This window comes from Sorghum bicolor, chromosome 8 (assembly GCF_000003195.3).
Source record: "Sorghum bicolor cultivar BTx623 chromosome 8, Sorghum_bicolor_NCBIv3, whole genome shotgun sequence".
NCBI classification, from domain to species: domain Eukaryota; kingdom Viridiplantae; phylum Streptophyta; class Magnoliopsida; order Poales; family Poaceae; genus Sorghum; species Sorghum bicolor.
The window spans coordinates 61,233,846-61,353,200 of NC_012877.2; the positions used below are offsets into that span (position 1 = coordinate 61,233,846).

Sequence of the window (119,355 nt, forward strand, 5' to 3'; positions counted from 1 at the left end):
AGTGGGCACTAGATCGACGCTGCACATGGGGACCAGAGTCGGCTCGCTCCAGCAGGATGCCGCCGATGAGTAGACGCGCAAGGACCAGCGCTGGCCCTGGCTGCAGCTGTAGTACTTGGTGACAAAGCGAACGACGACGAAGGCTGTACCATCGGCCGTGGGCTCGCGGAGCACAGTCGCGTACCACTCGTCCCGTTCACATTCGTCCAGGACTGGTATCTCCCACCGCTCGCCCGTTGTCGGGTCCCAGATGACGAGGGCGTCCACCTCGTCGTCACCCAGGACGAAGTGGAGGACGACGAGGCCGTGGCGGGCGTCGAGGACGACGCAGTCGCGGACCGGCGGCGGAAAGAGGAGGTGGGGACGAACCGGGCGAACAAGGGGTTGCAGAGGAAGCCGAGCAGTGGTGCTGTGCGGTGTAACTCCTTGAACCGGCGGCGGAAGCTGCGGGCACAGACGATGCGGCACCAGGGCTTGCAGACGAGCGCGGCGCGGACGAGGCTCACGGGATCGGCCGGTGGGAGGCGGAGGAGGATCTCTTCGACGACGTCGGCCGGCAGCTCCATACTGCTACAGATCCGGGGAGAGGAGCGGCGCTGCCTGGTGCGAATTGGCGCGTTTAGAGTAGACTAGTGAAGGTCCAAGTGCTCGTTTTGTTTGAGCCCCACTTCCTGTACCTGTAGCAAATGGGGCAGGAAAATTATAAGAGCAAGGAAGTTTAAGAAAACAACACAATGTCCACACTTTTGATAATGCTTTTATGTGGAAAAACTCTCAAAATGAGGAGTAAAAAACCATGGGACCATCACGGTCCACTGCCAAACTTTCCATTACATGAGGATGATGAATACCATGTACTCTTTACAATATCTACAGATAATATTAGATCTGAAAACCATCATAATAAAACCCTTGCACGACCAAACATAACCACGAATGTAACCTTGAGCTAACAGGAGTTAACCACTTCACCAACATAAGGTCATGCCGTTGAATCCTGAAACAGTCAATCCATTTTGCACGCTGCTGAACAATGGCAACACAAACTAAAAAAGTCTCTCTCAAACGTGATGTTCTTCTAGCACAGTACACAAGTTTTTCCACAGCTGCGGCTCAAGTAAAACATGTTTTACTGAACTTCTTTTCAAGTCTATCTTTGGAGCAACGTGGCATCTAAACTTGTCCGTGCAAAGGTGTTTTTCTCCCTTTTGAACCCCAGTATCTTGAACATGACTTAAGACCATGCCAGTTTCTAGGCTCATTGATGCTGCTGCAACTGCAATGGAACTATGAAATGACTGCACCTCTACCAGTTGCAGCATCGCTACTCACTTGGTACAAAGAACATCCATAGTTCAGAACAATCCCTTTCCTAAAACAGAAGACAAATTGAATAATTGAAGTCACTTATTTGCATAATGTCACGGACATAATATTAATCTCTATGTATCCTAATGTCACCACATTGACAGAGAAGCAAATACTATTCATTTTCAAAAATTGTAAAATATCTATATTTTCATTATCTTCAAATTCAGTTATGAGTGTTCATTTTATATTATCAGAAAAATCAGTATGTTTCATAGAGGCTTCCAACATTAAGACCTATTTGTATAATTATGTACTGTAATATTGTATGGGCATGGCTATTTAAAAGGTCAAAAAGGGGGCAGCAGCCAGATATATCTAAATAATGAAACAAGCTACAACGTCATATCAGTATGGCTCAGTGACTGACTGACGCTCCTAACATAACCAGAGAGAGAGAGAGAGAGAGAGTTTCAAATGTTCAGCCTTCTAATATTTTAGCCCCATTCATTAGCAAGCTTCAAGTAAGGAAACAAATTTTACATGCTATTAACACTGGAAAAATGTCACTTCAATGAAACTGGATGGATGGAGTGTCAGCAAATTGGCTTGGAACTAATAAAATTTCTATGTCTAATAAAATTTACAGGCACAACTTTATTTTTGTCGTCTTTACAAAAAACAAAAAAAATGAGAGAAAGGAGGTGAGATACTGAGAGAGATATTTTGCAGAAGTAGCGCCTCAAAAGCCAGCAGTCTTGTAGGAGTACAAAACAGCGGGCTGCTGTGCTGCCGCCCCACACACGACCTGCGAACCCCAGGATGAGGCTATGCCGATCCCATCAGCAGAGACGATGCCTGCCATGCTTGCCTGCCGTCCACGCGTGTGTCACATGCAGTTGACCATCAAAAGATGCACACCACACACCACAGTAACGCCGAAAGATCCATCTCAGAATCTATCCATCCATCAAGGGAAAGAGAGGCATTCGAGAGCCGGCTGGTACAGCTTCAGCATTAGCACCCAGCCACCCACCACTCCCTACTACCGCCTACCTCAGTCTCAGTGCAACTTCCACTTTGCACTCATCAACCAGTGTCTCTGTATGAATGGCGTGAAAACGAAATGCCCGGCCCCTCTTCCTCAACGCCGGCGCCCCAGCTGTTGCAGTACTGGCAGCGGCAAGACGAAGGGATGTAGCCGGCCGGCGACGCAGACAAGGCGAGCGCGCCGGCCCTGCAACAGCCACTTCTAGTCTTGTATGCTCGCGAACTCCCATTGTCGGACGCCCAACAGTACGCATCTCCTTGCTCTCCTATTCCTGACACAAGGCCTTCCTTGCTGAGCGATGGACCGGCCAAACTGGCCAACCTGTTAATGCGCTCTGGGGTTTCAGCGCCGCTGAGAGATGCCGCCGATGGATGTCCACACACTCGATGCACCTGGCCGCGTGCTGCGGCTATCCATGATTCTTTCAGGGACGAGGTTGCTGGCGTCGCGCAGGAGGTTCCTCTAGGGATGCAATGCGATGCTCGCCTCCGTCAGTAGCACGGCATCAGGCAGGCATTCCACCTGCAGCAAGTTTCAGAGAATAATGTGGTATCAATTTCAGCAATAGCTTCCACTTACGTGCCTGCCTGCCTGCCTGTCTGCCTGGATTAATTTCAAATGCTCAGCAAGAGATGACTAGTCCCACTACCTGAGTGAAGCTGCTAGCAATCGCAAGATGCTCCTTGTCAATATCCATGCTGACAACAAGCGCTGGAAGCCTGTTATGGTCTGACGGTTTCTTTGACTTCTATACGTCTACGGCCTCTGCAGATGCCCCCATATGTGCTGAGACATAGTTCAAGCATCAGCGACAACTGACGCTACTAAGAAGGCGAGGGATGTCAATAGCAGGTTATAGCAGAGGTTAACCTCCATCCACGAGTACAGTGGATGCGCCCCGATTGAGTACTGACGCTTCCTCTGCTGTCAGAAACTGGCTCCTCCGAGGAAGTTGAGTCTTCCTCGCGCGGGTGGTTGCTCTGGCAAGCGGCGATGCCATGGCGATGCTCGTTTCCATCAGTAGCATGATGTCAGGCGTTTAACCTGCAGCAAGTTTTAGAGAAAATGTGGCATCAACTTCTGCATTAACTTTCAATCATACGCCGGCAAAACCAAGGGATGGCTAGTCCCACTCAGTACCTGAGACAAGCTGCTCAGCAAACACAAAAGATGCTCCTTGTCATTAGCCATTCCAACAACAAGCGCTAGAGGCCCTTCTGGTCTGTCTCACAGTTTGTATCACATCTGATAATGCCTTTGCAGATGACTTAGTGCTAGTAAGTATGGGCTGGGACATAGTTCAAGCATCAGCGACTGACTGGTCCTACTGAAAGGGAAGGTCGGAAGGATATGTCATGAGCAGGTTACAGCAGAGGTTAACCTCCACCGATGGATGAGTACATACAGTGGATGTGCCATCCTCCCAGGAAGTTGGGTCTCCTCTAAGTCGGCTTGGATCGAAACGTCAGAGATATCCCATCGTTAACTTACCAAACCCATGCAATAGACAGGAAAAAACACATCAGTGAATGCGTGTGATAAACAAAAAACAGACAAGTGAAGGATCAAATGTTCAGCCTTATAATATTTCAGCCTCATTCATGATCAATATTAACTTTGGAGAAATGTCACTTCGATGACACTGAATGGATGGACTGTCAGCAAATTGGCTTGGAAGTATGGTTACCTTGACTAGTACGGAGACAAAGACCTGCGCAAGCAGCTGTGACAGTGTTCCAGCGCTGATGACCTCCCAGCAGCTGGAGGTATACATCATCCAATCCAACCGACTGAAAAGGGAAGATTGCGCTGATCAGTTAGAAGATTTGAAAAAACAGATGGGAGCCTATCACATTCAGACTAAGTAGGTTACGTCGCGATGAAACTCACCAATGGTACATCATTTAAAATCTCGATGCTGATGTAACAGCATTGATATATGGCTTTCCATTATCCCAACTTATGCATTTTGTAAAGTTCTTCATGCCAGGGTCACAAGCAGATATCACGGGAGATTGCATCGTCAAGAATGCCCTGTAACGAAAATTTTGCTCAATCTCTGCTCAAAATGGTCCACCAATCACAGTCTGACCAAAAAAAATGTTTGATATCCAGGTTACATGTTGTCTAGAACCTAAACCAAGATGGAATAAAAAAAACCCTGAAACGTAGTATCATTGATTTGGACCATGTATGCTATGTCAAGCAATTCAAATAAGAGTGAAGATTTAAGAACAAAGTTGCAGCACAAATTCTAATGATTGGAAAGGATTAAAGAAGCTAAATCAGAGAAAACTGGAAGAGGGATGGTTCCTAATACTGTTACAGTGGTGCTCTTTGCATGCAGTGCAATGTAACAAGGTAAGGTGCCACTGATCAGATAATAACAAAGTAAAATGGCCACCAAAAAAAAATTGAGCTACTTCACGTTCAGCAACTAACATGGGTGATCCTTAGGTGGAACTTTTTGGTAAAAAATAGTGCAAAAAAAAGGAAGTGTTTGTTACCTTAGATTAGTAGCCTCAGAACTTAACTATGGGTATTGTTCCTTGCAGCTTCTGGCACTGCTTCTGTAGCTTCTCGTTGCTATCTGTGACATCTAGCATTTGAAGTGAATTCGGGAGGCTGCCCTCATGCAGCGACCTGATAGCAGGACAGCCGCGGATCCGTAATATCTTCAGTGAACTTGGAAGGCTTCCCTTTGGTAGCAACCGGAAGGCACCACAACCATTTATGTGTAGTTCTGTCAGCGAACTTGGGAGGGTACCCTTGGGCAGCGACCGGATGACCTTACAGAACGAGATATGTAGTTCCACCAGTGAACTTGGAAGGCCGCCCTTCGGTAGCGACCGGAAGGAGTCACACAACCAGATCACTAATCTCTTGAGGTTGGGAAGCCCACTTAACCCTTCTGGCAGGGACTGCAGCCTAGAGTACCCCAGAATTCGAAGAACCTGGAGGGAGGTGAGCATCTGCAGGGCCTCCGATTGCTCCATTGTGAAGTGCTCCAAGTCGTCATTCCCACCAAGATCTAGCTCGGTGAGAGAGGAAGAGAACTGGCCACCAATGGGCACAGAAACGGCGCCTCCTGCTTCCCCATCCGTTTCGAGCGCCGGCAACCTGGAGCTATGCTGGGGAAGATCTTGTTCGCACATCTGTGAAGGCTTTGGGACATCAAGTAAGTTGTGCGCTCTCCAGATTTCTAATTCCTTGAGACGACCTTGGGCAAGGAGATGCCATAGGTCCTCTGATCTTAGACCTCCACAATCATATAGGTCCAATTTGGTCAGATTTGTGAGAGGAACCAGTGTAAGCATGGCATCCTTCACACCACAAAGATTGAGGTACTGCAGAGAGGTCGGGAAAGGGCAGTAAAAAGAGGGGATCGAACTGGAGGATAGAAGCATGAGGCAATCCCCTATAGCCAGATTTCTCAGGGAGCTCTGATTTTGGAGCAACTCCTTTAATTGGAGGGGCAAAGGCAGCTGTCCTCCTGCTGCAGCTTCTGTTTCCTCTGCTCCTCCTGTCTGCTTGTTATCTCTCTTCCATAGTACCAACGTTGAGAGGTTAGGGAAATAAGAGATTAGCTGTAACAATTCCTTCACAGTGGCACCACAATCTGATATCTGGAGCTGTTCAACTGGGAACTCGAATGGGGAATCATTCTCACCTTCAGTTGGCCACAGGACACTAGTACAGTCACTTATATGCAGGGTCTTCAGAGAGTTTAGCACTTTCAGGTGATGTAGAGGCACAAGTGGGCATTCACTGATCCTGAACTCCCTTATTTCACTCAGATTAGTAAAGGCCAATACATCCCAGAGTTCACGATCAAGAGCATCCTTTTTGAACTGTACATGAATTTTCTGATCAGTTTTCCGGTAATCTATGTACTGAATACTAGCACCCACTGTTATCAGTTCAGCTTTGGACAGAGAACTACTCCAGGGAATTGGGGGCACTGAAACTAGTTCCTCACATTTTGAAATATATATCTCTTGTAGGCTGGGAAACATGTGCGGAAATGGCAGCTCTGTAAGTTCAGAACAACCCTTAATAGTGAGTACCTCTAGTTTAGAGAAAGGGCTATTTGCACTCCATTTTTTCAGAGTTGCTATGTTGACAAGTTCTAGCCTTTTTAGATTCTGAAAGATTTGGCCTGCGACACTTGGGCGCTCTTCGCCAACCATCAACAACTCTCCCAACATAGGTGGAAGACTTTTCCAGGCTACATCTTTGAGAGAAAGGCATTCCAAATTCTTACCAGTGTGGTCAGTACATAGCCAAGTAGGGTATGTGTAACCTCCATGTCCTCTAATGCACAACTCTCGAAGATTACTGTGTGGTTTAAGGCATTCAAGAACATTTTGTTCCATTTCTGGATCCCTATTAGGCCGGTTTTTATCCCAACCCAATATTAAGCGATTTAAGTTGTGCAACTGGACTAATTTAAATTCTTCAATTTCTGCTGAACCATCAACCTTTTCAAGATTATGAATCTTCAATGACCCTTGGAGCTGTTCCAATTGCCCTAATTGAATCCATTCAAAACCATGTTTTTCTCTTTTGACCTCAAACCTACTTAGCTCTTGTATAGATTTAAGCTTCCCAACCTCGAAAATTCCATAATGATAAGAACTTATTGGCACAAGAAAATGACGAATTTTCACTAGGTTGCTCATATCTCTTGTAGAAGCACAGATGTCTTCTGTATTTGTAGAACTAAAAATGTAGCATTCTTTCAAATCTAGGACCAATAAGTTATAGAATCTTGACATCCTGGCAAATAGATTTCTTCCATTTAATACATAACCCTTCATCCTTAGGTAACGAAGATGGACAAGTTGTAAAAATCTGGGCAACAGTTCCTCCACATCATAAGATGCTCCAGATAAGAAAATGACACGAAGGCCTTTTGCTTCCTCAAACATATCACTAAATACCTTGCAAAAGCTTCCATGGTGATCTCCAAATAACATCAAAGTACGTAGTTTTCCAGTGTTCAATCTTTTACCAAGTGTATCAAGGCCTCTCTTACGATTTTCAAAGGATGTTTTGTCCTGGACATCTCCATTATTTATGATGATGGACATGTGACGTATAGATGCAGGAATTTGTATTTTCCACATATTAGGCCCTTGTATGCTAAGACATTCATGTGCTGAAACATTTCTTGCCAAGTCATGGAGCAGGTCATGTATAACATAATAAGTGTGGCCATCCTGTTTTTTTTCTTCCTGCAAGAATCCGTGACTAACCAAATCACTTAAGTAACCTAGTCCAGTATCTTCAATTCTCTTGTTTTGATCATCGAGGCCTAACAACCCCAGTCCTATCCACAAGTGGATTAACTCTTCCCTTCCAAATTCATAATCTTCAGGGAACAAGGCACAGTGGGCAAAACATTGTTGCAGATGGAAAGGAAGATAGTTATAGCTAAGCTTTAGTGCTGGCATAATATCATCCTCATTGACCTGATATTCCCACTCTTTACTCTCATATACTCTTCTCCAGTGGTCCGCAGTAAGTTCAGCTTTTAGCAATCTACCAACGGTTTTTACTGCAAGAGGGAAACCTTTCAATCTCTTCACTATTTTGCACCCATAATAATGCAAATTAGTATGCCCTTCCCATGTTTGTTGATCACCAAACACACATTCTTGGAAGAAACACATGCATTCTTCATCACTTAAACGTTCTAATCTTATTGGACAGCCTATTGTTGTAACCATTTGTGCCACCTTCGGAATTCTTGTTGTCACTATTACCATGTTACCCTTTGTTTGTACTTTCTTAAATGGCGCTAGCAGTTTTTTCCATTCATCTTCGTGATATGTCCACATGTCATCCAAAACAAGCAAGAACTGTTTGGACTGCAACCTTTTCTCTATCAGATCTTCAGCACTTTCATTCTCCTTTTCATTGTCAAGTTTTGGGATTTGTTTTGCGATTTCTTGTGCCAACCTACTTGCACTGAAATTCTGAGAGATGCATACCCATACCCGGACATGGAAGTGGCTCTTCACGTCTTCATTTATGTGTTGTGTGAATGTTGTCTTCCCAAGACCCCCTGGACCAACTATTGAGAGCACAGTGAGATCGTCATTGGCACAATATTTAGATGTTATTCTATCTATGATATCATTTTTCAGTTCATCCCTCCCATATAACTTTGGCTCTATAATCTGTGGGGTCGTATTTCTGGTGGTTTGACTGAAAGCAGTGCCTTGATGGATTGAGCTGCCAGTGGAGGCTATTGTTCGCTGCAGCTCTAGATCAAGAATTGTAGAGACCTTGGCACATAACGGCTTAAGCTGTTCAACTATTTCCACCATCCTTTTGGAGATTGCCACTCGGTCAAACTTGAGCTTTGGCTTTCTAATATGCTGGCACACCACAGAAGCACAGGAGCATGAGGGTAGCTTGAGCTTACAGACAACGGCCTTAGCCGTATGGCGAGTGTTGAGGACGAGGCCCCCGACGAGACCCCTGGTGTCGGCATCAGTGGTCTCGTAGGTCCCATCAAGCTCGTCCTGCACACGGAAGTACTCCAGCTCGTCCAGCACGTCGTCGGCATCGTACGCTTGGTGGCCGAGCTCCAGCAAGAGCTGCCCCAGCGCGGGGTTGCGGATCTCCCTGCCACGGGCATTATTCAGCATCCCCTGTGCGTACAGGAGCTCCAGCTTGAGGGCGCGTATGTTGGGTCCTAGACTTGAAGAGGCTGCCCAAGACTCCAGCAGGCCATCGGAGACAGGGCCCAAGGCTTTTCCGACCGCCCAGCTTGCCGCGCTGATGGCGATCGTCTCCATTCTCAGTTGAGAAAGCGTTGGAGATGACAAAGACTCTAGCTGCAGGTCGAAGCGTAGATCAGAAACTGCTTGTTAGTACTCTCTTCATCCCAAATTATAAGTCATTCCAAGAATCTTGGAGAGTAAAAAAAACTTTTCAAGATTCTTAAAATGACTTATAATTTCGGATAGAGAGAGTACTAGTGGATTTGTTGTGCAAAAGAGAAGGAGATGCAGACGAAAAGGCTTACCTACACACAGTACCTGTGGGAGCGCGCAGACGTCAAATAAGTGGTGAGTGTGCAGTGGAACTCAACTCTGTATCTGTGGGAGGAATGCGAGAGACAAGAACTCTGAGAGGATGAGGAACTCAGGCTGGGGTTGGGTGGAGTGGAGAGGTCAGACTCAGACGCGAGCTGTGAGCCTGTGAATGCAAGCGCGTGTGTGGTGTTCTCAGGGATGATTGATTGCATGTGAGGCTAGATATTTCTGAACTCCTTTTTTTTACAGCACTCGAGTGTGAAACAGAGCATGAATTCTAGCTGAGAACCGTAAGGAGTTTCAGCGGCCAAGACAAGATGCGAAGTGTGAATGTTCAGTGTTACTACTCTCGAAGAGAAGAGGAATGCGAGAGAGAAGTCTGGGCGGCGGCAGGCGAAGATCTGAGCGGCGTGTCTCGCCGGTGCTCTCGCATCTCATCTCCCGTCGACCGTCGTTCCTGCCGGCGCCTCTCCTTCCCCTCTGCGATTTGGGGTCCACCACTGCCACGCGCGTCGCATGCAGGGGCCTTCCGGTGCCCTGATCACTCGCCGCCACGTGCTGATTCCGACAGAGACGCATGGTTACGAGTACAGAGGATTTTAATATTTGTTTTCAGTTCAATATTTCTGTAGATGTGTTTAGGCATCGTTTAGTTGATGAAAAGTTAGTATTTTTGGTTGTATTTGAAAATGATTGTTCAATTATAAACTAATTAAAACTCAGAATTTTTTTTTTTTAGGACAAGAGGAGAACACCCCTGACTATGGCAGCGCTACTAGTGTGGCAGTGTGCTAATAATCGAATCCCAGCCTCAAATTATAAAAAAAAAAACACACGAATGGCACCAGCAGATAGCAAGAAATGAAACAATGCCCAGCCTTACTGATTCGTACCTTGCTTTGCCCCTGGACGCGGAGCGAACGGCCTCGCCGCCGGCAGCCGGTGCCGGAACAGGGGCATGGACGGAGAGAGAGAGAGGGGGCGCAGTAGCGACGCCATCTGGGGGATTGGCTGTGCCCCTGCCGGCTGCCCCACGCCCCGTCCCCGCCCGTAGACTCGCCTCCGCCTGCGACCCCGTGGCCTGCCTCTTGCCGTCGTGCAGGGACGCGCCGGCGCCGGCGCTTCTCCGGCGGGCGGCGGCCATGGCTCATGGAGTCATGGGCGGCTGGCTTCATTGAGAATTGAGGGAACTGCGAGTGGGCTGAGTTGTGTGGGCTCGTTCGGCTTGCTTGGCTAGTCCGGTGCGTAGCGGGCATGTTGGGCCGCCATGCAATACAATACAACCCAGAAAAAAGGAAGGGAAGAGTCATTTTCCACCCTTAGAAAAACTGTTCGCAAAGTCCCATTTTCCTCCATTGCGAATAAAACTGGGCCTTATTTAGTTACAAAATATTTTTATTTGTATTTAATAAATTTGTTTAATTATAGACTAATTAGGCTCAAAAGATTCGTCTCGCAAATTACAGATAACTATACAATTATTAGTTTTTTTATTTATATTTAATGCTATACATATGTCATGAGATTCGAAGAATCTTGAAAATTTTTATATCAGTAGTAAACAAGGCCCTGGATTTTAGCCCATCACTTTTAAAAATGATTATATTTTTAGTTAAAATAAAATATGCAATTATGTGGCAACATATGTTGTACGCACTATGTGGCACCACATCACCCATAAGATGAAACCGAAGTACGTTGATAGTTCAGGGTAAACCGGGTCACAAGTGATTTTGTCAAAAAGTTACTTTGTAGAAAAATCATAGAAAAAAATTAGCTTGACAACAATAAAACCCACTTTTATGATGCTTCCTAAAACCATGCCCTGTCTTATGCTCGTAGCTTAAGTTATTATATTTGAATCTTCTATGGGCTCATTTTGATGTTTTTATTCACTAGTAGATGCTTGCAGCCTGAATTATTTGAATCTTCTATTTATTCACTAGTAGATGCTCTCAGTATCTATTATAGAAGAATATCCAAATAACTCAAGCTACTCATCACAAACAGGGTATGGTTAACCGAAAAAACTAAAAGTGATTCCATATAGATTTATGAGATTGAAATATATTTTAGGACTTTTAGTTGGGAACCATAAATAAAATATATGAATACGACATTGGATTATTAGTGTACTAGGAGAATAGCCCGCAGCAAGGGAATGCAGTGGATTACATAGCATGATGATGTGAACAAACAAAATACTTATGTGTCTTGCTGACGCGGATAATATAATTATATGGCTAGTGATTTTTGTTGTGTGTGATAATGCATTGCTTAATTGGTCAACTTGCATTGAGAGAAATATAGTGAGTTGCTGACGTGGACACTACAATTGCATAGGCTAGTAGATTTTTAATTGTGTCGTAGTGGGTTGCTTAGTTGGATAGTTTATATGTCGAGAGAAATAGGTAGTAGGATTTAGCTTTATAATAAGAGTATAAGATTAGTGTAGTTTGATTTATCCCCTCACGGCTGACTTGGCACCATGTAGAATACAACCAGCGTCTAAAGCGCCTATGGTGAGAGGGAACCAAAATCCTTGTTTTTTTTAAAAAAAACTTTAGACTCAATTATACGGTGTACATATGAATGGATCAAAATTGGATTATGTGAATATTTTTTTTAGGAAAATTTATTTCTAATAGTTGATTGAGGAGTTAAAAGAACCTTTTTGTTTTTATAATAATAACGAGCCCTTTTGAGGCCTGGCGGAGGCCCAATTACATGAGCGCGTGCGTGACCAGGACCTGGACTGGTTGCGCACGATAATCCATTTGCAAACGGAGTAACGGACAAACGGTGCGAGTGAGTTCGTCCGTGTCCATCGTCGGTGCTCCCTCTTGCCTCAACCTGAAACAGCGGTTTAACAAAATCGGCTGCCCACCAATGACCAGCCGAGCCAAAATTATTGTCGAGGTTACGCCACGGTTTGGGCTGGAACCCGTGTACCTAACCAGGCTTCGAGAGCAGTGGCGGAACCAGCGATTTTAATTAAGAAGAACCGAATAAATATGTCGTATTTTTTTAATATGATAAAATATACATAATTATGTATTTAAAGAATTTTTTAAAAAATATTACACTATTTTTTATTAAAATTATTATATTTGAACAAAAAAATAGGTGAAATTGATATTTCTTGTATTATAAATACTAGCAAAAATGTCCGTGCGTTGCAACGGGAGAAAAAAAGTTATTAAATCTATATCTATATATCTCTAGAAAAATACTATGAGGATGTTGGGGTAGCTATATATCCATGTCTGGCATCTAGGATTATTCTTGCAGGTTGAAATTCCAGTCAGACAAAGGGATGAAATGAAATGAGGTTATCTCATAGAATTCTAAGCTGAAGAAATTTAGTGAGCTTACCATTTTTGAGCTTGGCCTTTCCAATCGGTTCCCCACCTAGCATTCAGCTTGTCTCTCACATCCGGTGGGAAATCATATGTTAACCAGTAGGAGCCTGCACAGATGCATACATTCACTCAACTATCATCATTATTTCGGGATTATACATATGACTTAGGCTATGTTTAAATTAGCGAGTTAAGAACTACTCCCTCCATCCTAAAAAAGAGTGTCGTTTTAAAATTTCATACATCTTTTTTGATCATCCGTCTTATTCAAAATTTTTACATAAATATTATATATTTTGTTAAGACCTATTTTATCATTAGAAATACTTTACTAATAACTTATTTATTATAATTTTTATAAAATTTGTTAATAAGATGAACGGTCAAACACGATTTTTAAAAGTCAAAAACGTCACTTTTTTTTGGGACGGAAGGAGTACAGCGGATCTCTGAAATCAACTGAGACATCTGCCACGTGCTAGGAATGTCAAGCCTAGAATCCGAGAACCCGACAATACAATATCCAGCGCAGGCGTGGCGGAGACCGGGGAGGAGCAGGATCGGGGTCAAGGGAGGGAGGGGGCGCGCTTGCTTTGGTGAGGGATGGGTCGGCGAGGCAGATGCCGATGTTGGTGCGGTAGCCCTGGGGCGGCGCGTCCATGGATGCGACAGTGACGAACAGGAGCGGTGGCGGCGTGCCGGCGTGGAGGTCGAGCAGGAGGCGGAGCTCCACCTCGACGTGCTCCTCCACGTCGCTCTCGCTGGAGCCCGAGTCCTCGCCGGCGGCGTAGCTCTGGCGAAAATCTTTGACGAGCCGTTGATGGACGGTCGACGAGTGTCGAGTCAGTGGCTAAGAGTGGTGGCCGGCAAATCTCCAGCTAGCACGGGTTCGCGTGGACGGTCGGGGGAAAGCAGCTGCCCCGGAGTGCCCGTGCCGTCCGCACGACAAGCCGGCCGGCCAACGTGGAGCCAACGCCGTCCAGATTCTTTCCTTCGCCCCCGCCCGGCGCCCGCCGATCCTGGGAAGGATGCGATAAAAGCAACGGCCGCGTCTCCCTCCTGCCCCCGCGTGCGGTGTGGTGCGGGCGACGGCGACGCAAACTGGGTCAAGTCCGAGTGCGCCTTGCCTCGCTAACGGAAGAATATGATAGGCAGACTGAAAATTTCTCTCTTTATAGATAGGTATAGATTAATATTTACATAGATATTTAAAGGAATAATGACTAGGCTTGGAGGGGTCACTGCCCCCCCCCTTTCGCTCCGCCATTGTTCAAGAGCCTTCTACCCCGATCATGGTTAGAAACCAGCCAAACCTTCGAAACCCATAAAGTGATGCCAGGAGACAGTGGCGGTGGCGTGAGCTCAAGCTCGAGCGCAGCGGCGGTGGCAAGCACAGCACTTGCGAGCGGAAGCTTGAGCATGACGCAAGTAGACGCAGCACCAGCGAGTGTGGCAGCGGCGGTGGGCATGGCACCAGCGAGCTCGAGCACGGCGTCAGCGGGCACGGTGTAGGAAGGCACGACAGCGGCGAGCATGACGTAGAAGGGCCCAACACCGACAGTCGCAAGGTCGAGTGTGTGGCGTCGACAGTCATGAGGTCGAGCTATCTGAGAGCAGCGCGCCATTTTCGCTCAGGCCCTTGAGCTGGAGGAAAAGTTCTCTTCCAAAGCACTCAATAGCATAAAACTATAAAAGCAAAGTGTAGAGTCTGCACTCTCCATGCATTCGTGTGTCTATGTAAACCCGTGCAAACCCATAGACCAAACCAACCATGCCATGATGCCAAAGCTATTTTTGTGACCATGTTAACCAGACCAACCCAGTCCGTTTGCTAAAAAAGTGGATTAGGTTGCAAACTCGCTCAGAGTCGGAAAAACCAAACCATAAACAGGGTGACTCTTGCCCAAAGTCCAAGTGCCAGTGTTGTCACGGCGTCACGTCTAGCTAAGGCCTTGTTTGGTTCATGATGATTTTTTTAGTACATGTCAAAATACATACATAATATAAATTATTTACAAAATTAAAAATACAATTAGAAAATAGTATATGAGATAATTTTTTTAAACTTAATTAATATATAATTGAACACTAATTATTAAAAAATAAAATAATTATAGTACCTAATAAATTTTAACACTTCAAACCAAATAACCAATCGTTTTCTTAAGCAAGGTCATATGCTCAAGTAGGGCCCCGCCTGATGAGGTCGTCATCGATCATCGCAACTCTCGCAAGTCATCGTCACGTGTTCTCCGCACGCGCGCGACTATATACATAAATCATTTCAAATAAGTTCCATTTTCAAAAGTGTGGTTTAAATTATTTTTCTTTATATATGGCAAATTAATTAAATCGAATAAGAAAAAAAGATATACTCTTGTATGTGTAGACCTTGACGTACGTGATGGTAGGGCGTAAGTATATATACTTAAGATGTAGAATAGCGCTGCCGTATATATATATATATGTATATATATATATATATATACACACACGTGGGCAAAATAGATATAGGATGACACATTCGTAGCGAAAGGAAAGAGATGTGCATCAGTGCATGCAGTGCAGTCGTCGTCGTGACGCACCGGGCAAAAATGAAAAACAAAAAACCGTCGTACGTGGACCACAGGACCAGTACGTTTTCGTCGTCTGTGCTGCGTAAAAATGATGGATGGATGGATATGGTAGCGAGCTTCGCCATCGGCAAACGGTTCGCCGCAGCCCGCATCTTGCCAACCATGACTGTCGCAAAAAAAATAAAATGCCAGCCATGACAATTTTGTTCGGGTTTATATAAATCTATAATTTGTTGTACATACACCTTGCATTGCCACGTCATACCTTACACGTCCAAAAAGTTTATGTCCTCGTGGTCCATACTAGTGTTGCCCGCCGTCTATAAAAGATTTGTCTCGCAAATTACAGTTAAATTGTTTAATTAGTTAATTTTTTAATCTATATTTAATATCACATACATTCGTCCAAAGATTTGATGTGTCAAGAAATCTTGTAAATTTTTAGAATTTTGAAACCATCTAAACAAGGCCATAGTATACTCCCTTCTCATGAACAGGGCTTTTCTCCTGTGTTCCATTAAGGCCCTGTTTAGTTTGTCGCCCAAAATTTTTTCATCCATCCCATCGAATCTTTGGACACATGCATAGAACATTAAATGTACATAAAAAATAAACTAATTACACAGTTTGGTTTAAAATCGCGAGACGAATCTTTTAAGCCTAGTTACTCTATGATTAGCCTTAAGTGCTACAGTAACCCACATATGCTAATGACAGATTAATTATGCTTAATAGATTTATCTTGCAGTTTCCTGACGAGCTATGTAATTTGTTTTTTTATTAGTTTCTAAAACCCCTCCCGACATCCTTCCGACACATCCGATGTGACATCCAAAAAATTTTCATCAGCAATCTAAACAGGCCTAAGGCGAAAATATATAGTATACTCTCTTTTTTTGGTGGGGACATGGATGTAATGGACGGCCAGCGTAATTTCAGCCGTACCCTTCACCACGTCATCAGCAGCAGCAGCAGGGAAAAAAGATATCAGCGTCCACCAACCACTTGCGCGCATTGTGTATACAGTCATGCGGTAGAGTAGCGGTAGTAGGAGCACCAAACACTGGTGGGAGCCCACAGTGACATATTGAGGCCTTGTTTAGTTCCTGAAAACCAAAAAATTTTTAAGATTTCCCGTCACATCGAATCTTGTGGTACATGCATGAAATATTAAATATAGATGAAAACAAAAACTAATTACACAGTTTAGCTATAAATCACGAGACGAATCTTTTGATCCTAGTTAGTCCATGATTAGATAATATTTGTCACAAACAAACGAAAATGCTACAGTACCGAAAACTTTTCACTTTTCGAACTAAACAAGTCCCGAGATGAATATGGGATCGGAGGCGCTACTACTGCTGCTGCATATGTGTTGCAGTATTGCAGACCCAATCCACCTCGATCAGTAGCAGGCTAGCAGCAAGGAGCAGAGGTGAGGGTAACCCTAACCCATACATGGTGGTTGTGGACTTGCAGGTCACTCTAAGTGTAATTAACTGAAGACTGAAGACCGAAACAAACTCACCGAGATCGAACTTTTCGGTCATAAATTTGATCTCTGCTTCCAACTAACTGAACTTTATACTGTTAATTCGGGTATAGATGTCGGTTAACCGAAATAACCAAATTAAGTAATTAACCGAAATTCTCAATTGGGAGTCTGAATTGTTTTTTTTATCTTTTTAAAGACTTGATTGTGTGTTGTTTTTGTTGTGTCATTGTGAGTTTTTGACTTGTGAGTTGTGAGATGCTACTGCAGTTAGTATTTAAATAAGAAGAACTAAGATATTTGTATTATTTTGTGCAAACCTGCTGCTAAAGTTTGATACAAATTCTGCTAGTTCGATTAGTTCGGTCGTGATCGAGACCGAACCGAACTAACCGAGACCGAAACTGCTCTGTTTTATTTTTCAACTAACCGATCGGTCCTTATTTTTTGATGACCGAACTTTCAAAAAGACAACCGATCGGTTCGGTTCGGTCTGACCGAACACCCAGAGCTACTTGCAGGAGGAGCATAGCGCTAGAGCATCGTAGCAGTAGTATTACAAGTTAATACTCGTATGCTATGCAGCTAGGGCCTTGTTTAGTTGACCTAAAAAACAAAAAAAAATTAAGATTCTACATCACATCAAATCTAGTAGCACATGTATGGAGCATTAAATATAGACGAAAACAAAAGGTAATTGCACAGTTTGCTTGTAAATCGTGAGATAAATTTTTTGAGCCTAGTTAGTTCATGTGTTCATGATTGAACAATATTTACCAAATAAAAACGAAAATACTACAATAACACAAAGCAAAAAAAATTAGAAACTAAACAAGACCTAGGTTCTTTTAGACTCATCATCCTCCCTTGGTCCTTTTGCCTAGCTTAGAGGCGGAGCAGAGCAATCATCAGGCAGGCACTGAGGTAGGAACCTGGAGTTGACATTCTATTGTACTAAGCCACGGTATTATATATTGTTCGTTTCAACCTATCAGCATTATTTTTTAGCTATAAAATATATTTTTCTCGTAACAATTTAGCATCATCGTCGGCATCAGCTAGCAGCCGCTTGATTTTCGGCCAGCCCAACATGATTGGTCCGTGCTGAACCTCCTCCACCCAGGGCGTAGTCGCCGTCACGGTTGTTGAGATCCATCATGCACACCTGCCGAGGGGGCGTTGCGCTGTGCTGTCCTGTGGACTTTTCCAATACCAAAAACTGCATGGCAAGACTTCCTATCCGGCTATCCTTATTTTGGTATTGCAAGTGCTTTGCAAGGAGCAGAAATATTCTGTGGATAACCCGGATCCCACCTTCCCTACGTGAACAATGAGAAAACGCCTTCAGAGCTTTGTACAGCAAGACTAATAATACAACCGATTGATAGCGGTAAGGTTTCTTTGTATCTTTCTTTTAGCCTACTTATATCGTAGTTGGCTCATTACTATTAATACATTATCTATTTGTCTCTCTCATAAACTTTTTTTATTCTTGTGTCTAAGTCGGCTGTAAGCTTACAACCCGCTTATGCTCTCTTCTCTCCTCCACCTCAGCATTTAGTCAGCTTACAGTCTGCTATTATGGGCCTGTTTGATTCGGTGGCTACCTTCCAACCGGGCTCCAAGAAGCTACTTTTAGTGTATTTGGTTGCCCAGATAAACACCTTAGCCAAGCTTGCTCAGGCCAACGGCTAGGAGTTGGCCAGGCTACCTAGGAACACGGTGGGGGGTCGTTTCCCTCCTGGGAGGCCGCAAACTTATGTGCGTAGCTTCTCCGCATTCGTCCACCGGCCACTTGCTTCCCTGACAAACTCGTTGGCGTCCTCCCTAGCATCTTGCAGACAGGGGCGGAGAGGAGGCCGGTGCGACAGCCATAGTCGGTACCGACACTAGCCCCGGCCACACCCGGCTCCAACCACTACCACGAAGCTCTGCCCGTCCACCAGTCAAGGATCTCCACCAGCACCGGCGCTAGCCTCGCCACCCAAAATCGGCCATGACACCTCCACTGCAAGAAAGAAATTGTTGTAGTTCCATGAGCGCAAGAGTAGAGGACTCAGAGCGAGTGGAGCAGAACGACACCTAGAATGGATCTTTTTATAGTTCTTTGCAAAGAAGAGGAGCAAGATCATAGGACTCACGCTACTCCATGAGTGTAGAAAAACTGCTTGATGGTCTCCTCGGAGTACAAACCATGTCTCGCCTTTTCTAGCTCCCTGTTCCTCTCCTCCTTTCTCCCTTTGGAGCAGATCGACACCTGCAATCCACTGTGGCGACATCTCCCCTGCTTCGATTGGTATAGAAGTAATGCTTACCACATGTTCAACAAAATTGCTGCAAAAAGGGTGAAGTTACCTATTCAAAAAAGAGTTGACTCTATCTAAGTCATACCAGCCAACCAAACAAACTAGATGCTAGCCGGACTTAGACGATGTAAGCAACAAAACAAGACCATTTCGACTTACTGAAGATAAGATTAGGCTGGCCTGACTTATTTTGTAGCCTCAGGCTAGAAATAAGTTAGGGAGCCCCTTGTTGTGCCATGTGAATCAGGTACTAATGCTGCTGACGTAATAGTCGCACATGACGGGATGAATGTCTAGTACACGAGTGGGCAGTGCGCACGCACGCAGTTGCCCACGATTCGGAGACACCAACACAGCACCACTATACCTCCCTAAAACCACTAAATCAATGGTACACAGTACATATTAAATCATGGTGCCTGCCTTTAACCGAGTATCAGATATTATCAATATCTATATCTATGAATAAGTATATTATAAAAATATATTTCATGCTCAATTTAATGATATATATTACATAAATATTAATATATTTTTATAAACTTAAAAGAATTTTGACTCGTGACAATAAGATGTGGACGGAGGGAGTACTATTTTTCAGCATGTCGGTGGTCTCTTGTGTGCCACTTTTGACGCATTGGCACTTTTGTGTGTGTCCTTGTGTCATCTTTTGGCCTTGTTTATTAGTTTCTAAATTTTTTTAGTTTGATTACGGAAGTATTTTCATTTTTATTTGACAATTATTGTTCAATTATATATTAACTGAGTTTAAAAGATTTATCTCATGATTTACAGAAAACTGTGTAATTAGTTTTTATTTTCGACTAAATTTAATACTCGCATAGGAATCTTTAAAAAGTTTTTGTGCCCACGTATTGACAAACAGACTAGGACACGTGAGGCTCTGCCATTGGCCGGCCCTCCTGCCACTGTCTACACTCTGGAATGAAGTGGTTTCGCAAACCCGTGTGGCGTAAGCCCGCAGGAACAATAATATACCACCTGGTGGCAACAAACAAAGCTAAAGTAACCGTGGCTGTTGATGAGGTGCTGAAAAAAATAAATAAAATCTCTCTCCTTTTCTCCTCACCGTCCGGTTGGCCGGCCGGCCGGCCGTTTGCTGGGACTGGACCGCCGCGTGACACGGACACCAAGTCCCAGTCATGCGGCACACGTGTCTCTGCACTGTCAGCGCTCACACTCAGCTGTCACTCTATCACCATGTGTCAATGTTCCTTTCCGCTCACACCGTACTGAAACGCAACTTTTCTAAGGTCTTGTTTAGTTCCAAAAAATTTTGTAAAATAGAAATAGTACTATTTTCGTTTGTATTTAACAAATATTATCCAATCATGTACTAACTAGACTCAAAAGATTCGTCTCGTCAATTCCGATCAAACTGTGCAATTAGTTTTTATTTTTGTCTATATTTAATACTTCATGCATGTGCCTAAAGATTTGGTGTGACGGAAAATCTGAAAAATTTTGCAAAATTTTTTGGGAAGTAAACAAGGCCTAAAAATTGAGCAATTTGTAACGCAAGAGTCCATACATTTTTCACTAAAAGTTCTTAAACTTGAGCATTTTTTTTTAAAAAAAACTGTGCTTCTGTCTCCATGTCCAAGCGACACACGGACAAAGAAAAAATTGTTTGTTTGTCTCTAACGCCGGTCAGAAAAAACAGTATTTATACCGATTCCACCACAAGTTACCTTTTTCATTGCAACATTTCTAATGAAATAAATTTCCATGTAGATACGTATGATGCAGTTTCACAAGGATGGTGCATGTTTTTTCCTCTACGGAGCCAACATATTAGTACCACATTTAGATACAAAAGTGTCCTAAGCTCTAATATTCACAAAATAGATTGTTATTTTTAACAAACGATAGGCTAGAGATCTAGATCACACATGTTAGTTTCTCACATGTTTGGAGGCGAGGGCATGCGCCCTTAGCTCTGCCATTTGTTTTTGTGTACGCATAATCTCCAAAAAAAAATGTTAAGGAATAGATTACCCATTTTTCCTTACCACATGGATCCACTAGAATGGGTTTTCTTTATCTTGACACCTAAAAATGCAAAAAATCAATTCAAACTGTATGGCGTCATGAATTTAATTTAGAACAATTAATTGTTATTTTTATTTCTCTTGGAGAATATAATAAGTCTATAGCTGCAAAATGTGACTTTTGGATATAAAGAACGTGACGACCTCATGCATTGTACATGATTCTAGCATGGAGAGGTTGTCGCGGTGTTGCCACCGCGCGCTTCAGCATGATGATCGATTTTGCCTCAGCGTAACACGTAGGCTAGCACTTGTATTGTACTGTAGCTAGGGACATGAACTCGATGAAATGTACTCAATCCATTCCAAATTGTAAGTCGTTTGACTTTTTTAATATCAAGTTTGACCACTCGTCTTATTCAAAGTTTTGTACAATATATCACTTTTTTTTTGTTGTGTATTGGTTTATTAATAAAAGTTTTTCAAGAATGACTTAAATTGACTATTTTTGTATAAATTTTTTTGAATAAGACGAGTGGTCAAACTTGGGGTAAAAAAAGTCAAACGACTTACAATTTGGGATCGAGGGAGTAGCTCGCAAAGTTGCACCAACCCTACAAGACATCCACCATGCATGATGCCCTTGACGCTCGTGCTCTTGAGTGTGGAAAGGCTTGCCTCGGTTTAGCACGGTGCCACACTTGTTGACGGTGTGCCTGAGGCATATCATGATGAACACCGTACCGGCACACCAGCCCTCATCCTGGATATGCCTGGTCGGCTACACTCCCTGAGACCACGGCCCAACACAACATCGGCTGCGTCGGCGCCACCGACGGCTCGCCGGACATGGACATGGACATGGACGCAGGGCGCGACGAATGTTGATCGAAGAATATTACTATGCTTCTCTTGTGTATTCTTGAAGAGTACAAAGTACTCTCTTCGTTCGGAAGTACCATGTTTGACCATTCATCTTATTTATTTTTAAATTATTATTAAAGTATCTTTAACGATATTTATATAAATTTTTAAAATAAAACCAATGATCAAATAAGATGACACTAAATTCAAAATATCATTTTCAATGGGACGGAGAGCAGTGTGCCACTATCTCACCAACCCCCAACGACGCCTTTTTTTTTTTTTGGTTCTTGTTGTGTCACCTAACCTACTCCCACGCCGATGCCCTCCATATCTCTCCATGTGTTTACTCCATCAATCGCTACCAGTTCTCATGAGGCCTCATTTTGATTGGCAAATGCATGGAGAAAACATTTAAAAAAATAAAAAAAATCGGTGCATATGAGGCCTGATCCTTTCGGTGCCTTCTTAAACGAAGAACATGCTGTCAGGTGTAACTAGTACAGCACTGCAAATGCGTGGAAGTAGCAAATACTGAAATATCTAGTAGTAGTAGTAGTTGCCATATGGCATCGATCATGCATGATCATGATGAACAACCACTGAAAGAGAGACAAGCTTTCTGAAAAGCAGCGTCTTTAATTTGCTCGGTGGAAACACAATTGGCATGCATATGGCCTGGCCTGGAACCTGGATTCGTATTATACTACTATCATGCATGTCCTGCAATATAATTTTCCCCGTTCCCCTTTTATACGAAAGAGTGCGATCTGCAGATCTTAACAAACAATAAGGTAACAAATCGTGCTGCGCATATTTTCTGAAGCGCCAATCCGAAACTCCTATACAGTGGCTATGATAGCTAAGCAAAAGTAAGGCCTTGTTTAGTTTCCAAAATTTTTTGATTTTGGATACTGTAGCACTTTCGTTTTTATTTGGCAATTATTATCCAATCATAGACTAACTAGGCTCAAAAGATTCATCTCACGATTTACAGGCAAAATGTGTAATTAGTTTTTGTTTTTGACTATATTTAATGCTCCATGCATATATGTGCCGTAAGATTCGATGTGACGGAGAATCTTGAAAAGTTTTTGTTTTTAGGTTGAACTAAACAAGGCCTAAATAATAATTGACAAACTCGCAAACACATGGGGGCTTTCCCCCATACAAATAGAGTTGGTTTACAATGAAAAACCTTCCTGCATTTGCATATGAAACATCTCTGTATTTGGTACTCTATAGTTAAGTCACTGTCAGGTCACTGCCAAGTCCGCCTGACAATGACTTAACCGTAGAGTATCAAATACAGAGATGTTTCATATGCAAATACACATAGAGTTGGTTTACAATGACTTAACCGTAGTTAAGTCATTCAGTTACAGCAAGAAGATGTTTCATATGCAAATACACACAGCTCGCTTGGGTACAATCATGCAGGGTAAGTAGTAGAGCAGAAATGAGTGCAGTAGCAGCAATTTTATAACAACTAATGATACCCCGTGTGTTGTTGCGGGATCTTTAAATTTGTACTGTTTATATATGAGAATAATTCATAGAGTGAGAAATAGTCGAATCATGAAAGAAAAATATTATTATTGAAGAACAAACACATGGATATAAAATGAATCATATTCTGCCATTCTTTGTGCTCCTTGCTCATATCATGTACCGTCATCCTGATTGCCAAGATTTCTTATATATCCCTGCTCCAAAATCAAGCTGATCAGAAGCCTGTTTATTAATTTCGTGCTCATATTGCTGCAAGGATGTAAACGGTGGTGCGGTGCATTTTGTTTGCGAAGAAAACAGAAGATACTGCAGGGTCAACATCTGTTATACTTTCATATTGCGCGCACTACACACGTATGTCATAAAGAATTGTTCTGCTATCAGTAAGCATGCTTTAAAGCTTGATTACATATACAAAATCTGGAAGACACTAACGACGGAGAAGCAATTAGTAAAAGTAGGAGATACTAATGATCAACATGATTCCAAATCCAATTAACAATCAACATACCAATTAATATCTCAAATAAATCTAAGCCGTTGATTTTTAAAACTTTTGAAATACATAATATTTTTTTTAAAAAAATAAAATAAAAAAAACTTCCTTCGCATCCCCTAATGACGGGGGGGGGATTCTTTTTAAAACATACATGCTGATTCTCTTAATCGCGAGAGATAAAGGACAAGCTGGAAAATTCTTTTTAAAACATACATGCTGATTCCCTTAGGCCTTGTTTAGTTCACCTCAAAATTCAAAAAAATTTCAAGATTATTCGCCACATCAAATCTTATGGTACATACATGGAGCACTAAAAATAGATGAAAAGAAAAACTAATTGCACAGTTTGTCTATAATTTACAAGACAAAAATCTTTTAAACTTAATTAATCTAGTTAGATAATAATTATCAAATACAACGAAAATACTACACAACTAAACAAGGCCTTAGTCATGCGAGATACAAAAGCGATTCCTTTCGCTCTCCGTGTGCGCAGCAGCACGGGATCCTGACGGCGTGTGCACAGGTCGAGCCAGCAGGCTAGCATCGGGTGCACGTCGGTCGCCATATTAATTCTATTTCAACATATAATTATTCATATTATTTTGTATAAATTTAAGAAAGTTTGACATGTCCTACCACATTCAAAGGTTTGATTCTGGTCTAAAGTTTAGTTGGCTAAAGTTAAGGACTAAAATTTCCTACCACATGCAAAATCAAGTATATAAAGTTACATACAAAATTATATGGTAATCAAAATATATTAAGTACAAAGTCATAATTTTTTTTAAAAAATACTATATCAGTCAGATCACGCATGTATCGATCAAATCTAGAAAAAAAAATATGTCTAAAGCTTTCTTTATATACCCTATTTTATAAAATAAAAATTAAATAAATATACATTTCAGTTATTACGTCTTAGGAGCTAATAGGTGATAGTGACTGTTGGATCGAAATAAATGAATAGCTCACAATTATTTGTGGTACCGTGCAAAGCCCATTGGATATAATGATTTGCCATCGTGAAGGCCCTAGGTGCGTTTTATAAGACAGGATGAAAATGAAGCATTGAAATGTACGGTTTTAGAAGGTATTGCAGCTTCTGATCTGATCTGATCTGGTTGGTAACCAGAACGAACGCAATGTCGACCAACGGACGCTGGGAGGAGAGAGACAATGACAGGGGAAGGAGAAGAGGCCGGGGACAAGGATGCCATCGTGGGGAAAGAAAGGCCCATAGTACTACGATCAACAGATGAAGTGTGGGCCCATGTAGATGAAATCACTTGCTAAAATTATAAGAAAATAGGTTAGTTGAGATCTTCAATTTAGGCCTTGTTTAGATGTGAAAAATTTTTAGATTTCGCTTCTGTAGCACTTTTGTTTATTTGTGGTAAACATTGTCTAATCATAGACTAATTAGGGTTAAAAGATTCGTCTCGTGATTTACAGTCAAACTGTGTGATTAGTTTTTGTTTTCATATATATTTAGTGCTTCATGCATGTGCCGCAAGATTCAATGTGACAGGAAATCTTGAAATTTTTTTGGATTTCGGGGTGAACTAAACAAGGCCTTAAACATATAATAAAAAGACAAAGTAATGCATGAATGAGTGCGTTTAGGAGGTGAGAGCATAAACGCGTAGCTTATTGACAGGCCGCGGCTAATGTAACAGCCTGTCAAAGTGGTTCAGAGTAGGTAATGATGATGTGTTAGGCTGTTAGCTGGAGCAAGCCTAATTTACGGTGAACTGCCACTACTCAACACCGTACCGGCAAATTACCCCTAACCCGCACTAAGGCCTTGTTTAGTTCCCAAACAATTTTGCAAAATTTTTCATATTCCCCGTCACATCCAATCTTTAGACACATGCATGAAGTACTAAATATAGACAAAAATAAAAACTAATTGCACAGTTTGGTCGAAATTGACGAGACAAATCTTTTGAGCCTAGTTAGTCCATGATTGGATAATATTTGTCAAATACAAACGAAAAAGCTACAGTGTCCATTTTGCAAAATATTTTGGAACTAAACAAGGCCTAAGAGAAAGAGTGAAAAATGGAAACCGAAGAGCACCACGCAAGAAAGGGTTCATAGGGGTAAAAGAGTTAGGATCCATTCTAGCATTTGAGAAAAAAAATATACGACGGTCAAGTATGTTTAAAATTACCATATATCCACCTATAATTGGTTGCTTCATGTATTGAATTTGAGATGGAGAAACGATAAAGTTTATGGTCAAAGTTACTGTGTAAATATGAGATCGTCATACTATTAGTTGAAGAAAAACCACATATGATCTCAAGTCAGATCGGTTTAAGGTCACTAGAAAGTAGGAACAACGCCATGTCAGTGAATTAGAGAGCGACAAAGTCACAATTATAGTAGTTTTCCTGTGGAGGTCGTAATTTTTGGATGATTCAAAAGTGTAATTCTAAAATGTTTATTGTTTTTCTTTAGCGCGGAGCCTCCGATCCGCAAAACCAAATAGGACCCATATAACCACAACTAGGAGGGATGATGAATTCAACTAGCTAATAATTACGTGCTACAAATTCGAAAGGTGGATCTCGAGAGGCACAACTAATAGGCTAGCTAACTCTTGGCTGGGCAGCAAACTAATAATTATCTTACTAGGCGTCGTAACTAAGCTAATAGATTGACAAATGACATTTTTGCCTCTACCTACTTTGTCTATGTGTCTCTCTAATATGGGCTAAAAGAGGAAGATCATTATCATAGAGAAAACCATCCATGCACCTTTAAGTTGATGGGTCCAAATAATTCCAGTTAATACTAACTAGGTCTATTTTAGATGAGCTTTATCTATAAACTAAGGCCCCAATGAATGGATGTAAGATTGAAGAAAAAGAAGGAATAGGAAAAACACATGAATAATGTAGAAATGTATATGCAAGTCTGAGAAATAAAAAATGTAAGAATTTTGTAGGAATTGAACCCCGTTGGATTGCAAAGAAAAAGCTTAGGATTTCCATTCCTATGAATTAAGTTACTGTACCATCATGTGGTGTAGGAAAAACATAGGAAACTTTCATTTTGTGTTCGATTTCACACGAAAGCATAGAAAAAACATCCAGTCAAATCTCATTGTTTCTTATGTTTTTACAGTTCATTCACCAAACATCTATTTTAATAAAATTCTTATGTTTCTCATTCAATCTATCTTACATATTGTTGACACCGTTTTTTGACACGTACCTAGGGACCAGTAGGGTATGGATCGGCAGATGGAGCAATGATAGCCAGTCTGCAGAAGAGTTGCCGATGAGAATAGTTGTCGATGAAGAGGCGATTGAATATGACTAAGTCCAGGGGTGGTGACGTGTTCTTACCGATGATCAATATCGGTGTTTGCCGATGGCCATAACAGGAAGGCTGCTGATGACTCTGAAGGAAAGCGTGGAGATTGCCGATCGATCTGTGGTGGTGTCCTGGTCGGTTACAAGGGGATAGTTTTATGTTTTTCCTTAGTTATTTAAATTCGTTTTGTATACGGATTCTGTTTAATTTGGAATTCGAGTCCTAGTCGTGTCTGATTGTAGCTCTTTGAGCAGGGTATAAATGTAGACCCTAGGGCCTTGTAATGAGATATCTATCAATCAATCAAACACAAGTTTTTACTTATATTCTAGCATCTACTTTTTCGACGACTTCGTCATATTTTCCTTTTTACTACGAGTTCTTAGGAGTTCGTCGACTTAAGCTCGGCGTATTCTCGAGTTCCGCGTGAATACCTCTTGGCCGTGACATCCGGGCGCATCGCTGTTGTCAGAACCAAAGTATTCGAGTTATCACCTTTGCCGATAGTAAGGTCAAATCGGCTGGTACGCCTTAACGTTTGAATCAGGTATTAGCCATTTGTGTTTGCAGATCCACTTTTTCACCAACACATATGCATTTCTATCCTATTTACTTTGTTTTTTCAATCCTACATTTTTTTCCCAAACGAAGAGTTAGGATAACAGTGAAGGGCAGAGATGGATAATATTGTTAAGCCGAGGGTTAAAAAAAACTGAAACTTTGCCCACAAATAATTTATCCTGAGAAAAAAAACCTTTTCCTAAAAAAATCTGGTGCCACCAGATGGGTTGGCCCCACCTTCCTCCTCCTCCCATCAGATCTCACCAACCGCGCCCTTCAAAACCACACGAAGCCAAAGAGTGGATTATAAATAAGCCCTCCCAAACCCCTTCTCTTTCCCGTGCTCCTCCTCTCTCTCTTCCTCCTCACCTATCATCGCCGCTGCGCCGTCTCCTCCGCTCTCCCGTCGACCGGGTAAGCAACCGCCGCGCGCCCCCCCTCGCTCGGGTTCCTGTTCGTTTCGCGCTGGGTGTCGTGGGGGATCCGTGACCTCGCGCGTGTGGTCGATATGCTCTGCTTCCGTCCGCCCCCGCGCCGCCCGATCGGCCTGGCGGCGCTGCTGGGATCGGCGGTGGGCTGGCCCGCCCATTTCTCTCCTGATCCGGTTCGTCCGGCGGGGTTTGGTCGTGGCGCTGGAGTATCGTCGATCTAGTGATGCGGGTGGGTTAGTTTGGCCTCAGAGCAGAGCTCTGGATCTGAGCTCTGCTCGGTCCAATGGATCAGTTTGAGTGGGCAGGTGGTTCGCTGTCGCTTGGATCGCGTTGGGGGTTAGATCTGATAGTTCCGGGCGTTGCTGCGGTTCGTTTCGCCCGCAGGGGGGGTTTTTGGATCTGAATGGGTTTTAGTTTTTTTAGTTCAGTCCATGTTGACTTCAGTGATGATCACTAGTATTGGCTGGCTTTTGCCGGATCATTATTATTTCAGCTGCTTCGTGCGCGCGTCTCTGTCGAGATCCAAGTATTTTTTATTATCACTACTAGACATGATCTCTGCATGTTGTATACGGAGTAGTAGCTTGTGCTGGCACCCAGCGCATCAAGCGTCTGTCGTTTGACTGTCTGGCTGGATGCCCTTCCGTGTGGTTGGACTTGTGAGATCTTCGGATTGGGAATTCGGGATATACCGTGAGCCACTGCGTGAACGAGTGGAGGTGGACTTCCATGTGCCGTGCTGGACTGCTGGTGTCCTGGATCCACCAGCTGGTAACCAATTATTATTAGTTAGGTCAAGTGTATCTAGTTGGCCAGCACCCACCCCTCGGGACTGGGGCCTACTTTCTGTTGGGGGTTGGTGGTGTCCTCCTTAACCACCTGACCTATCTACTAGGATACACATATTTTGTTCCTTGATTGGAACTTTAATTTTATCATAATAGTTTAGTCTTATTCTTGTTTGGAACCAGTGGATCTGATGTAGGAACCGATGCATAGGAATCAGGAGTTTTAGATGTATTAAATCCATCATAGTGGTATAGTGGGGACAATGCTGTTTTTGTTGGATTATCAGCGATATATGAGTACGAACATGGAGTCCATAGTTACCAATTTGATTGGCAAAGGGTTTATCATGTAGTAATTCTTAACTTGTATTTATAATACGGATGCCTTATCTGTGTTTCAAGATCACATTTTCAGTATGCTCTTTTGTCAGCATGATCTTAACCATATTATTCTCATCAATATTCATGTCCCCTTTTACAATAATTCACATGGTGTTTCTGATTGTAATTCTATTTATGGTACAGAAAGATGGCGTCCCACATTGTTGGATACCCTCGCATGGGCCCCAAGAGGGAGCTCAAGTTTGCCCTTGAGTCTTTCTGGGATGGGAAGAGCACCGCTGAGGATCTTGAGAAGGTTGCTACCGACCTCAGGGCCAGTATCTGGAAGCAGATGGCTGATGCTGGGATCAAGTACATCCCCAGCAACACCTTCTCCTACTACGACCAGGTCCTTGACACCACCGCCATGCTCGGCGCTGTCCCAGAACGTTACTCATGGACTGGAGGAGAGATCGGGTTCGATACCTACTTCTCCATGGCTAGGGGCAATGCCACTGTCCCTGCTATGGAGATGACCAAGTGGTTTGACACCAACTAGTAAGTCCTTGGCCTGCTACTAATGATAATTTCAATTTCAGCTTTTGTATTTAATTTTTTTGCTGACAAACTTTGTTCTACTTTGGCAGCCACTTTATTGTCCCTGAATTGGGCCCTAACACCAAGTTCTCCTACGCTTCTCACAAGGCTGTTAACGAATACAAGGAGGCTAAGGCGGTAAGATACATTCGTTATATTTCTGTTTTACCTATTCTCCTAATGTTAGTTTCCTACTTGTGTACTTGATTGTCTGATGGTTGCTAATACATTCCTATTTATGTTGTCATCATAATTACCCGATGAAGTCATTTGATAGTTTAGCATGCTGCCTCAAACTAGTAGTGATCATTCATTTTTAATCCTGCACTTAATTAGTAATTTGGATTAACACAGAAACTGGGATGTACATCCAGATATCTATTGGTGTAACATTTTGGAAGCTTATTATTGTGATATTGTCAGATCAAATTGGTTGCAAACAAACTTGGTACTTTTGAGCTTCAGTTCGAACTTGAGCATCGATACATTAAAAAATGGCTTTCTTCATGAAAATGACTATTTTAGGCTACAGTAAGAATGTTAACTGAGCTGTATTGTGCCTCTGACAAGTTGGTCTCATCTTGCTTTTGTTGTTTTGTTTTTGTTATTTTGCTATGTTGGAGATTGTCTGAAAAGGATTCTGAGTTTAGTGTATTTTCATTTTTCCTATGCCATAAGCAGTAGGTCACACAGAGTGACATTACTATAATTCAGAGTTGCATTATTTCTTTTGCGTTGTTTACTCTGAAATATAAAAACATGTGCATTTTCTTGCAAAGATTTCATCTACTTGTTTGTATGGCTTATATGTTGTTGCCTCATGCAGCTTGGGGTTGATACCGTGCCAGTACTTATTGGACCAGTCTCATACCTTTTGCTCTCAAAGCCTGCCAAGGGTGTGGAGAAGGGATTCCCTCTTCTTTCCCTTCTTAGCAGCATCCTCCCTGTTTACAAGTAAGATTATAAACAAGTTACTAGCTACTGCTGGCCCTTGAGTCTTCAGTTGATAATTTGATGCATGATGATTGTAGGGAGGTCATTGCTGAGTTGAAGGCAGCTGGGGCTTCATGGATTCAGTTTGATGAGCCCACTCTTGTCCTCGACCTTGATTCTAACAAATTGGCTGCGTTCTCTGCTGCATACGCAGAACTGGAATCTGCACTTTCTGGATTGAATGTGCTTGTTGAGACTTACTTTGCTGATGTTCCCGCTGAATCATACAAGTATGTTAATTCATTTCACTAGTTCACCCTTTTCTCAACCATTGTTCCTCCCAGACCCTTTTGTGATGACAGCATACTCATTGTTCTTTGAATGCAGGACCCTAACATCTCTGAGCGGTGTGACTGCTTATGGTTTTGATCTTGTCCGTGGAACCCAAACTCTTGGACTTGTCACGAGTGCTGGTTTCCCTGCTGGAAAGTACCTCTTTGCTGGTGTTGTGGATGGACGCAACATCTGGGCTGATGATCTTGCTACATCTCTCAGCACTCTCCAGTCTCTTGAGGCTGTTGTTGGGAAGGGTAATCATACTTTCACTGTTTATCTGTCATAAGATTAGATTTGTTTACAGTTGGCAATATCTGATAATGCCTACCATTTGTTCAGACAAGCTTGTTGTATCAACTTCCTGCTCACTCATGCACACCGCTGTGGATCTTGTGAACGAGACTAAGCTTGACAGTGAGATTAAGTCGTGGCTTGCATTTGCTGCCCAAAAGGTGGTTGAGGTTGATGCTCTTGCGAAGGCATTGGCTGGTCAAAAGGATGAGGTATGGCTGTTTTGTTCTCATTCTCTGCTGTCTTAACTAGTCCTTGGTGTTTCTTTTTCACACATACAAACTTATACTGGCCTATTCATTTCTGCAAATGTCATCTACAGGCTTACTTTGCAGCAAATGCTGCTGCTCAGGCATCAAGGAAATCCTCTCCCCGTGTGACCAATGAAGAAGTCCAGAAGGCTGTAAGTACCTTGCCTGGGGTTTAAAAGCTTACACCTGCTAGTCCAATTTTGATTTGTTCCAACCTCTTTCTGTGTACTGTTACAGGCTGCTGCTCTCAAGGGCTCTGACCACCGCCGTGCAACCACCGTTAGTGCTAGATTGGATGCCCAGCAGAAGGAGCTCAACCTCCCTGTCCTTCCCACGACCACAATTGGTTCGTTCCCACAGACTGTGGAGCTCAGGAGGGTCCGCCGTGAGTACAAGGCGAAAAAGTGAGTAACATTTAATACTTATGCATCACTTGCCTGACTGTATTTTGGCTGTATTTCTTATTGGAAATTCACATTGCAGGATCTCTGAGGAGGAGTACATCAGTGCCATCAAGGAGGAAATCAGCAAGGTTGTTAAGCTCCAAGAAGAGCTTGACATCGATGTGCTTGTGCATGGCGAGCCTGAGGTTAGTGCTCTTGAAATTATTCTGCTAGTTTTTGCTGTGCATTTGAGATAAATTACGATATCATAATTGTGTAGTCACATTTAAGTAACTCTTAATTGGCCTATGTTTTACAGAGAAACGATATGGTTGAGTACTTTGGTGAGCAGCTCTCTGGTTTTGCATTCACTGCCAATGGCTGGGTGCAATCTTACGGATCAAGGTGTGTCAAGCCACCGATCATCTACGGTGATGTGAGCCGCCCCAACCCCATGACCGTTTTCTGGTCAAAGACGGCCCAGAGCATGACATCTCGCCCAATGAAGGGAATGTTGACTGGTCCAGTAACAATCCTTAACTGGTCCTTTGTGCGGAATGACCAGCCAAGGTCAGTAACTAAAGCAGAATGATTTAGTTATGGTTTTCAGAGCATCATTTTCTTCTTCCATTTATTGACTGACATATTGCTCCTATCTTCCAGATTTGAGACTTGCTACCAGATTGCTCTTGCGATCAAGAAGGAGGTTGAGGATCTTGAGGCTGCTGGTATTAAGGTTAGTATTTTTGTTACTTTTCTTGGTTTCTCATTCAATCAAGACGTTTACGTACGTTAATGGTTGATCATACTATTGCTTATTGTCCTTTGCAGGTTATCCAAATCGATGAGGCTGCATTGAGAGAAGGTCTGCCACTCCGCAAGGCTGAGCACGCTTTCTACTTGGACTGGGCCGTCCACTCCTTCAGAATCACCAACTGTGAAATCCAGGACACCACCCAGGTCATTCTCTTGAACTGTGCTGTGCAGCCTTGGCAGTATGCCATATATTCGCATCACCATATCTTCGGCATTCCAACTGACTTCCATCTCTTGACAGATCCACACCCACATGTGCTACTCCAACTTCAACGACATCATCCACTCCATCATTGACATGGACGCCGATGTGATCACCATCGAGAACTCCCGGTCTGACGAGAAGCTCCTCTCCGTCTTCCGTGAGGGTGTGAAGTACGGTGCTGGCATTGGCCCTGGTGTCTACGACATCCACTCCCCCAGGATCCCGTCCACCGAGGAGATTGCCGACCGCGTCAACAAGATGCTTGCGGTGCTCGACACCAACATCCTCTGGGTGAACCCTGACTGTGGTCTCAAGACCCGTAAGTACGCGGAGGTCAAGCCCGCCCTAACCAACATGGTCTCTGCTGCCAAGCTCATCCGCACCCAGCTCGCCAGTGCCAAGTGAGGACTGTCGTCTCCGCCATGGCCTATTCCTTTAATTACAAGGAGGGTGTCATCGAAGCCATTTGTTTCCAATAATCAGGGTCCCCTGTTCCCGTTCTGCTCCATCTGTTTTTAGATTAGTATTTTTCTTGGCTCGATGATCGCCCCAGGCAATACCTGTTTTACTCCATTTGGTGGTTCAGAGGCAAGTTGCCCGTGTACTTGTATTGTAAAACTGAGTGGTATCTTTGCAGTGTTTCATCTGCCACTCCGAGGTGTGTCTTACTCAAGGTAAAGATCTCGTATCGGGAAGTTAATATCTAATTGTGTTTGCGCTCAGGTTAATTGTACACTCCCATTCTCTTTCATGAACGCATCTGTCAATCTTGGACTCTGCGAGCTAGAACGGGAACATTCTGGTTTTCCAGTTGAATTTTTGGGTGATTCAAGTCTTCCATTTGTCTATCTTGTACTTTGGGATTTGGAGCATTCAGGTTTTCTAGTTGAATTTTTGGGTGATTTGTGGTAAATTCCCAGCTGCAAGGCACTCTGTTTTGCTTCCTTTGATATGGTACACATGGTCAATTCTGCTTTGCCTTTGGCACATTATGCACGGTCTCCGTGCACTACGCCGTGTTTATTACACGACATCATGTGCGATTGCAAAGTTCACATCATCAACACAACACATAATTACAACACAAGCAACACTTGGGACATTTTCGTTCCATTTGCAGTTTTGCGCTGCACCGTCTAAATAAGCAGCAGGCAGAGTTGCTAGCTTTGCAGGGTGCGCCACACGGCCACGATGACCCCAACGAGCACGGCCACGGCGGCAGCAGTGTTCACCAGCAGCTGCCGTCCCGGCTCCGGCGTCATAGTCGCCGTCGTCGGAGCATAACCCACCGCTGGCAATGCCCGAGCTCCGCCGTTCACCTTCCCTCTCACTTCACCGCCTAGCTCCTCCGCTCGTTTCGGTTTCTTCTCCTTCTTCTTCTTCTTCGGTGGTGGCGCCGGCCTACCGTCTTCCTCTCGCACCATGGTACTGGTATCTTGCAGTTGCTTCTTGGGCGGTTCTTCCTCTGCTCCACGAGGAGGCAGCGGCGCTGGAGGAGCCGGCGTCGTCTGCCACAATGGAGGAGCCATTGGCCCTGGAGCAGCAGCCGGCGTCCGCGTCCCATATCGCGACGCCGACGGTTTCGGCTCCTCAGCACCCACCCCTGTCAGCGCCTCAGCGGTGGGCCTCGCCGTAGGTGGTCCTGGCAGCGGCGGCTCTGAATAAACAGGACGGCGAGCTTGTTCGGTCAGCGGTGGCGACGGACGTGGCGGTGGCGCTGTCGGCTCTGAATAAACTGGCCAGCGAGCTTGTTCGGTCAGTGGTGGCGACGGACGTGGCGCTGTCGGTTCTGAATAAACAGTCCGGCGAGCTTGTTCGGGTGGTGCCGACGGCGGTGATGGGCGTGGAGCCGGCGCCCGTGGCGGTTCAGGGTATGTATGAAGAGAAGGCGGCGGAGGTGGTGGAACACGCTGCTGCGGTTCGTAATGATGACTTGGAACAGGAGGTGGAGGAGGAGGAGGAGGCTGGCGCAGCGGCGGCGGCTCAGGATACTTAGGAGGCTGAGGCGGTGATGGACGCTGGCGTGGTGGCTCAGGATAAGTACGTGGTGGCGACGGCGGTGGCGGTGGGGGCTGAGGCCGACGCGGCGGTGGCTCAGGACGCGTAGGAGGAAGAGGCGGTGATTTACCCTGACGTGGTGGTGCTGGTGCTGGTGGCGGTGGTGCAGAATAACTTGGGAAACGAGGTGGCGATGGGGGCCGACGCGTCGGCGGCGGCGCTGGCTCAGAATAACTTGGGAAGCGAGGTGGCGATGGGGGCCGACGCGTCGGCGGCGGCGGCGGCGGCGGCTCAGAATGACTTGGGAAACGAGGTGGTGATGGGGGTCGACGCGTCGGCGGCGCAGTGTATCTTGGAACAGGTGGCGGCGGCGACGGTGGCGGCGATGGCGATGGCGATGGCGATGGCGATGGCGATGGCGATGGCGATGGCGATGGCGATGGAGACCGATGCGGTGCCGCCTCGGAATAACTTGGAACAAGCGGTGGGGGTGGTGGAGGCGGTGGTGATGGACGTGGTGGCTGCGGCGGTTCAGAATAAGCAGGAACGGGGGGAGATGGTTGTGGTGCCGATGGACGGCGACGTGGTCGTGGTCGTGGTCGTGGCGGTGGTGAAGGAGGAGGCGGAGGCGGAGGCGCAGGAGGCTGTGGCAGCGGACGCGTCGGCGGCTCAGAGTACGCAGGAGGCCAGCGAGGCTCTGGTGCTGGCGGCGGCGACGGAGTGGGCGAGTGCGACTGCGGAGGCGGCGGTGGCGGCGAGGGCGTCGTGGCGGCGACGATGGGGAGCGTGATGATGAGCTTCTCGCCTTCGAACCTGGCGCGGACGCCGTCGGCGTCGCAGTTGTCGGGGAGGCGGAGGTCCTTCTTGAACCTAGCCCACCGGCCGCCCCGTGTGGGTCGCTCGCCGGTGGCGCGGAGCACGCCGTGGTTGTCCACCTGCACCCTCACCTGGTCCTTTCGGAACCCCGGCAGCGTGATCTCCACCACGTCCTGCTCCTCCCCGGCCAGCTTCCACTCCACCACCGGGTCGAAGTCCTCGAACACCCGCGCCGCCGCCGCCGCGCTGCTCCGCCGCCGGTCCATGGCAACCAACCAAATAAAGCTGCTCGCTTTGCTTTCGCAGCGAGCGTACACGGACAGCGACTCCCTCGACGTGTATTTATGGTATCGGGTCATCACGACGACGCCGCCGCCGTATTGACGCCATGGAAGGGTTGCTTGGTGAGGATGCGCAGCAGAGCAGGAGGGAGGCGGCCGTAGGAGTGAGAGCTGTGGGTTGGGTCACCTCCGTCCTTGGGGCAAGGACATGGTTCCTTTCTTGATGCCTCTGTGGTGGTGGTGGCATCCATGGCTCTCGCTCTCCATTCCATTCCATTCCATTCCATGGAGGGGTGCTACTGTAGTGGATGGAGTGCTAGATGAAGCAGGAAGGCAAACAAGACCAGAGGCAGAGCACACGTGACGTGACTTGCATTGCGGGTCTATGTTAATTCCGTGGCTAGAAATCAAATTAAATTATGATGATTGATTGCTATATAAACTGATTGGTTGACCCGAAGATGTTGAAATATTCAAGGACATTTGCAATTGCAGTGCAGTATATTTTGGTTGCGGGTATTCTTTTCTGAACCTGAACGTTAGCATTTGATGAAGACAATATATGGGCCTAAGGGCCTAGGCCTGTCCGTACAAGATTTATACCACTGAGTCGGCCCAGCAAAGAGCCAGAGCAGAATGGAAGAAGTCCACTTTACGTCCCTCAACTTTCCCAAAAGTCTGATTTTCATCCCTGAACTTCAAAACCGGGTAAAATACATCCCTCAATTTTTGAAATCATGCATATTACGTCCCTGACATGGCTATGAGCGGTTTTGAAGGCAGTTTTGTCTTTTTTATTTTTATTTATTTTGGCTGAATATTTGTAAAATTATAGTAAATCACATAAAATTCATAAAATAGTAAATATGATTTTGTTGGACTCCAGATAAGTAGATCTACATAGTGAACATATAATATAGTATGCTTTAGTACAAAATTTTTATTGTAGCTTTAGATCTGTGTTTTTCTATAATTAATTAGAATAATTCATAGCTATAGTTTGTGTGGTCTAATTGTGGTGATTTTTTTATGTTAGACTAATTATTATATGTTTAAATTATGGTAAAAATTTCATACTCATTAGATCATGTATAACTTAGTTATAGATTTATTATAATTTAACAAGCATAAACCTAAATAAATCTATAACTAAGTAATACGTGATTCAATGAGTATAAAATTTTTACTATAACTCAAACATAGAATAATTAGCTCACCATATAAATTTCATCACAATTGGACCATAGAAAATGTAGCTATAATTAGTCTAATTAATTACAGAAAAACATAGATCTAAAGATGCATCAAAAAAATTTGTACTAGAACATACTATATTATATATTCAATGTGTAGATCTACTGATCTAAAGTCCAACAAAATTGAGTTTTTTATTTTATGATTTTTATGTGATTTATTGTGATTTTTCAAAAAATTCAGCCAAAATAAATAAAAAGAAAAAGGTAAAACCGCTTTCAAAACCAGGTCAAGGATGTAATGTGCACAGTTTAAAAGTTGAGGGATGTATTTTGTCCGGTTTTAAAGTTCAGGGACGAAAATTAGACTTTCGCGAAAGTTGAGGGATGTAAAGTAGACTTTTTCCGAGCAGAATAGGTGGCGGGAATTGCGCTTGACAGGTAAGTGGGCCTGTGTTAGCCCATGAACCCACGCTTACGGATATGAGTTTTTGTTGTTGTTATTATTATTATTATTATTATTATTATTATTATTATTATTATTATTATTATTATTATTATTATTATTATTATTATTATTATTATTATTATTATTATTATTATTATTATTATTATTTTGAATTTTGCAATTTCCCTCTCAGCTTGTCAATTGGGAGAAACGAGTCCATTGGCTATGTGAATGAAGTGAAAAATAGACACAAATCTATCGGTTGAATGGCAGAAAACTAGGAGGATTCACTTAATCTTTACTTTGGAATGATGAAATACAAAATACCAAAATTTTCAGGTTCATGTTTAGTTCCATTAAAAATGCAGAATTTATTGCCCTCATTAGGGCCTTTGGAGGCTCTTTTGGATTTTTTTGATCTCTTGAGGCCAAAATCCAAAATGAAGAATAACCACCTTTGTACCAAAAAATTTGCATAATGTTTAGTTCCATTATACAAAGTAATGAATCAAAATCTAATTTTTTTTAGAATAAAAGAGGAACTAAACACAGCCTAATTATTGTACTTTCTCTAACACTTTTGTCCTTTTTTTTATGTGCTACATATCATAGGCCTTGTTTAGTTCACCCCGAAATTCAAAAACTTTTCAAGATCCTCCGTCACATCAAATCTTGTGGCATATGCATGAAGCACTAAATATAGAAGAAAACAAAAACTAATTGCACATTTGTCTGTAATTTACGAGATAAATTTGTCACAAACAAACAAAATGCTACAGTAAAAAAAATCCAAAATCTTTTCGGAACTAAACAAGGCCATAGTTTCCTTAATAGACAAAGGTCACCAGCGAGAACATTTGCAGGAAATCACCCCCTCATCCAGCAGCTCGAATCTCAAGAACATTGAATCTGATGGCTCGGCAATAAAAACAACCGGCAACGCCAACGCCGCCGGCTCCGCAAATGCCCGCGCACGCGCGCATGCGCGCCTCCGCCTCCACCGCCGCCGTAGCCTGTATAGCTGCGCATGCGCCGCTGCCAGCACCACGCCCTCGCCGCCGCCAAGTCCCACGCCGCGCTTCTCAAGTCCGGCGCCACCTCCCCCACGCCCTGGAACCAGCTTCTCACCGCGTACTCCGCCTCTGGCCCCGGCTCCGGTCTCGCCGCCGCGCGCAGGGTGTTCGACGAGATCCCCCGCCCCGACGCGGTCTCCTGGAACTCCCTCCTCGCCGCGCACGTCGCCGCGGGCGCGCACCGGGACGCATGGCGCCTGCTCAAGGACATGCACGCGCGGGGGCTCACCGCCAGCACCTTCGCCCTCGGCTCCGCCCTCCGCTCCGCGGCCGCCGCGCGACGCCCTGAGCTCGGCGCCCAGCTGCAGTCGTTCGCCGTCAAGTCCGGCCTCGTCGACAACGTCTTCTCTGCTAGCGCATTGCTCGATGTGTACGCGAAATGTGGCCGATTGAGCGATGCTCGACGAGTGTTTGATGGAATGCCAGTGCGGAATACCGTTTCTTGGAACGCGCTCATTGCTGGGTATGCGGAGTCTCGGAAGCCGGCACAAGCAATGGAGCTGTTTCTTGAGATGCAGAGGGTGGAGTTGGTCCCAGATGATGCGACATTTGCTGCGTTGCTAGCGACAGTTGAGGGCCCGAGCTGGTATTCCTTGATGCAGCAGCTGCATGGGAAGATTGCGAAGTATGGTTCAGCGCTGGGGTTGGTAGTGCTGAATGCAGCAATCACTGCATACTCGCAGTGTGGCGCGTTTGCAGACTCTAGAAGGATCTTTGATGGAATTCAGAGTAGGGATTTGATATCATGGAATTCTATGCTTGGGGCCTATGCTTACCATGGGATGGACGATGAGGCAATGAGATTCTTCGTCAGGATGATGCGGGAGAGTGGAGTTCAGCCTGACATGTATAGCTTTACAAGTGTCGTAAGTGTTTGTTCTGAGCATGGGTGTGATGATCGGCAAGGGAGATCAATTCATAGTTTGGTTGTCAAGATTGGGTTGGAAGGAGTCACACATGTTTGTAATGCTATGATTGCCATGTACACTAGGTTCACTGAGAACTGCATGATGGAAGATGCATATAAGTGCTTTGATTCTTTGGTCTTTAAGGATGCAGTCTCCTGGAACTCTATGTTAACTGGATATTCGCATCATGGTTTGAGTTCTGATGCTTTGAGATTCTTCAGATTCATGCGAGCAGAGAATGTTAGTACAGATGAGTTTGCACTTTCTGCTGCTCTCAGGTCTTGCTCAGACCTTGCTGTACTTCGGCTAGGTAGACAAGTACACAGTTTAGTCATCCAATCTGGTTTCTCTTCCAATGACTTTGTTTCAAGCTCACTGATCTTCATGTATTCTAAGTGTGGAATGGTTGGTGACGCAAGAAAGTCTTTTGAAGAGGCAGATAAGGGTAGCTCAGTGCCCTGGAACTCTATGATGTTTGGTTATGCACAACATGGGCAGGCACAGACTGTGACTGACCTCTTCAGTGAGATGCTGGACCATAAGGTTCCTTTGGATCATGTTACCTTTGTTGCCCTGCTTACTGCCTACAGCCATGGTGGTCTTGTAGATGAAGGGTCGGAAATTCTCAATTCGATGGAAACTAGGTATAAAATTCCTCTGCGAATGGAGCACTATGCGTGTGGAGTTGATCTATATGGTAGGGCTGGGCAGCTTGACAAAGCAAAAGAGCTTATTGAGTCTATGCCATTTCAGCCAGATGCCATGGTGTGGATGACCCTTTTAGGTGCTTGCAGAATCCATGGGAATATGGAACTAGCAAGCGATGTGGCAAGCCATTTATTTGTGGCAGAACCTCGGCAGCACTCCACCTATGTTCTTCTTTCCAGCATGTATTCTGGTCGTGGTATGTGGAGTGACAGAGCAACAGTGCAGAAGGTAATGAAGAATAGGGGATTAAGCAAAGTTCCTGGATGGAGCTGGATCGAGGTGAAAAATGAGGTGCATTCTTTTAATGCAGATGATAGGTCACACCCAAGGATGGATGAAATCTTTGACATGTTAAGAATGCTGCTTCAGGTTGCACAGCGGTTTTGCTCTTCTGGAGATGAAGAGATTCTCATGAAAATATCCAGTGATACATGACCTGCAACCTTTGTGTTGTACATTTCTTTCTTAGCCAGCTAGTGTTATCCATTGTATCTCTAGGCATTGCTTAGCAAAGATATGTCAAAGTTAATGCAGTAACATTTATTTGATTCAACTTTTGTGCTTGTAATTTCCACCTAGCAGATTCAAATAGTAGTAACAGCTTAAATTTACAGTTTTTTGGAAACTTTCAAGGTGTACATCTTCTACTGATGTGGCTTGGCTCTCATGATGAAGCCCTACGCAATTTACTCCCTATATATATTTATGAGGAGAATAGTAATAGTCTTCATTTCCTTTTCTGAGCTCTTATTCATAATTAAACTTTTCCACATACTGCTTGCTACTTGTCCCAGGCAAAGGGTGCATATAGAGGTTGGCATGCCCATCTTCAATGTGTTTGCCACATGGCTCAAGTGTTCTGCCACCATAAAAGCTTTTATAGACACGACACGAGAGATCATGCAGTTTGGTCTATGAAAGGCGAATAATTCAAATTGTTTTCTTATGCCATGAAGCTTGTCTGGAATGCCATGAAGCTTACATTCTTTTACTGAAGTCAACAGCCATGTAACTCCAGCTCCAGCCTGAGTACAATGTTCTGGAGTGATGCTGGAAGTGTGGTGAAAAAAAGAGTTGTTGTAGAGAAACACAAGCACTAAGCAACACATATCTTCTTGGTAGGTGTCTGGTCATGCCCTAGCTGTATGAACCCAATTTTCTTAATAAAATCTGCTTTGTAGGATTGGCATGCCCAAAACTTGTTATGAAATACAAATCAGAAAAAAAGGGAGCACATTTTTGTGGATCCACTGTCTACCTTGAAGCAGCATTCTGGCTAGTCCCTGGTAGTGTCTGTGGCAAGTGAGCACTGGAATCCCTTGGCAACATAATGTTTTTCATGCATGGTCACCTGTCGTTGACGTGCAGCACTGCACTTTCAGGCCCAATGATGAAGGCAAATATAGTTGAAGGTTGTTCACAATACTGAATGATACACATATGCGCTTAGTGAGAAGGAAGTGCATTCACAAGTGTTACTGTCCAGGTTTTGTTATTCAACCAGTGTTAGTCGCAGATGAGAGATGGTCTGTTTAGAGTTATGGTTCTGCATTGGAACTGTACCACTGATAAATTGCGTAAACATGGTGATTCTGAAAGCATGTCGATTAACGATATGATCATGTGTATATATGACATGGTGAAGGCAGGAAATATCTATTTATGCACGAATTTCGATTGTGAGGCCAACACCAATATGGTCACATGAGGATAACATTGGAAGCTACTGGATGCAACCTCTGCTTTCTGTTTGTTTATGGTGTGCCAAAGTATGTGCTGTATAGCGTTATCATTTGAAAGAAATTTGAATTGTACTTGAAATTTGAGATCTCAAGTCCTATCCAACTCCATCGGATGCGCACGCGCCAAAGCTGCTTTGATTTGGTCTCCAGAAAGCATCACTGCTAAGCTGTTCTGGTCTAGGAAGGTTGTCACTTGCTCATGCTGGCTGAGCTGTTTGAGGACTCTGGCAGCTAACTGTGCTTCGTTTTCATTTCACCTTAAACTCCCTTCTTAACAACCGTGTAAGCAATCCACTGCCTACCATCTCTACTTTCTGTAACGTTATTGTAACTGCAGGCTGGTACAATTTGGAATTTTAAGTAGATATATAGATCGGTTTTGATGGTACTCGATTCATTAGTAGTGCACTACTATTAAGCTAGATATGCTAAAATGTTGCAAGTTTGTACCCCATTTAACTCATTAACCATGACAGCTTGAAGTTATTTCACAGCTACATCAAGTGTACCATGTATCAGGTCTTTTTGAGCAAAGTAATCGAAGTTGAGTATACTTGATACATATTGATGTGAATCTATTTCCCCATTTGCTCAAAGAGTAGGGTATTCCATGGGAGTGGTTTGAGTATGTGGCGAATTATAATAGCACCGTTCCAATATGACGATGGTAGTGGTACAATTAAAAACATGATATTTGTAATGACATAGACCAAACTTCTAAGTATCTTTTTAGTGGTGTCTTCATGATTTCACCAAGTATGGGGTTTGCATCATACACTTTCAATAACAATGTAATGAGACTTGAATAAGAGTCCGTCGATTATGCGACTTGGAGTCAAAGGTACACAAAGTCCTACCGGTTTGATGGCATACTAGGGATCCTTTCTTTAACAAAAATTAAAGCCATGAAACGGTAGTGGCAAATCACTTAACCATGATTAGAGAGTACTTAACTTGCAAGTGCATTGAGCAACCCAACTAGTTGAAAAAAGTCACACGTTACCATTGCCTTGCCTGCAATGCAAACATTTCTAGTGCCAAGTTCCTGTAAACACTGTCTGTCCCTTTCAACAAGGCAGCCTGGAACAGACAGAAGCAATGGGGGGTGGTCTGTGCTGTGTGTCACCTTTCTGACTTCACTGCTTTGCTTGCTTGCAGGTTGCAGATGCAGATCAAGGTGGTTGAGGCAGACATGCGTGGAGAATCTTTTCAGCTTAGGCTAATCAACTTTTGAGGATTCTGCTAGAATATTAATATACCAGCATAGCTGCACTGGCACAGCAAATCCCTGATTTGGTCATCACCTCCCCCACGAGAGAGAGGTCCTTGGATGATCACGCACACGTGCAGGTGCAGGATCAGTAGATCAGATGGACCTCAACTCGATCTGAATTATTGGGGACAGACGAACCTCAAGCAGCCATAGGAAGAAATGGAACACTATATGAGCTGCATTTAACCTGACTGTAAAATTCTGTAACCACATCAGGGGTCTGGCTACCATTGATTTGATTCTCCAAGCTTTGGATGGTCACAGTCACAGCTGGTTTTGTCCTGACCCATGATTCCTTTGTCTGCATCCTCTCCAGCATCAGCATCTCCTGACTCTTGACCTGCTGTGATCGGACATGGATGGACTTTGTTACTGACAGACAAGATGATGAGGATTAGGCTCATGCGGGATTGCGTGTCAACACTCAACCATGCAATGGTCAGGAAGTGCAGGCAATTATTGGCCGGTGGTTAAGCGATCAGTTTCTGTCCATGTCTCAAGTAGCTAGCATTCGTTTCTTGTACTCCTATTTCATTAACTTTTTCTTACCTGCAGAGTGCATACGACATGGCACTGCTGCTTAGTGTTCAAGTTGAGTTCCATCTTGTTTCTGTTGCTGACGAAAGCTGCATGCGTTTCAGTTTGCTACTACATGCACGGTAACATGGAGGAAGAAGAAGAAGAACCCAAATCGAAACAGAACCGCTAGGGACAGAAACATCAGCCTCGAGCTGATTCAGCACCACGGCTCCTGGAAGGTGACCTCTTGAGCTGCCACCTGTCCGCTGCTCCATTTTTCTGTGCCAAATTCCACAGGAACTCAATTTTATATATAAAAAAGTATCAATATTAATGTTTGTCGTGAAACATATTTTAGAATAAATATTATGATATTTACTTGATGCCATAAATGTTACTGGTATCGTTTTGACAGAGTTTGCATCTTTTTAGACGGACAGAGGTACTAGTATAATTTCAGACAAGGTTGCCCGATGAGTCAAGGGACGTTGCGCCGACGAACTTTCTGACAGCAACTAGTGCCGGCCATTGGTTCTTTTCTCCACCGGCTTCTCACTCTGAGCTCGTCGTCTTCCTCCTCCTCGTCGTCCAGAAGAGACCCGTTGAATCAGCAGAAGCCATGACTCAGCTTTGCTACCGCTATTGGCCAAAGTCAAGCAAGCAAGCAGCGATGGGGATGGGGATGCATGGGGAATGAAGGTCCTGCCGCGTGCTACCGTGCTAGGCGGCTAGCTAGCTATTTACTCACAACGCTGCGATGGACGATGGCTGCTGGTTGCCGCCGCCCAGTCACTCCAATCCATTCTTGTCTGAAACCTTGGTTGGCGGTGGCAGTCGCGACTTGACCTGTGGCTTGTCTATCAGCAGGTGGTGATGCCATGGGAGCTCTGTTCATTCATCACCAAGGTAAAAAACGCCATAGGAGCTTGGCTTTGTCTCTGCCTCCCTGATGGAAGATGAAGGACGGTCGTCAGGCTAATTTTAGCCAACTAATTTTTAGCTCTGTTTTATCTAAACAGAGATACTATTAGATAGATTATAACTTTTTAGCTAATTAATAAGCTTGTAACCAACTGCTGGTCAAACTCAGCTAACTTAGATTAATTGTAAACCTCAACTAATAATTATTAGCTCTAACCGATCCAAACAAGCTCAGAAGTACTCCCTTAGTCCTAGAAAAGTATGCAATTTTAGCCTCTAAATTATTGGTCAAGAAAGAATGCCATTTTAGTTTTTCCTAGGTATGAGGCTATATAGTTTTCATCTGTAGAATGCCCTGAGCTATTTGTTTGGCTCTATTCTGCCTTCAAATAGCTCCATTGGGCTTCTCTCCTAGCTAGGGTCACATGCATCATTTGTTCTCTTCCTCGAAATAAAATTGCATGGACACTCCGGGTCCAATTCTCTCGTAGTACCTCTGATATGGATAACATGTGGGATGATCTAAATCCATCAATTTCATGCATACAGTCTCACAAGGCATTGCCTTATCTAGGTGAAGTAGACCAGTCGTGTAATTAATCTCAAGTGAGATAAACGTGTCATGCATCAAAAGATAGATGTCATAGCTAGGAGAGAGTTGGACCTCGGATCCATTCAGTTTTATTCCATGTGCCTTTACACATCGACGGTTAGTGATATGGATACCATCCACATGCACAGCTGTAAATAGATCCAATGCATGATCGAGTTACGTACTAGTACGTCTCATCCACTGCTGCAACCTGTGGCGCAAAGACGAACGAATGGAGCTTTCAGGTGCTTGCTTGCTGCACCTGCCTGAACGTCTGAACCGCTCATCAAATTCCCAAGCACGAGAGGAGTTCCTCCGATCCATGGGCGCTGGCACCTGTCGTCGTCTGCCGTCCAGTTCCCATGGACCATGCCAGTTGCCACCATGGTCCCGATCGAAAGCTACCATTTGTTTATCATCTCTTCTACCTCGGTGACCGACTGTGACTCACCTAACAAAACTTTGCAGTGGAAGGAGAAGGAGAAGAAGTTATTAGGAGCTTCAGGAACACACGTGGTCAGTCGACGAGCCACACCAGAACACAATAAACAAGCTATCATCATCTTGCACGGATTAGCACAAAACAAATCGGAACGAGATCAGGAATGGCAGGGAATGATCAATGATGATGGAGCTAGCGAGTGAGCAAATCTGTTCAGTAGCTGATTTATTCGGAGCAGGGGAGGACCTCCTGAGCTGCCACTTGTCCTTCTCCAATCCTCCACCCCCATTTTTTTCCTGCCAAATTCCACACGACCACGAGCACGAAGCAAAACTCACTCCTCCCTCTCTTTCTCTCTCAAGTCTGAACCCACACCGATCGACCGGCCAAGAACCAACAAGATCAGAGGCAGAGCAGGCAGTACCCTCCCATGGCGTCCCTGCACAGGCTCCACAAGTGCAGGCGCAATGCCGCGGCCACCATCGTCGCCACCGCCGCCTTCCTAGCGCTCCTCCTCATCCTCTCCGTCGTCATCTTCGCCACCACCCGGCGCGGCGACCACGACCACCCAATCGTCGTCGGCACGTTCATCTTCTCCGCCGCTCATCCCACCACGACCGCCGCCTCTGCCGCGGCGGCGGCGAGCTCTACAAGGACCACAGACCGGACCTGCGAGGCGGAGCTGCGGTCGTTGCCGGACGCAGCGGCGCGGTGCGGTTACCTCTCCTGGCCGTCGCACCGTCCCTGCGCGCCGCGCGGGTACGTGCACTACCTGCGCGTATTCTACTGCTTCTTCGGCGGCGCGCCGTGGCTAGGCGCCGCCGCGCTGGGGCTCTGGCTGCTCCTCCTCTTCTACCTCCTCGGCGACACCGCGTCGCGCTACTTCTGCGCCGCGCTCGAGGGCCTCTCCGCCGCGCTCCGCCTGCCCCCCGCCATCGCGGGCGTCACGCTCCTCTCGCTCGGCAACGGCGCGCCCGACGTGCTCTCCAGCGTCGTCGCCTTCGCGTCGGCCGCCGGCGGCGGTGGGGACGGCGATGGCGATGGCGATGCGGGGGACGTCGGGCTCAGCAGCGTCCTTGGTGGCGCGCTGTTCGTGTCCACCGTCGTGGCTGGTGTCGTCGCCATCGTCGCGGGGGGGCGAGGCTCCGTCCAGATCGAGCGGCCTGGGTTTCTTCGCGACGTCTGCTTCCTCCTCGTCGCGCTCTGCTACCTCCTCGCCGTCCTGCTCACCGGCACCGTCACCGTCTGGGCCGCCGCGTCGTTCCTCTCCCTCTACGCCGCCTACGTCCTCCTCGTCTGGACCTCCCACTGCTGCGCGCCCGGTGACGACGCCGCCGACCCGGAGGACGACGGCAAGACGAAGCCCGTCGTCGACGCGGGTCCCGATCTCGCCGCCCCTCTCCTCCTCGACGTCGACGAAGACGGCGAGGCACCTCCGCCGGTGCTCCCCATCTCGTCATCCAAGCACGGCGATGCTGCCACCGTGGCGAGCAGGAGCCTCGCGCGCCGCGCCCTCGACGCGCTGCAGTGGCCGCTGTACCTGCCGCGTCGCCTGACGATCCCGGACATCGCGGCGCACCGGTGGTCCAAGCGGTACGCGGTGGCGTCCGCACTCCTCGCGCCGGTGCTCCTGGCGGCGATCTCGTCCCCGTCGAGCCCCGGCGTGGTCCTGTCGGGCGCGGTGGCGGGATCCATCCTGGCGGCGGCGGCGTTCCGCGGCACGTCGTCGTCGTCCCCGCCGGCGGGGCGGTGCCGTCGCCTCCCGTGGCTTGCCGGCGGGTTCCTGATGTCGGTGCTGTGGTCGTACATGCTGGCGCGGGAGCTGGTGGCGCTGCTGGTGTCCATCGGGCTCGTCGCCGGCGTGCGGGCGAGCGTGCTGGGCGCGACGGTGCTGGCGTGGGGGAACTCGCTGGGGGACCTGGTGGCGGACGTGGCCATGGCCATGCACGGCGGGCCGGGGGGGGCCCAGACGGCCGTGTCGGGCTGCTACGCGGGCCCGGCGTTCAACACGGTGGTGGGCCTGGGCCTGTCGCTGACGCTGGCGGCTGGGGCCCGCTTCCCGCGGCCGTACGCGATCCCGGCGGACGCGTCGGCGTACCAGGCGGCCGGATTCCTTGCGGCCGGGCTGGTGTGGGCGCTCGTGGTGCTCCCCGCGCGAGGCATGCGGCTCGACAGGGTGCTTGGGGTCGGCTTGCTCGTCGTCTACCTCGGATTCCTTGGAGTTAGGCTTGGCTCCTTGTCTCTCGGAGGACCAATCGGCGGCTCATGATGATCCATCCTTTTTTTTTTGTGAGATTATTGGGTGGTGGTGATGGATCATGGATGGTCAGGGTTAATTGGAATGTCAATTCTTGTGTAGAGATAACTACATGCATAGTTTCTATACATGTGAAGACACGTACACCCCTAGCTCTGTGAAACCAAATGTACATAGCATATTCGTGTTCAGAAGAACTATTTCAGCTAGATTCCTAGAATGGTGCCTGTCCACCCAGTTTCAGAGTCTGACGACTCACAATGCATGTGTGTGTGTTTGGCTAATTATGCTTGATTATGGTAATCTCATCAATCTTAAAATGTGTCGGTCTAATCTATAAGTGGTTTTTATAGGACAAGGACGTAGTCAACAGATTATCGATGGCCACTGATGAGTATTCATGTATCTAGACTGTCCAAATAACCTTTTGCGTTTCTTTACACTCCTATATATTAATTGTTAGTTATATTAGAATTTATAGTTATTTTACACATAGTTTTATCTAGACAGTCCAAATAACCTTTTTGCAATTCTTTACACTCCTATATACTGTTAGTTATATTAGAATTTTTAGTTATTTTACACGTAGTTTTATGTTACTTATTTGTCTAACCTCTTTTCTTTATAGCAGCTGTGTCAATTAAAAAATAGCACGTCAGAATAACTAAAACCCTTTGTGTATAAAATAAAATTAGATTTAATCTAAGCAACAACCTCAAAATCAGATGGCTGCAACATCATCAAAACATTAGGAGTCCCCTATCCTTTTACATGCATGGGACCTTATTAAAATCTAAAACACCCAAACATATATATCATGTAGCGATATATAGACACTAGTCGAATTTTATCCCTTTAATTTGAATGTTGGTTGTGCACATTTAATTTTTATTCCGACTGCATGCAACACGCATGGGCATAACCCGGCAGTGCATTATTGGTGTACCTCTCTCGTCCCTGTCACCACATGTGTATTTCGTCAGTCCCATGCATATATATGGCTTGTAGCTGCTGCATCGTTTTGTGAAGGACAGCTACAATGCAAGCTTGCAGATGATTTCAGATAGCGCCACTCCATTATTGTGCTCTCTCGTCTCCGGCCAAGCGTTCATGAAAAACGAGTAGAAATTATATTATTCCCCGGCTGGTTCGAGAAACAACTATTTCTTTTAAAGAGATTACCTCTGTTTTTTTTTTTGAAAGCAACAAGTTTTTATACAAGACTGGAAATTCTAGTGTCTCAATCAAAAGAGCAAACTGGGCCTATTACAAGAGAACAAAGAAGAAACAAGGTGTGTCTAGCAAAACAAAGACTCTGATTTCAAAGACGTCTGTGTGCATCACCAAACTTGGTTTAAAACTCCTAATCCAATAGATCAGCACATATCCTTCATCTAGGACACCTTCCATTTGTCGACTTCCTTTAAGAGTAGTAACCATCTCGGCATCAATGGCAAAGCATCATATAAAATGTCAGATGGTGTTAAAGGATGTGATATTGGCCAGGCTTCGTGTATTCTGTTGTAGGCTTCGTATAGGTTGTTGTAAGGTAGTTAGCATATCTAATATCTTGTATAGCAAGTAGGTCAATCTGTTTGTTGCTTTCTTGTAAGCCAAGCATGTAAGCCACGCCGGGGGCTACTCCCGGCTCATATAAACACGAAGCCATGAGCCTGAGAAGGTCACGTTACCCCTAATCTTTACAGATAGCACCTTAGAATAACGCTTGTCAATCGTCATCTTGTTTCTTGTAACCCATAGGGTCCAAGCAAAACCTGCTAAAAGAAACATAAGAATTCGTATTGGCAGGGGCCCCTTGCACCGCGGCCAACCTTCCAAGAATTCTTGCAAGGAATGAGGAATATCTTCCAAATAAAATACTTCCTTTATAACTGTCCAGATCATTCTAGCAAGAACACAATAAAAAAGAATATGATTAATAGTTTCTAGAACCCAACAGAGGCAACATTTCCCATCTCCTCTCCAACCCCTTCTGATCAGAGACTGACCAACTGGCAATTTGTTGTTAAAGGTTTGCCACAAAAAGAACTTTATTTTGAGTGGAATTTTACACTTCCAGGTTATCTCGACAACTCTAGTCGGCATACCTCTACTTGATAAGAATCTATATAAAGACTTAGTTGTGAACAATTTTGATTTTTCAAGTGCCCAGGACACCCTATCAGGAGTAGCTTCATCTAAAGTAATGTGTTGAAGTTCATCGTAGAGAAGTATCCATCTTTGAAATTCTTCACCAGAAAGGGCTCTACGAAACTCCACAAACCAATCTTATCAACCCAGCAATCAGCCACAAAGCATTCAGGATGACTCACCATCCTATAGAGCTCCTCATAATATATTTTCATTGGAAACGAGAAAACAACTATAGACCGGATGGGGATCGTTTCATCATTTAATAACAGTTGATCATTTCATTTAAATTCAAAGCACACACACACTTGGTCTCTGCAAATTAAATTCGCCATATTATACAAATATTTATGATATTGCTCCTCCTTTTTTTTGTTGATAGGATATTTGCGCTCATCCTTCTAATCGATGCGACTTATATATATAACAAGTTCATGCATCCGAATTAAGCACAGGCGATGACGCCATCTTGTTTCTTCTTGTTGCATGCATGTTCACATGCCCTCGTGGGTATTAGTTATGTGTACATAATTGTATTGTGGTTTTGTCAGCTTTACGTGAAGGAAAGGGACACATAGTGTCTAGATATTTTCTCATCTTTCCCCATATTTGATTTTTTAAAAGAAATTCGGATCAATTTAGGTTCGGCTTTATATTCTCTGCGTGCTCGCTCTTTCTCTCTCGGTCATGCATTGCAGGAGCGAAGCCAGCCACTATGGCTACTGGGGTCTTACGTATTACACAGTGGTGTCAACAGAGTGATGAGCAATAATCAACAGTAGTTCTCTATAGGATTTGTAGAAATTTATCGGGATTGCTTGACCTGATGCCAAAGGCTAGCTTCGCCCCGGATTGCGCTCTCTCTCTCTCTCTCACACACACACACACCCGTGTGTGTGGGGGGAGGGGGGCATCAATTGACATGATGATGTAAAAAATTATAGTGTGGTAAGGGTAAAGAGTGGTACTCATGTGAGAGGGTGTGCATCAGTTGAGGCGATGTCGGAAGAATTGCGATGAGGCATTAGGGTATTAGTGACCGAGAGCACGCACCCTTGCATGTGATATAGGACGATGGTGATATTATATATTGTCTTTTTTTTCTTTTTGATTGAAACCGAGATACATACATTGTCTAGCTAGATGGTGACAGTGAGATGAGATTAATTTTAGGACCATGTACGTTGGAGAAGATAGAAGCACATCAATTGAAAGGCCACCGTCACATTGGAATATCGATCACCGATGTGAGGCCCAAAATGCATGTGATTGGGGATACCATGCGGGTTACCAAATGATGGTCATGATACCACTCTAGATGCATGGTCCTGTACCGTCCTTGTCTTGACAGAGTATTATTTAGTGGTGTGTTTTACTTTATCCTCGGTTTCAAGTAAGCTTACAGATAGTTTTGAGCAAAACAAGCACCAGTGGTCTAGTGGTAGAATAGTACCCTGCCACGGTACAGACCCGGGTTCGATTCCCGGCTGGTGCATTTTCCTTGTTTATTCCTCTTTTTTTGTGTCCTTTCTTCATCATTTATTGTCTTTTTTTTGTCCTTTCTTCATCATTTTGTGCCTAATAATAAAAATCATGTTCCTGTATGCACACATACTGTACACAAACAAACAACGCACAACCAGATTTTTTTAATTTCTTCTAGTAACGTGGAGTTCTCCTAGTGTTTTAGCATTTAAAATTTAGTATAAACTTTCTCTAGTAAATGCCTCCTAGTGAGGATTCCCTAGTGTTTGACTAGTGGTATGCCTCCTAGTAAGGATTTTCTAGTGTTTGACCAGTGGTAGTGTTTTATTACTAACTAAAAACACTAAGGCCTTGTTTAGTTCACCCTAAAAACCAAAAAAAAATTTAGATTCCCCGTCACATCAAATTTTACGGCACATATATGGAGTATTAAATATAGACGAAAATAAAAACTAATTGCACAGTTTATCGATAAATCACAAGATGAATCTTTTAAGTCTAGTTACTTCATGATTGGATAATATTTGTCAAATAAAAACGAAAGTGCTACAGTTCTGAAAACATTGTCCAATCACGGAGTAACTAGGGTCAAAAGATTCATCTCACAAATTACAGGTAAACTGTGCAATTAGTTTTTATTTTCGTCTACATTTAGTGCTCTATGTATGCGACAAAAAATTCGATGTGACGGGGAATCTTGAAAATTTTTCGAACTAAACAAGGCCTTTACTTTCCAGAAAATTTTGTAAAATTTTTCACATTCTCCGTCACATCGAATCTTTAGACGCATGCATGGAGTATTAAATATAGACGAAAATAAAAACTAATTGCACAGTTTGGTCGAAATTGACGAGACAAATCTTTTGAGCCTAGTTAGTCCATGATTGGACAATATTTGTCAAATACAAACGAAAATGCTACAGTGTCCATTTCCCAAAATTTTTTGGAACTAAACACGGCACTAGGAGAACTACATTTTGTAGTACGAGTAGTAGGCCGGTCCTGCTGCCTCTAGGGGTACCATGCCTGCTTTCTAGGGTCCTGGTCCAGCATCCAACCGAGCGCTGTGCTGTCACGATGCCCATTTCCAATATATACTGTAGTGTCTCCCTCTGCATTATTGCACGTCAAATCAATTCCACTCAAAAACAGTACGAGTTGCACAAGCACATCTCGTACTCCTACTGTCTGGCCTTTGGTTCATGCATGGCCTTTTTCATGCATGGTATCCTTCATTATTTTCACATACTCCTACATCAGAGTGGTAGGTGTGCAGTGCTTGATACTAGTGTCTTAGGCCTTGTTTAGGCATTGTTTAGTTTTTAAAATTTTTTAAGATTTCTCATCACATCAAATCTTTAGACACATATATAAAGTATTAAATATAAATAAAAAAATAACTAATTATACACTTTGTTTGTAATTTACAAGATAAATCTTTTGAGCTTAATTAGTCTATAATTGAATAATAGTTACTAAATACAAACGAAAATGCTATACTAGCCAAAGCTAAAAATTTTGTCCAACTAAACAAGGCCTTAGTTCTTAAAAAAATTCAAGATTTTCCTTCACGTAGAATCTTTGAACAATACAACATTAGATACATAGTTAATATTATAAATGTTATTACTTTATCATAAAAAATTGGTCAAACATAAAATAATGTTTTAACTTTCCAAAATTTTTGGAATACCTAATAATTTGGTATGATGAGAGTATATTGTATCTGCTTATCGAGCCTTATCGTATTCGTATATGTACGTACCAGCATACCATGTAATATTTGTTGCATGTGTGTCGATGTGTGTCTCTCTGCCTACGAACAGGAATTCCTTGCTTCTTTCTTTTTTGCTGCCTGCTTTGTTCCTTGCGCAAATCGATGCAGAATATATCATATCGATCATATCCACATGGATGGCCATTGCATCAAATAGGCACCATATATACGGAGTATGCTGAATCGATCGTCGTCTTAGCGGTCAACACAAGAACGGACCCAAAGATCCACGCATGCCCAAAGTGTTAATATGGATATGCATGCTGATCAAAATTTTTTTTAACTGTATTTAGTTTTAGTAAGGTCGAGAGAGAGAAATTAAAGAGAACAAAAAATGTGAAAAGAAAAACAAAGAAAGGATATTAAGGGTATATACCTTCTTCTAATAAGAACGAAGAGAAACTATTCTACGAAACCATCCACTAAAATAGGTTCAGCTTCACCGATAAAATTGTTTTTAAAGCTAAAGAAGAAGAAGAAGAGCAGCAGCAGCAGCATCACCGGTAGAAGCTAAAGAAGAAGAAGCAGCAGCAGCATCACCGGTAGAACTCGATCAGTGCCGCCGATATGATAGGATTCCTGCAATCGAAAACCTCCTCGATCTTGTTGCTGCGTAGTGAGTGACGCATGCATGCATTGATCTCCTGTAGTCCTGTCTCATAATCATGCGTGCGTGCTGATGGATGGCAATGCAATCTCCTGTCTGATAGCCCTGCTGGCCTCCTCAATCAGCAGATCTGATTTCTCCCATTTCCCAACTGCTCGGATAGGAGCACCTATCAGACAATATGCCAATAATAATAATGTAACATATACACCATTCTATATCGATACACGTAGTGTCATTATTATATTATATATTATATAATTATACGTACTTGTGTATAAAATCAGCCAGTTCGGAAGGGCTACCTGCACCAGCAGCAGCAACTGTTCAATCACCAACCGAAAACCACCAGCAACAAAGCCAATAAGAACCAACTCCTGCTTGGTTAGGCCCATAAGAGAAGCCCGTTGGGCCTTTGACGTTTGACCCACAGCTGGATCTGGTTAGGCCCATAAGAGAAGCCCGTTGGGCCTTTGACGTTTGCCCCACAGCTGGATCTGGATGGGCCAGGAGGCCCAACCGGCTATATTTTGCCTGAAATGGGTTTCATCCAAATACCATTAAACAAACCGGAGTTTCGCCGTATTATCTCTATCAAACATGCCCTACCCACTAAAATGTGAGTGATTGTCAAGAAATGATCGAGCTTTGATTTAGTGTCGAGAGCAAAGTTATTAGGACCGGACTGGAGATCGAACCGGTAAGGTTGTCGGTTCACTGGTCCAACCGTTAAGAACCGGTTGAACCGCCGGTTCGATTGTTTTGGACCGGACGAATTGAACCGGCCACAAAAACTTCAAACCGGTGTAATGTAATGAAATATAACCAATCATTAGTAACATATAGTTGATCATATATACACATAATCCAATAAAGAACACAATTCCATAACCATTTTCCAACAAAGCTACAATTATATAAAATATATATGATACGGAGCACTACAAATTGGTTCAAAAAAACTTAAATAGTAATTCAAATATTCACGATTATTAAAATGATCTCAAATGTTTAAATAGAGTAAACTATTAGGGAGAGCTCATCAAAATAATTTATTTAGGCCTTGTTTAGTTCCACTCAAAATCTAAAAAAATTTCAAGATTCCCGTTACACCAAATCTTACGGCACATACATGGAGTATTAAATATAGATAAAAAATAACTAATTACACAATTGCCTATAATTTGTGTGACGAATGTTTTGAGACTAGTTAGTCTAAATAATTACCAAATACAAACGAAAGTGCTATGGTACATAAAAATAATTTTATTCCAGAAACTAAACAACGCCTTAATTAAGAGTGCTCATTTTTTTGTTGGAAATTAAAAATGCGGTGTCCAAAGTCAACAACTCATGAAACTTGGCTGGCAATGTCCACACGCACACGTCATCGTCACTCTCTCCAAAACGTTCACAGCAGTAGCCGACACATCCTCCAAATGTGGTCCGGTGCAGGCGGCAGTAGCAGCAGGCTGGGCCCAGCAGCAGCTACGCACACAGGCAGCGGGCAGCAGACAACAGCGCGCGCCACAAGACCAGACGGTCCAGACAGAACCGGCCGGTTCACCGATTTTATAAAACACCGGCCGGTTCAGCTGGTTTTTAGCGGTCTAATTGCATGAGCGGTCTTTTAAGTGAACCGAACCGTTGTAGTCCCTGGTTCGGTCTTTTAGCGGTCCGACCGCCGGTCCGGTCCGGTCCAAATAACTATGGTCGAGAGTTGTGGTGTTGTATAACATGTTTTTTTTTTTTTTGTCTTTGTGAGGTATAGCTGTTGAGCACTAAGACGATCGATGGCAATGGAGAAAGTCAAGCGAGTTCATGTCAAGAAGAGGTAAAGTACATACATGGAGGCTTAGACTGAGGGACCGAGTGTTGGTGGACAAACCGTGGACAACTATCTCTTAGCAACATGGACAAGCTAGCAAGTGACCAAATCAAGACAACGGTTGACCAAGTCAGGATGGCAATCTGAAAACTTAATATATCTAGTCTAGGATCCTAAACGAGCTCTACAATTTTTTTAAATACATTTTTTCTAAATCCAAATTCATCTGAAAAAAGTTATGAATTTATTTGTAATACGGCCTTTTTTAAGTCAACAATTCCTGAAAATTCACATACTTTTGGAGGCATTTCTCTTTATCTGACCACCCTTGAAAATAGATATATATGTTCAGGTATGGCTTACTTAACATAGCCGCCCCTAAAAGTGTATTTTTCAAGGATGGTTTGCAAACTGTAGTGCTCCCGGAGCTAATTAGATACTGTTTGTTAAGTAAGCTGCCTTTGAAAAAATAGAAGGCGCCTGAAAAAAAATCATTTTTGTATAGTGTTAGTGGCGGTGCCAAGGTTCATGTTTGTATAGTGGCACCTATGGGCTATGGGAATTGCATGGGAAGTGAAGGGTTTGGAGATGAGCCAAAACAGATAAATCGATTTGTTTGATTGGGGTGTGTAATTCGTAACAGTGTTGGGTACTTTATTTCAACACCACAAGATATGAAGCCAGAGCATTACTTGAGGACCTCCATGAAGTCATGAACTCCATAGATTTGGTCTCTAGATCCAAAATTTTAATTTGGTAGAGCTCGGATATGCAACTAAAACTAGAAGTGCAGTTGTTTTTTTTTTCCGCTAAGCTCTTCTTTTTTCAAAGAGATCCGGCCACACTCACAACTCTTCTTTTTCTCAAACACTCGCCACAGCCACCCGCCCACCACCGGAAACAAACAGATCCAAGGAAGATGGAGATCCGGCTGTCTCCGTGTGGAAACCGACATGCGTACCCAAGCTAAAGACATGGAGTAAGAAGAGAGGAGGGAGGAGAGCAGGTCGCTGGAAGTTGAAGAAGGTAGGGAGGATGTCCCCCCATCGCCGTCATCGCTGCTTGCCAAGCCATAGGCAGCAGGGGGTAGCGCTGGTACGAGGGGCCAGGGCCTGAGGAGAGGTGCCGTGGGAGCCACCCACTTCCTGTTCGTTTGAGTTTATCTGTCGAATCTATCAGCCATTCAACAATGTTTTTTCTCTACTAACAAATTATAAACAGTACTTTCAGCCGTAGTTTATCAGCCAACAAACAAGACTTTGGTTCAGACGACGCGGGAGCGAGGAGTCAACTTTCCATTATTTTCCCCTCTCTGCAGAAAAAAGATGCTCCCACCACTCATCCCGTTTGCACACTCCTAAGACTGTCTCCAACAGGTACCCCAAAACGCAAAATACATCACGAACAGTGTTTTGCGTCACCAAATTCATGTTCCAACAGACAACCCAAACAAACTACCCATTATGCGTAGGAGCCGAGGGGAAACGCAAATATGCGTCTTCAGAAGAGGCGACGCAAACTCTGCGCAGACGAGGACGACACAGGTGGTCATGGCCGTGGCCGTCGCGGAGGCGCTGCTCGGTGGCGAGGACGAGGGTGGCTCGGTGCGTCGACGAAGGAGCTCGGCATCACGGACGTGGTCGCGACGCGGCCATGGCGAGGACGAAGGAGATGGTGGCGCTGCGTGCCGAGGGGCGCCCTCCCCTTCTTCCTCCTTGCAGGCTGGGCGTAAACACCAAGGTGAGGCGCCCTCCCCTTCTTCCTCCTCGCAGGCCAAGCGCAGACGCCAAGGTGGGGCACCCTCCCCTTCTTCCTCCTCGCAGGCGGGGCACGGACGCCAAGGTGGGGCGCCCGCCCCTTCTTCCTCCTTGCAGGCAGGGCACGGACGCCAAGGTGAGGCGCCCTCCCCTTCTTCCTCCTCACAGGAGAGGCGCGGATGCCAAGGTGAGGCGCCCTTCGATCCCCTTCTTCCTCCTCACAGGCGGGGCACGGACGCCAAGGTGGGGCACCCTCCCCTTCTTCCTCCTCGCAGACCGGGCGCGGACACCAAGGTGGGGTGCCCTCCCCTTCTTCCTCCTCGCTAAAGATGGCAATGGGTACTTACACGAAAAAATATTTTATCCGCTAATTTACCTATACCCGTGCACGGGTAAGAGGTTTTTCTCATGCCCTTACCCACGCGGGTAACGGGTAACCCATGGGTTATCCTTACCCATGATTCCAAGAATACTTACAAAAAATAAACACATATTTAAATATTTCAGGCTCCCAATTTCAGCCAAAGCATCACAAGACATTAATAAAATCATCAAATATACAAGCTTCATGAACACCTGATCATGTAATCTAATTGATAAATTCATTGTTACTAGATAACAAGTGGCAAAATTCATAAGTTTTCGTGCTGTGCGGCCGCCGCAAGGAGATAGAGGAAAGGGGAGGGAGCAGATGGGTGAGGTACTAAGGTGAAGGCCTAGGGTTTGACAGCGTTATATATGATTTTTATTAGATTTAGGCTGTGTATGGTAAATTTTGGCCTATGATTCTAACTTATTGAATCGGGTTAAAATTACCCATGGGTTAACGGGTATGGGCAATGCAGTCCCGTACCCTTACCCGCTTTACCCGCTGGGTAAAGCTTTTTTCCCATTATCTTACCCATGCGTAAAAAAAATAGCCATACTCTTACTCTAATGAGATAATTACCCATCGGGTTTCGAATAAAAATTGTCATCTTTACTCCTCGCAGGCGCTGCTCCTGGCTGCTGCGGTGGCGTGCGGCCGGCAGGGCAAGGCAGGGAGCAGGGCGACGCGGATCCGCAACGGGCGCAAATCAGTTGCGTAGGCTGTTGGAGAAGCCAAGTTTTGGGGGAGGTGACCCATTTACTGTGTATAACCCAAATTATTAAATGGGTATCTGATTTAGGTCTCTATTGTTGGAGATAGCCTAAGTTGATTGACTTCAATAATCATCGTTGACCCATATATGTCTTTTAATCTAAACCTCCACCCAATCCTGAAATAAAATATGACTTCTTTTTTTGTGATCGAGAATATAATATGACTAAGCACGTCTTCTCGATCAAGACCTCAACCACACCCCTTCTCCCCTCCTACGTCACCGTAATGATGCATGAACCATAACCATCATCTCTTTCAGTCTTGCGTTCAAAATCATCTCTTTCAGTCTGGCGATGTATCCAACTCACACAATATGGACTGTCATCCTCATCCGTCTTGCATCTCTCTTGCGGTCCCCATTATATGGCCTCCGTCAGTCAGTTCCTCTATCATACTAAAAATGCCCACTTATATGCCTCCATCAGTGAGTTCCTCTACCAGGGCCGTGCCGAGGGGCGTGCAAACGGTGCGAAGGAACAGGGCCTCTAATTACCTGGGGCCTCAAATTCTGTTGGATTTACTAGTCACAAACCATCACTTCATCTTTAATTCATCACCACGCGTGTGCAAACTACTAGTGACTGCCAGCTATAGGCCTAGCTATAAGGGATAAATTCAAGCTCATGCCGTTTCCTTCCGTGATGGACGATTAGCCCTGGAACAGGCATGAGTCAGGACTGTTATAAAAGAAAGTCCTATGTCATTTTAATCTTTTCTTTTGATTTGAATTTACTATCCTTTATATGATTACGGCTAATGTTCTAAGGTTCATGCATATATAAGATACTCCCTCCGTATCAGATTTAGAAGTCATTTTGGACAAGATTTGGGTTAAACATTGAAAATATAAATCATCAATAACTTTTAAATTGTTGAGTTTACAAATATGAAAATTATATAAATAAATTTATCTTGAAAATTATTTTTATAAAAAATACATATATAATTTTTTCTAAATATTTTTATAAAAATAAGAGGTCAAAGTTGTGTTTTGGAGACCGTGCCGCTGTTCTAAACGATTAGTTTTTATTTTTCGTCTATATTTAATACTCCATACATGCGTCTAAAGATTCGATGTGACAGAGAATTTGAAAAATTTTGGGTTTTGAGGTGGAAGTAAACAAGGCCCTTACAGTTTGGTACAGGGGCCTCAAATTTTACCGGCACGGCCGTGTCCTCTACCATACTAAAAATGAATTATTTTACCATCGCCCACTTATATAGCCTCCATCAGTCAGTCCCCATTATATGATCAACCAGCCCCATGTTAATTTCATCAGCTTTATTCCCTAAACCATATGCTTCGCGCCATGCGTCCAACATGCTTTGCTCATATTTTTGCCTTTAGGAAAGTGATGAAAATTTTCTTAATGACTCAGTAAAGTACATATAATATAGCCACCTGCTTTGCCATCAGCCAGCAATAGACAGAAATTAATTGTTTCGTGAGAGACTGGTCGCCGGATTCAAAGTACGACTGCTTGTTTGCTTCTGCGTGTTCCATGAGATGAGATGCTTGGTGGTCATATGCGGGGAGCAATGGGTTCAGTAGTTCTCCTCTGACTCATAACTCGCTGTAGGCTTGTTGCTGATGGTTGAGTTCTAATATGTTGCATGTCTGTCCTGCCGTCTTGGTGAAGTCCAACACATATAAGCACAAATTACTGCGAAGCCACTTTCCTGACCATGTGCGCGACATTAATCTAAATTCTAAACATACTCTCAAATCCAGTTATAGCGTGCGAATGTGGCACATGCTTTTCTGGCGCTAAAGGCCACTATAAGTTAGCAAAAATGGCCAAATTATATATCCTCACTTATTACAAAATGTTTCTTCACTAGTATTTTACAAAATAATAAATCCTGGACTATCCCAATGCTCTTGGAGTGAGATAATTTCACAGTTCCTCGACCGTGGGAAATATGAATTAGTTGTTTTACCATCGTCGCCCATTCACGAGCAGATCAACCAACCCCTCTTTGATCAGCTTTATTCCCTAAATCATGCTACTCTATGCATCCAACATGCTTGCTCATCCCTTTGCCTTTAGAAAAGTAATGATTTTTTTCCCTTAATGAATCAGTAGAGTACATGGCCACCGTACCTGCTTTGCCACCAGCCAAAGGCTCAGAAATAGTTTCATGAGACCGGTCGCGCGCGCCGGATTCAAAAACTTTCAAAGTACTCCCTCTGTTGCAAAATACATGATCTTATAATTTTGTCCAAAATAATATTATCATTAACGCATCTGAGCGTAACCTAGCTGTATCTATAATAATATTTATTTTGGAGGCATATCTTTTTAGAATATTTATATATGACGCATGACTCGCTTGCGTTGAATCTAAAGAAGACAGGGGATGCTCCGTCCTTCCCTGGCGACCCTGTTTTGCTCCATTAGAGTCTGGACTTTGGAAGTGCATCGGAGCCACACGAAGGTCCAAGCAGGAGACAGGTTAGTACAGATATACTACTACATACTATAGTATATCTGTAGGAACCAATAGGGGTTATCTATCTAATATCTGCAGTATATCTGCAATTAACTAATTACCTTGCTTGAGTAATAGTTGTGTACACATATCAGACGATACGGGTTAATGTGATCGCTTCTTGATTTTCAGTCGTATACGGTTATTACTACCTTTGATCTAGGAGTAATTCATTTACCCCTATATTTTCAGTTGTATACACTTGGATGTAGAAGTACCGTAGTAGTTAAAAATGTTGAAGTTGATTTTATTATTTTTTTTGGTTTTGAGAAATTTTGAAGTTTGATTTCAGACGTTCTGTTTTGGACCACTCTTAGTCTCTTACTATGGAGAGGTACTGCATGCCTTTGTTTGAGGTTTGTTTGCCTGATAATAGTTCTTTAAAATGTACCTTCTCCAGATTGAAGGCTCTACAGCTACCGCTATGCCTCGAATGGACAAAGATCTCCTGCAAGCTGCCATATATGGTGACTCAAGAAAATTGCAAAACATGGTGGCTGAGAAAGGCCTTGATGTTCTGCTTGGAACAACTCAGGCAGGCAACACCTGCCTCCACATCGCCAGCATCCATGGCCACCGGGAATTCTGCATGGATGTTCTGCATCAAAACCGGTCTCTTATCACCGCCTTCAACGATGATGGCGAGACACCACTGCTCGCCGCCATTACAAGGGGACATACCTCTTTAGCTTCATTTTTTCTACATTTCTGCCTTAACCATGGGCATAGGGATGCAATCTTGTGCCAACGCTCTCCACCACGCCATCCGCAGCGATCACAGGGAGCTCGCGATGGAGCTAATAAGGGCGGTGCCCGAGATGTCACGGGCTGTGAACAGCTACGATGAGTCTCCCATGTTCATCTCGGTGATGAGAGACTATGAAGATATTACCAAGCTACTGTTGGAAATTGAAGATTCTGCTCATGGAGGAACCTCTGGCTTCAATGCTCTGCATGCTGCCGTAAGAAATGGCAATTCAGGTGAGACATGTGAAGTACAACAGACACATACTAGAAATTGGAGTTAGGAATTTCATACTGCCTTCACAACTATAGATTTTCTAGCATGGTCATTATCCATATTCCCTCCGTTCCAAATTATAGATCATATTCTAACTTTCTTAGAGAGTCAAAACATCTCAAGTTTGATTAAAATTATAGAGAGTATTACAAAGATCTATGTAATGAAGAATCTAATAATACTTATTTGGTGTAAATGTTATTATTATATAAATTTGGTCAGAGGGAGTATTGTACTATTGTTTTAAGATCTTATAAAATGGAACAAGTAACCCAAAATTCTTGATTTCATGGCTGGTTTGCCAACAGTTAGTTAATTTGGGATGCCTTCATTTGTTTTACAGGCATCGCTAAGATGATTATAGAAAAGCGTCCTGACCTGTCCACGGAAGAAAATGGCTATAGAAATACTGCAGTGGAGCAGGCTGTGTTCTTGAACAAGATTGACGTCTTAAAAGTACTATTGGAACATGATTGGTCTTTAGGGTATTCCGTCTCTACAAGTGGTAGCCCTCTTCTTGTTTCTGCAGCACAAAGAGGCTATGTTGGTGTTGCTCGAGAGCTTCTGAAGCATTGTCCAGATGCTCCCTATTGTGATCGAAATGGATGGACATGTCTCCACGAAGCTGTGCTCTCAGGTCACACAGAGTTCGTAGAATTTGTCATGGGGTCACAACAACTCCGTAATAAGCTCGTTAATATGCGAAGTGAGGTTGGGAAAACTGCTCTGCATTACGCAGTCGAAAAATGCAATCCAAGAATTCTGCAAGCATTACTCCTGAACCACACGACGACAGACTTCACCATGATTTCCAGTTATGGAAGGGAGCCAAGTTCGGGGTTGTTGACTGAGAAGGAACCACCCAATAAGATTTCGGACTGGGTACATTTGCTTTCCATATCTATTGTCACGAATCTGACATTTACATAAAATGGTCTCCTCTAATCCCATGGAAAAGAATAGAAATGTAAGAAATACTCCACACAATACAAAATTTGCATTTATAGTACCATCTTTTTTTTTCAATTTTTGCATATATTTATTATATTGCCATGTTACATGCTCTGCTTTAGAACATAGTTACATCGTTACTTGGAGATTACATTTCAGAAAAAATAGAAAGGTGCACCCCTAAAAATTCTATAAAAAGTACTTGTTTCTGTAAGTAGTACCTGACTGAGCTCAATTTGTGCCATTCTTGTACTTGATGCAGAACGAAGTTTCCATGGTTCTGTTGCAAAAAGATCCCAACAATGCAAGCTTTGTTTACTACATTCATAAGTGTGTCAAGGATATGGTAACTAATGCGTCAAGTAAGGCTTTCAAGTCACTGACCCAGACGCTCATAGGCAACACCTTTTTAGTGGCGATACTTATCGCAACAATTACCTTCGCCGCTGCTTTTACATTGCCCGGAGGATACAACAGCGAAGGACTTCCCACCATGGCAAGAAAGGCTGCATTTCAGGCATTCTTGATCTCTGATACATTAGCAATGTGCTCGTCACTTGCTGTTGCCTTCATATGCATCATTGCAAGATGGGAGGATATTGGGTTCTTGCTTTACTACAGATCATTTACAAAGAAACTCATGTGGCTTTCATACATGGCGACCACCACGGCATTTGCAACAGGTTTATACACAGTGCTAGCCCCTCGCCTCCTGTGGCTGGCGATTGCAGTTTGCACTTTGCCAGTTTTATTGCCCATTTTTACTAAGCTGCTTGATGAGCTTCCTTTTCTGAGCCTCCGACTTCGACTAGGTCGGACTTTCAAATCTGAGCTCCTTGATATCGTCTAACATTCACACACTGTCTTTGTTCTTTCTGGCTACCTATGGTTTCAGACTTTCAGTATGTCTTTAGACAACAATGGTATTTCAGTAGTTTTGAATTCCATGTAAGAGAACCATGTCATGTTATGCTGGTTGTATGTGAACCGGTTGTTGATTAGTTTGTTATTTACAATCTTGATGAACATGTTCTTTATGAGGAAAACGAAGCTACAACACGCGATCCTTGTAGGCTTAGGCTTATGAAGACAGACATGATTCTTGCAAGATGGGTCTCACAAGTATCACTAACAAAGTTCAATAACAGTTAATTAGCATTGAAAACTATTCCTAAGCAACAACAGGAGATCCAAAACAACACGATTAGCAACTAGAAATAACACTCCTAAGCAAGAGGCGTCCAGAAAGCCCACCATTTCAAGCGAACTCAAAGAATGCAACAGTCACATCCTCAGAACAATGGTACTTCATCCATGGCCATTCGATGATGACATGACCTCATCCTGAAGCACCACTTCTTGCAATCCTTCTTTGCCGCGCCAATGGAGACCTAGAGTCAGGTTCAGGTGGCCGTAGGAAAGATATAGTAGCTCTACTATCAACAAATAAGTATTGAGGCAAGCGTGAAAATCCACCACTGATGAACAAAGAGATCCACACCCACACAACAGGAGATCCCCACCCACACAACAGGAGATCCTTCACCCTCATCTGAGGCTCCAACCTCAGTACAGTAACCCAGCAACCATCGAAGTGCCAAACGATGGGTTGGATCCCATGGCTCCATGCCTGGTATGCTGGTCACACATCGGTAACCGAGTAAGTAGCCTAGTAATGCTAAAAGAACATGACATATATATCATACAAGTATTGGTATATCATTTCCCCAAACTTACGGAAACATCACAGTACAGGAACAGCATCTGTAAAATGTACAGATCGAGCTAGCAGTTTGCAATTATTTGTAATATAGATCTCCAAGCTAAATACAATAAGGGCAGACCCATTCACATTTTTGCTGGACACTTTCCACATGGGATTGTTTACATCGAACTTGTCAGGCAGTAGTAGCATCAGCAGGAGCGGCTGCAGATTCAGTTGTCACGGGCTCAGCCTCCCAGAACTCAGTCTTCTTGCCCGTCTTGGAAACAGTTTGCAGAACAGCATCAGGTGTTACATTACCCTTCACTGTGACCTTCTGTTCCTTGATGTCTACATCGAAAGATTCAACACCTGAAGGAACCACAACACCAATGCATATGTTTAGACTCAGATACTGTAAAAAACAGCAATTGATCAAAACACCTGAGGATTTTCAACCAACTAAATCCTTAGGAACAGATATAAGTATATTTATTTAAGTGACTGCCATTTGGCAGTGAGAACAGAATTTTCTGGTTCCACTAGAATCTAAGAGAAGTTTCTATCTCTGAATCCCTGTAACATTTAGTAGTGGTTCTCCTGCATGTGGGTCTGGAGAGATATAGTTTGGAGAATCCCTGACAGTGGCACCCTAATATATTCAGAGGAAATTGCAAAAAGGCTAGATCTAGCAATTACTTCCACTTAAGTTAACAAATTAAGACTAGTATCCAAGTAGTTCAAAGCAAACTGTAAAAAGGCTGAACCTAGTAATCTGCTTCCACTTAAGTTGATAGACAAGCATTCAAGCAATTGCCTTACAAGTCCGACAAATAACACTCTGGATGTTGTATGTCACACAAACAAAGATGGTAAATTTAGAGGACTGGCCAGCAGGGAGAAGACTTAAAATGTGATACCTGGAACTTACAGAGTGCATTTCTCTACAAACCATTCTGTTGCAGTTTGATTACAATCCTATGCATAACATCCTACTAAAATTTTCTAGTGCACTTCAGGCTCATTTGATTTCTTATTTATCTGTTGCAGTCTTTCAGATACCATAAACATCGTGAATATTACTTGTTTCAAATGTGGAAAGTGAAGTTGCTACACAAATTTTTCATGCTGACAAAATGGAACTGCAGGTAGTAAACATGCCTAGAAACTAGCTGTTTTCTATTCTTTGAAACAAGAACCTTGAGAGAAATGAAAAGGAATGATATATTGTTAAACTTTTCGCTGGTAACTAGCAAAATCACTAAATTGATCAACCCAAATCTTGGTAACCAACTGCACTGGAGAAAAAACTGGAAAAGCATGTCTACTGCTTCAAAAATTCTGTAGGCCATCATATTGTGCCAGATTCTCGTCCAGCACCAGTATAAAAGCATGGCCATGTTTTGGTAATGTTCAACAAAGTTGAGGACAAGGCATCCTATTCCAGTTACAAATTGCTAATAGCTGATAGAAGGAAAATGCAAATATTTAGCAAGAGTGGCAAATCAGCCTTCGCGGACCTGAAAACCTCAATCTAGTAATCTATGTCCACTTAAGTTAGTGATTTAAGACTAGTATCCAAACAATTGCCTTAAAGTTGACCAATAACATGTCTAGATGTTGTACTAACATGATTCAAATACATGTCACATAAACAGAAGTGGTAAATTTAGAGTAGCCAGCAGGAGAAAATTAAAAATTTAGTACTCAGAACTTGCATTGTGAATTTCTCCACAAAGCATTCTGTGAAGAGAGGATTATGCTATTTGATTGCAATGCTATGCATAACATCCTAGTAAAACTTTCTGGTGCATTTCGTGTTCATTTGATTTCATACTTATCTGCTGCAGTCTTCCTAGAAACATAGAAGTCTTGTTTCAATTGTGGAAAGTTGCTACTCATCAAATACTGACAAAAAAAATTGAAACTATAGATAGTAGACCACGCCTAGAAACTAGCTGTTTTCTATTCAGTGAGAACTTTGAGACAAACAAAACAGCATGCTATCTTGCTAAGCTTTGTTGAGGGTAAATGACTTAATGGCAGCCAATATCGAGTTAACTAGTTATAGCGAAGACAGATTGGAAAAGCATGCAACTGCTCCAGAATTTCCATAGACCATCATGCTAGATTCTCATTCAGAACCGGTTGCAAAGCATGGACAAGTTTTGCTAACTAACACTCAATTAAAGTTGAAGGTAAGGCAGACAGTGCCACATACAAATTGCTAATATCTGATAGAAGGATGAAGAAACACAAAGATTAAGCAAGAGTGAGAAACCAACCTTCCATCTTGCCCAGAACCCGCTTAACAGCTCCAACACAGCCTTGGCAGGACATGCCAACCTTGAGTACGACAGTCTGCATGCATCCAGGGTGGAAACAAATGTAGGAATCAGTTGGCAACCAGTAGTCCAATTTTACATTTCAGTGAATGGACGAGGAGATTAAAGCACGGGCGTGATTCTCCAGATTCCATACACTTCATAGGTCCAGCAATTCGTATGGTTAAAGCTTTACCAACGCTACTACTAAATGCATACACTTGCCTGTTTAATAACTTTGGTGACCCTTTTTATATCTGTGCGGAGAATGACACTAAATAAATACCTATGTAGGTAGCACTCCCTCCGTCCCCAAATTATAAGTCGTCTTGGCTTTTCATCAGCATAGATTCTCTTTGCTAAAGAAGAGGCAAAACGGCCTATAATTTGGAACAGAGGTATAATACATCCTCACCTCCGGAACAGAGGTAATACATCCTCACCTCCTCACTTGATCGTAAATAGCATGTGTGTTGGCTCTAGCATGGCCACACAGCAGCAGCAGACCAATAACAAACTAACAAGACATAGTAATCATCAATCCTACCTTAGATTTAGATCTACGCGCACGTCAAAAACACTAAATCATCGGCATATCATCATCATCCTCCTCCCCTGAAACGGTCTCACATCTGATCACCTACTGATTCACAAGCTAACCCAGCGGAAGAAATCACCGAGTTACTTCCATCCGGAAATCTAGTACTACCAATCATTTCCGATTCGAGCGGAAGGGAAGGGGAGGGGAGGTATTTACCTGGGCCGCCATAGCGCGAGAGGGGAGCAGGATCGGGGTCGAGGGCGAAATCTCCTGATGGCGAGAGCGAGTCCGCGCAGGGAGAAGAAGCAGCGGAGGACGGGGGATCTGTGGGACGGGGGCGGTTCCGGGAGGGAGAGAAATACAGGCAGGCACAGGCAGGGCGCCGGCGGTGCGGTGCGGTGGCCGGTGGAGTCGGGAGACACGCAACGCAACGCAACGCAACGCGATGACGCAGACGCGGACGCAAAGGTGAAGGAACTCCCCCCTTCTTGTTTTCTTCCAACCCGGAGGAGCCTAGCCTCCCTTCACTGACAGGTGGGGGCGTCGAGTGGTGGGGTCCGCGACGTGCCCCGAACCGAGGTCGGGTAGATTTTTTTTGATTTAAAAAAAATTCTCCGTGTACCGGACTCAGTCCTAGCGTAGCGTGTATCCCACGCTGTCGTGTCATCACGACCAACTTCGCGTCTCCCGTGCTCCCATAGTGGCGGCGGTGGCAACGGCGAGTAGCCCGCTAGAGGTGACAGAACACAACCGTTTGAAAAAGAGAGGGACTCTTTCTATTTTCATTACGATACCGTTTCCTAACTTAGATTGTGTTGTGAGTAAGACTTATAATAGTTTTACTATCTCACTCCTTGTAATTAACCTTAATGGTGGCGAGAGGTGTCTAGGTTCATTGAACCAAAGTTCATCTTTCTCTTCTACCGTAGCCCTACCGTTGTTGTCCTCGTTGTCTTGGTTACCTCGCCCCGCCTTTGACCTTCCATGTCGCCCCCTTCTATCGCCGTTACACAATACATCGATAGAGACCCTCCCAACAAATGTTAGACTCTAACCCTAAACAGGTCCTAATTTGGTGGCCTTGAACTTCTTCTCCAACGATGATAACAAAAGAAAAGTATGACCACCGTGGCATTTACCTGCTAGCTAGCTCGGAATGGAAGGAAAGAGAGGAGAGATTTGGGGACAGAGAAGGATAGACTAATGCCATCGATAGATCTAGCTTGAAACGGTATCTTGTGGGTTCTCTAGTTAGGATTAAAAGAATAGGCCTCGATCTCTAAATAGCTTTTACCACCAAAGAGTGTGATGATTTGGACCATTTGGATCCTTAATTATAGGCCCTCGTATTAATATAAGTTTGGGATGAATTATAGGATTATAGTAAAAATCTATATAATACTAATTCCATCTATAATCTAAGGTATTTCTCAATCTAGATTATTTTATCTAGTTACTATAATTTAAAGGTAATAAGGTTATCTGGTTACTATATAGGTATTAAGATAGTCTAAATAAGCCCTAATTAAGATTCTGTTGTGCTTCTACGAAGGTTTACAAGGTTAAGGGAATAGTTGTGTGGTACTCCACATTTGGGGTAATGAAACAGAGCTAGTAGCAACATAATGGTTGAGGGAAAAGTACAGTAAAAATAGAACAAGGCCAAAGAAAAGTACAGATTGGACAGTTTAGCAGTCAGGTCAGATGATAACAATAGAACATACAGTAACCGAAGATTGTGCGACCATCATGCTTCATGCGTGCTACCTAGGCCTTGTTTAGTTCTGAAAAGTGAAAACTTTTCGGAACTGTAGCACTTTCGTTTGTTTGTGACAAATATTATCCAATCATAGACTAACTAGGATCAAAAGATTCGTCTCGTGATTTCCAGCTAAACTGTGTAATTAGTTTTTATTTTCGTCTATATTTAATGTTTCATGCATATGCCACAAGATTCGATGTGACGGGGAATCTTGGAAACTTTTTGGTTTTCAGAGTGAACTAAACAAGGCCCTAGCTCTTTGACAACGAAAGTCAACGTCCAGCAATCGTGGCCTTTCAAAACACATTCAAAAAAAACAGAGACAAGCATGCATCATCTGAATGACTGGATTTATAAACAAATCTGCAGTTAACTCGCGTGGATTGGACGACGCCGTCGTGCCGACGACAAACTCCACGATGCCTGGCAACGGTGTTGTAGGGACCGGAGCCTATTAATGAATCTGCATATGCTTTCCACTGACAGAGAGGCCTTTGTTTTCCCTATATTCAAATTTCATCTACAGAAACAAAGTACTCCATGAGGTTTGTCTGACCATGCATTACACTCAACCAAGATCTCCCTCCAGTGTCGAGATACATGCCTCGACTATTTGTGTACTGCAAAAACCATCTGTCAGCATCAGCTACGACCATCCAGCAGTATTCTACACAAAACTGTACCTCGCTATCTCACATCAAGCTGCCTGGACAGTAACATAGTGACAAAACATCCGATGGCTTCTTTTACTTTTCCCAGTACACTATTCAGGAAGATATTAACTAGCTAGTACTCCGTAGTATTTACATGGACTCTATGAACTCTTGTAGGCAGAATCACAGAGCCAGAGAGGATCAGGCCTTGCGTGGCTGCAATCCCATGACAAATGCACTCTGATAAAATAACAGTACAAACAAAAATATAATAACAGTCAGATGATAAAATAAACACAACTGAAGGTTCTGCCATCATCATGCATGCCAGCTTAGCTTTCGCAGTGAAAGTGAATGTCCAGCAATCATGCCATTTCAAAACGCATTCAGAAACACAGACAAGCATGTACTGCCAGAAATCCAAATTTCCATTGCTTTCCAACAGCTACCTCATTTGTATCAAAAGAACCAATTTACACCATTCCATGTATACTACCTGTCGACAGTAAACATCAGACCCACTCCTGAAAGCGGGTGTGGCTTCATGCACAATTACAATGGCACTGAAACGAAAAGAACCTCTCTCTCTCTTTTTTTTCTTACAAGGGACAAGCTTACACAGTCACAGACATAAGCTAAGTAGGCACGAAGTACAGTTCCTTACTGGGGTCCTGCTGCTTCCACAAAGCTAGCAACAACACAGCGAAGACCATGGCACAGATAAATAGAGTTAATCGATTGCTTCGACGACAGTTTGTTTCTTTTTTCTCCATCCCAGTCACCTTCTGATGTTCAGCAGCAGCATCACATTGGCGTTCTTCACATGGAGGAGCCCGTGCACTATCAGAACGCCTGCTGCTGGTGGGGAACTTCAAGTCTTCGCTCAGCAAGTCTGTGGTCTGTGTACGCAATTGGTTCCTCTGTCGCGAGTTGCAGTAGCCTTTCCTTTCCTCACTTTGAAAATTCTTTTGAAACAAAAGATGGTCTGGGCGATGCATCAACCTTGAAGCTGATCTTGGAGGTAGGCGATGGCCATCTCTTTCTGAATCACTGCAATAGGTCAAAGACTGGAGCTGCTTCCTTGGAGTTGACAAAGCTTGTCGCCTGCGCGCCTGAGTTCAAAAAGAAAAGTGTGAAGAATTCACTTTAATCTACAAATGGTGCAGTATCGTGAAACTTCATTCTGCAAACAAAGTTCTGAAGAATGAGTATCCCTGCACAGAAACATTCAGCATGCCTATAAATTTACCACACACGGATACACCAGTACACCACTCGAAGAATAGGAAGACAGTATTTAAAAAAGAAAAAAAAACTGACCAGAAAAGGAAAATGTAAAAGCTATTTGTTCCTTCTGCAACAAAAGTCAAAGTGATTGTTTCTGGTATCATTCAAGGAACAATGCAAACAGAAATAATATTCCAATTTCCAAAGGGCAGCAAACAGAAATAATATTCCAATTTCCAAAGGGCAGCAAATAGTAACTCATGCATCATGACCTTAATATAATAAGTATGTCAATCATACTAAAACTGCTCAATTTACATGATGATATGCCATATATACCTGATTAGTAGCTCTGGGTGTTAAACAAGTAGGACATGGATCACCAATTCTTGTCAACACATCAGAGCGCCTCCTACTTGACTTGACGAGATCAGCAGAATCAGATTGTGCTATGATACCCAGATTTTCATGATAATCACGTGCCGAAGTGTGGAAAAGCTCATCGTTGGACATCCCATGTGAAAAGTCAGTTCCATAACTCCAAAGTCGCCGCCTTGCACGCGAAGTTCCAAGAATACCAGTGCATTCTCCAACTGGTGGCTGAGAATTGAAGTCACTAAAACAACGGACAGATTGTAACTCACGAGGAGATCCACTAGATCCACTGTCTCTGATATCTGCATGATCAATTGGAGAATTTGACCCCTTCCTGCTGTTCCCACCACTACAGCTTCCCAAAGGACTGACATTTTTGTGGGCTCCATGTTCCTCCTGCCTCCCAAGTAACTTAGCAGTCTCGGTTGCCTGGAAAGCTGCAGCGCATATATCTGAAACAAAGCCATCTTGGAAGTGCTCCAAAGCATGGATAATGCTACTGATCTCAGAATTTATAATCCTCACATTCAAGCTTCTCATGATCAAATATATCATCTGAATTGATGACATAATCATCTGAGAATTGTTTGCCTTAGTGCTGTGGTCCAATATCTGCAAGCCTGACCTTATCAATGATCGTCCATAAGGCTCCAGTGTCAAAGGATTGTGTTTTAACAGAGCAACCACCAAGCTTACGTGAACAACAGTCTGGCAGTGAGCCTCCTCTAGAGCGCCCGACACTTTCAAGCAAACATCATTAACCAACTCATTAGATGCAAATTGCCAATTGTTGGACTGGACAAGCGCAGCAATACAAAGAGCCGAACCAGAAGAGATGCTCTTGTTAGTATTCATTAAGCTATCAGATAGGGGACGGCAAAGGGAGCCCATGATCTCATATTTCTCTTCTTCTCTACCCAGGGGATCAATGCAGTAGCGGGATAATGTGCAAACTACCTTGGAGCAACCAGCACTATGCAAGGGCTTTGAATTTGACGCCATGATCTTGACAACTGCTGAAACAATCTGTCCAATGTGCGGCACAATGCTGCGGCCATGAACTTCAGACGCAGTCTCGAAAATGCACAGGATCTCATCCTCAGAGTAAGAGGAAGGCTTGTCGGGAGAACACAAACGAGCAAGAAACGGAGGAAGTGTCTTTGAATCTAGTTCTTTCACGTACAGTTTCAAGCCTCTGAAGGCAGGCTTCTTGTCAGTGGGATCCATCATAGAGACCTCCAGTTCTGCATATTCGTCCATTCCAAGACTTGTAGCCATTGCATACACTGATACACTGGATTCATTAAAGAAACAAAATACAGGCTGTTAATAAAGGTAAGCACATCATGTATTTTTGGGGAGCAAATAAATCGATCAGCACATATGTTTAGGCTGTTAATAAAGGTAAACACAGCATGTAGTTTTGGGGAGAGAATAAATCGATCAACACATGGTTTCTTCAGTTAAAGCATACCAAAATGAAGACATAAAACTTGTTCAGATTCGGTGCCCACTAACAATATAAACAAAGTATGCTTCTTCTATCTATGTTCTATAACAAGAAGAAGAACACATAGTGCCAAAATTTTTTGAAAGAAAAAAAAAGGGTGACCAAGTAGTGACTGTTACAGAGACCACGACAGTGACTTTAGGCATTCATTCAGAGGTTCAGTCCCAGAGTAATAATGAAGTAAAAAGCGATATGATACAAATTTCTTTTCATCAAAAAGCAAAGATTTCTATCCATGACTCAAAGAAACGGTACAGTGAGTTAATGCTCGCCAAACATGATCGGAAGAACACCGCCCCTGCAGGCTGGAGAATGACTAGCCCCAGAAACCTCATTCGAACCCACCCAAGAATTCAAAGTAAACGGCACCCGCGCCAAAGAAAACGAAATCCACTGATACGCCAACCAAACAAGGACCAATCTTCATTCATCTTGCGCGCGCTAGCGACGAAGAAGAGAAAAAAAAACAATCGAGCCGAACAAGAAGCCAAGAACCGTGGACGCCGCGGATTCCATTTCCGCACCAACACGAAGCAAGGAGACCGCACCAGCCCCAGATCTCCCCTAGTCTAAGTGATCGAGACTCGAGAACTGTTCGGGTTGCAGTTCGAAGATCCCGCAGACCAAACCCCACGCTTCGGGGAACAACAACATCCGGCAGAGAGCAGAGGAGGTTAGGGTTGTGTTGTTCCTTACCGACGAATCCCGGTGGATCCCCGAGACCGGCGAAGCGGCAGAGGAGGAGGCGGAGGAGAGGCACGCCGATGCCCAGGCGGCGAGCGAGGAGTTGTTGCGGCGGGGAGATGGGGTCGCCGCTGCCGCTGCCGCTGCACTGGACGCTCCGGCTCCGGGGGGGTTGGTGGGTGGGTGGGGGCGGGTTCGGCGGAAGATGAGGCGGCGGTCGGAGGGGAGGGAGCGGCAGTTTGAGTTTTTCGATGATTCGTGGGGGCGCCTGCCAGATGCTTTCGTTTCGGAGTTTGGGCCCTTTCTGTTTCGGCCCAACGTGGAGAGGCGAAAGGCCCGAAATACAACTTTTTTTTAGTACTCACTCCATGAAAGAATGTGATTCTAGCTTTTTAAAAAGATAAATAGTTTAAAATTTAACTAAATTTATATAAAAAAAACTATTATCATCCAAGATATAAAATAAATACCGTTAGATTAGTTATAAAATGTATTTTATAATGAATTTTGTTTGAATACATAACTACTAATATTATTTACTATAAATTTGGTTAAACTTGAGTTGCTTTGATTGACACAGATTCTATAATTATATATATATATTTTTTGTGAATAGAGGGAGTAGGAAGGATCGTAGTTCCGAATATGGCTCATGGACAGGTGCCAATAGATCAAAACTTTTGAATTTTTCTAGATCTAGGTATGATTTTTTTTAATATAAATAGATGGGTTAGATGGGAAATGTACGAACGGTTATGGGCCGTGGCTAGCTCGAAATTCTTGGAACAATGGATTGGATTCATAAACTATCAGCCCAATCTTTTAGCAGTGGGAGTAATATTTTTTCTACATGAGTGGATATATATTTTTGTTATGTACTATTCAAAAAATGTATGTTTTTGTTATACTAGGAAAACTGGACACATGGGCGAAAGATGCATTTGAGATTAAGGGCCTAGAAAATGTTAAAATAATATTTTTGTCTACTTTTTTTACCATATATGCTCTCTCGTGGGACGTGCTCACAAGGCAAGAGTGTCCCCTCTAAATTAGGGTCTGTTTGGAAAAATAAATTAACCTAACCCGACCTTTTCCATACATATTCTTTTGCAAATGCAACAACAACTTTGATTGCAGATTCTATCGCATAAACACTATAGAGGCACTGATAGTGATCGTAAATAGCTCACGAACGACCCCAACAAAAAGATATTACAACCAATAGTAGTAGCATGGATTGGTTTTTCATTGGTGAATTGCTGTCCCTATGCAACAGGCTTAATGGTCAAATATGTCCACCGTTAGATTTAAAGACAAATCAAATAAATCATCGAACGGTCCTGATATGAGGTGGGTAAAAACCTTTCCGGTGAAAGTTCTTTTAGTTATTCCACTTTTTATAGTGTATTATATTTAATAAAAATATGACTTATTGTAAATGAGAAACTGAAAAACATTGCCAAATCCCGACCACGAAGACGATGAGAAGCTAGCGGAAGCAATACTAGCAAGATCCATGGTTTTTTACTCGTGGATTTTCATCCACCGGCAAAAAATGGTAACATCCCCAAAGATGAAAGATGTCTTGAAGGAAGCATACACAATTTTGCATTTGCATACTAAAGGATTTGTTTGGCTTTCTCCCGCATGATGTCATGCGATAGGTTCATTCGACTGTGTATAAAAACCACACTACACTTTCAACAAGCTATGACATACAAAATAAACTATCAGTGCCTATGCCTCAACACGGTGTGACACACCACAACTTGGATGGATCATCATAAACCAAACATTTTAGTTAAAGTTAGGCCTTGTTTACTTCCACCTCAAAACCCAAAAATTTTCAAGATTTTTCCATCACATCGAATCTTTAGACGCATGCATGGAGTATTAAACGAAAATAAAAACTAATTACACAGTTTGGTCAGAATTTACGACACGAATCTTTTGAGCTTAGTTAGTTCATGGTTGAACAATAATTAACGCAAACAAGGACCAACTAAACATACGAGGCTGTTGAAGGAAGCAGGCCATGAACTTCCCGAAACGATCCTTCTAGAACCATGCATTCGTCTCGAGGTCCCTCAACTCAAAACGACCAAAACCCACAGCCATCCACTCTACTCGAACCAGCCCACCCCACCGTCTGCCATCTGGGACCCAGAAATTCGAACCCCACCCGTCAGTGACCAAACCCACACCTCAACCCACGTGACGAAGCCCCTCACAGGCATTGCGACCACGCGCCCGCGACCGGCGACAGCAGGTCACCCCTTGGCGTCTATAAATAGCTACCCCCCGTCCCGACCGCCAACTCCCCGTCCGCATATAAAGCGCGCACGCGTCCACCTCCACTGACCTCGCCTCCTCCACCCACCCCCACCCCGGCCGCCTCCTCGACGCGACGGAGACGCAAACCCTAGCCCCCACACCATCCAGCCAGCCAAGCCACCCTCCCCTCCCGGATCACTCTCCTTCTCTCCCCGATCTCTATAAAAGACCGCGGATTTCGAATTTCTTTCCGCGGGATCTCTAACGGCCCCACCTTTCCCGCGCGAATCGGCCTCGGATTGAGCCGTTTCGTCCCGTTGCTGTAGGGGGGATTGGGGGATTTCATCTGGTGGTGGTGGTGGGGGATTCGAGCCGTGGATGGCGGAGCCGGCGTTGGACGGGAGCCAGCCGGTGGATCTGTCCAAGCATCCCTCCGGCATCGTCCCCACGCTCCAGTAAGTCAGCAGGACCTTGCTGGATTGGGCGGGCGCCCTCCACCGAAAGATTTGATTGGGTGGATTGGGGATGAACGCCGGCTGAGATCTTGCTGCTTTTGAGTGTTTGCTTGTGCTTCAGCTGGTCGTAGTTCGCTGGGCTTGGTGTATTTGATTGGCGGAGTCAGTGGAATCTGGTGAAGCTATAGTTACAGTGCTTGTTGGGGGGTATTGGGGACTAGATCCAGGGTGCTTTCACACGGACCAATCCTCATGAGCAGTGAAAAAGCTCATGGGACATGACGATATTGCTTTGACCTGCCCTACTTCCCTGGAAAAGAAATCGACTCAGTCGTCATGATGATTAAAGCTACATGAAAATTTGAAATATCGAACTGGATTTAATGTTGGAAGTCTGAGATTGATGCTAATGGGGGTATATGCAGGACCTCCTGAATCTTACTTTGGGTGTTACTAGAAGGGAGGGTGGATGTGTATATGTCTGAATGTAAAACCTTGTGCAAATTTGTGTTGCTGCTGATGCTTGGTTGTTAGCAGAAAGCTTTCTAAGTGCTCTGTATTTTCTGTATTTGTGTGGTACTGGTAGATTTCGCTACGAAAATGAAGAAGGAATTAGCTTTTCTATGAAAACGAAGAAGGAATTAGCTTAGTACTTCCTTACGTGCCCTTTATCTCTACTGCTTTCATAGGCTGTTAAAATGAACCGAACATAGCTGCACGTATTTGATTTAGCTAGGAACTTTACTCTGTTTCTATTTTGACTTTCGTTGCTCTGGGGTGATTCTATTCTCTGTTTGTTTCTTCGTATATGCTCAACACAGAGATGTTGATGTCCTTGCTGTGTTCTGCTTTATGCTGTTTGGTCTGGTAACAGGAATATTGTGTCGACGGTCAATTTGGACTGTAAATTGGACCTCAAAGCAATTGCCCTTCAAGCACGTAATGCAGAATATAACCCCAAGGTGGGATTGTTGTTTCAATGCATTTTTTGTTTTCATTTTTATTCTGCACGTAGTGCTATTTTTGCCAAGGTTCTGTACGTATGTAGCAACTAGCAACTGCTGGTGATACTTTGACAAAACTAGTTTGCACATGTTTGCTTGTCTGTTTTAAGGTTTTTGATTTGATAAATGAATCGACCATTGTGCTGTATTTCCAGTGTAGACTGATTAGCATGTACTCTGGATAGTGCCATTTATTGTAAGCTTTTCTTTTCCTCGATGCTTCTTATCCCGTATTCATGGTTCATGTCTGCGGATGATGAATAGTCTGTAATGAGAATCATATCATTTCACATGTGATAGTTGTTGATACAAGTTTTAATTATATCTTCAAAATCATGCTTGTCGCCTTGTAAACTTGTAAGAAAATACTGACCACATCTCTACACAATTTTCATCCCTCATTTTTCAATATAAGTATTTGTTTATGAACTCATGATACATTAGAATTCCATCTGTTCCTACAATTTATATGAGTATGTTAATAATTCATGTGTGTGTAGCTAATTTGCTAAGTTTTGATATGCATATACATATTATTCTGCAAACTATGTCTAGCATATATAGTCAAAATCATTGACAGATTCAGTTTTGACATCATGCAACTTCATTTCCATGTTTTATTTTGTTTCAGCAATACACTGTCTTTGCTTTAATAACTTTTTGTTGTTGTTGTTGTTGTTGTTGTAAAACAGCGTTTTGCTGCGGTTATTATGCGGATAAGAGAACCTAAAACTACAGCATTGATATTTGCATCAGGGAAAATGGTAAGTTTAACTTCTCTGTATCAGTGGTGTTGTGCATGTTCTTTTTAAGTAGTTATATTAGATATGGCTCTGACTCTGTACCATAAAATGAGATTATTGGTAACTATTTATGGTTTAGTTGTTATAGCTGTTGAAATTTAGTGTGAACACCTCATAGGTACTTAAGGGTTACTTTTCAGTTATCCTTTTGCTTGACTGTATTCCTAATGAGCTTCTGTCTGAGAAGTCATCATTTACCTAATTGTGCATTAATCTAAAGAAACACTTGCTGTGAATTATCAGGTCTGCACTGGAGCAAAAAGTGAACATCAATCAAAACTTGCCGCTAGGAAGGTAATTTTGTGTTTTTTTTTTCTCTTCATCTAAATATTCTTAGTCTGGCTGGTTTAGCTAGGCAGTGTAAAAGTACTGAGGTTAGATGGTCAGGAGCACCTGCGTGTGCCTTAGATTTCCTCAGAAATGATTGTAACTTTATCTTGCCTAGTTAATAAAGTCTCTCTTTACCCGCAAAAAAAAAATCTTAGTCTGCTAAGGGGTGTCTGGACAATAACTGTTTTGCTGTTTGCAGTATGCTCGCATCATCCAGAAGCTTGGTTTTCCAGCAAAATTCAAGGTATGTATGTATTCCATTCTTAAAACTTGTGCTTTAATTCAGTGACAAATGTCACTGAACTTTTGTTATTTCTGTGCTGTCAGGACTTCAAGATTCAGAACATTGTTGGGTCTTGTGATGTCAAATTCCCGATCAGGCTTGAGGGTCTTGCATACTCTCATGGTGCTTTCTCTAGTGTAAGTTGTGTTCCATGTCTTTTTAACCATACTTCTCTCAGCTACCTTGAATTTTCCTGCCCAGTGTGCTGATATTTTGCTTGGCTTTCACTTTCCAGTATGAACCAGAGCTCTTCCCTGGCTTGATCTATCGGATGAAGCAGCCAAAGATTGTGCTACTGATTTTTGTTTCAGGCAAGATCGTTCTGACAGGAGCTAAGGTTAGCGGTCATTTCCTTTGCCTTAATCTGCCCTGAATGTATTAGAGTGCATCTAAGCTATTCTTTTTCTTTACTGATTGCGTTAGACTATATATCTAAGCTTTTTTCTTTCCAGGTGAGAGATGAGACATACACTGCCTTTGAAAATATCTATCCTGTCCTCACAGAGTTCAGAAAAGTCCAGCAATGGTATGTAGCATATGAGTACATGTGAACGGGCATGAGTAAATGGGGATTGCTATTCAACCATTGTGCCTAGTTGTTGTGGTCACCTTTTTATCATTTTGTGTATGGTGGTTTCTTGATGGGATGGGTGATCACATCATATTTTCTCAGAAAACTTAAGTTTGTCACTTGGTGTATGCAGATAACTAATTGGAAGCTAGCAGGGGAGTGCTGAATGGGAAAATGTTATTGCTGGCAGCCAGCTCCAACTTCCAAGTGTACATATAATCTGGACCTCGGAGGAGCCTATAAGCTGCCATGAGACCTGGTGCGTGCGATGCACTTGTAGATGCCCACACAGCTCAACTATTTGTGATGGATGGATAATGCTTGGTCGAGTAGATTCATGGTCATGGGCAGTGATTGTAGCTTGCAAAGCCTTAGTGGAAGTGGTACGCCAATAAGACTGAAAAGCAAGTTTTGGTCCTGGCTTTTCAAAAGTCTTTCTCTAAATGTTTCCTCCGTAGATGAAAAAGGCAAATGTAGTGTATGTACTCCTTGACATGTTATGACGATAATACTGAAAAATTTGGACTTTTTGATGGACTGTTGCTAACTGCTGTATTCAGAACAGCAATAGGCGTTCTGTTCTGCCATTGTTCACCTTCCCTCCTTTTGGAATCCTTGGCTCTGGGCGTGTAGGTGCAGCCCCTGCTCGTGGAGTGACTGGATATACCCAACTCTTTCTCATTCAGCAATGCTCTCTAACATTTACAGACAGTAATGCTCTCTTTTAACATTCTCCAAACTTTGCTGCTGAATATCTGTCGGATCAATTTGGACATCATGTGACAATTTTTTTTTGTTTGGCCTGTAACTCGTCTTCGTCACACACTTTTTCCAGCTGGGGTCTGGGGCACCATTCCTGTAGAAAGCCTGGATAAAGTGCACTGTTACTATCCCCAGGCTGACCTGACGTGTACTATGTGGTCAAATTGGCAAAGCCAGAAAACAAGGACGAACGAACGACATGGCTTTGAGCACACGAAAAGTCATGATGGCAGCATGAACCACAGAACCAGAAGAGCATCAGTTTCTTCTCCCCTCGTTTTTTTTTTCATTATTACCCTCACGCGTTTCTCCATCCAGCCCCAATATCCCTCGGTAAAAATCTGCAGAAGCTTCCATGTTCTTTCCCTCCCCACACAAAAAGTGTCCAGTTTGCATTTGTCTATACCAGTAGTAAAATTTCCACTCTGATGAAATTTCAATCTTGAGCAAAATAGAATTTGGGGGGCCATAGTAGTTACATTTGTTTTCCTTTTCTTGGGAATGATATATGTTTATAAATTAGGCCTTGTTTAGTTTATTCAAAAAATCAAAAACTTTTCAAGATTCTCTGTCACATCAAATCTTACAGCACATGCATGGAGTATTAAATATAGATAAAAATAAAAACTAATTGTATAGTTTGTATGTAAATCGCGAGATGAATTTTTTAAGTCTAGTTACTCTATGATGGCAATGTTTATCAAATAAAAACAAAAGTGCTACAGTACCGAAATCCAAAAAATTTTCTAAACAAAAGCCTAAAGGGAGGTAGCTCACATCACACATGTTTGAGCTTGCGTTTGGCGTCAGCCTAGGAGAGGACCTGACGAAACTGAGGGCCTGTTTAGATTGGGAACGAAAATTTTTTGTGTGTCACATCGGATGTGTCGGAAGGATGTCGGGAGGGGTTTTTAGAAACTAATAAAAAAACAAATTACATAGCTCGTCAGGAAACTGCAAGACAAATTTATTAAGTATAATTAATCTGTCATTAGCATATGTGGGTTACTGTAGCACTTAAGGCTAATTATGGAGTAACTAGGCTTAAAAGATTCGTCTCGCGATTCTTAACTAAACTGTGTAATTAGTTTATTTTTTTATCTACATTTAATGTTCCATGCATGTGTCCAAAGATTCGATGAGATGGATGAAAAAATTTTTGGTAGGGAACTAAACAGGGCCTGAACTGAAACGCCACAGGCCACACAGCACAACAGCACAAGCCACAAGCAGTGCTGCGAGGGAGAGCAGTACGAAAAAATTGAAAGCAACCGGCCGGCCAGCCCGGCACGCCGTATCCGTTTCAAATCCACCACCCATTACCCATAGGCCCGGCACAAAAGTTAATGACGGAAAAGGGGATATATTTCCTCCCAGTAATTCAACTCAATATATTTGTACATCTGCTTTGCCAAATTGCCAACTTTTTTCTCTTTTGAAAAAAATAAGAAAAGAAATGAAAATGTTTTCGCTCCATTAATTCAATTTGATAGATGTATATCGGTAAAGATATCTAGTGTTTTCTATCTATCTATTTATTTGTCCTATATATGCAATTGATGTAGTGTGATAGTATAATGAATCACCAAGGATCTTGATTTTCAAAAAAAAAAAAAACAGTTGTCTTGACACGGTGCTTCACCTCTAAGAAACTTCCTTTTTACCATATTTACAAAATATCTTTATTATTTCTACTATTAAAAGAAAATAAAAAAATACTCTTACTAAACTTGCAACTTTTCCAATATTATATATAAATAAAAAACAAAACTTGAACGATAAATACCATCAAAGCTCCCACGCAATACAGATGCAACCGACCCCAAAAAAGCATGAATGTATGGATTGAAGCAGCAGCATACGGCATACTTTAGGATGAAGCAAGCAAAATCAATCAATTAATTAATTAATAATAAACTAAAATAAAATATGAAAAAGAAACACGGAAAACCAAAATGAATTTCCATCTGTAGCCTCTCCACAGCTGTTGCCCAAAACACCAAAAAAAAAAGGAGAGAGAAAAAAAAAAACAGGAACCCCGGCGCCTTCCCATAAAAGCCTCTCCCTCCGCTCCAAAACAAAAAGCTCCCGAAATCCCCTCACCTACTCCTCTCCCTCTGCCAGCGCCGCCTTCGCCGGCGGTTGCCTGCCTGCCCTCCCGGTTCCGGCCGCGCCTCGACCACGACGCGCCGCCGTCTCACCGCGAGACAGGAGCATGGACGTGCACCCGGCGAATGCGGCGGCCGACTCCCTCGGAGACCTGTTCCCGCACCAGCCCGCCGGTTTGGTCAGTCTCCTCGCCGCCTCCCCCTCCCGCTACAGCTCCCTGTTGGGTGGTGATATTTCTTTTGCAAGAATTTCTTCTTCTTCTTCTTCTAGGGCTTTTGTTGTCTCGCCAAGAAGAGAGTGTTTTGGGTGTTGTTTCTTTTGTGTGCGGCAAGGAACAGGGGCGGTTTCCGTTTCTTGGTTCTTGCGCTCTTGGCAGGCAGCGGGTTTAGGCGTCGCCTGTTGGAGAATTTCGGTGTCTGGTGCGCGGTTTCTTGAGATTATTGTCCGTGGAGACCTGGGCCATGGTGTTCTTCCCTCCGTTTGTAGGCTGGTAGCGGTTTTTGGCTTGCATGTTTGGGGGAAGAAGCGGTTGCTTCGCCTCTAGGCTCTTCACTGCTTCAATCCTCGTTTTGGAGCGGTTTGCCCGTGCTTTTGTTCAATTTCGTGTGTCCATTAGATGATTCTTTTGTTCGGGTAGGGGAAATTCACCGTGCAATTCAACTGTTCTTGTGCTGAAGAACTGTGCCGCCGACCCCCCTGAAATAATAAGCGTTCGGGAGGAGGAAATTTCCCACAGGAGCAATCGGGCGGTTGCGGCGTTGCTCTATTATTTTCCGCTAGGGTTTTTGCTGTGCTCATCAATGGCATTATTCTCGCAATTAAGCAATGGAAAGGCGTGTCCTTTTTTGGCCATTTGTGAGCTGTGAGGTCATGCAAAAGAGTAAGGGGTTGGGGGAGAAAATGTGTGCTGTTGTTACCTTTATTGTTGATGTGCATATGTTCCTTCCCTCCTGACTCCTGTCATGGTCATTGCGTCAGTGCATCCCATTGTTTAATATCCTTTGCTTGCTCACTGTGGTATGATGCCTACATGAGATTGTGACGGTGATATTTCGGTTAGGTGTCAATTGGAGTGGTGGCTTTACCACCAGAGACATTGACAAGCAGTTTCTTTGAAAATTATTCAGTTCCTCGGTGGGGTTCTGATGTTGGACATTTAGAACCTAAGGAGGCATCAGTTTTGGTGCATCCCCATTCTGAGACAATGGCAAGGGGTTTCTTTGAAAATTCTTCAGTTTTTGGATGGGATTCTGATGTGGGTCTTCAGGGATTAAAGAAGATACTATCTCATTTCTTCCTGCACCCCCATTGTGATTTGTGAACTTAAGTCACAATTTTCTGTTTATAAGACATGCTTTGCAATTATAATTTAGTTCATCCAGCTTGCAGCATTTACGGCTATTCATTTGATCTTGTACCAACTGTACTGCTTAGTTATTATATCGTAACTTTTTTTGCGAACTGCCATAGTGCTTTGCGGTTTCTTTGAAACTTATTCAAGTTTCCGGGTGCAATTCTGTTTTAGAACTTCCAGAATTCAAGGAGATATGATTATCCCTGCACTCCCATTTTGGACTTTGTCACATTTATTCTGTTTTATAATATAAAACATACTTTGCGGTTGTCGTTTAGTTCATTCCGATTCTATTCGGCATTCATTCCATCACACTCAAACTGTAACGCTCGATTAGATTGTACTATCTGAGAAACCACAGCAGTGGTTTGCAGATTATTCAGTTTTTGAGTGGTTTTCTGATGTTGAACTTCCAGAATTCAAGGATATACCCATTTTCCTTCTACCCCCATTTTGGACTTTTGTCACATTTTTCTGTTTATATGACATGCTTTGCAGTTGTTATTTAGTTCATACTGTTTGTAGCATTTACTGTTATTCATTCCATCTTGCACGAACTGTAACGCTTGTATAATTAGATTGTAACTGAGAAACGGCTATAGTGGTTTCTGCTGGCACAGCGACAATTGTAAATGCAGGACGTTTCTGTTCAAATATCTCCTTTTAGCAAATTTATTTTCTGTTAATCCATAGATGTTCCTCATGCTTCATGATTTTGGTTATGAGAATTTGGTCTATATTAGTATTTTCTTTTTATAGAATCTGTTTGAGAGGAGAAATTGATTACTCTACGTTTCTACTCTTGTTTGCCTTTTACTGGAATAATCTGTATCTGAGTAATTTTTCACTTGTTTATAGGCCCTAGAACTAGAAATTCTGTTCATGCTTTTATCGTTCTTATTATCAAATTCAACCATGTAGAACCAGAGCTTAAAACTGAATTGTCGATAGTTATTTTGGCCATTGCATTCTTACTAACTGTTTCCATGCCATGTTACTATCTACTTCGCAGGAGAGTGATGAGAGCAACATACAATGGCTCTCTGGCTACGTAGAGGACTGCTTTTCAAGCTCCACATCCTACACAAATCCTGTTTTTGCAAGATCGGCAAGCCAGGGTGCTGAGAAACCAAAGTTACCGCCACCTTCATCTTCCAATGGCAGGAGAAAGAAAAGGAGCCTGGCCTCTGTTATGACCAACGACGATGATCAACAATACATCATCCCATTGTATGTTGAGCCACCGCTAATCCTAATTGATCAGAAACATTGGATGGCAGAGAGTGAGCTGATCCTCCCCAAGAAAGACAAAGACCAAGAGGTTTGCCAGCAACAAGGGCAGGAAGAGAAGTGTGAGAAGGGTGTGCGGCGGCTGGTGAAGAGGTGTAGCAATTGTTTGTCATGCCAAACACCACGATGGAGGGATGGGCCATCGGGGCCCCAGATGCTGTGCAATGCATGTGGCCTGAGGCTTAAGCCAGAGAATAGGTTTGCCACCATTTCTGAGGAGCATTGTGGCCAAGAAACCAAGAAAGAACAAGAACCAGGAGCACAGCGAGATAAGAAGAAGAAGACGATGAAGAAGACATATGTGAATGACGCCCTGACCCTGTCGTCAGATCAGGCAGAGAAGCGCTGCACCCATTGCTTGTCCTCCAAGACCCCACAGTGGAGAGCCGGACCTTTGGGACCGAAGACTCTTTGCAATGCCTGTGGCGTGAGGTACAAGTCCGGCAGGCTGCTGCCCGAGTATAGGCCTGCCAACAGCCCGACTTTTATGAGCTGCATACACTCCAACTCTCACAAGAAGGTAATGCAGATGAGGCAGGCTGTTGCCCAGCAGCAGTGAAGCAGCGACGGCCAAGAAGAACATCTCCAAAATCTCTCGCCATTGCATCACATTGGAAGCGTTAGGGGCTCTCTTAGATTGTAGTTTAGTTGATGCTCAGAAGATGAGAACAGAGCCTTGGTTATAGTAGGCATCCTTGTTAGCTCTAGCAGTGTTCTACCTGAGAGGTTTTAGATGTCGGATTCAATACAATCTGGTGGTTGCTTGGATATTATCCTGAATTGTGCTATGGGTTTTCAGCCCATTAGATATTCATCAGGGTTTAAATTGAGCAGCGTCTGAAATTTGTTTTCTTGAACAGATCAATGCCTGGGAGTAGTAATCGCAAATATTTCATCTCTTGTGCAGAAGTCTTGCTAGAGAAGGGAAGCAACAACTCCAAGACTCGCCATAGACTAACTGTGGCCAGATGCTGTGTACCTTCCATATTTGTCTTGTGTGGTAACTTTAGTTCCTGATTTGTGTAAACAGAATTGTTATGGAAAGCCATCAGCTCCTGGAAGATTTGGCCATTTGGGAATGTACATTACCTGACGCAATCTCATCAAATGAATGGCCTTTTCTGGCACCAAGACCTTCAGGTGCAGTGCTTTGCTTTGATTTGAACAAAGGCCTGCTAGTCCCAGCAGGTTCAGAACACAAAACTATTAGATGTCTGCAGGTCAAGGTCGTGTACCACGCTGCTTTTGGGGTCGAGACAAATCCATCCTATTCATTCATCATGATGTGTGAGCCTTTTCACCTTTTGTGTTGCGCATGGATTCGAATGCCCTTTAATTCTTTTCCTCTCTGTTTTTTAGGTTAATAAGATGGGACACAAAGTACAATGCCAACAAGGCATCCTTCCTCATCATCATCCTTGTGTTGAATTGAAGTTGAAGCTATAGGTTTTATTTGTACCAGCACCAAAATTCCAAAGGAAACCTGGCTTGTGTTTTTGGCATCAATGCTGTGTGATCCGACTGTCGTTGGTCAAGTCTCTGTGGCTGCAAGAACATGGTTGCAGTACCGGTGCCTGCAGTGCAGCCGTGCTCATGTTCGGCTGCTCTGTTTGCCAACAGACTCTACAGTGCTTCCAGGACAGTAGTGGGCTAGTGGCCCTGCAACACATGAACGTAGACACCTAGCCCTGCTGCATCTACTTACACTTTTTAAGCCCTGCTGCAGTACCGGTGCCAGTTTTTTTTTAACCTCCTGCTCACAACACTGATGAGCATCACTTGGCCATTCTTCAATGCAATTCTCTGACGATTTACTACAGGCCTGTTTAGGCCCTGTTTAGTTCCCCACCCAAAATTTTTTCGTCCATCCCATCGAATCTTTGGACACATACATAGAACATTAAATGTACATAAAAAAATAAACTAATTACACAGTTTGATTGAAAAACGTGAGACAAATCTTTTAAGCCTAGTTACTCCATGATTAGCCTTAAGTGCTACAGTAACTCACATGTGCTAATGATAGATTAATTATGCTTAATAGATTTGTCTTGTAGTTTCCTGATGAGCTATGTAATTTGTTTTTTATTAGTTTCTAAAAACCCCTCCCGACATTCTTTCAACACATCCGATGTGACACCCAAAAAATTTTCATCTCCAATCTAAACAGGGTCTTAGTTCCCGAAGACAACTTTTACAATATTGTACCACTTTTATTTGTTTGTGGTAATTATTGTCCAACCACGGACTAACTAGGCTCAAAAGATTTGTCTCGTAAATTCCGACTAAACTGTACAATTAGTTTTTATATTTGTCTATATTTAATACTTCATGTATGCGTCTAAAGATTCGATATACTTGAAAAATTTTAGGTTTTGAGGTAGAAGATTTTAGGTTTTGAGGTGGAAGTAAACAAGACCCTACAAAAGAAGGCAACTCGAAGATGTATTTTTAGCTGTTGTATAAAGTTTAACCGCAAAAATATTAATATTTATTAAACCAATGACTATATCTTATGATAAATAAATTTAATAATACATATTTGTTATTATAAATATTGATATTTTTTTATTTATAACTAATCAAATTCAAGATGCTTTAACTTGCTAGTACGCTACAATAGCATTATTTTATGCTCCTCCCGTCTTCTAATAATAAATTAATTCTTAGAATTTATGACAGTCATTTTTTAAGTTTAACTTGCTTTGTAAAAAAATAATAACATCTATGATATAAAATGAGCATCTTATGAAAATATATCCTATAATAATTCTTACGAAAATATATCTTATAATAAATCTAATGATACTAATTTGCTACTGTAAATTTTAGCATTTTTTTCTGAAAATTAAGTTCTAAAAATTTGACTTAACACAACTCAACGAGAGGACATGTTTTGGGATTCTTCTTGTCACAAGATTCTAACAAAGCATCCATGCAATAAAACACTGTACTGCTTTTATTTCACACTGGCTGACGCGATATACAGAATAGAACGAGTGTCAAATTGTAGTAAAAAAACATCACAAGTCTATAAACGATGTAAAACAACGACCACAATGGACTGGACATCGTCGGCAGACAGATGTATGTCGAAGTCAACAGAAGCAGAAGGGCACCGAAGCTTTATTTCTGTGATGAAAATGGTGAACATCCTGAAAATGGTCGCCAGAATTGCATGCTCTAGGGCTCGACCACCATGCTCTCTGCTTCCTTCTTGATCGACTGGAACAGCACTGATGAGAGGTAGCGCTCACCAAAGCTTGGGAACACGACCTGCGTTGAGGAACAAATTGGTTTTAGAACTTAAAAAAACATTCCAGAGCACGACAAATCTATTTTTCTAAAATTCAGGTAAAATGGCGCATCAAAAGAATATAAAAAACTAATGGATGATTTAGTTGATCTTCGTCTACGGAATGTTGGAAAGCCTTAGCTGCTAAATTGGGCCCAATTGTCTCAGTCCAGCCAAACAGATAGGCCCATTAAAAGTCTCAACCTAAGTCAGGTCTCAGGTTCACAAACCATCACTGAGAAGTGCAGATGTTGCATTGACAAAACGACTGAGTTTCGTATCCTCCGCATCCGCAATCCCCCATAGGGATAGGGACTCAGGTCTAAATATACAAGTAGAACTATTCATCTGTGATTTATTAGACATCATATGAATTTCCATGAAAGACTCCTGTGACAGAAAGAGCTACACACCTTAAAGTGCTAGAAATTCAGAGGGAGGAAATGTAACACTTACAACAAATAGCTTTCCGGCATTTTCAGGTCTCTTGGCAAGCCTAACTGCCGCAGCCGCAGCTGCACCAGAAGAGATTCCAACCTACATACAAAAGTATAAATCATCAATAACCGAAGCATGCAGATTATTAGTTTTTAATAGTAGAGAACAGTGAGACCTACCAATAACCCTTCTTTCAAAGCAAGAGACTTGGCAGTTTCAATAGCTTCATCACTTGAAACCTGGGAAACAATTGAAGGCACCAAAATGTTATGCCAGGTAGAAGAAAGCAAACGCAAAGACACTTGAGTACAAGATAAATGTGGATCAGCCATAAATTCCGTTAATGAGGGGAAAACAGTACTGCAACCAAAGAGAGTAAAAAATAGCATGCTTGTTTATATACTTCATTCATAATATGAGTGACAGTGCACCACTTTGACTAATAATACTATGAACATATATACCATTTCAATCAAATAGAAAAAAGTAATTACAAAAAGCTTTTTCCATGATGAATCTAGTAATAACACCAATATTATGATGTCAGTCCATATGGTTCTTAGAAATCAGTGGTAAAAGCTAAAAAGGTCTGACCAACAATCCTAAATGGACTTAAACATGGGATCAGAAGTAGTATGCCTTTCTAGAGCCCAACTTAATAGAGGAGGACATACCTGTAGAGTTTCATCAAGGAGGTCAACATCCAAGACTCCAGGGATAAAACCAGCTCCAATTCCTTGAATCTTGTGTGGTCCTGCATTATGGGCACTTAAATCTCATGAGTCCAAAACAAGAAGCATCAATAATTTGTTGGAAGAAAATGGTTCACAAGGTTACTTCTCCAAAAGAGATCTGTATTTGTATAGCTGACCCCCAAAAAAGCCTTACAAGGTCATGTCAGAAATTGTTAGCTATCTGATATTCTTGTTTTCAAACCACAACTATCTGGTTACAATTTGTTATATCTCCACTTTTAAAATACTTCACATGCCCAAGTGCTAAGCAAAGCAAATAATTATAAAAGGGAAACTCTTATGGAATCTACTTAGATTTTGGTAACCATGGGAAATCAAAGCGCACTAAGCAATTTATACCACCACACACTTATAATGATAAAAAGACTATGTAAACATATTCAAGTTGCAAAAATTACCAGGTTTTCCACCATTCAAAACAGCACTCTCCACTGGCTCCACACCATAGAGCTACATAAAGATAAAAAATAACATCTAACTCATCTGGTACAGTGGAAAAAAAAGAACAATTATCAAGGTGCCAGCTAAAACTGTCATGCATACTTACCTTGACATTAGGATTTTGCTCTCTGAGGTATCGCCCAGTACCAGTTATGGTACCTCCTGTCCCGATACCAGATACAAGGGCATCAATTTTTCCGGCTGTAGCTTTCCAGATTTCTGGCCCTGTAGTCTCATAGTGAATCTGGATAACATATTTTTCAGCATGATAATTCAGAAAGTAAATTCAATATGGCCAACAGAAAGTTGTCTGAAAATAAATGCTATGTTATGCTGCACCTTTGGGTTAGCTGGATTTTCAAATTGTTGAAGGATGTATGAGTTGGGTGTCTTTGCTTGAATCTCTTCCGCCTTTTTGACAGCTCCTTTCATTCCCAGGAGTGGGTCAGTAAGGACAAGTTCAGCACCGAAAGCCTTCAAGATGATCCTCCTCTCCATGCTCATGGAGGCAGGCATTGTGAGTATAAGTTTGTAGCCCTTGGCAGCAGCCATAAAGGCTAGTCCAATGCCTGTGTTGCCACTAGTTGGTTCAATCAGAACACTCTGTCAACAATTGACATTGAAAGCAAAATATTAGTACAATCCAATATTAACTTTCTGAAATTTATACAAATGTATATTTTCAAGTAGTCTGCAGAAAGTGTTGACTATCCTATAATTATAACCGAACTCACCTTGCTGATACTGTCATAGAGACTCAGTTAAACCATGTATAAAACAAGAAAACAACCATTTTTAATCTTATAGATGGTCAAAACTAGATAAAACACTTTAGCAGGTCATTCTAGCACCACCTATCAAGCCAAACAAATGGCTTCTGTTTTGTGCTGGAACCATTCAAAATGCTATTTCTAAGATGGGAGTTAACAATACCAGGTTAGAACAATGGTTGCTATGTACCATGCAGAATAATACCAATTGGATTCTCCATGAGTACTAGGAGAAGTATGCTTTTGTACTTTTTGTAGAAGAGCTATCCAATGACTGTAAGTTATAATTGTGCAGTCGAAATGAAGAGACAAAATTGCTTTGCTCTCCTCTAATAAGATATATAAAGCTTGCCTCTTGTACTTAAAATATATATACTCCATTAATCAAAGGCTCAAAGCAATATGTTAATGATGTCCTATCCATCAGTCACCACATGGACAGATCAAAGCAAACACTTTAAAAATGAAGCATATGCTCCAAGAAGGCACTACTAGGCACAAAAGCAACTCAGAATATAAACTTATAATCCCAAGTTCTCAACAACCACCTGATATGGACAGGCAGACCATCACAATTCACATTTGATAATATTCTTATGCAATGCTCAAGAAAGAAAATGGCAGCTAGCACATCCTTCTGGATTCGGCAATATAAAATTAGCATTCCAATTGAATATAATATAAGATAGTGGGGACTGGGCAAATAAAAAACCCAAGCTATTTCCCTAGGAACAACAAAAGAAATGCTCCAAAAGGTTGAGTTACCCACCACGCCTGGAATGATCAGCCCCTTCTCCTCTGCGTCTGTGATCATGCTGTAGCCAATCCTGCACAAATACAACACGCAGACACAAGATTTAAGGTCGAGACACTGAAGTGAGGTAAAAGGAAGAATAAAACATCAAGTTAAATAATAAGTGAAAAAAGGTTAAAATCATTGGTGCAACATCTATTATTTTACTCAAGTTTAAATATACTCAAAACAGTAAGGAAAAATATGAAATTTTACTGAAGCAAAACATCGATCTGGAATTGCGAAGAAGAGCCTTCGGTCAGACCGTGCTACAGTACCAAGAATTAGCAGTGAGAAAGCTCTTTCAGGAGTGCGTACCTATCCTTGACGCTGGAGCAGGGCTCCATGGACTCGAGCTTGGCGGCGACGCGGCCGACGCAGCCATCGGTGACCTTGTTGAGGTACACCAGCGGCGTGTTCCCGATCAACTGCGCATCAGCACCACAAAAGATTCAGCTTTTACGGGGCCACATCGCAATCGAAGCAACAACCGAATCCGCCCCACGAAAGAAACCGGCGGAAATGGGCGGCGGCGCTCGCTCACCTCGGTGACGTCCTTGGCGATCGACGGCGAGGCCTCTCCCATTGGGTCACAAAAACTGAAAAATCCAAGGGACCGGACAAAAAGAAAGATGAGAACTTATCTCCAAGATAATAGAAACACAACACAACCAATTGGTTTGATTTGGTTCCTTCCGCGAATTGGCGAGAACAGAGAAAGAGAGAGAAACGTACGGATTTGGCTCAGAAATCCTGGGGCTCTCGTCGGAGTTGGGGGTTGGAGGAGGAGTTGCAACTTTGGAAGAAGCCGCTGGAGATGCTGGCTGGCTGGTGGTGGCTGGTGGCTTTATGCAGGCGAGGCTGCTGCTGGCTGGCGCAGAGGAGGAGGAGCAGCAGCTCGGGGGCGCCTGGTCCAAGGTGAGCCGTGTCGCTGCAGGTGGGGCCCCGAGGGGAGATGACTTCGATGGCTGGTGGACGTGGACTTGGCACGGAGCGGAGGCCGACGGCGTTCGTTGAATCTGGACGGCGTTTGGCTTTCCGGATGAGTGTGGAGTGCTGCCGTGCGCCCGTGCTGCACGATGATGGATTTTAAATAGGTTTATTTGCAGCTTTGAGATTCTTCTTGTTTCCGGATAGTGTTTAAATATATAGGAAATTGTAGCTGGGCAGAGTAGCAACTGTGTTTGCGTATTTGAAAATGTGTTTAGTACTGATCTTGTTGAAGATTTGTAGGGTCTCATTATTATTATTCATTTCATTCATCCATGGTACTAGATGTGCAATTTGAAAGTCCAAAGCGACAACAGGTTTTGACCGCGCACACTAAAATCATGTACATACTCTTCCTGTTTCATAAAAATGTAAGAGATTGGAGAAGCTCCTTTTAGCTCTAGCTTTGATACTATTGAAGCCGTGTGGATCCAAAAATATAGCTTAGCTCGTGTGGTATATTTTGTCTCCTAGTTATTTTTGGCCCCAACGAATTTATTTCATATAATGCTACAATGGCTAGAGACATTAAAAACAAACAACAAACAGGCTCGAAGTTATTATTTTTATCCTTTGACAGTAGTTTGAGTAAAAATGTTCCAAACCAAGACAAAAAAAAAATAGTAGTGGAACTATTTTTCGCTAAGGATGCGTGTGGAGACCTCGCTTTCTTATCTTGTTTCAGTTAGACAAATGCAAACATTTTATATATTCTCCACATGATCGACGAATATGCTACTCGTAGTACTAAAGATATATTGTGTCATAGATAACGTGACAACTATAGCGTTGGTTGGCTTGTAATGGCTGCTAGTTAGACTTGGACTTTTGCTTGATGAACATTGCTGAGGCCGCCATCCGATCTGGCTCCGGCCGGCCGACGACCAGAAGGGCACAACGCTGATCCTGCTTCCTTATCATCATCGATTGTTTTTTTTTGGGTATAAAAAACCATCTAATGATTCATGGATCCCTCTAACGATACCTATAATAATGGAATATCTCGCAGAAAAAAACTATTGGGTGGGTCTAATGAGCATCATATAACAACCTAGGAGTGACAAAGACACGGCTGAATTTGTCGCAAATCATGGGTTGTATAATTCACTTTGATTTTGTTTTTTTATTTTGATCAGATTTATATAAAAAAACCACACATCAAACTAGCTCCGTTAAAATCTTCATAAACTATATTTTAATAGAGCATTTATTTGAAGTCATAGTTATCGACATATTTTCTGAGATAAGACATATATATAGTTGGTCAAAATTAAGAAATTTGATTTAGAAATGGTAAAACCAATAATAATAATAATAAACTATAATTTGGAACGGACAGTAACAACAGTTGCGTTATTTACGTAGTCATCAAAGTCATCCTACATCACTGTACACAGTCATCTGGAACTATGGATTATTCTATATATACATACACCAATTAAGTCAGCAGTGAGGGCTGTTGCAAGAAGTAACAACGATGGGGCAGCCTGTATCGGCCAGGCAAAGCCTAGCTACAGTATCCGTCGTACGTGGATGTGGATGTGTTGTCCATTTCTGATACAAGATCTCTGTGTATGTACTGGACCAAACTTTCAGCTTATTAAGCGCATCCTATATTCCTCTGGTTCGTGCGATTGCATACATGTAGATCTTTTGCAGCCAGTTAAACAAAATATAATATACGAGATTTACAGCTACGTTCACATACAAAGTATAGATAAATATAATGGTTTTAGACACTTGGATTTTTTAAAAGTTGCTGGATGGATGTTTGGATACGATCGACAGCAAACATTTCCATGCGCGAATCTAATATTTTCTCTATCTTAAAATAACTGTTGTTCTTGTTTTTCGAGAAATAACTTTGACTAAATTTATTTAAAGATACAAATAATTTTTTATTATCGTCGATCGGAAAGACATTTGAATCTATTTTTTACTAAATTTATTTAGAGATACAAATATTGCATATATTTTTCCTATAAATCTAATTAAATTTATAATAAAAAACTAAAACGATAGTTATTTTGGGACAAAGAGGATATGTCTTAGGACTAGACATGAGTTGTGTTGTAACTGATTTGATCATGGATCACGACTTTAGGTCCCAATATGGAACCCGCTAGGACCGGAAATCCAGTATTTTCCATGTAATGATATTTTAGGAATGAAAAACAGGTTAGAAATTTTTAACTTTTAATATTAATATTATACTAGGCAGTGATACAGATATATAGGTAGAGTTAAAAAAATAGTTTTGTTAAATCTTAGTCTTCCTGAAGTTTAAGAAACTTTATTCATGATTTTTTAACCAAAGTTTTATATTTCTCTAAGACTTATAATATCACAGTTTTACGACCATATAGTTTTTTGAAAGCTACTGTCATCCAAACCTCCTGCGAATCCAATGGTGATGGGAAGAATGAACTAGTCGTGGTACGTCACGAGCAACGTGTCATGTCAAATTGCATTGGAGCATACGTTGTTTTCCATGGACACGGAGCTGGAAGGAACAAGACAAGCAACAAGAGGATGGATAGATAGATGCACAATTGCTCATCTGCTTGCCAGGTCCATCCGTGGTGTCCATCACCACGATGCTTGGTCCTGGTACATGACACATGGAAGCATTTATACATAATATATCCCCATTGCTTCCGTATATGCATGCATGCATGGTGGTTGTTGCCGAGTCTATTTAGGCCTTGTTTAGTTCGCAAAAATTTTTAAGATTTTTCGTCGAATTGAATTTTTGGTCGTATGCATAGAGTATTAAATATAGATAAAAATAAAAACTAATTGTAGAGTTTACTTGTAATTTGTGAGATGAATCTTTTGAGCCATTGAACAATGTTTGTCAAATAAAAATAAAAGTACTACAGAAGCCAAAATCTAAAATTTTTCAAACTAAACAAGGCGTTACTAACTTAATTTGCATCGTGTACAACTGTATACATTACACAAGCTATAGGTGGATGTAATGCATTATTGATGAGTACATTCCTTGGTTTTTTTCTTTGCGAGATGTTTGATGTACGCACATGTTATGTGTATATACATATTGTCATCGCTATTATCGCGGTCATTGTGGGGCCTATCCCGCGTGGAACATACTACAAAATAAATATATGTAAGACAACGAGCCGAGGATGATGATGATTCGTGCGTACTGATGCGATTATTTATATAGTATAGTATTACTGATGATTGACCGATAAATATATTGCACGCACAGTGTTGACACTGCGGATGTGTCCGCCCCTTCGAGAAATAATATAATTTTATTTTAAAATAATTAAGTAAAAAACTATTTATTGTCCAGCAAAATTTATATATAGACATTAATATTTATTATAATAAATAAATAATACTAAATTCACCAAAATATTTTTACAATGTATCTACTCGGACTCATATATATATGCTGATAGTATTTTTAGGCTAGTCTCAATGCATAGTTTTATGACACAGTTACCAAGACTCTAAACTAGATAACCGAGAGCCAGATGAGTTTTATGGAGATGAAACTCCTATCTCATCTGATGAAACTTCTTCATTTAATGACTATGTCAAGTCAGTAATTTTGTTTATGTGTCACTCTATTTAATGTGCATGTCACTCTCATGAAACATGCATTGAGACTAGCTTTATAATTACTCAAAAACTTCGTTAAAGTTAGAATAATTTAACTTTGATTGGACGCAAATTTCGTTAGCGTTAGGCACAATTATTGATGTCCTGGCCAATCAGATTATTTATTATACGTTAGCGTCGTCAACGATGAGCAGGGGCGCCGCGTTTCGTTAATCCCAAACAAGATGCTGGTTGTCTATGGCATCTTCATTCTCCGGTTTCGTGTTGTGTGTCACTTATTACTCCCTCCAAAGTATCGCTATGGTTTTCCTCTCGTCAAATTGTGTTAAGTTTAATTAGGTTTATAGTAAATATTAGCAATACTTTTATCTCTAAATAAATTTATTATAAAAATATATTTAGTGATTTATGTAATGTTATTAATTATATGCACCATAAATGTTATTAATTTTTTATATATTTGATTAAAATTTAAATTGTTTGGTTTTCCGAGAAATGAGAATATCACTTTACAAGTCAGATAGAGTATTTATGGATTATTTCACTGTTTCTTGACCTCGTGGTATGTGAGATATAGATGCTCCGAGGACTACTAAAATAGACTATTACTCAGCCTGATTTGTTGTGCGTTGCCGCAGCTTCTCTCTCTATCACAGCCACGGCTTCAGCTTAGCACAAGAGATGCCCATTGTCTGTGTTCCAAACCAACCATACTATTAGGCCAGTCTCAATGGATGTTTCACTAGAATGTCATGCACATTTATTAGAGCGTCATGTCAGCAAAACTGCACTTTTTTCATGAAACGAAGAAAAGAGAGAAGGAAGTAGTTTCACCATGGTGAAACTCTACGGGCGTTGTTTCCCACGCGGTGAAACGGGATGAAATCCCCACTAAGGGCCAAATCGTTTCACCATCTTGCATGTGATCCAATCATTTTGCAGCAATTAAATGCTTTGCTTAACCTTGGAAACAACAAAGTGAAATGCTCCATTACTGGGGTTATTTCATAGATGATTTCATTTCAATCTCAATGACATGTTGGTATGTGAAACCGTACATCGGCACTGTCCATTGAGACTGGCCTTAGTTTTGGAAGCCGTCTGGACAAGTGGCATGCAATCAGTGTATTTTCTCCATCATAAAATAAGTGTACATGTCGTGCTTTCAGGAGTCAAGTAATCTCAAATTTGACTAAATTGTAGAAACTACTTTTAATATTTGCACCTCTAAATAGATTTATTATGAAAATATATAGTCGGATTAATCTAATGATGTGCATTTGGCATTATAAGTATTAAATTATATATATTTAGTCAAACTTAATATTATTTGACTTCTTAAAGTGCAAGATGTGCACTTATTTTATGACAGAGAGAGGACATGTTTTCTTATTAGTTGTTGGTTATAACCATTAGTGATCACTGCTAGTTGTAGCCAACACAACTGCCACTCTGCCCGTTATGTTCATTTGTTCTAGTAGATTTGTTAACTATTAGGGCTTGTTTGGTTTCTCTTGCTAAATTTTAGCTAACTAAAATTATTTTAGCTATTATTGGGTGACTAATGGTACTAAACTATTTTAGCTCTTTTTAGTCAATGTGTTTGGAACTTTAGCTACTAAAGTGACTAAAGTTTAGCTAGCTAAAATTTAGCAAGGGGAACCAAACAAAGCCTTAGTTTAATTATTAGTCGTAAAAACAACAATATGAATCCATTTCTTCTATACGTTGTTGCCATAGTTGGTAGCTTGTTTAGTTTGAGGATCTTTTTTTGAGGATTGTGTATATTTTTTGCACCCCCTCATATTGGCAACATTTTATTAGTTACGGATACTTTTAAGCTTTTCGGCATGCTTCCTCTCCAAGCTTACTTCTACCTTTATATAAATTTTAATAATAGGTTTTCATTTTATTTTTGGTGCATTTTGTCGTTACTTTGGTATGTAGGAATTTTTATGCATTTGGTCCTATTTATTATTTGTTATGTGTAGAATAGTCACTCACCTTGTTTTTAGTTAATTTGAAGATACCATTTTATATTATCAATAGCCCACCCTTATGCTTTAATCAATGACCCAACAGCTAGACATATTGACAATTGGCCCATAAAAGCATATGACATAAGATCCAAGAACCATTAATGCATCAGCGTAGTTCCAAACTACTACAACATAATACCAAACTTTTTTCTGTTGGCTACAGATGCGAGGGAGGAAAATTCATGTGTTGGCTCTCCGTTGCCTATATATTTGAGCAATAAACACTGTGTGTTTGCTGTCACTATAATACTCAATCGTCATATTACCTGAATGTAGTCAGTAATACAAATCAAGGTTCAAACAAGAGGTATTTTTGGTTTCCTCAAATATTTCAGAGTAAGGTTACGGTGCCACGTATATTTATAGCTACTGAATGCAAGTTGCCCTATCTCTTGCAACATTTGTGATGGCATCCAAGGCATGGGGGTTTGAGTATATATAATTGTCCTTAGTATTGATTAGTTGTAACAAGCAAACCGTAGGTGAAAATCATGAAACAATGGTTCATACATCATTCGTTTATCATGAGTGCATTCTTAGCTTGGACTCGTCATGCATTAATTAGTGTTTAGTAATTACGATGAGTGTTTTGTTTGCATGCCAATCTCGTGTGACCCAAATAAAGAAAATGAAGAAGGAGCACAACTGATGCCACCATATGTGCTTTAGTGTGAGTGTGTGAAGTTGCTGCCCTGCATTGAAAATATCTATAACCGTTAAGTACGGCTGCAAAGTGCAAATGACGTTTTCAAGAGCGGTAAACTGCCTTGGGATGGCTATTATGTTTCCTAGCTCGATCTGTGTCGCCCGCTAGTGTATACAAATGAATCACCGAGAGGCAGAGACCACTTCTACCAAGGAACCACAATATGATGGGAAAACCGTGCTATATATTCGTTCAAAATTATTTTCTGTGCGTCCAAAAATAGATCTTGCAAAAGCAGCCTAGCTGGAATAACAAAGACATAAGGGCTAATTTGGAAGCAAGGGAAAGACACTCAGGGATGAAAAACTCTCCAAAAAAGAACTAAATAATTATTTGAATTCTTTTCCCATAGATTTTTCTCCCTGAAAAGAGTCATGGATCCAAGGGGATTTCAGTTTCTAAATTAGCCCCAAATGTCCCCTTGCCAATATAATATCTCAGTTCAGACAGCCAAGGAGATCGATTGCATATTATTAAGGGAAGTGAACTGCTACACTTGATCTGGCATGTTGTATAACAAACATAAAACATGTTAAAATAAAATGGTAACAACATAGGCAGTTTTTGAATCAAGAAGAAAAGTATTCCCTCCATTTCAAATTACATAAGACATTTGTTTTTTCTAAATACATGGTTTTTAATATATAGTTAGATATACATTCTGTCTACATACATAATAAAGCCTATATACCTAAAATATACTACTATATATATGAAAACTAATCACAGAAATGCACTATGTTTATCATATCATGTGTCTTTGTGTCCTCCTTCATTGGTCACATGCGTTCAAATGGGGATGGTTGCTCATGAAGCAAACCCGTCATGGGCCATCAAACCAAATGAGTATTATGAAGCACCTATCCATCCATATATATTATTTTGCTCTAACCTGGGCTCTAGTGGATCGCACAAATGGACGAGGACAGATGTGGTGCCCTAATGATGCACAAACTAATGCTATCAAGGCCGAAATCTTACACTATTGCAACACAAAAGTCGTCCAAAATCACAACAATAACGCCTAAGTAAACAATACTATACCAAACACACTGAGACGAAGTTGAGGAACACTCCGATGAAACTCTTAAAGGTGATTTTGTTCGAATCCCTGCCCAAATCTCCACATAAGCACAAACCGGATAAAAAGGAAAATCTGGAAACTAATCCCTCCAAATGGCTAAGCCCTCAACAACGCAGACTGGTGGAGGAGGTGAATCGAGCCACCCGGGATGAGATGACAACAATTGCAGATTGAGCTGGACGGTGACTTGCAGTGCCTCGCCGCCACACGGAGTGAGTCATGAGAGGCTGAGGCGGGTCGACCCACTAGAACTTGACTTCTAGCCATTCTGATCTATTGAACCTATGCACCTTCGTGGATTGGAGGAGGGTGCCATACTCCTCATTAGGGTCATTTCTATGGGGCGATTTGGCGAACAACTAGGTCACACCGTCCCCATTTTGACATGTCTTGCCATGTTAATGGCGAAGCCATCAGTTCCACAAGTGAAAGCTGAAACATGGTATTTTAGTTTCCTCCAATATTTCAGAGTTTCCCTATCTCCTCGTATATTTAGCTACACAATGGAAGTTACTCTTGGTATCCAAGGCATTGAGGTAGAAGTATATATAATAGTCCTTGGTATTAGGTTGTAACTCGTATAGGCATGCAAACCATCGAAGGAGGTTATTCAACAACCAAGTGATGATTCCATCATTCATTTATCATGAGTATACTTAGGAACCATCATGCATCAACGTCCATCTGTGACGAGAGTTTTTTATGCCTAGCGGCAGCAATGCGTTTGACATGAAGAAAATGAAGAACAAAGGGGCTGAACTCCTACTACTACATATGCTAGCTTTCATGTGAGTGTCATTAGCTTTAATTTGCTTTCCTGGAATGAAAATATTTATAGTCACAGTCGGCAAACTCTCGTGGTCATGTAGCCTGAGAATAAAAAAATGAGATTAAACTAAGAGGAACTAGATGGTTTTTCATCATCGATAAGAAGAAAATAGGTGCCCAAATCTGAGCTGAAGAGGGCTTGAACTTTTATTGTTTGTTTGGGTGATAAGCCATGATAGAAAGTACTGTTGGGTGATTATGCTGGTGCATGCAGGCACTCGGGATACTATGATGGCAGTCTACTAACCGAAAGAGGCAAAATTCTAACTCGGATAAATGCATTTTCTAGCAGAATATTGAGCATGATCTAAACTGATCAGGCGGTCTCCAGCTCATAAACTTAAAAAGAAGTCATGTGTGATCATTCACGCATATGTCATGCGTGCGTGTCCATTGGCGTTGGCCGGGTCCGCCCGACGAGGCGAGTGAGCGCGCATGCGTGGTTCTTCTTTTTTCTCTCCCCAGTAGCTTCAACAAGATGGAGATAGCTCAACTATTTAAGTTGGCCTCACTCCTCTTGAAATAGCAAGGTGCGACTAAAGTTCTCCATCTTTCTATATATACAAGCATGTGTAAGTGAGCCTTTAGGATTTATTTAGAATTATTTGGCCCATGCCCCAAAACATCTATAAAAAATGTAAGTCATGTGTGAACAAAGAACTACAAAAGCCGGTTATATATAGGACCAAATTACAAGCGACTAGAAGCAGCATGAGACAGGGGCGGATCCAAAGGGGGGGCTGGGTGGGCTCCAGCCCCCCTATAAGTATGATTTGTTCATTAAATTAGGGTTGATTAGCCTTAAATTTTTACTGATCTCTAGCTTTAATCCTACATATCCACTATTTAGCCCCCCCTTGGCCTCCATCCTAGATCCGCCACTGGCATGAGATGTAGTATATATAGCATTATAGCCCAACCTAGCTAGCTAGTGTAGAGCTGAAAACATAAGTTTTCTGGTATATATATATATATATAATTTTTATAAAATTCTAAAAACATCAGATTAAATTCTGTAGAATGAGAATTGAATCGAGATATATAGAGAGCACTCTAATTAATAAAATACGAAGGCTGGCCACATTTGCTTGGCTTGGCCTTCCGCCCTTGACGCGCCAGACCGGCTTTGCAGCTGTGGTAGCTATACGTGGTCTTGCCGGTGGTGATGTTCACGTTGAAAAGGGTCAGTGCAATGTCAAAAGCAGCCTCGCCGTGCGCCTGCTGGTCCACCCACAAGTGGTCGCGGAACAGCTGCGACGGCGGCGCCTGGTCTTTTCCGGCAGACACGACGGCTCTGGTCGCCTCCACCCAGTCGTCGCCGGCGCCGGCGGCGACGTAGAACTTGGACACCGGGCCGTCGGCCAGCTCGATGCCGGCGTAGGAGATGGTCATGTGTCCGCCGTCGTGGCCCACCCCGCCGAAGCTGCTATGGAGGTGCAGGAGACCGATGGCGACGTCGAACTCCACCGGCGTTTTGTTGCTGCTGGTGTCCTCCTCGTCGACGTCGAGCCCCCGTGCGTCGAGGAGGCTCACCGTGATGTAGCTATGTCTTGTCATGATGACGATCCAGTTGATCAGAAATCCCAAAGCCACTATGACTCCGGCGATCAATACCCCAGCGCAAGCCTTTTCTTGCCACGAGGCCATGCTGTACGTATATCCTATGATGAACTGGATACCTAGCTAGCTTGCTAGTATATATACAGCTGCCAATTGTTGAGTCGCTCGTATATATAATATGCCGGATAACCGTTTTCCATAACGAGTCCGAATCGGACAATCCGATCATATGTACACATTTTCATCAAAACCACGTACGAGGACCATGTTTCTGTCAGGCACGATTCCGATTTCCGAGTCAAATGTGGATCGAATCAAAATAATGGCCGAGAAGCAGGTCTTGTTGCTTGTTCTCCGTCTTGCACTTGGACGGGATTAATTATTGGATTGGATACAGCAATTGGTGCTAGCTACTTTATTTATAGCAACATGATTATAGTAGCAGATTTAGAAAATAGAGGCTTCCATCCGATTTGAATCTTTCAAGTTGCCCACCTCTGAAAATAAATTGCGTTGTCTTCTAAAATTATATTTAGTAGCACTACTACAGAAATGACCTTCACGTACCACTACAGTTTCTTTCTTACGAAGCGTGAATGGTAATGTCTACCGGCCCATCACACTGCCGGTTTCTGTTGCTTAAACCGACAGTGATATTAGGGCCATCATTGCCGGTTCCTATCACTCACTGCCAGTTCTAGCTATGTATCGGTAGTGATATTGGTGCATCAGTAATACCGATTTTTAGCTTCAATATAACTGTCGGTTCGTGATACGATGAAGATGAATTTTATACCAAATCTTGATGGATTTGTGATTTATGCGAGTCCAGTAACCAGAGAAAACAAAAAGACACATAAAAATAATAAAATAAATTAATAAATAAGAATATGAGAAAATTAGATAATTACCAGGTACACACTTAAGCCAATAGTGATCATAGGTATATTCATAATCTGTGTTTCATTAAGAGGAAAAAAAGTCAGCCAAACACAAATGGTGCAAAGTTCTAAGTGGCGAGCAGCCACCCACACACCCAGCACCAGCAAAAAAAAAAAAACAAAAACACTCCTAGCTACTGGAATTTAGCTCTGGTTTTTTTTTTGACCCGTTCTGAAAAGTTTAGGGGGTAGAATATCTGGTTTTATAGTTTATGGGGTAAAGTAATCCGCCCTAGATAGTTTGGTGGGTTATGTAGATTTTTTTCTTAAATAAATTATCATATTTTTGATAACATGACAGCGCATCTAAGAAGAGAGAGAAGAAATAAGTTTCATCTAGATGAAACTCTCTTGACACGATTATCAACTCTCTATGAGTTTCGGAATTAAATGCTTATAAAACTATGGAATGAAATTCTCTATTAAGAATGAATGTTTATTTAAGTTTCATTTCATTTTATATGACATGGTACTCTTGGAAACAATGCTATGAAACTTTCCACTGAGATTGACCTTATAACGGTGGGTTTTTTTGTCCCAAAAATCAGCTAAAAACAGAGGAGAGCTACTTTCAGTTTTGTAATGAGTATAGAAGCAGCTTTTGGGGGTAAAGTAGCCCGTGCTTTGAACCCTTTGGTTGTGGCTTTTGCAAAAGTAAAATCAGGTTCAAAAGCCCGAGCAAAGGGTGCCTAGATTTTTTACTAGAAAAGTTTTCTGATACGATTGGTCAACCGGGTTAGAATATAAAAAGAGAAACATGAGAAACACATAAATAGAAATGAGAATCGCTACAAAATTGGGACCATTTCACAGTTTTGTAGGCGCATATATAAATGAAGAAACAATTGATACAAATTAGACGCTTTTGGTTTCCATGTATGCGTTTCAAAGGCACTAACTCACCAAGGGTCTTCTAAATTTTGTATGAACACCAGGTGATGTGTATTACAAAAGTTTTTTTGAATGTCATCGGGGGATTATTCCCTACCTGAATATATATTATATAGCCCAAAATGACTCATTATATATTTTACAGACGTTTAGGAAGAAACAACAAAAACAACAAAATGCTCGAGCACCAAGGTGAAAAGTGGCAAAACCACAAATACACAAGTGGTATAGTAGCTCTTTAACCATGCCCCATGGAGGTGGATGACGCTAGAACATAATTATCGTCAACCAAGCATAAGCTTGACCAAGCTTTCACTCGAGCCTTGTGTCGATGAGGAGCTGCATTGAAGGGGCCAATCCACGAGAAGCAATTGCTAGGGCTTTTTAGTGATGACTCCAAAAAGATCATCTCGTTACTAGCCTAAACATGATCTGAGCTAAGCTTTTGCCTAGAACCTTTGCAAGTGCCTGTTTTTATCCGCCCGCGGTCGAAGAAAGGCAAGAGGTGGTGCCGATCGCCGCCATCGTCGCAGGCGAGTCTGGGAATGGCTCCGTACGGTATTGCAAAAGTATTTTGGTTTCATCCAATATTTCAAAGATTCTTATCCCATATATATAAATGTCTATAGCAGTAGCATACAAGTTGAATTCGTGTTTATGAGCCTATGCATCTGTACTTATCTCTTGTAACATTTTGATTGACACCTAAGTAATTGGATATTTATATATGATAGTCACCCGTATTGATTCTTTGTAACAAGTTGTAAGCATGCAAACCGTGCTGATGCAAGTCATTCAAAACAATTCCTGCACCATTCGTTTATCATGAGTGCTCTCCAGGACCTTCATGCATTAGCGATCAGTGATGAGTGCTGTATATTTTGCCTAGTGCCAGTGTCGTGCGACATGAAGGACTCATTGTTGGGCCGAAACAAAATAAAACATGGGCCCGTGCTGCTGGGTGCATATGACTGTTAATGGTGGGCTCCAACCGGTCATAAGACCATGATTCGGACTTCCTAATAACGAGCAAAATTACTGGGAAAAATAAAAGGAGAACTGCTCCGGTGCTCCTCTTCCTAAAAATTACACTGATCTCAAAGCATTTTGCTAAATAATTACTTTTTATTAATTATTTTTTTTATCTAGGTACGATGTGTGCTAGGCCCAGCTAAGCCCAGGCCATGTCCAGCCCTGATCCAGAGGCAAAGTCACGTGAATCGAGATCCCAATCCCTTTGTTCGGTGCTGGCTTGGTGCGGACCACCCCGGTGCCTACCATTCTTGAGCTGTGGCCGCCGGCGACCATGCGAATGGCGGCACTGCTACCACCCTCGGCCTGCTCGATGGCGGCACCGGCGTCGTCGGTAGCCGCGGCATCGCCCGTACAAAATTTAAATGCCACCACTACATCTCACATGAAATGGCAACGAACAAATGGTGTTCGGAGGGGGATGGAGATCAGATGAGTTTGAGAAGCCATCCGTGGAGCATCGCCGCTAGGTGCTAGCGCACGAGAAAACAAAACGAGTCGGATCCGAACGAAGGGGAACGGGGCAAGATGCGCTTAGCGCTTAGGTGGGCTGGGCATGGATGGGTCGAGCCCATGCAGGATCCAGAGAAAAATAATTAAGAAATAATCTAACTATTTGGCAGGGCTTCCTTGAGATCTGTGCATTTTTTTTAGAGGGGAGTACCGGAGCAGAAGCCAAATAAAAGATACATCATCTCAATGCTTTTTAGTCCCGTACTGGAGACTTTAAACAAAGTAAATGCAGTCAAATGCTGGGCGAGGCAATGGTAGGCGTGCCTCAATGACGGCACAGCCAGAGCATGAGGAAGCTCATGTGATGGTGGCACCGTGTGCGGTATGCACACACAGCGATCTCTACAAAGAATTGATTATTGATTGCCTGTGTAAACTCCATAGGCCACCAGATCTGCTTGTGGGCGCATGACACGTGCGCCAGGCAAATTTTTTGTACCTTTTTTTTTTTGATAAAACTCTTATTCAATTATTTCTAAAAACCTTTTTCACCCTTCCTAGTTTAACGTTTGGAAGGCTTGACATCAACAAACATAGGTCGCAAGATTTAGTTCCGTCCTGTTTGGAAGCCTTACATCAACAGACATAGGTTGCAAGATTCAGTTCCATCCATGACGACAATCAGAATCATACCAGCATTCATTGCGTGTTCTCATTTTTTTACACGTTCAGGAATTAACGTACTTGACTTGAAGATAAAAAAAAAAGATATGCTTGCATGCAACACAGATGTGCTCACAGCCACCACCCCACCAGTAGAGCTATAGAAGCACCCATCTGGGAATCGGGATCCAGCACAACAGCAGTAGCACACCTCTCTGCTCTGAAGTTAAGAACAAAGCCTCCCATCCTTTTCTATCAGCAATAGCTAGGTACAATGAAACCATAGTTATGCATCTTGCATGGCCTCCTCTCCTTTTGTTGGTTAGATCTGATCATCATGAAGGACTAGAGAGGATAAGTTTTAAATCGGTCTTTCTTTATTCTAAGAAGGGAGACATATGAAAGAAGAAAAGTTAGTCAACTTAGATTGCATTAATGTTGGCCGTCGTTCATTGGACATCTATTCTTAGGCCTTTTACCGAGTATTTGCCTATACGGTCATCCATACAAATCATCATTCAGATTTGGATTTGAAATTTGGAGCTATACAAACCATGGATACAATATAGATGGAAATCAGTTTCTAGATATACATAGTGTTTTAAGAGTGCTTGTAACATGATGTACTAAGCTATAATACAATACAATTCTTCTTTCGTCTCAAAAAAAGATAATGTTCCACTAACATTTCTACATAGTCCACAGTAAAGAAATTTTCTATGCACTTGCTAATATTAAACTACATTTTAGGACTTCTAATTGCATTATTTTTTTCGTTATGAGTATTTAGTTTTTTTAAAAATATATTTATGAATTTTTTATTTTTTTTGAAAATATCTCTAGTCCGATTTACATCCCTAAACTTTTAACTTAGTTCAGTTTCACCCCTCAAATGTGGGGTCATATTAGTAAAACCATCACCAAAACTAGGCACTGAACATGTGAAAACAAACAGTTTTAAAAGTTGTTTTTGTAGTTTAGAAAAAAATAGTAAGGAACCATTTGCTGGTTCCCAAAATAAACTCTCGTGTTAGATGGGCTAAAGAGCCATTTAGATTTGCTGACAAGCCCAGTTAGCACATTGCTCACTATTGAGACACGACGAGCGCGCAGACCAACTTCATTTGCTGACAAGCCCAATTGCCTCATCCACGGAAGGAACCTGGCAAACCAATCCTCACGTGTCAATGTATGATTTTAGTCAGCAATCACTGTAGTAATTTCCTTGAATGAAAAAACGTAACGACAATCCAGCCACCAGGACTGCCTGCAGACGCATGACAAGTGCGCTCGGCAATTTTTGTTTTCATTAATTTGTTGGGAACTGCTACAATACTCCTCTTTTTAAAAATTGCACAAATCTTAAAGCAACCTATTTAACTAATTATTATGTCTCATGGGTCACGCTGGGTCATGTATGGGCTTCAGCCCGTAGAAGCCAACCCAGACCCAAAGCCCAAGTTGCTCGCTATGATTCCTCATTGACAGAGGCAGGGCACGGATAGCCGAGAGGGCGAGACGTTGTGTTGTATGTTCGCCGTAGTGGCGATGGCGACACCACACGCCGTGGGAATGGGAACAGCTGAACGCCAGCGCGTCGTCCAGTGGTCTCTAGAATTCTCCGTTTTTATGTCGAGGGCCCTGTTCTAAATAGCGGACGTTATAGCGCTATTTAGCGTTTCTGGAAGAGGACTGCTAAGCTATGGAGATTTTAACGCTAAATGATTATTCCCGCTATTAGCAGCTAATAGCGCGCTAATTTCGCTAAATTGGGTTAGTTTAGCGCCGCTATTTGGCCTTGGGATTCATTTTCATGGGCCCAAATAACTTAGAGGCCCAAATAGCAGGGATATGCCCCTATGTGATGTATGTTATTATTGATGTATCATGTATGAACTACGAACTTTGATGTAATATGTTAGTAACCCTTTGAAATATCTATCACTATTGGTATTCATAATGTTTTCATCTTTATTATGTATAAAATTACATGATATTTGACAAATTTTTTGCTCAACCGCTAAATGGCTTAGCCCGCTATTAGCGCGATATAGCTTTTCTTAGCCTTTTAGAGAGGCTGCCGCTAAGAGGCTTAGCACGCTATTTAAAACACTGGTCGAGGGCCATGCGGTTCCAGACCTTCTCTCGTTGATCAAAGTGGGAAATCATCCAACAAATCGAGCAGACAGAGAGACAGTGCACAAAATTGAAACATACTGTTAGCAGGATCTATTCAGGTGAATATGATAATTATTTTTTTATGCCTGCAGCGGTGTGCAAAAGTGTGTCACTCAACGCATCAGAAGCTAAGCGACGTCGCAGCTTGATCCTTGCTGGGGAGGGATGGCGCGCGAGGTCTGTTCAGCCTCAACAAGTCAGCGCCGCTTACACGAGATAATCGTCGTGAGAGAGGGTGTAGACAATTGAATCGAACGGACGAGGTCCGGGAGCCGACGAACGAGCGCCGGGTACCGGCGTCGTTGGCCTCCAAGCAACGTGCGACAAGGCCGCCGCGACGGTGAGCGCACAGCGTATTAGCCTTGATCCTTGCTGGTCTTCGTTGATTGTCAACAAGGAAACAAAAAGAGTGTTCTCGCCTTTAGACCAGGGTTGGACAAGGGCTAGGCTTCCATGCGCCAGGCCCATGCGAGACTCAACAGAAAAAGTAATTAAGAAAAAAATAATTAGTTAGATGTGCTGCTTTGAGATCTGTATTATTTTTAGAAAAGAGGAGTACTGGAGCAATTCCCGTTTTTAACTTTCTTCCTTTCCATACCTTACCTGCTGATGATGAATTAGGTTCTCGACCATAGCGTCACTGTAAATAAACATGAATTTATCAGCAGCTTAAAGCTGGGTTATTACATCATTTGCTTTGGGGATTATATATCAATCACATCATGCATTTTGATTTTTGAACAGACAACTGAGTTCTTTTAAAAAAAAAAAGAACCTGCGTTCAGTCTGTCAGGGCAATTCCTCAAGATTTTCCAAAAGGTTTGCAAGATTCAGTTCCACCGAGTGATTAGAAGAGCATCCGTTGCTCTTCCACCGAACCAAATTCATTTGTCAGGCTAGGCCGCTTAGGAAAAAGCGGCTCCATGGACCTCTTCGAGCCTGGTATATCTTTTTTTTTATCTGTTGCTATGTCAATTGTATTTCCATTTATTAAAGACAATATCTCATTTATAAATCTTTCTCTATTTTTTCATCTCTATACTTGAAGCAATAACCGATACAAAAGAAAATATTTGTGGCAAGCAAAGTTGTTCCAGAAACATGAAAATGCTGTACTTGAAACTATGTTATTAGTTCAAATAAAAAATCATGATAACAGTGTGAATACGAAGCTCTACGTACTGTCTCCCAGGGCAAGGCTATGGCATTTGGCCTCTATTGAGTTGCAAAAACACCTTACTCTGACTATGCAATGTGTGCCCTCACCATTAAGTGCAATCCGCAAGGCACATCAATTAAGCACCGGGATCAGCATCAAAGATCGCCACATCCAAGAGGGACCTTGCGTCAGGGTGTCGCACTGCTATGGTGCTATGACAAGTCCTAGGCCAGCCTGACCAGTCATGTGGCGCAGTCGGTGAAGAACAAAAAGCATCTACGCTTTGAGAAAAAGAAAACAGAATAGAGTGATAAATTTGAGTCAAGAGGTCTTGGATTTATGTCCTTCAATTCTAAGGGCATATGTTTGGTATGTTAGAAATTTAGGCAGTTTTAGTAGCAATTTAATCTAGAAAAATAATAATGCCAAGTTTGTGACATCAGACATGTGCATTGTGATCTAAGTGTCGCTGAAAATAGGGGATGAACTACAACATACCCCGTGGCACTAGAGCCGATTATGCTAGTCAACATAGCATCTGTTGGAGTATTCGTCTCGTTCGATGGTATGCAGAGAGGTTGTAGTGCTGATCTCCCGTCGCCACCATGAACATCAGGAAGAAGATGAGGTTGTCTATGATCAAGCAGTCACGTAGTCGCTCCCCAAAAACCTAATTGCTAGTCTTCACCCGAGCAAATGAACTCACGATTGACACTTGTTTTGAAGGCCTGCTCTCTCTATTCCCGTGCGCGCAGATAGCAGCACAATAGTAGCGTCGCTCGTGAACAAGAGAAGCAGTCCCCTCTAAGCATATGAAGAGTTAGTGTTCATCGTAGCATGTCCGTTACTAGTAACTGCTTGTGAAACCAACAAATCAATTCTCCGTTACTAGTAGCGGAAACCACTAAGGCATTATGACCCATTAGCATAAAATGGTCATAATGCCCATCAATCTGTCCGTTACACTAGCGACAAAAAGGGGCTTATTACACCCAACAGTAACCATGGTCTTGGAATTATTCTTTGATTTAATTGTTGAATAAAATTGGGATATGTTAATTAAATCCAACATGTAGACATCAGATTTTCCGTGTTTAAGTAATTCAAAGGCCCATAGATCCCTAGCAGGCTGAATGTCTAGCTAACATCTTACTATGCTTTTTATGTTGAAATAAGCAACTTGTCCCCATCGTGCTCCTCGATCATGCTCCAATGCTGGGGATGAGCAAAGGGCATGGTGCAGGAGATGCCTGTCCTTGATGATTATTATTTCCTTTAGCTATAACTAGGGTTTTATTTTATCTGTCATGCTCCGTTGCAGTTTAGACACACCAATTAGGAAGAACTTAGTGACAACCATGACCCGGCAAGTTTTGGACATCTATGGACCTTTGTCCAGATCTCAACATCTATGAGAAAAAAAACAAGCATGCTGCAGCCACCACCACATCTTCTAAAAATAAGAAGCTCATAGGCAGATGAAACAAACTGATATTAACTGATGCCATCGGCTATAGAAAATGCTCTAAGCTTAACTAAGAAAGGATTCAACAACCGAACAAATGCCATAGTACTCCATGTATCTAGAACTACTGGAACACTCGAATCTCAAACAATGCCTAGCATCTAAGGGCTTCACCGGGTCACTATAAGGCATGCACAGTTGGGAGCACACTTTCCAATTCCCGCACAACACAAACTGCACAGTGCATGACATCACCGACCAACATAATCACTGAATCCAAATAATCTAACTGCATATCCACCAAGTCAATAAGCCACATAAGTAGCCAAAATCAAGCATTCACCATGTCCGCTGATACACACAGATTGGATAAAATATACAACGAATGGGACAACAACGAGTAGAACGCGGTGGCGCCGTAGTAGATTGGGCTCTCCCAATAGCTGATTGCTCTTCGTAGCATGGTTTCTTGCTTTCCTCCAGTATTTTAGAGTTTCTAACTCAGGTTCTTACAAAAGAAACAAAGTCGTCCTATCTCTTGCAACATTTTTCAATGGCTTTCTAGACATGGGCGGGCGTAGGACTATATATGTAATAGACATTAGTATTGATTTAGCTAAAAGTTGTAATCATGCAAACCGTTGGTGCAAGGCATACAAAAGAAGGAAACTGATCATGCATATCATTTATTTATCATGACTGCACTCCAATCTGATCCAAAATTACCAGTGTGCAAGCCAGCAAACGTTTCCATTGCCTGGTGCTATGTCATGTGTGCCGAAGGAAATGTATTGAAGAGGGGGCTAGCTGAACCCCAATCACACTATGTGTGCTCTACTTTTGAGTCTCTTCACGTTTTTGCCGTCATCATCAAGCACGTGGTGTGTATGGCTGCAACGACAGCGTCAAACTTTCCTTTAGATTGCTATCAAGTATGGATAACTGAATAGGAACATACATTTGGTGTTTCCTCTTCGATTGTGTCAATCTTTGGACCTGCTAACAAGCCCAGTGACCACGTCGCTCACTATACTGAGGAATGAGAAACACAGGGACCAAGTTCTTGTTGACAAGCCCAACTACCGCATTCAGTCGTGGCCTCTTAATTGATTCAACCTCTGGCGAGCGAAACTAGAGAGCTTAACGGGAGCTAATGCACCCAAATGGTTGGCCCAGGCAATGCTAGGGCATGCCGCCATGATGGCACAACTAGAGAACGAGGAAGCTCGTTTGCTGGTGGCCATGTGTGCGGCATGCACATACAGCAATCTCTACAAGGAATTTCTGCCGAGTGAAAAATCCACAGGCCACCTGATCTGCCCGTGGGCTCGTGACAAGTGAAAAATTCACATGCCACCTAACAGGCAATTTTCAACTTTTTCCCTTTTAATACAGGATCCCAGGCAACTCTCAATCCAATTGCAACATTACCGAATAACTCCTTGCTCCGGCCTTGGAGCTCCCGTGCTGCTACCCCTCCATCTGCGCCTCCGTGTACTCGGACACGTCAGCATACAGCAGGCTGTTGGCTGCATTCCTGTACAAAGAGGGAATGTGCAGTCCTGAATTCAAAACTTGAGATTAATTAGATGGAAAATAAACTAGCTAGTAGTTCATATGCGGTTATGCCAATCTATCACCCACCTGGATCAAATCCCTCTGCTCATGGAGCATACAGCTAGCTAATATGTTGAAAGTAATCATAGCTACCTACTGAATGAACATAAAAATCTATCAGATTGGTTAGCAATTGGATAAATAATAATCCTTACAAGATTTCAGAGAAATTAACCCACTCCCAGCAAATTACAAAGATTGCAGATTGCTAACTATTTATTGAAGGAGTCCTGCGCTCCGTGTACCTTGGAATTATGTCCTCTATCTGCTACTCCATGTACCCATACACGTCAACATACGGCAAATCCATGCATGTATTCAAGACCTACATTTTTGAAATCATGATTCAAGTGAGGCTCCAACGTGGTAGGGCTAAGTGTGCAGGCATCTGACACGTGGTAGGAATTTGAGTGAGTAGTCCATATGCCAAAAGCTAGGTTTTCATGGATATGAACTAAATCTATTAGTTTTTACAAAAGATAGAAATAAAGAATAAAGAGAAATGGCACCTGAAAAATTTACTTTCAATCCATATCTATCTGATTCTTTATCTTATAATAAAGAAAATGCAAAACATTTATTATGTAAAGATGGATTATTATTTATTCTAGTTATAAACAATTGTGATAGCTATGTCGCAAAAATGTTAATTTCATTATCCTTATTTTTTTTGATTTGTTGGATTATTGTATATTTTCTTGTTGGTATTAGAGGATGTTTGGTTGCTAGCCATAGTCTACCACAACTAATTTTAGGCAAGTGTATCAAGCCACAAAAAGTGTGACTAGCAAATTGGTTGCCACACTTTGCCATGCCTAAAGGAATCTTGCCACACTTTTTAACTCTATGACATGTGGAGCCCAAAGAATCATGCTTAAACTTAGTTGTCAACCAAACACTTGCCAACTTGGTCAAACTTGTCTAAGGTAAAGTGTGACAAACTATGGTAGTAACCAAACATCCCCTTATTCTTTTCATCTTATTCAACTTCATGTTTCATCATGTTACAGATAGAAGCCTTGCGAAATCCATCCACACTCTTGCATATATGGAAGATCCAATCATCACATACTCAAAAGAACAGAGGTGACTACTTATAAACCTTGTAACAAAAGGAAAGCTAAAATTTTTTGCCAAAGATAAATGTAACATCTGCATGAGTAACTATTTTTTAGGTTGTTGAAGATTTGGTTCTAAAGAAAACATATTGGCCTTCCGGTGTGCTATTGATTGTTTATGAGTCCAGTCCCCCAATGCTTCATTCGACGTAACATTTACTTTTCACCAAAGGATGTAATATCATATATATTTAGGTGGTAATGAATAACATGCCACTCAATATTTGTGGTTCATCAAGTTAAGGGCTTACAATAGTATTTTGGTTTCCTCAAACATTTCATAAGTCTCCCTTGTAGTCTAGTATCCCATAGCGCTCTCTCGGTCTGGTATGTCAGTTATGGGGCTAGGACTATATATATAATAGACATAAAAGTTGAAAGTTATAGGTATGGAAACTATTGGTGCGATTCATCTAAAATTGTACATGCATCATTGATTTATCATGACTGTACTCCAAAACCTTCATGCCTTAAGCATCACAGTTTTGTTTGCTTATAAGTGACACACTGCCAATGTCATGTGAGCTGAAGGAAACACAAAAGGGGCTGCTGAACTGATAGCACTGTATATATTGCTCTAGTGTGAATTTGCATCAATTTAAATTTGACACCCTTACCGTGAAAAGGTGTACCACCATCCCTTCAGTTGTGCTAATAACAATCATAAACCATATACTAAATTGGTACTGAATTGTATGTCTGACATAAAACTCCGTTCCTGCAGCTCCCAAGTTTGTGCTGCTGTTTTTGCCACCAACAATATACAAAGTAGCAAATTCTATCATTGCCAGGCTATCAGCGGCAAGCCAAACAATCCTACAACGATTTTAGAATAAACTGGAACATCTAAACAATTAATACACAAATGTACTAAATCGCCACCAGTTGCCAGGCTATCAGCGGCAAGCCAAACAATCCTACAACGATTTTAGAATAAACTGGAACATCTAAACAATTAATACACAAATGTACTAAATCGCCACCAGTTGGCTGAATAATAATCATTACAGACAAATGAATCCATCACCAACAAAATATTTACTGCTCTGGCATTGGTGCTCCCACCGGTACTCCTCCATCTGCTGCCCTGGGCCTCTGCACCTGCGCCCGGCTCTCCGCCACCTCCAGCCGCAGCGCCGCCTTCCGTGCCTGCAGCACCTGCTGCTGCTGCTGCATGACCGCCTTGCGGTGCCGCGGACGAGCTGGGCCACGATCTCCACCTCGATCAGCTCCTCCATCGGGTCGTCGAAAAGGACCAGCTCAGCTCGTCCACCACCACGTTGTATTGACCACGAGGAATTTCTGCTGAGTGAAAAATCCCCGGCCACCAAATCTGCTGCTGAATTATCTTGTTGATTCTTAATGCAAATATAAAGAGGATATTGGAACTCTTCTTTAAAAACCGTTTTGTGCACCCTCACCTGATGCGTCACTCTAGTGTTACCTGATGCTCAATTTAATCATAGCGTCACTCTCAGTGTGTGCTGTCACTAATTCCGATTCGTTACATGTTTGTGTGGAATGGGATGGACACTTAGATTAGCTAAAGCAAGAATATTTCCAGGTTTCGATTATCAGATCACTCTTCAATAGACAACAGAGCGTCAGGTCCGTACAATTACATGATTTTCCAAAAACATTCAGTTCCGCAAAACAACCAAAAGCATCACCAATCAACTAGTATAGAACTGCGGCTATCGACGACGCCGGAGAGGAGAGTGCCAAGTCATCGACTCATCGTCGATCGTTGCACCAGGAAAAGGCTAGCGTCAGACGTACTCACCAAAGCGTGGATGGTGAGACTACCTTGGCAGCTTGTGGCATCGCAATGCACGAGCTCATGCTCCGACGCCTACGTTGGGACCTCGTTGTTAGCCTCTTTGATGGTGCCATGGCTCAACAGCATACTCGTTGCCGTGGATGGAGGTGCCCATAGTGCTTGACTAGACCCTGCAGGCGCAACTGGACTGGACTTTGAAGGTCTTAATGCGCCAGTTGACGGAGATCGGGAGTAGAAGGGTCCCATTATTACTATACCTAATTTTCACGAACCAGACCAGAAGTGAGGTAGGTTGTGCCGCTCATAGTCATGACTCAACTCCAAAAGCTGAACTCCTCGTCGTTGATGTCGGAGCCTTCCCTGCGACTCGAACATAAGAGGCTTCGATGGGCCTTGTTTGTCTCACCCAGCCCGTCCAAAAGCTCAACTGCTTGCTCGTCCATAGCCTGACTAGTAGGCTGGCTATCTAAGACCCGTACGTATACGTATTCCAACTCAACGACTCCTCCGAAAATAAACTCTCGTCTTAGATGGGCTAAAGAGCCATTTGGATTTGCTGACGAGCCCAGTTACCACATTGCTCACTATTTAGACACGACGAGCGCGCAGACCGACCAACTTCATTTGCTGACAAGCCCAATTGCCGCATCCACGGAAGGACCAATTTCATTCAGTCGTGGTCCCTTAATTTGATTATAAACCTGGCAAACCAATCCTCACGTGTCAATGCATGATTTTAGTCAGCAATCACTGTAGTAATTTCCTTGGATGAAAAAACGTAACGACAATCCAGCCACCAGGACTGCTTGCAGACGCATGACAAGTGCGCTCGGCAATTTTTTTTCATTTGTTTTCCGTTTTTAACTTTCTTCCTTTCCATACCTTACCTGCTGCTGATGAATTAGCTTCTTGACCACTCTGTCATAGCGTCACTGTAAATAAACATGAATTTATACAGCAGTTTAAAGCTGGGTTATTACATCATTTGCTTTGGATTATATATATATATATATATATATATATATATATATATATAGAGGACAGGTTTTCTTTACTCGTACGAGTAGCTACTCGTACCTTTTTGCATGCACCGGGGGCAAGAGTCCCGCAGACGTTAACGAAAGCTCCGTGCAGTGTTTAACGGGTCTAGCTAACGGGTTGAGAGTATTTATATGGGAAAAAAAATCAGTGTGATGCATGCCGATAGCTTCCATGAAAAACGGATCTAGTTTAAATTGTTTGCTTTTGACGTTGGGTTGGCATGCAATTGGATACTATCTTTTTGAAATATGTGCATTAAATATTAGTATGTGTATATACCTAATTTTTTTGAAGTATGGTTGCATACTTTAATAAGGACAATGTATATATTAATATTAATTTGTATTGTTTTAGATGTATACAAGTATAGAAGCATACTTTAATAAGAAAAAATAAGTATACTTCTAAACTTGTATTTAGGAGTATATCCATATACTTAGAAGATTATTTTCTTGTTTATCTTTAGGATATGTAATTCCATTCGCATTTTTTTTAGGACTGGAGTATAAGCACTTGTTTCATGGGAGTATATGTACATACATGGAGTATGCGTTCGAGCAGAGTATATTAACTATTTCTAATTGAAAACAAAATCACATGCAAAAACCTATATTCGAAAAGAGCAAAAACTGTTTCGCAGGGTATATTACTATTACATTTTTTTATTAATAACTGAGTATATTAATCAGGGTATGTTCACATACGTGCCATTATAAAGTATGTATTCATACTTTTTTATTAAGTATGTACCTTTTTTCATGATATAAAAAGTACATGTTCGTTCATACCTTTTTAAAAGAAGTATACAGACATACTTTTTCATGAAAGGATTACATATTCATATTTTTTTGAAAAGGGCATATAGGCATACTTTACTCATGAAAGGAGTACATATTCATACTTTTTAAAAGGGGTGTATAGGCATACCTTTTTCATGAAAGGAGTACATATTCATGTTTTTTTAAAAGGAGTATGTATGCATACTTTTTTTAAAAAGGATCACATTTTCATACTATTAGATTGCAGTTCTTGGTGGGACATACTCTTCTAAAATAGAAATTTGTATCTACTCTTTCCACTAAATCAATCTTAAAATTAAAATTAACAAGAAACTGCCTTTGTGGAACAAAACTTTACACTCACTTTCTGTCATATCAGTAGTATGGTCATATCAGCAGCATGTAAAGTTAAACCTTCTAAAAAATTGTACAAAGAAAAATTAAATGTAGTAGCTATAAGACTATCTAAAAACAGAAGACAACAAGATCCACACTACTATGTATCCATTTCTTGTGCGGTTGCTCCTGTTCCTGTAAAATACTACAAATACTATAGATCAGCAACAAATTTCTGGGACTCAAATATACAGGAAGAAGATAAATTTGGGATTTAAGATATGGATCTCATTTCGATAAACAAACGATTTCGACATAACAAAAGTGAAAGATAAAAACATTTCAACTGCCGTGTTCAACACAGATGACAGACATCTTAATCAGGAAAGAAGCAACACGGGTGAGCAAGAGATTTGCCTACCGGATTAACTACATACTAAATGAGAAACAAGTGAATGGATAATCCTAATTCAGATTTCAGAGGAGGTATGGACTCATACCTCTTAGAGAAGCACCACTCGCGTTGGATAAACCCGCCCGGCCGCCAGAGATGACCCATGCGGCCTAGCGCGATAGGGGCGCCGCCTGGGGAGAAGGGACCGCCGCCGCTGCCGGTCTGGCAAGGGGCACACCATGCGCCTGATGCGCCCTGCTGCAGGACTCTTGAGGCGCCATCGAGAATTGGATCGGGATCCGCGCGGGGGAGGGTGCCCGCCACTGCCACCATTCGGTGGGAGAGGGGAGACAGCTTGCTTCCACCGCCGCCATTAAGGAAGAAGGTGAGGAATCGTGGCCGTCGTCGGAATGGAAGGGAGAGGAGCGCTGTCGTCGGGAGAGGGATGGCCACCACAGCTGCGTCGGAAGAGGGCAGGGCGACGCGGTCGATGATTTGGGGGAGAAGGGTCGCTGCTGAGTCGTGTGGCCGGTAGGAGTCGAG

The 119,355-nt window shown here is 42.6% G+C and overlaps 10 protein-coding genes, 1 non-coding gene and 1 pseudogene across 17 annotated transcripts in view; 7 read left to right on the forward strand and 5 right to left on the reverse strand.

Annotated features, from left to right (window-relative positions):
• The window catches only part of LOC8086103 (putative disease resistance protein RGA3), a 12,852-nt gene extending 2,251 nt beyond the window's left edge, over positions 1 to 10,601 (reverse strand). The window contains exons 1-9 of one of the 7 annotated variants that reach the window (XM_021446263.1): positions 10,302 to 10,599; positions 9,399 to 9,966; positions 4,867 to 9,207; positions 4,250 to 4,393; positions 4,047 to 4,149; positions 3,500 to 3,845; positions 3,230 to 3,403; positions 3,009 to 3,145; positions 1 to 2,881 (exon numbers count right to left, since the gene is read on the reverse strand). The exon at positions 1 to 2,881 is cut by the window's left edge and continues 470 nt beyond it. In XM_021446263.1, the coding sequence (XP_021301938.1) occupies positions 4,882 to 9,168 (4,287 nt within the window). In that variant the 5' untranslated portion in view covers positions 9,169 to 9,207; positions 9,399 to 9,966; positions 10,302 to 10,599 and the 3' untranslated portion in view covers positions 1 to 2,881; positions 3,009 to 3,145; positions 3,230 to 3,403; ... (2 more) ...; positions 4,250 to 4,393; positions 4,867 to 4,881. Of the gene's footprint in view, positions 2,882 to 3,008; positions 3,146 to 3,229; positions 3,404 to 3,499; positions 3,846 to 4,046; positions 4,150 to 4,249; positions 4,394 to 4,866; positions 9,208 to 9,398; positions 10,273 to 10,301 lie in introns of those variants that run through there. The other 6 variants (XM_021446266.1, XM_021446265.1, XM_021446264.1 and 3 more) reach the window with 6 other exon arrangements.
• On the forward strand, positions 28,190 to 34,015 carry LOC110429673 (5-methyltetrahydropteroyltriglutamate--homocysteine methyltransferase 1). Its single transcript, XM_021445982.1, has 14 exons — positions 28,190 to 28,336; positions 29,667 to 30,020; positions 30,110 to 30,197; positions 30,886 to 31,013; positions 31,091 to 31,282; positions 31,380 to 31,582; positions 31,668 to 31,831; positions 31,942 to 32,022; positions 32,108 to 32,274; positions 32,354 to 32,459; positions 32,573 to 32,823; positions 32,917 to 32,989; positions 33,085 to 33,213; positions 33,311 to 34,015. The coding sequence occupies exons 2-14, from the start codon at positions 29,671 to 29,673 to the stop codon at positions 33,677 to 33,679; spliced, it is 2,301 nt and encodes a 766-aa protein (XP_021301657.1). The 5' UTR covers positions 28,190 to 28,336; positions 29,667 to 29,670; the 3' UTR covers positions 33,680 to 34,015.
• Positions 34,435 to 36,819, reverse strand: LOC8086104 (vegetative cell wall protein gp1). Its single transcript, XM_021466142.1, has 2 exons — positions 35,931 to 36,819; positions 34,435 to 35,852 (listed from the first exon to the last, which is right to left on the reverse strand). Exons 1-2 carry the CDS (start codon positions 36,445 to 36,447, stop codon positions 34,435 to 34,437), a joined length of 1,935 nt encoding a protein of 644 aa, XP_021321817.1. The 5' UTR covers positions 36,448 to 36,819.
• On the forward strand, positions 38,941 to 41,434 carry LOC8086105 (putative pentatricopeptide repeat-containing protein At3g25970). Its single transcript, XM_002442526.2, has one exon. It carries the CDS (start codon positions 39,038 to 39,040, stop codon positions 41,132 to 41,134), a length of 2,097 nt encoding a protein of 698 aa, XP_002442571.1. The 5' UTR covers positions 38,941 to 39,037; the 3' UTR covers positions 41,135 to 41,434.
• LOC8071496 (cation/calcium exchanger 1) lies at positions 45,790 to 48,748 on the forward strand. Its single transcript, XM_002442527.2, has 2 exons — positions 45,790 to 46,133; positions 46,215 to 48,748. The coding sequence occupies exon 2, from the start codon at positions 46,619 to 46,621 to the stop codon at positions 48,455 to 48,457; it is 1,839 nt and encodes a 612-aa protein (XP_002442572.1). The 5' UTR covers positions 45,790 to 46,133; positions 46,215 to 46,618; the 3' UTR covers positions 48,458 to 48,748.
• On the forward strand, positions 52,021 to 52,091 carry TRNAG-GCC. The gene has a single exon. It is a non-coding gene; the product is annotated as a tRNA-Gly (tRNA).
• On the forward strand, positions 62,103 to 64,855 carry LOC8071497 (annotated as a pseudogene).
• Positions 65,336 to 68,710, reverse strand: LOC8071498 (copper transport protein ATX1). The gene is made up of 3 exons (XM_002443557.2): positions 68,443 to 68,710; positions 67,647 to 67,722; positions 65,336 to 65,733 (listed from the first exon to the last, which is right to left on the reverse strand). Exons 1-3 carry the CDS (start codon positions 68,452 to 68,454, stop codon positions 65,558 to 65,560), a joined length of 264 nt encoding a protein of 87 aa, XP_002443602.1. The 5' UTR covers positions 68,455 to 68,710; the 3' UTR covers positions 65,336 to 65,557.
• Positions 71,052 to 74,615, reverse strand: LOC8086106. The gene is made up of 3 exons (XM_002443558.2): positions 74,450 to 74,615; positions 72,208 to 73,537; positions 71,052 to 71,753 (listed from the first exon to the last, which is right to left on the reverse strand). Exons 2-3 carry the CDS (start codon positions 73,519 to 73,521, stop codon positions 71,277 to 71,279), a joined length of 1,791 nt encoding a protein of 596 aa, XP_002443603.1. The 5' UTR covers positions 73,522 to 73,537; positions 74,450 to 74,615; the 3' UTR covers positions 71,052 to 71,276.
• On the forward strand, positions 76,797 to 80,704 carry LOC8086107 (TATA-box-binding protein 2). The gene is made up of 9 exons (XM_002442529.2): positions 76,797 to 77,166; positions 78,041 to 78,128; positions 78,863 to 78,934; positions 79,217 to 79,267; positions 79,503 to 79,547; positions 79,631 to 79,723; positions 79,822 to 79,923; positions 80,039 to 80,112; positions 80,291 to 80,704. Coding segments are annotated over exons 1-9 (603 nt in total). The 5' UTR covers positions 76,797 to 77,089; the 3' UTR covers positions 80,292 to 80,704.
• On the forward strand, positions 83,000 to 86,572 carry LOC8071499 (GATA transcription factor 4). The gene is made up of 2 exons (XM_021466204.1): positions 83,000 to 83,206; positions 85,395 to 86,572. The coding sequence occupies exons 1-2, from the start codon at positions 83,135 to 83,137 to the stop codon at positions 86,229 to 86,231; spliced, it is 909 nt and encodes a 302-aa protein (XP_021321879.1). The 5' UTR covers positions 83,000 to 83,134; the 3' UTR covers positions 86,232 to 86,572.
• On the reverse strand, positions 88,605 to 93,047 carry LOC110429691 (cysteine synthase). Its single transcript, XM_021446055.1, has 11 exons — positions 92,900 to 93,047; positions 92,709 to 92,763; positions 92,483 to 92,592; positions 92,141 to 92,198; positions 90,941 to 91,204; positions 90,708 to 90,845; positions 90,559 to 90,610; positions 90,080 to 90,159; positions 89,585 to 89,644; positions 89,424 to 89,504; positions 88,605 to 88,948 (listed from the first exon to the last, which is right to left on the reverse strand). The coding sequence occupies exons 2-11, from the start codon at positions 92,748 to 92,750 to the stop codon at positions 88,856 to 88,858; spliced, it is 978 nt and encodes a 325-aa protein (XP_021301730.1). The 5' UTR covers positions 92,751 to 92,763; positions 92,900 to 93,047; the 3' UTR covers positions 88,605 to 88,855.

Excerpts from the sequence above, each read along its gene's own strand:
- LOC110429673 (XM_021445982.1), top strand. The coding sequence starts at position 29,671 with ATGGCGTCCCACATTGTTGGATACCCTCGCATGGGCCCCAAGAGGGAG. Across the intron at positions 31,583-31,667 it reads TGAGGCTGTTGTTGGGAAGG|ACAAGCTTGTTGTATCAACT; the intron begins GTAATCATACTT and ends CCATTTGTTCAG. Across the intron at positions 31,832-31,941 it reads TGGCTGGTCAAAAGGATGAG|GCTTACTTTGCAGCAAATGC; the intron begins GTATGGCTGTTT and ends TGTCATCTACAG.
- LOC8086104 (XM_021466142.1), bottom strand. The coding sequence starts at position 36,447 with ATGACCCGATACCATAAATACACGTCGAGGGAGTCGCTGTCCGTGTAC. Across the intron at positions 35,853-35,930 it reads GTACTCTGAGCCGCCGACGC|GCCGTCCATCGGCACCACAA; the intron begins GTCCGCTGCCAC and ends CACGACCACGTC.
- LOC8086105 (XM_002442526.2), top strand. The coding sequence starts at position 39,038 with ATGCGCCGCTGCCAGCACCACGCCCTCGCCGCCGCCAAGTCCCACGCC.
- LOC8071496 (XM_002442527.2), top strand. The coding sequence starts at position 46,619 with ATGGCGTCCCTGCACAGGCTCCACAAGTGCAGGCGCAATGCCGCGGCC.
- LOC8071498 (XM_002443557.2), bottom strand. Across the intron at positions 65,734-67,646 it reads GGTTCTGGGCAAGATGGAAG|GTGTTGAATCTTTCGATGTA; the intron begins GTTGGTTTCTCA and ends TGGTTCCTTCAG.
- LOC8086106 (XM_002443558.2), bottom strand. The coding sequence starts at position 73,521 with ATGGCTACAAGTCTTGGAATGGACGAATATGCAGAACTGGAGGTCTCT. Across the intron at positions 71,754-72,207 it reads CACCCAGAGCTACTAATCAG|GCGCGCAGGCGACAAGCTTT; the intron begins GTATATATGGCA and ends TTTTGAACTCAG.
- LOC8086107 (XM_002442529.2), top strand. The coding sequence starts at position 77,090 with ATGGCGGAGCCGGCGTTGGACGGGAGCCAGCCGGTGGATCTGTCCAAG. Across the intron at positions 78,129-78,862 it reads ATGCAGAATATAACCCCAAG|CGTTTTGCTGCGGTTATTAT; the intron begins GTGGGATTGTTG and ends GTTGTAAAACAG. Across the intron at positions 79,924-80,038 it reads TCGTTCTGACAGGAGCTAAG|GTGAGAGATGAGACATACAC; the intron begins GTTAGCGGTCAT and ends TTTTCTTTCCAG.
- LOC8071499 (XM_021466204.1), top strand. The coding sequence starts at position 83,135 with ATGGACGTGCACCCGGCGAATGCGGCGGCCGACTCCCTCGGAGACCTG. Across the intron at positions 83,207-85,394 it reads CGCACCAGCCCGCCGGTTTG|GAGAGTGATGAGAGCAACAT; the intron begins GTCAGTCTCCTC and ends TCTACTTCGCAG.
- LOC110429691 (XM_021446055.1), bottom strand. The coding sequence starts at position 92,750 with ATGGGAGAGGCCTCGCCGTCGATCGCCAAGGACGTCACCGAG. Across the intron at positions 90,846-90,940 it reads AAAATCCAGCTAACCCAAAG|ATTCACTATGAGACTACAGG; the intron begins GTGCAGCATAAC and ends TATGTTATCCAG. Across the intron at positions 88,949-89,423 it reads ATGCCGGAAAGCTATTTGTT|GTCGTGTTCCCAAGCTTTGG; the intron begins GTAAGTGTTACA and ends TCCTCAACGCAG.